Raw genomic sequence first — 144,179 nt, forward strand, 5'->3', positions numbered from 1 at the left:
TGATGTCATCCAAATCCACTAGTGTGGATATTGGATTGCCAGATGCCTTCAGAATAAACAAGTACAATGCTGAATTAGGGAAACCAAAGGAGAAAGAGGCTTCGGAAGCCCATATGGGCAGTATTATTCAATTCTAGTTAACTATAATCATGGAAGAAGATCAGATTACCCAATATAACAGATTTGGGTGAAGTTACTCTGAAGGAGGCAGTACAATTTTCAAGAAGACACCACAGTGAACCCTAGTCAAATTTACTTCAGAGGAAGGACTGTTGATTAGATTAGTAGATAATGGTCTTTTATGCTGTTAAGAGAGAACAGTAAATCTTGCCTCCTGGGTCTGTTAAGCATTTTTACAGAACACACCTGTGGTCCACATCCAGCCTGAAGAACAGACAACTAAGAAGAGGGCACTAGCTCACTGTACGCAGAGATTGACGCTGTTTGCTAATTAGATTAGAGGGAAAAGTTCATGCAAACACACCAGGGAACTGACATAGTAAATTTCTTTTCCACAGATCAATTAATCAGGATTGCCCTTGGAATAGCTGGTTAGGAGAGTTTTCTTGATGGAAAAGTGCCAAGTAACATGGCTTTCAGTATTTAACTTTTTACATGCCCATGAATTAAATATATCTTGGAAAAGGAACACGGAAGCTCTTATTTTTGATTCTGTCAACAAATCAAAGTATGTCCTGGGGCAAACTGCTTCTCTTTCTCACCAACTTTTTATAGGCAGATAACATTTGCCTCTTAATTCTCAAGACTTCTATAACAATTTATCAGCTAATGTGGCTACAGTAGTTTGAGTTCCGGAGGAGTTAAGCTTTTAAGACTTATGAAGAAGTTCTATTGGGTGTCTTTAGGCCTCTTCGCAGGATCCTCCTCCCCCTCCCATCTCTTAAATATAGGGGTCCCTCAAGGTTCAGTTCTTGGTCCCTTTCAATTCTCCATCTACACTCACTCCCTTGGAGAACTCACTCTCTTTCACTGCTTCAACTATCATTTCTATGTGGATGACACCAACTCATTCTCTTTCACTGCTTCAACTATCATTTCTATGTGGATGACACCCAAATCTACTTCTCCCCTGTTCTCTCTCCCTCCACCTGCCTTCAGGACATCTCTACTTGGATGTCCTCCCTCCACCTAAAACTCAACATTGTCCAAAACTGAGCTCCTTATCTTCACTCCCAAACCCTTTCCTCTCTCAAACATTTCTGTCACCTTGGACGGCACAACCATCCTTCCCATCTCACAAACCCAGAACCTTTGTGTCATCCTTGATTCTGCTCTCTCATTCACACCACATATCCAGTCTGACACCAAATCCTGCTGGTCTCACCTTCTCAACATCGCCTAGATCCCCCTTTCCTCTCCATCTAAATTGCTACCACGTTAGTACAATCACTCATCCTATCCTGCATTACCGCATCAGCCTCCTTCCTGATCTCTCAGCATCTTGCCTCTCCCCACTTCAATCCATGCTTCACTCTGCTACCTGGATTATCTTTCTACAGAAACGCTAAGGGGATGTCACCCCCCCCACCCCCCCAAAAAAATCTCCAGTGGTTACCTATCAGCCTTCGTATCAAACAAAAACTCCTCACTGTTGGCTTCAAAGCTCTCCATCACCTTGCCCCTTCTTACCTCACCTCCCTTCTCTCCTTCTCCATCCCAGCCCGCACACTCCGCTCCTCTGGGTCTAACCTTCTTACTGTCTCTCCTTCTCACCTGTCCCGCCACTGACTCCAGGGCCACATCCTAACTCTGGCCAGGAACACCCTTCCTCCTCAAATCTGCCAAACAATCACACTTCCCCGCTTCAAAGCCCTACTGAACGTGCATCTGCTCCAAGAGACCTTCCCAGACTAAGCCCCCCTTTTGCTCAGCTCTCCCTCCCTTCCACATCACCTCGACTCTCATTCTTTCCTCTCCCCCGCACTTGCCCCACAGCAATTATGTGTGTGTGTGTGTGTGTATATATATATGCATATATATATATATAATTTTATTTCTTTATATTTATGCTTGTTTATGTGTTTTGATGTCTGTCTTCCTCCTTCTAGACTGTATCTCAGTGTGGGCAGGGATTGCTTCTATTGCTTAATTGTACTTTCCAAGAGCTTAGTACAGTGCTGTGCACAGAGTAAGCACTCAATAAATATGATTGAATAAGTGAATGAGTGAATCAATTCCTTTTGCCTTTAATGATATGCATATTTGAATCCTACGAGCTGTATTTTCCTTGAAATATGTCCAGGGGTAAAATTTTGAAGAAAACATGATAAAACATTTTCTGGATCTTCCTCAGTTTAAGTATTTAAAAATAGTCTTAAATATGTCATAACTCCAGTTCCTAAGTTTACTCTTTCTTGTTCAAATGCACTTTTATCTCTCTGATTACACTTAAATATTCTTTCAGTTCTAACTTAACATTCCCTGTTATGTTTTTTTTCCCCGTGGATCTTATTAAATACTGATTTTCACAAAGGAAAATTTATATTTCTGGGTGATTGAGACAAAATGTAAATGTGTCAAGGGGCTGAGTTCACACTGTTGCAGAACTCTTGAAGTGTATATAGCTTTTTTTCTATATATTTCCAACATTAAAATTGCATACCTGCACATTTTAAACTACATATCCTATTGCATATTCAGATGTTAACTGTTTTATATGTTACAGGTGATATTTCAAAAAATCAAGATATACAATGGGGCTCCAAACATTTACTTGTTTATATACTACCTCCTATAACAGCAAACTGAGGAACAGATTACACACTAGTGAAAATAATCACTCCAGTTTTCCTTTTTGAATTAAGTCTGATATCCATCAAACACAAGTGGTAGAGCATTGAAGAGGGAGAGAATTAGAGAGAGGCTTTCAAGGCATTTGGGAGGAAAAGAGTGGGAGAGCACATTTAAGGGAAAAATGATAGGGGTATAAAATAAGAAGGGGAGAGGAAGGAAGTGAGAAGAGTATATGAACGTAAAAAAGGAAGGGGAAAATAAGAAGAAAGAAGAGGAAGTGTGGGGAATGGGAAAGGAAGGGGAGAAAAAGAGGAAAATAGGAGCAAAAAGGGGAAAGAAGGAAGAGGAGGGTGAGGAAGAGAAAGGAGAAGGTTCCCATCTTTGCTTTTCTTCTTATTCCAACTCCTACATTTTTTAGGTTCTTGCTGGGCACCAGGGCTGAGCATTCCTCTTCATAACCGTACAAAAGTATTTTAACTTTTTTCATAATCCATTTCTTTCTTCCCGCGAATCCCTCAAAAAAACATCTGTTGGAGTTTGAGACATACCAATTCCCATCAATGCATGTTGACATATCAGTCCTCAGTAAGGCACTAGAAATGAATTTCTGTTTTAAAATTGATAAGACTGGATAGAGAAAAACTGAAAAGTTACCAATTCCACTGTTTAACAGGGCAGGAAATATCATCTGTGTTTATGGGCCTATGGCTGCCTAATGCAGAGATAACTTTAAAAAGAGTAAAGGGAATCATGATAGGAATAAGTGTATAGAGAATCTACAATAAGAATCCAATAGTTAATTTACAAAAAGACAAGAAAATGAGAAATTGAACTTATTGGAAGAAAGCCACATTAAATAGGGCTTTCGGGACCTTTCCGTCAGGGAAAGACCAGTTCTTGCTGGTGAGAATGTTTTGGCTCAACAAAAGAGTTAAATGGAGATATGGAAAGAGAAAGATTAAAAGCACAATCATCAAGACAAGATGAAAGATAAAGCAAATAGTTCAGAGTTTAGATTGAAGTACTTCCATCACTTGACTATTCTCTAATTTTAAAAAAAAAATCGCAGTTCTTTCCCCAAACTAATGCAGTTTTGAAAGCTTTGGTGAGTGGGAGGGAAAGATAGAGATTGTCCCTGCTTTTCTGGGCCTTTTCCTTTTTAGTGTCTAAACAAGCTCTGTGGAATTTAATACATTTCCTGACATTTACTTTTAATCTACTATTTATCAAATAATGCCATCTGGGTTTAAATTTTAAAATTTATCTCTACATTTCAGCTAATGCAAGATGCCTGGGAGATTAGCAGTATGGCCGCAAAAATGAGTTATTGAAAAAGTCTATGAAGTAGCATTTTATGGATTCTCATTTCCTAACCTTACAAACAGGACAGATATTCATCAGAGTAGAATGGAGTTGAACTAGATGACCCCTCATGTAAAAAGTGTACAGTGCAAGTTGAAGACTGCTAACGAATTGAGGAGGTTTTAAAAGATAAAGTCAGAATAGTCAAAGAATTCAGTATCAGTTGTAAGGCCAGGTCTCATATTAAAATTTTCAAGACTAAGCAAGAATCAACTGACAAGAGGAAAGAAAGAAGGAGTCCTGAGCAGTTGATAATGTGTTGTAGAATTGGTGATAACAACTCTGTCTTCACCCTGTTCTCACTTTTTAGGTATTGAAATAATAACATTATTATTATAAATAATATCAATAATTATCATAGTATTTGTTCAATGCTTACTCAGTGATAAGCACAGTCCTAAGTGCTGAGGAAGATTCAAGAACATCAGGATGGACACTATCTCTATCCTATATTGAGGCTCACACTCTAAATAGGTGGAGAACAAATACTGAGAAACCCCATTTTACACATTGGCAAACTGAGGCACAGAGAACTTAAGTGACTCGTCCAAGATCGCACAACAGATAATTGGTAGAGCTGGTATTAAAACCCAGGTATTCTGGCTCCCTGTCCTGTGCTCTCCCTACTAGACTGAGCTGTTTTTATTACTGATCTAGATAGGTTGAATTTAGCTCCATCAAATTGCAGCTGAAAAATATCAATTAGGTGAAATTTCATTTAATGTTGCATTGTTTTAAGGAAGTGGTCTTGGAATAACAATAACATGGAGTAATATCATTCTCTTGGGTAAAACAATCAAATAATATCTCTGATATTGCAGAGGATCTTGTATCTCCCAGTTTGAGTTGAATGTGGCAGTTTAAGTTAGAAAAGATCTTGGATAAGGCTTAGATGTTGGAGAGCAAATAGTTGCTAAATTTGCTTTGCATTTATCCTTTTTCTTAAGAAATGAAAAAATGCAAGGAAATCATTCTTAAGATGCTATTGGAAGTTGCAGGCTTTTTAAATGCAAAAAGGTAGGATATTATGGAACAGGCGATTGAACACAGATCTTATAAAAACCAGAGAAAAATCTCCATTTTCTTAGGCATAATTTATTCTATAGCTCGTATGAAAACCATTTTCTTAGGCGTCATTTTTTCTACAGCTCATGCTTTGTCTAGCATACCATGGAAACTTAGGACCTGTTCAGTCATAAGATTTACTTTCCTCTAACTGGTAGATTGTTAGAAAAACTACAGTGTGGTCACTGCTGTGAGCAGAGTGGTGAAAGGAATTACTAACTAAGCTATTTCATCTTTGGAAATTATTTCCAAATTTTGCCATCCCTTTCAAATTCAGAGCATAAATGCAAATGCATGCATAGCATAAATGAGAAGCAGTGTGACCTAGTGAGTCCGGGAGTCAAAGAATCTGGGTTCTCATCCCAGCTCCGCCATTCATTTGTCTGCTGACTCCCAGACCTGTGCTCTATCCACTAGTTTACACTGGTTCTCTGTACTACATACACTGAACTGTACCAACCTGATTGGCTTGTATCTACCCCAGTGCTTAGAACAGTGCTTGACACTTAGCAGGCACTTAACCAATTTATTCTTCTTCTTCACATTACATTGCCTGGCACCTAGTAAGTGTTTAACAAACACCAAAAGAAAAAACTTTCCTGGAATTTAAGAACAATCTGTTATTTTGATTATGATTCATCCTCCATCTTGAAGAATAATCAGTTCATAAACTCGGCGTGGCTCAGTGGAAAGAGCACGGGCTTTGGAGTCAGAGGTCATGAGTTTGAATCCGGCTCTGCCACTTGTCAGCTGTGTGACTGTGGGCAAGTCACTTAACTTCTCTGTGCCTCAGTTACCTCATCTGTAAAATGGGGATTAAGACTGTGAGCCCCACGAGGGACATCCTGATTCCCCTGTGTCTACCCCAGCGCTTAGAACAGTGCTCGGCACATAGTAAGCGCTTAACAAATACCAACATTATTAAACTCAAACAAGACCCTGTGGAGTAGCAGTGTAATAAAAATTAGAATAGAGAATGTGTTTTTGTGCTAACTCTGTTTCCCCTTGTAATGCCGAAGAACTGAATTTACATACTTAGATGAGTTTTCTAAACTGTGAGCTCGTTGTAGGCAGGCAATGTCTGTTTCTTGTTACATTGTACTCTCCCAAGTGCTTAGTACAGTGCTTTCCGCACAGAAAGTGCTCAATAAATAGGATTGAATGAATGAAAAAATGAATGATTGAATGAATGAATGTATGCATTTCATGTTTTCCTTTTAGAAAACAGTGCTCCTTTAAGAAGCGGTGTGGCTCAGTGGAAAGAGCACGGGCTTTGGAGTCAGGGCTCATGAGTTCGAATCCCAGCTCTGCCACTTGTCAGCTGTGTGACTGTGGGCAAGTCACTTAACTTCTCTGTGCCTCAGTTTCCTCATCTGTAAAATGGGGATTAAGACTGTGAGCCCCACATGGGACAACCTGATTCCCCTGTGTCTACCCCAGCGCTTAGAACAGTGCTTGGCACATAGTAAGCGCTTAACAAATACCAACATTATTATTATTTTAAAGAGATTTTATCATCTGATAGGTGAAGGCATCTTTCCCAAAAACTGGCTAAATGCAACCAACATTGAACTGGTTCCCTATGGAAAAAGAACACAGTTTATTTCTCAAGCAGGCTTCTGAAAGAAATAGGTATTTTGGTGAAAAGCAGAAGAATAGATGTAATGAGATGTGAAAAAGGGTTGTGAATAGAGACAAAATAAGTGTTTTATTTCACACAGGTGTGAGTATGGGTTCTGTGAGGAGGGAGACTGGCTGATAATTGACTGATTGACCCGGGCAAGGGGTGGGTGGTATTGTCTCTCCCCTGTTCCTGTAAGGAGACATGATATGGAGATCGGTAGCATATATCAATCTCTGTATGCTATTCCTTGCCATCAACTTGAAACCTCACCATCAGCTTTAAAGCATTCCATCACCTCCATCCTTCTTCCCTTACCTCTCTGATTTCCTGCTATAACCCAGCCACCACACTCTGCTCTTTTAACACCAAACTAATCACTGACCCTTGATCTCGTGTATCTCACCACATCCCCTGATTCACACCTTATGTCTTCTTATCCAAAATCCAACAATAAACCCACCTTCTAAACCTTCCTAAAACCACAATTATTCCAGGAGACCTTTGCTGATTAAATCCTCATTAATCCTACTAGCTCTCCCCTCTGTGTTGCCTAAGCAATTGACTGTGTATCTCTTAAGCACCCTGATAGTCAGCTGCAAAGTTCTTCCTATCTCTTAGATCGTGACCCCTATATGGGGCCTGATTATCTTGTATCTATACCAGTTCTTAATACAAGGCATGGGACCTAGTAAGCACTTAACAAATACCAAAATTATTCTCTAAACTGTGAGTTTGTTGTGGCTGGGAATGTGTCTAATCGTGTCTCTGTTGTACGGCACTCTCCCAAGCACTTAATACAGTGCCCTGTACACATAAGCGCTCAATAAATGCCACTGATTGAAGTACATATCTTTATACTCTACTGTTACCTTATGTCTAATCTATTTTAATGTCAGTTTCCCCTTGTACACTCTAAGTTCCTTTCAGGCAGGGAGCATATATTGCACTTTCTCAAGTCTGTCCAGTGCTGTGCACACAGAGTGAGCGCTCAATAAAAACCACTGAGCGCTCAATAAAAACCACTGATCGATTGATTATTCCTTTATATTGTTCCTAATTTTCATTTACCATACTCTAGATTTTATCAGTTCTACCTTGATTTTTCCTGCCCCCACAACTGAATTGTAAATAGTATTTGTTTCCCTACATTAGATGATAAAGTCTTGGTGGGCATGGACTGTCCCTTGATTTTACTGTATTATTCTAGGTACTTAATATGGTGCTTTGAAAAAAAAAGTTTTCCACAAAGTTCATTGACTAACTGAAAACACAACAATGTCTGGAAGCACCAAGTAAATGAGGTATCATCATTCACTAGTGAAGTCAGAGACAATTCCTGGTTTTCCTTAGAGATGCTTCCAGTTCAGTTCAGAAACTCTCAACCCAGATACCCATTCAGTTGGATAGACCAGTGGCCCAGGGCCAATATGTTGTGAAATGTGGCCTCTGTTAAATTCCCAAAGTATAGGGTGGAGAGAGAGGCTCCCCCATTCATACTTATCTTCCCACCACCCCTACCCATATCACCAAGATTGCCATTCTGGAGGTTTTGGGAGCAGGGTCTTAAGATCATGTGCCAGATGCCACTTATCCTTCGAATCAGGGTGCCAGGAGTAGAATCAATCGGCCAGTCATTTTTATTGAGTGCTTATTTGTGCAGAGCATTAGTCTAAGAATCTGGGAGAGTACAATTTAAAAATACAATAGATACACCTTCCCTGCTCACAAGGAGCTTACAGTCTTAGAAGGAGAGACAGACATTATTATAAATGAATGAATCATGGATATGTACGTGAGTGCTGTGGGGCTGTGGGTGGGGTGAATACTAAGGACCCAAAGATCAAAGAGGAACCAAGATCCTCACCTGCAAATTTATTAATTTCTTTCTACTTCTCAAATATTTGGAATGGTGGCAAGGACCATTATGTGAGCTATCTTATGACAAGCCTCAGTCTGTTGTCAGGGGTGATAGTGCTAACTGAGCTCTTTCTTTTTAATGAACAAGTTATTCTTTTGATTATAATAAATTTTTTTTGCTAATGATGTGGAAAATTGGGTAGTGTTTTCACAATAGCTGACTAATTTCCTGCTTAAAAATCAGCCTTTCCTTCTTTCCACAGTGCTTAATTCAATAACATTTCCTTTAGTTTGCCTTTATTTTGAAGCATTGTTAATACTGAATTGATCACTTCGGCCCCTCCTTTTTGTCTTTTAAAATTTATGTGCATATTTGCCTACATATCTGTATCATTTGATATATATTTTGGATTACTGTCCCTTGGGAATTGTTTTGAGTTGCATCAATAGTTTGCAAAATAATCCAAGAACCAATGGTATCTATATGATTTCATTAATTTCTCTCTATTTTTTTAAGAAACTAGCCAATAGCATGCTATAAAAAATGTATACAGAGGTACCAAACCCTCAAATTCATACAAACAGAAAAATCATTTCCATCTTTATCAAAATTCATTTTTTCCCTTCAAATTGTAATTGTTGTTTTGATTCTATTTAATCAATCAATCAGTCAGTGGTATTTATTGAGTACTAACTAAATGCAGGGTGCTGTCCAGAGTTTTTGGCAGAAACACTCCCTGCCCACAAGGAGCTTACCATATAGAGGGGGACACGGATGTTCACATAAAGAAATAAGTAATTTATAATATATAATTTAAAGATATATACATACGTGATGTGGGGTTGAGAATGGGGCAAATATCAAATGTCCAAATGTTCCATATCCAAGTGCAAAGAAGATGCAGAAGGCTGACAGGGGTGACATAAATTTGAGTAATTTTCATCAGTAGAGATAGTTAATATTTATCTTATAATGGTAACGTCATGTGATTAATCCACTGTGGCTTTGTTGAAAGAGCATGGGTCTAGGAGTCAGAGAACCTGGATTCTAATCCTGGCTCCACCACTTGTCTGCTGTGTGACCTGGGGCAACTCACTTTAACTTCTCTGTGCCTCAGTTAAAGGGACTCTCTCCAAACTGATTAACTTGCACCTACTCTGATGCTTATTTCGGTGCCTGGCATATAGTAAGCACTTGACAATACTACTGAAAAGAAATACAGCTCTGCTCGGTCTAATGAGGTTTTAAGAAAAATTCTTTACAGTTCTGAATGGTCTCCTCAATTCCATTGAACCCTCCCAGAAAATTTAGCACTGAACTCTCAATCAGGACTCTAGTTCATGTTTCTAAGCTTTCCTAGTACAAATGCCTTAGGCAGTTCACTCACTTGAAATGAATACATTTGTGAAAATAATAAACTAAGCATGTCATTTCCAAAGGTCAGAGTTGCTGGGAAGCCCCAGCCTAGTTTGTATAAGTTTTGAAATGTGCTTTGCTACTGAAATTCAGTTCTTAAAAAATGTATTTCTCTTAAAATAGTGAGGGAATGATCCCAAGAGCATCAATTTAGTGTCTGCCTCTACTCAGTGGATCCCCTAAAGAAATATTTAGTTGGTGTCTTGTGGTAGTGGATTGAAGGCCATTATGTCAAATAGAGAAAAAGAGAAAGAGAGAGGGAGAGAAATAGAGATAGAGAAAGAGTAAGAGAGACAGGGACAGAAAGAGAGACAGAAAGAGAAAGAATAAACATTGAGACACTGAGAAGGAGCATGACTTAATTGAAAGAGCACAGACCTAGGAGTCAGAGGATCTGGATTCTAATGCCAACTATGCCACCTGCCTGCTTTGTGTAAAATGGGAATTAAATACCTGTTCTCCTTCCATGTTAGACTGTGAGCCCCATTTGGGACAGGGAATGATTCCCACCTATCTTATATAGTAAATGCTTAACAAATATTACTTTATTATTATTATTATTATTAGAGTGGGAAAGAGTGAGAAGGTGTGTATCTGTGAGCTAAAAATGTGAGCATAGCTCAAAAAGTTAATCAGTTCAAGACACACAGTCCCAAATATATCACGTTAAAGTCAGAGTGGTAAAATTCCCCTGTGGCTGAAAGTGTCACTTGGAAAAGCTTCTGTGAGACCAAAGTGGGTAAGTGGGTAGTGGAAAGGTAGCAACTTGGGATGTGATGGATATTTTGAAGGATATTGATGAATATCATTGATTGGTATATTGATGATAGTGGCTCAATAGTTAAATTATAAGCCTAAAAATGAATAAAATGATGCATCAGAAAAATCTAGAATAATGAGAAATTCCCATCATTACTTTGTGGAGTAATATGTTGTTCTTAAGGACACCACAATAAGACTTGCTTTGACTTACTGATAAATGTATAGAAATACATAAAGTTTCATTAAATGAGTACATGATACAGGTGTAAATTGCCTAAAATACATTTGATTGGATTATGGTCCTCTCCGAGAGCTCTTATATTACCACCCTTCTCCCGGTTGAAGGGGTTGATTTACTACATGCTAATGAGACACATCTTCTGATTGGTTTCTACAGATGGGATCTGATTGATTGGAACATCTCCCGATCTTCTGATGCAGTGAAATCATAGTGGGATAGAGAGACTGAGAGAAAGACAGAGAGAATGTTTCTGAAAAATCAACATCAGTTTCCTTCCCCATCAGCCTCACAACCTTCCCAACTCCTTTGGTGCAGGCTGTTGGGGGAACCAAGGTGTTTTTTTCCTGGCTCCTTGGGGAGTATCATGCTCACCAAGGCATTCTCCTCCATAACACCCAATTTCCACCACCACAGCCACTCTGGGGGACCAAAAGGAGACAGAGGGGGGCTCTGGGAGGGGTGGTGTTGGTGGAAGGGAGCAGAGAGACTCTGTGAGGGGGGTCTCACCTGTCTCTTCCCCTGCTCCTACTCCTTGACGCAAGGCAGAAATTAAAGTAGTTTAATCCACTTAGACAATGGATGAGGCAGAGAGAAACTGCCACATTTTATTCACTTGTCTTGGAGGACTTCTCCGAATAAACAAGTCGTAGTTCAGAATGACAGTAATCTTCCATGGAACTCATATAATTTCTCAAAAAAATACCCCTATTACATTCTGAAATTTACCATTCTAACTGTGGCTTAGTTTGGCCTCATAGTTTACATGGATGAGCTGTATGTTTTGAAATTAACTGCAGGCATCAAGCTTGTTGGCAGAGTGCACAGATATTACAGTACTGGTTTTCATAAACTGGATATATGGCAATTCATTACACATGGCAATTCATTACACATGGCAATTCTTTCAAATGAGCTGCAAAAATAAATGGTTTGAGATAAGCAAAATGCTTTGCAACTGTATCTGTAAAAACACTTTTTTCATGGTATTTGTTAACCACTTACTGTGTGTCAAGCACTGGGGTTGATACAAGTCAGTCAGTTTGGACACAGTTCCTAGCGCACATGGGGCTCACAGTCTTAACCTCCATTTTACAGATAGGATGACTGAGGCACAGAAAAGTTTAGTAATTTGCCCAAGGTCACACAGCAGACAAGTGGTGGAGTCAGGATTAGAAGCTAAATCCTACTGACTCCCAGGCCTGTGCTCTATCCACTAGCCTATGCTGCTCTTCTTGTCCTCATCCTCTATAATTAATTTATGAAAATGTCAAAACTGGCTGTATGTGGTAAGCTAATGCCACCAATCACAAGAAAGTGTTCTGGGGTGCTAGTGAACCAGGAAGCAGCTCTCTGAATTTCAGGTGGAAATTAGTGAGGAGCAGATGGGATTTATTAAGCAGGGCAGGAACTCACTGGCAGAGGTTAAAAGTGGCTTAAGCTGTTATGGAATTAAATACTGTTTTATGGAAGTTAGGGAAATACAAAACACAGTAGCATTTAGTTTTGAGGGAAATGAAATGAAGATTATATGGTCTGTGATCAGTGTAGTGAAGACTAAATTTAAGCCTTATAAAGGTTGGCCATTCAAGGTTTATATATGGGATGGAAGGTTCTGAGTTTAATAGGAAGTGAAAAATATTCCTGCCCATGGTATTTTAAAAGAGCAATGTTAGTTTTTATTATTATTATTGTAATAAGTGTTTATGTGTCAAACAATTTTCTAAGCACAGAAACAAATTCAAGTTAATCAGGTTGGACATAGTCCTTATCCCACATAGGGCTCACAGTTTAAGAGGGGCAACAGGCATTTAACCCCCATTTTATAGTTGAGGAAACTGAGGCACAGAGAAGTTAATTGACTTGCTCAAGGTAACACAGCAAGTATTGAGAGAGCCAAGGTTAGCACCCAGGTCCTCTGACTCCCAGGCCCATGTTTTTCACTAGGTCATAATAATGTAATAATGTTGGTATTTGTTAAGCGCTTACTATGTACAGAGCACTGTTCTAAGCACTGGGGTAGATACAGGGTAATCAGCTTGCTACGTGAGGCTCATAGTCTTAATCCCCTTTTACAGTTGAGGTAACTGAGGCACAGAGAAGTTAAGTGACTTGCCCAAAGTCACACAGCTGACAAGTGGCACAGCACAGGGATTCGAACCCATGACCTCTGACTCCCAAGCCCACTGCTCTTTCCACTGAGCCATGCTGCTTCTCTAAACAGGTCATGCTGTTTCATTACACATGCAAGTCTCATTTGTGATGAAAAGTTTAGTCTGAGACTCTTAAAATAGGTTTCTTCTAATCATAGAATCAGAGGTGGTAAGAGTGAGAGCTATATCCAGATAGGTGAATCGTCTACTTTCTATTATGTCAAACTCATTTTTTTCTTTTTGCTTAGCTCGCTGAGTGAAGGGAGTACGGACTATTCGGTATTCATGATATTAAGTGATTTAAAGTTTTTTTGTTAATTATATTCTCATGGTATTATTCAATTCTTACTATGTGCCCAGGCCTGGAATAGATACTAGGTAATCAAACCAGACTGTGCCGAATTTGATTACATAAAATGAAGGTCAGGAACATAAGAATTCCCAAGGGATGGAGGAAACATTGGAAACATACCACCAAAACATCTGTTCCTATTATGAAATTGGCTTTCTTTGCATTGAAGTTGGACTCCATTTGGTGGAATGGAAAGCAGAAGGATCCAGGCAGCAGTGAAGTGACATGGCACAACCAAATTCTGGTTGACCAGAAGGTCTTCTTGAATAACTTGTCATGGAGCCAGTCACTATCATATTAGACTGATGGTAATGATGGGTGATAGTAAAAATACTAAGCAACTATTCTTGATCAAAAAGAGCAACTCTCAGACTAATTTGGCTAATAGATTGCATCAATCAGTGCTATGTACTGAGCTTACTGTACTAGGAGATTATAATGTAGTATAAATTTGAATCCCTGCTCTGCCACTTGTCAGCTGTGTGACTGTGGGCAAGTCACTTCACTTCTCTGTGCCTCAGTTACCCCATCTGTAAAATGGGGATTAACTGTGAGCCTCATGTGGGACAACCTGATTACCCTGTATCTACCCCAGCGCTTAGAACAGTGCTCAGCACATAGTAAGCACTTAAAAAATACCAACATTATTATTATTATTATTAGATATGTTCCTTGCCTACATGAAGTTTATAGCCTAGAGGAGTAGACAAAATTAAACTAGATTACAGATAGGGGAAATGGGAGAGTATGAGCTGTACATAAATGCTGTGGGTGACTATCAAGAGCTTAAGGGGTACAGAACTGAGTGCATACGTAATGCAAATAGGAAAGATGAGGGCCTATTCAGGGAAGACCTCTTGGAGGAGGTACATTTCCAGCAAGTAGAGTCTATCTTCAATGGATAGAACTCAACTATTTTGTAATAAAGATAGAAAACTTGATTGCTGGTTTCAAACATTTCTCCTTTTAGACTTTCACCCCGCCAGCTTCCCCCTTGCAAAAAAAAAGGTTGTAATTTACTATTTTCTACCTGCTAAATGCATTACAATTATTTTTGTCAGTATTTCTTCTAGACAATTTGGTAAAGTAAGACAGCATTCTTATCTACACTTTGCAGATGGGGAAGCCAAAGGACAGCACAGTAAAACTATGAGGACATAGGAAGTCTGTGAAGACATATCAGAGGCCAGTTAATTTTAAAAAATCAAGGTTCTAATCATCTTGTGACATTTTTATTTTGTTTTACAAAAAACAAACTTGCTTGAAAATATCAAAATATGATCCTTTACCCTCTCCTGATGTATTCTGATATCTTTCTAAACGAGTCTTCATTTCTATATCTTCTTAAAACATTAATATTCAAAACAATTGTAACTTCATATTTTGGGTTGTAAAATCACGAATCAGTAGGCGTTCTTTATGTGCTTTAAACTTATAAAAGACTGCATGATTTTAACATTTGCTATTCTGAATGTGGATCAGGTTAGAAAGTCCTACCCATTTCATGCACTTTAATAATGCCTTGACAATGATCAATCTGTTACGGTTAATGTGGGAGTTAACTTTTGGTGTAATTAGATAAGAAAATATGAGGTTGAAGTCTTTGTGCTTGCTTCCTGTTAAAAATTGTAATATTAAATGCTTACTGTGTGGCAAGCACTATTCTAAGCACTGGGTTTGATACAAGATAATCAGGTCAGACATAGTCCTTGTCCCACATGAGCTCCCCCCTAGCCCCAAAAAGAAACTTAGACACAGAGAAATCAGTCTATCATATTTATTAAGTTCATACTATGTGAAGAGCACTGTACTAAGAGCTTGGGAGAGTACAATACAATAATAAATGGAAACATTCCCTGCCCACAGTGAGCTTCAGTCTAGAGGGAAGTTAAGTGACTTGCTTGTGGTCACAAATCCAGCAAGTTGGGAGAGTTGGGACTAAAAGCCAGGGCTCCCCACTCCAGTCCTGTGCTCTTTCCACTAGGCCATACTGCTGTCTCTGCTGATTAGCCATAAAGTCTGCCCTATTGTGGTAGTGTGAGTGACTGCATCTAGAGAGCAGGAGGATAATGAGGGTGCAGGGATGAAGATTAGAACAACCCAAACTGATATCTGAAAATTAAACAGGTTTTCCTAAGGCACACTCCCTGCTTCACATGGGGCTCACAGTCTAAGGGTAAGGGAGCAAAGCAGGACAGGGGTCATCCCCATGTTTTCAGGTGAGAAAACTGAGGCACAGAAGATTTAAGTGACTTTTTCAAAGTCAACCAGCTGGCAAGGAACTGAGGCAACATGGGGTAATTTCTGCTCATATTAGCCTGGCTCAGTACCACCTTTGTCCCATGCAGATTAAAGTTGATAAAGATCTGGGTCACTGAAAAGTTCCTTTTAAACATATCCCTGCCCCTAGTCAGATATTCCCAGTGAATGAGTGGTTAATTGAAGGCTAGTGCTCATAGAGATTATAAATCAGGCTGGATCAGAGTGATTTCTCATACTCGATTTTCAGCAAGACTGAGATTTTTCAATCTGGTATTATCCTTATCAATCAATCACCCATAATTATTGAGCACTTACTACGTGCAGAGCACTGTACTAAGCATTTGGGAGAGTACAATGCAAGAGAATTAGCAGATATATTCCTTGCCTTTGCTACTGCAAAATTAAGAAAAGAAAGGGCAAAAAAGTGTTATCTATTAGATAGAAAATTGTGTTTATACATAATGGTTTTCTGAAAATCCCATGTGCTACATGGATTCTGTCAAACCTTAATGACTTGTATAGACCCCAGTGCTTATAACAGTGTCTGGAACATAGTACATGCCTAACAAATACCTCAAAAAGTCACTGATCACTAAATAGTTAAGAGAACAGCAATTGTCCACTATAGGGTGGAAATTTATGAATGAGTTGACAAATGGGCTTGTTGACCTAAAAATGATGTGTGGCATTCCTTATAAAGCCTTACTCTGTGCTAAGCATTGGGGTGGATTCCACAGGATACACAAGTTACACTCTTTCTCCATCATGGAACTTCCAGTCTAAGGGAAGCTTAGACTGGACTAAGCTGGACTAGACTAGATTGGACTGAAGCTTAAACTGGCCTGGACTAGACTTCCCACTCTAGACTGTAAATCTGTTATGGGCAGGGAATGTGATTGTTTACTGCTGTATTGAACTCTCCCAGTAGCTTAGTACAGTGTTCTGCACACAGTAATCGCTCAAAAAATACAATTGAATGAATGAATGATTGAAGGGGGAGGGAGAACAGGTAACTGAGAAAAAGGGAAGTTAACCTGGCTGAAGTCATACTGCAGGTAAGTGGCGTTCTTTCAGTACACCACACTGGTTCTAGAAAAATTAATCCAGCATGAGATGGCAAAATACATTTCTTCCAGATGAATCCACTGGTTTCTGTTGGGGCAGTTTATGTGACCAAGAAAACCCTTAGTAGGAGATGAACCCTCTAGCTTCCAAAATAATAAGAGAAAACACAAGACCATGTACCCTAAAGATTTACAGGAAAAGAATCAAGGGTAGAAAAACTTGAATTGGGCAATAGTGTCGCAGTGATGAATTGCATTTGTTTTGGAGACCAGATGTTGAGTGTCAGGCAGTTCTGATTTGGAAAAGAATTGGAAGGAGCAAGTTTAAATTTTGGAAAAAGTCGATCAAGAGTGTTTACTGGGCACCCACTAGGTTCAAAATGTTGATCTGGTGCTCAGCTATGTCCTCATCTCTGAATCTGAATATTCTGAAGGAAAATGAATCATTGTTTATGAATGTATTGTAACATACTTCTAAATGGAAATGGAAGAAAATATAATAAGGGAAGTGGAAAATGGCAGTGCGTGAGTATGTAAAACAACTGTTAGATTTATTGCATTATTTTAAATATTGTTAAATGGACTAGAACACCAGGAAAACTGATTTTCAGGGAGAAAAAATATTTCCAGAGGCTATATTTTCCAATGAGTTTATTTTCTTTCAATTAGCCCTTTGTCCTCTTAAATGAAGCACATTTCTGTTTTCCAGTTTCCCTTTTTTTCTTCCCGCTTTCCAAATTGTGACATGCCATGGATTATCTGGCAATTAAAAGAGGCTAAAAGACAATATTGAGCTGAAACTGAGCCTTTCCATCCACAGTACCAAAACCGTTATTCACATTTTCTTTTCTTTTTTTTGGAGGGTGCATGTGGGAGAGGAATTAGGGGATTTAGTGAATTAATGTTGAAGTTTTCTGTTTGTAAAAAGAATAGCAACTTTCCCATTGTGAACATGAAAGTTATGGCTAAATTGGTGGTAATTTGAGCAATGCTATAACTTAGAACACAATGCACAGAATCTAAATGACTCAACCCAAATCTTCTAGGACCATATTTGGAGAAAACAAATTGGGTAACCTGGATGTCGCCAGGTGCAACAAACCATGATGAAGCCTAAAGCTGTAGCCACTGCTGTTAACCCAAGAGGAGATGACTGATTGGGTATTCAGAATGGAAAAAAATAATCAGCATTCCTCTCATCATCTCCGCTGTGCTATATATCTAAGTGGCAACCCCTGTAAGAACTCATGTTCCAATAAGAAAGGAATATTTCCTGAAAAACACAGGAAGGCGAAGGCAGATAAGGAACCGTGTGGCCTAGAGGACAAAGCATGGACCTGGGATTCAGAAGACCTGGGTTCTAATCCAAGCTCTACCACTTGTCTGCTGTGTGACCCTGGGCAAGAAAATTACTTCTCTGTGCCTCAGTTTCCTTACTTATAAATTGGGGATTGAAATGCCTGCTCTCTCTTCGCCTTAGAATGGGAATCCCATGTGGGAGAGGGACTGTGTCCCATCTGATTATCTTGTATCTACTGTAGTCTTAGTTCGATGTCTGGCACCTAGTTGGTGGTTAACAAGTACTGTTAAAAAAACAACAACCTAGAGTTTAATTATTCTAGTTTCCTATTTCTTTTTTCTGTGTTTCACTAATCTAACAGTTGTGTCTTTTGAGCATCTACCCTCTGAGCCATGGAGCAAATTTGTTTCATTAAACAGTACAATATCAGGATTTTGCAGTATTCTAATAGCTACAATTTATACCTAAGAATGTTTCAATCTCCTGTTTCTATGGCCTGAGTAGGCCCAGAGCCTACCCATTCTTTTTGATTATGTAAAACCGAGTTTCCTTTATGTGAAGTCACTTTGCATTTCCTTCTCTCCACCTCACATGACCCAATTCCAAGTGAAGGCACTACAAAATGAAAGCCTGCCATACTTTTCAAGGAAAAGGACTAAGGAAATGTATCTTCTGAAATAGAAAAGTCTGTCACTTGGAACACTGCTCTTTCTCTTTTCTTTGAAGGCTCATTTTCCAGAATTCTAATCTCCAATGACTATTCAAGCTTTTCCTACAAACCAGACTAGCATAGCTAACCCAGTCAATACCTGCTATGCTAATTGTACTTCGATTGCTGTTTTCACAAATCTGCTAAAGGGACTAGGTACTCAAGAGCAGAAGTTCAAATACATGGAGACATCTATTCCCCCTTACAATTTGTTGCTCCTTTTATCGTCACTTCTCAGTTCTATAGACAGAATATGACCTGGGCCAAATTTATAACAGAAATTGAGATGCATTTTACCATATCATGTTAAATAATAATTTGTGGAATCTAGAAATGTAAAAATAGGCGATTCCTACAGCCCTTTCAGGTAGCTAATAATGTATGTGTTTATTTCATTTTCACTAAACATTTTGCCCTTATTATAACATTTCAAAAAATTAGGAATTCAGAGCTGCGGTGTACATCTCACTATACACTGTAAAGAGGAATATCACCAATTGAGTAATCTTCAAAATAAACTATGTTTATTTTGCTTCAATGTTTGCAGTAAAACAGCGCCCCTCCATGGTACACATTATGCTAAGATGGGAGGGTTTCAGTCCAGAATCCGAACTCGCGTGCCAAGTTTCATCCTGCTATAACTGGTGCTTTGTTTGCTATCTCTGTGGCTCCGTAGAGTGAGACATTCCTGTTATTATGATACAGCTGTGCCCCATGGCCCAAAATAATGCATGCTCAAAAATGAATACTCCCAAACCAGTAAAATGGAGAAAGTGAAGAAATAGGATACCAAAATAAAGGATCCTTAGACTAGCCCAAAGTGAAGCCAAGTGGACAGAGCATGGGCCTCAGAGTCAGAGTACCTGTGTTCTAAACCTGGCTCTGCCACTTGCCTGCTGTTTGACCTTGAGGAAGTCACTTGTCTTCTATGTACCTCAATTTTCTCATCTGTAAAATGGTGATTAAATCCTAGTCCCGTCTATTTAGATTGTGAGCCTCATGGGGACAGGAACTGTGTTCAACCTAATTACCTTGTATCTATCCCCATGTTTAGTACACTCCTTGGCACGTAATAAACACTTAGTAAGTACCATAATTACTAGGTGCTAAGATACACTTGGTGCATTTTTGTTTTTACAGGTGGAAATCTTCTCCCTCTTTCCTCTGCACACAGTGTAAACTGAATTGCATGCACAAATTGCCACATAAATGCATGAAGACACAAGCAAGTAGCCAGTGGAAGTCAAATCCAAACCAAACATCAGACTTCATCAGTAGGCAAGTCACAGTGCACTATGGAAGTCAGATTGCATGGTTAATGAACACGAAGGAACTGCATTAGAGATGGCCTAGAATATATGGCTTTTTTCCATAGTAAATCACTAGCTGGTGTGGCAGACTGCCCCCTCCTCCATACTGGGTATCCTGCTAGTCAGCTTGACTTCAAGGTTTAGCAAGGGAAGTGAACAAGGCTGCCTTGGTATGGACTTTTCCTTTGCTTTTAAAATCTACATAATTAATGAGAGAGATCAAAGTCTGAAGATAAGATACAGACATTCCTGATAGAGCACAACATTTCCAGGTTGACTCCGACACAAAGCAGTGGAAGAACTTGATTATGTAACTCCAACTTGAATTAGTTATAGCAAGGTGTGGTGTAGGGATGCTTGCTAGTTTCAAGCAGGATCAAAGGATTGCCATGGCAACACTGTTATCGGCTTGTTAGTTTCCTTGCCCTCAGAGAACCAAAGCCTACAAGATGCTGAACCATTCTCCCCCATCCCATCAACCGGGGGATTATGTCCAGGCAGTAGGAGAAGCCACACTTTGGAAACATTTAGAATATTTAGAAAATCATGTCTAATTGGCTCTGCCTGTTGGAGCCTATGAACTGCTCCTCTGCCATCACCCTAACTCTAACACTAACCCTTATTGTTCCTTTTGTCATCCTTGTATTCTTAAGTTGTTTTGATGTTTTTAAGAGTGACTTTAAGAAGCAATTATGATATTTTTCTGTAGATCTATCAAAAACTTCCATTCGTCATTCTTAGACTCTGAATCTCGTGGTGGCCAGGGAATTGTACCAAATTGTACTTCCCAAGCGCTTAATATAGTGCTATGCACACAGTAAGTGCCCAATAAATACAATTGAATGAATGACTAAGTTCGAGTTATTATTATTGAATTTTTTTCCCCGACAGAGATTAATACAAGGCTTGGTACCCACGAGCCAACCAGGGTGGTGTCTTCCACACAGTACAAACTCAATAATTGCTATAGAATTAATGAGTGAATGACCATTACTTTAAGGATCCAATTGCCGCATCATCATTATTTACCGTTACTGGAAATTGAAGTCTAAACTGCTTCAAATTGCTTCCTAGTACCAGAATAATAGGTAGCAGAAATTTCTCAGAAGCAAACTTGAAAAAAGCTCAAGTGTGATTCAAACAATTTCTCTGTTTCCTACCACTAAACTTCCCCTAGGTGAATAAAACGCTGATAGGACTTAGTTCAGTTTGGGTTTTTTTGAACTAACTTCCCCTTTTTCCTTATTTACCACTGAACAGTGTTTAGAAAAGCAGGATTTTTGTGATAACCTAGTAGTTCCTCAAGAACTACCAGTCCTCCTAAGCAGTGAATGGGCCATTGGATTTTTGACACAATAATTGCAATAATGTAAAGGGTATCAAAGTGAAGTTCGTTTCAAGGAAATGAAAATAGGGTTAAAATAACCTGAAACTGAGAGTACAGGATGACTAAACCTCTCTCTTCTAATTACAGCAGATCAGGTGCTTCAAAAAGTACTTACTTCTTCATGCTTCCCAAGAAAGAAAGCCAAAAAAGTTTTGAAGTCACAAACATGACTCACTCATTCCAGCTGAATTTAGGGAAATGAAAGTGTCAAAGGACATCATCCATTTAATTCCATAATGGGGAATCCATGTAGGACTGATTATTATATTCTGAAGAAAAATGTTTGTGCTTGTGTGCTGTTACTATGTTATGAAGACCTTTGTGTGAAAGAAATATTATTTTTGCTAATAATCTAAAATAGAGATACTGGGAAATATATTCTCACATAGTGCATGACAGCTTCATTTTTCACCAGCGGATGTGGCTGTGCTTTTGCAGGTGTGTGAGATAAATAGGGAGGCATGTTAGAGAAAGAAGGGAGTGAAGGAAAGATTGAGAAGGCAGAAGAAGGCAGAGGCGACAAAGTATGCTGAGTGGAAGACAGAGACAAAAAGACATTCATTTATTCATTCATTCAATTATATTATTGAGCACTTACTGGGTGAAGAGCAGTGTACTAAATGCTTGGGAAAGTACAATACAACAATAAACAGACACATTCCCTGCCCACAGTGAGCTCTAAGGCAACCCCTCTCCCAATACAATGTCCATGGTATTTACTTCATGCCAAGTGCTATACTAAATTCTGTTTTATTTTGTTTTTTTTTGGGGGGGGGGAGAGGGGGAGGACAGAGATGGGGGAGCCAGAAGAGACAAATCGCCACAGTCCCTTCCCTTAAAAGAGTTTACAATCTAACTGGGTAGGCAGGCAAACACACATAATTTGCAACAGTGGTAATCTGGGAAAGGATAACTCCAACAGATAATTCTGGAAATTTGGAAAAATGAATACGTGAACAAAGTGATAGAATAGGCAGGATATGTAAATAGATATGTCTGTAAATTCTAAGGGTTGTAAAGCTATAAATCATAGTGTTTTCTTTGGGATTGCCACAATCTGGGAAGGTGGAGTTGAATCAGGGAATGTCTTCTGGAAGACAAAGGTGTTAAGGAAGGATTTGAAGGTGGGGAGAGCTGTGATTTGACAGATTTAAAGAGAGAGAGAGTTCTAGGCAGGGAGACAGGGTGAACAACAGAGTGTAGGTGGGATAGACAAGAATAATTTAGTTAAAAACTTGATGCAGATGGAAATGGATTATAACTGGGGGGCTTTGGAGAATGGAGAGATTTTTACCAGTATTTTTAACCAACTGTTTCTCAGATCTCGATTCTCTCAGATAGGGCTCCAATGCAACCCTGGAGTTTGGTCTCCAGTGGGTGTTCTGGGTTACATAGCAAACAGGAAGCTTATAGTTGCCCTGAGTTCTATTCAGTGCACTTTTGATCTAGTGTACTGCTTCCATACATTCACTGGGTTGGCTTTTTTCCTCATCTTCATTAAGACGGCTTTAAAGTAATTAAGGAAAGAGAGCTCATTACAATTACAGGCATCAATCCATCCTCTGAATGTACTCTGAATTATCATGGAAAACTGTAACAAGCTTTAAGTACCAAGGAGTAATTTTTAATTCACTTTAATCTCATTTACATGCTGTTCAAACATCTTATTTTCTAAATAATTAGTGGGGTATTCCCATCAACAGACCAAACATTTCTTTACAGTTTTTCCATTGGAGACATTTAATTCTATAAGGGGAGGCTTGAAATTCCCAGAAAATACTAGATAAAATGGAGAGTAATTTGTTAGATGCTTGAATGGAATGACTGAATTTGTCAAAGACCGATTGTGTCCAGCTCAAATGGTGAGACAGTGGTTTCTTGTTTAGGGATTGACTGAAAATTTCCATTACGTTTCTAGGCAAAATATTCAGTTCTAAAAAAATAATTCTGAGATATTCTTCCATTAATATAAATTAGAATCTATATTCCTTAATAGTTCAGACTGAATTATATAGGTTGTGTCAGTACAAGGAAGTCTGCTTCCAGCAGTTAACCCCAAGGATGGGAGAAGCAGAGATATGGGATAATAACGTTGGTATTTGTTAAGTGCTTACTATGTGCAGAGCACTATTCTAAGCGCTGGGGTAGATACAGGGTAATCAGGTTGTCCCACATGAGGCTCACAGTTAATCCCCATTTTACAGATGAGGGAACTGAGGCACAGAGAAGTTAAGTGACTTGCCCACAGTTACACAGCTGCCAAATGGCAGAGCCGGGATTCGAGCCCATGAACTCTGACTCCCAAGCCCGGGCTCTTTCCACTGAGCCACACTGATGTCCATAAGGGTGAGTCAGATGCTCCAGCCATTTTGGAAGTGCCCTCCCCTCTCCTCCTCCTCCCTCCCATGTCCTGCCTCTGGCCTGGTAAACCCTCTCTCTTCATATCCGACAATGACTCTCGCCTCCTTCAAAGCCTTACTGAATATACAACATCTCCAACAGGCCCTCCTTGACAAAGCCCTCCTTTCCTCTTCTCCCACTCCCTTCTGTGTCATTTTGACTTCCTTTATTCACCCCACTCCCACAGAGCTTATATACATACTTGTAATTGATTCGTATTAATGTCTGTCTCCCACTTTAGACTGTAAGCTCCTTGTGGATAGGGAAGGTGTCTGTTTACTGTTTATTCCCAAGTGCTTGCTCTGCACAAAGTAAGTGCTCAATAAACATGATTAGAGAAGCAGCGTGGCTCAGTGGAAAGAGCCCAGGCTTCGGAGTCATAGGTCACGGGTTCGAATCCCAGCTCTGCCACTTGTCAGCTGTGTGACTGTGGGCAAGTCACTTAACTTCTCTGTGCTTCAGTGACCTCATCTGTAAAATGAGGATGAAGACTGTGAGCCTCACGTGGGACAAACTGATTACCTGTGTCTACCCCAGCGCTTAGAACAGTGCTCTGCACATAGTAAGCGCTTAACAAATACCAACATTATTAGTATTGACCAACTGACTCCTTCCCATACCCCACTCTCTGGGTATTTGCACAGAAGGAGCTGAAATCAACACAGGTCCATTGATCACGTCTTTCTCCTGAGCCAGGTAACGGTGTGGAGCACAGAAGGGGTCAAACCACCTAGTTTCTTCTGTTTTCTCTCACTCTCCATCCTTGTTCTGAGTTTGTGAATTCACTGGAGGGTAACAGTGGGGCACTGCTGAAATATTATCCATCTGTAATAGCAATAATAGGTGTAGAATGGCCAGATGGTGCAGTATACAGTACTAAGCCCTTGAAATGAGCAAAATGAAGAAGTGGCATGCTCCCTGTCCATAAGGAACTTACACTCTAATGGGGAAGTCAGGTGTATAAATATTTAGAAATAGTGTAGACAAAGTAAATAATTGAGTGTTAACTGCTGGTAAATCGGCAATGGTGACCCCCTTAGGAAATGAGGAGCAAGGTGTTTGTTTTCTTCTTGTGGACTGATGACTTCACCGATGAGGAAATTCAGGAAAAACAGGAAATTCCTTCAGAAAAATATACCTGCCTAGATGCTGTTGTACATTTCACCTTGTCCAATTAGAAGCTGTGTTAAATGCCATTCCCAGCACTCTGCTGATCTCCCTGTTCAGGAACCCTGACGTTCTCTCTCTTATATCCCTTGCAAGAACCACACAGAGACATTGATGGAGTGAAGAGACTATCCTGTCAGTCCCATGCACCCAGGGATCTAGAGCAAAACTGATTGCCTTTCTACTCAACTCACATACTGAAACAAATTGCAGCAGCAGTTGTCACTGAATCTATTGATGTAATAGCCCTAGGATGACTTCATAGCTGTCGATTACACATCAGTGCCCATGACAGGCCTTTATCTTGGTGACAGGTGTCTATCAACACTTTGATTTGTACTGACACATTATGACAGTTCAGTCATTCCAGTCAGTTAACAATGTTCAGCGGGTGCCCTAGAGCATAGTGTAGATCCTATGCTAGGCATTGTGAAAGAACATCATGGTGTTAGTTTTGTTTTTTTTAAGATAAATATTGGCTGTGATAGTTCCATTCCAGTTTCCTCAAAGTATAGGAATCTTTGATACAAAAATGTTTGTGCATGCTATATTCATATGTAGTTTGCATAAGCATTATATATATATATATATATTTGTGTATATATATATGCATATATATTTGTATATATATGTTTGTGTATATATATTTGTGTATAAATATTTGTGTGTATATATATGTGTGTGTGTGTGTGTGTGTATGTGTATATATATATGTGTGTGTGTATATGTATATATATATGTGTGTGTATATACATATATTTGTGTGTGTGTGTGTATAGATCTATTTATGTGTACATATATATTTTGAAATGTCCTCCAAGCTTCCCATCCTTCACAGGCTATGAGGCTGATTGTATATCTTCTGATTGTATATCTTTAGTCTGAAAAATGGGGATTGACACTGTGTCCAATCTAATTTTCTTGTTTCACCCCACAGTTTAGTACAGTGCCTGGAACATAGCAAGTGCTCAACAAATACCACAATTATTATTATTATATATGTAAGGTGAAAGGGACAAAGTGTTTTTTTTTAATTAAAATCAACGAATTGATTCTAGTGATGATGGTTTGTTCAGTGCCACCTACTGTGATTTACCGGAGGTTCTCAGCTCTGAAATCCAGCTGAAATAGCACCGGAATCACTTTAGAATTGGCCAGACCCTGGACAGCCTCCACTGGATCCCAAAGCCCTGAGTTCTTCCATTCTTCTAATACAAGTTTGGGGACCTTTTCTACCCAGTGCACCTTAAATTCTCCCATGCCTCACACTGCTACAGCTCTCTGATGGAAGTCCAGGCAAAAAGAGGCAAAAAGGTCACTGGGGACTACGTTGGGGATGGCAACCATGGAGAAACTGCTCCCTCTAGCTCCCAGAGTTCCCCAGGTCCACGTGTCTCCCCATCACCTAGAGCTTCTCCACCAGCCCCTAATTATTATTATTATTATTATTATGGTACTTGTTAAGCACCTACCATGAGCCAAGCATTGCTCTAAGAGCTGGGGTAGATACAACTTATTCCAGGTTGGTGATAGTCCCTGTCCCTTATGGGGCTCACGCACTTAATCACACATTTACATGAGAGAAGCAGCATGACTTAGTGGAAAGAGCATGGACCTGGGAATCAGAGATCATGGGTTCTAATCCTACTGTTCCACCACTTCTAAGCTGTTTGACTTTGGGCAAGTCACTTAAATTCTTGGTGTCTCTGTTACCTCATCTGTAAAATGAGGATTAAGACTGTGAGGCCCATGTGGAACATTCCGATAACCTTGTACATACCCAAATGCTCAGAACAGTGCTTGGCACATAGTAAATGCTTAACAAAGATCATTATTTTTATGATTAATAATAATCTCCATTCATTCATTCAATGAAATTTACTGAGCACTTACTGTGTGCAGAACACTGTACTAAGTGCTTGGAGAGTACAATTTGGCAACAAAATCCCCTTATTACAGATGAGGTAACTGAGGTCCAGAGAAGTTAAGTGACTTGCCAAAGGTCACACAGCAGCCATGTGGCAGACATTGGATTAGATCTCATGTCCTTCTGACTCTATTAAGCCACACTATGTCACTGCAGGCTTACACCAAAATTTGAGATCTCAATAGTATTGAATGGGTTTTTTATTTGGTAACAAATCTGTTTCAAACTATCTTTCTCTAGATCTAACACTTTTTCCCCCATGGACCACCGGTACTTCTTCGTCAGCTTCCCGGAGCTCATGTCCTCTGGTCTTTCCCTCTTTTCTCAGGACACTCCAGATTCCAGTCTCATCCTCTCCGAGTCTGTCGGAAGCAAGGTTTCTTTGTGTCTTTTCACTCCCCACTCACTGGTACTAGGGGTTTCGCTTCTCTTGAATCCTAATTCTGGATCCCAACCTCTAGGGTACCTTAATTCTAATAGGGGAATCTCTCCAATCCCTCCCTGTGTCTGTCTGGGGTCACAGTACGAGCTTGATCCTGATCTCCCAGGACCCCAGCTTCCTACCTTCTCATTCATTCATTCAATAGTATTTATTGAGCGCTTACTATGTGCAGAGCACTGTACTAAGCGCTTGGGATGAACAAGTCGGCAACAGATAGAGACAGTCCCTGCCGTTTGACGGGCTTACAGTCTAATCGGGGGAGATGGACAGACAAGAACAATGGCACTAAACAGCGTCAAGGGGAAGAACATCTCGTAAAAACAATGGCAACTAAATAGAATCAAGGCGATGTATAATTCATTAACAAAATAAATAGGGTAACGAAAATATATACAGTTGAGCGGACGAGTACAGTGCTGTGGGGATGGGAAGGGAGAGGTGGAGGAGCAGAGGGAAAAGGGGAAAATGAGGCTTTAGCTGCGGAGAGGTAAAGGGGGGATGGCAGAGGGAGTAGAGGGGGAAGAGGAGCTCAGTCTGGGAACGCCTCTTGGAGGAGGTGATTTTTAAGTAAGGTTTTGAAGAGGGAAAGAGAATCAGTTTGGCGGAGGTGAGGAGGGAGGGCGTTCCAGGACCGCGGGAGGACGTGACCCAGGGGTCGACGGCGGGATAGGCGAGACCGAGGGACGGCGAGGAGGTGGGCGGCAGAGGAGCGGAGCGTGCGGGGTGGGCGGTAGAAAGAGAGAAGGGAGGAGAGGTAGGAAGGGGCAAGGTGATGGAGAGCCTTGAAGCCTAGAGTGAGGAGTTTTTGTTTGGAGCGGAGGTCGATAGGCAACCACTGGAGTTGTTTAAGAAGGGGAGTGACATGCCCAGATCGTTTCTGCGGGAAGATGAGCCGGGCAGCGGAGTGAAGAATAGACCGGAGCGGGGCGAGAGAGGAGGAAGGGAGGTCAGAGAGAAAGATGACACAGTAGTCTAGCCGGGATATAACGAGAGCCCGTAATAGTAAGGTAGCCGTTTGGGTGGAGAGGAAAGGGCGGATCTTGGCGATATTGTAGAGGTGAAACCGGCAGGTCTTGGTAACGGATAGGATGTGTGGGGTGAACGAGAGGGACGAGTCAAGGATGACACCGAGATTGCGGGCCTGCGGGACGGGAAGGATGGTCGTGCCATCCACGGTGATGGAGAAGTCTGGGAGCAGACCGGGTTTGGGAGGGAAGATGAGGAGCTCAGTCTTGCTCATGTTGAGTTTTAGGTGGCGGGCCGACATCCAGGTGGAGACGTCCCGGAGGCAGGAGGAGATGCGAGCCTGAAGGGAGGGGGAGAGGACAGGGGCGGAGATGTAGATCTGCGTGTCATCTGCGTAGAGATGGTAGTCAAAGCCGTGAGAGCGGATGAGTTCACCGAGGGAGTGAGTGTAAATGGAGAACAGAAGAGGGCCAAGAACTGACCCTTGAGGAACTCCAACAGTTAAAGGATGGGAGGGGGAGGAGGCTCCAGCGTAGGAGACCGAGAATGATCGGCCAGAGAGGTAAGAGGAGAACCAGGAGAGGACAGAGTCCGTGAAGCCAAGGTGAGATAAGGTATGGAGGAGGAGGGGATGGTCGACAGTGTCAAAGGCAGCAGAGAGGTCAAGGAGGATCAGAATGGAGTAGGAGCCATTGGATTTGGCAAGAAGGAGGTCATGGGTGACCTTAGAGAGAGCAGTCTCGGTAGAGTGGAGGGGACGGAAGCCAGATTGGAGGGGGTCTAGGAGAGAATGGGAGTTAAGGAATTCTAGGCATCGATTGTAGACGACTCGTTCTAAGATTTTGGAAAGGAAGGGTAGTAGGGAGATAGGGCGATAACTGGAGGGGGAAGTGGGGTCAAGAGCGGGTTTTTTTAGGATGGGGGAGACGTGGGCATGTTTGAAGGCAGAAGGGAAGGAGCCCTTGGAGATTGAGTGGTTAAAAATAGAAGTTAAGGAAGGGAGGAGGGCAGGGGCGATGGTTTTAAGAAGGTGAGAGGGAATGGGGTCCGAGGCGCAGGTGGAGGGGGTGGCACTTGCGAGGAGGGAGGAGATCTCCTCTGAGGATACTGCAGGGAAGGATGGGAAAGTAGGGGAGGGGGTTGTTGGGGGGGAGGGGAGAGGCGGAGGGGTGACTTTGGGGAGCTCAGACCTGATCGTGTTGATTTTCGTGAGGAAATAGGTGGCCAGATCATTAGGGGTGAGAGATGGGGGAGGGGAGGAACAGGGGGCCTAAGGAGAGAGTTAAAGGTCCGGAACAATCGGCGGGGGTGACGGGCATGGGTGTCGATGAGGGAGGAGAAGAAGCTTTGCCTGGCGGAGGAGAGGGCAGAGTTAAGGCAGAAAAGGACTCATGACCAAGGATCTTCACCACCAACTACTATCCTTCCCTACTTCCTCCTCAATACTTCTTTCTGATGGCCTCAGCTAAGTATTTAAACTCCCTTTGGTGGTAGGGGTGGGGAGAAGGCACTACATAGTGACTCTCTGGGTGTCCTCCTAAATGTGGGGACCACTGGAATTGGTTGTCACACCCACAGTCTCTCATTCTTGACCACTGGGCACTGACTGAGCCAAGGTGGGCAACAACAAGTAGGCAGGCCTAGCTATAGCACACTCTGAGGGGCAAACAAAAGTTTTACATGCGAAATCCATCAACCACCCATTGTCAGTAGCATAGTCCTGATGCTGTGCTTTAGCACTGTAACACAGCAACCACTGAATTATTTGTCTCTCACCTGTTTTCAGGATTCCTACTGAATCCATCCATTTCCAAAATGACCCAAATGGTTCTTCGATTTAAAACCTTTCAGGACTGATTGCACAGACAATCAAGCAGTCTTATTTATTGAGCAATTACTGTGTGCAGGGCACTGTACTAAGCACTTGGGAGAGTGCAATCTAGCAGAGTTGGTAGATATGTTCCCCCCCCACAATGTGCTTCCAGTTTAGAGGAATACTAATTTTAATGGCTATTTGTTTGGTTTTGTTCAGTTTTGCTTTGCTGTCTGTCTCCCCCATTTAGACTGTGAGCCTGTAAATGGGCAGGGATTGTCTCTATCTGTTGCTGAATTGTATATAACAAGCACTTAGTACAGTGCTCTGCACATAGTAAGCACCCCATAAATACTATTGAATGAATGAATGTATGCATAGCCCCAGGAGACACTCTGCTTCACTGGACGTTTCACAACTTTGGAGGAGAAAGGGAAAGTATCACAAAACTTAATCAATTAGTAGTATCTGTTGAGAATTTACTGTGTGCAGATTACTGCACTAAGCACTAGGAAACAATGATACAATGCAGTATCATTATATCCGTAAAAGTACCAGTATACATTACTGTAATGAGAAGCAGCATAGCCTAGTGGCAAGAGCATGGGCTTGGGAGTCCAAGCACAAGGGTTCCAATCCAGGCTCTGCCATTTGTCTGTTGTGTGGCCTTGGGCAAGTCACTTCATTTCTCTGGGCCTCAGTTACCTCATCTGTAAATAGGGATTAAGACTGTGAGCCCATGTGGGACAACCTGATTACCCTGCATCCACTTCAGTGCTTAGAACAGTGCTTGGCACATAGTCAGTGCTTGGCACATAGTAAGTGCTTAACAAATACCATAATAATAATGATAATAATAAAAATAATACAGTTGATAGGCACGATCCCTCCTTCAAGGACTTTACAATATAGTGAGGAGGTTCCAATCAATCATTTAATGACATTCATTGAGCACTTGGTGCAGAGAACAGTACTAAGAGCTTGGGAAAGAACATTTCATAGAGTTGGCAGATATGATCCCTTCCCACAAGGAGTTTGCAAACTATTGGAACTCTAGAGAAATATGCCAGCAATTCCCAAACTAAGTGAGTCGAGGCCATCAGCAATGTTCCTCAGTTATGGTTAAATTACACTGTTTCAGCTTGAAAGTCCTTCCTTTTGTGCTAATTAAGACATAATGACTAATGGTGTTTAGGGATCAACATAATGATTCACTTTACTTAGAAATCCTGATATCTAATTAAATAGCTGTGTTCACTTGCCTTAATTCAACTATCTGTCCAATCAGAAGCTGATTTATATGCTGTTTCAGACCCCAGAAGCACTGCCCTGTTTCCACAGGTTCCCTTGGTGAGTAACTGATATTTCTGGTTGCATATCGGTCAGAGAAAATGAATCATGTCTCTCTCAGAACATTATGCTGCTATAAACAAAGCTGCTTGAATCTAGTTGAAGCATCAATCCAATGCTAGGTTAAAATGTTTATAACATTCCTTATCCAATGCTTCAAATATTAAAATTTTATGTTTAATATATTTTCTTTTTTCCTGTTTGATAGTGAATTACGATTCTGTTTAGAAACTCAGTGCTGTTTTGAAATTTCTATATAAACTCATTATCATCTGGAAGCTGTTTTCTATGCATAAATAAGCACTTTTGTCAGTTTCACACTGGTGCGTCAGGGGGCCAGGATTCTAATCCTGGCTCCACCACTTGCCTACTGTGTGACCTAGGACAAGTCACTAATATTCCCCACCTGTAGATTCAATATCTCTTCTCCCTTCCCCTTTGATTGTAAACTCAAGGGGGGGCATGGAACTGTGTCTTATCTGAATGCACTGTAAGTACTCCATTGCTTAGCACTGAAAAAAACCCACAGTTTTCTCATAATCATTATTATTATTATCATCATCATTTTAAATCAAACCAGACTACTGCATCAGCCTTCTTGCTGACCTCTCTGGCTCCAGCCTCTCTCTACTCCAGTCTGTGCTTCACTCTGCCTCTTGTATCGTTTTCTAAAAAATCCTTCTCTGCACATCTCTGTACTCCTCACATACCTCTAATGGTTGCTGATCCTCGAATTCCTCAACTCCACCTCTTTCCTGAACCACCTCCAAATTGGCTTCCATCCCCTCCACTCCACCGAAACTGCGCTTTCTAAGGTCACCAAAGACCTCCTTCTTGCCAAATCCAATGGCTTCTTCTCTAACCTAATCCTCCTCGAACTCTCAGCTGCCTTTAAAACTGTCAACCATCCCCTTCTCCTCAACACATAATCTGACCTTGACTCCGTCCTCTCCTGGTTCTCCTTTTATCTCTCTGGCCATTCATTCTCGGTCTTCTTTGCAGACTCCTCCCCTCCCATCCCCTAACTGTAGGGGTTCCTCAAGGGTTAGTTCTTGGTCCCCTTCTGTTCTCCATCTATAATCACTCCCTTGGTGAACTCATTCGCTCCCACAGCTTCAATCATCATCTCTACACAGATGACACCCAAATCTACATCTCCATCCCTGTTTTCTCTCCCTCCCTCCCTCCCTCCAGCTCATATCTCCTCCTGTCTTCAGGACATCACCACCTGGATGTCCACCTGTCACCTAAAACTCAACATGTCTAAGACTGAGCTCCTTATTTTCCTTCCCAAAGCCTGTCCTCTCCCTGACTTTCTCATCTCTGTGGACGGCACTACCATCCTTCCCGTCTCACAAGCCCGCAACCTTGGTGTCCCAGCTCTGCCACTTGTCGGCTGTGTGACTGTGGGCAAGTCACTTAACTTCTCTGTGCCTCAGTTCCCTCATCTGTAAAATGGGGATTAAGACTGTGAGCCCCACGTGGGACAACCTGCTTCCCCTATGTCTACCCCGGCGCTTAGAACAGTGCTCGGCACATAGTAAGCGCTTAACAAATACCAACATTATTATTATTATTATTATCCTTGAATCCATTCTCTCATTCACCTCACACATCCAATCCATTACTAAAACCTGCCAGTCTCCCCTTCACAACATCGCCAAGATCTGCCCTTTCCTCTCCATCCAAACTGCTATCTTATTGGCACAATCTCTCATCATATCCTGACTGGATTACTACATCAGCATCCTTTCTGATCTCCCAACTTCCTGACTCTCCCCTCTCCCCCCGCCCACGCTTCAGTTTATACTTTACTCTGCTGCCTGGATTACCTTTCTACAGAAACGCTCGAGCATGTCACTCTCCTCCTCAAAAACCTCCAGTGGTTGCCTATCAACCTTTGCATGAAGCAAAAACTCCTCACTACTGGCTTCAATGCTCTCCAGCCCAGCCCGCACACTCCGCTACTCTGCCACTTACCTCCTCAATGTGCCTCATTCTCACCTGTAGCACCGTTGACCCCTGACCCATGTCCTGCCTCTGGCCTGGAATGTTCTCCCTCCTCACATCTGTCAAACTAGCTTTCTTACCCCTTCAAAGCCCTATTGAGAGTTCACCTCCTCCAGGGTGCCTTCCCAGATTGAGCCCCCCTTTTCCTCTGCTCCTCCTCCCCTCCCCTTCACCCCTACTATCTCCCTCTGCTCTGCCTCCTTCCCCACCCCACAACACTTGTGTATATTTGTACATATTTATTATTGTATTAATTTTATTAATGATGTATATATCTATAATTCTATTTATCTATTTTGATGGTATTAATTCCTGTCTACTTGTTTTGTTTTGTTGTCTGACTCCCCCTTTTAGACTGTAAGCCCGTTGTTGAGTAGGGATTGTCTCTATCTGTTGCCAAACTGTACTTTCCAAGCACTTAGTACAGTGATCTGCACACTGTAAGTGCTCAATAAATACAATTGAATGAATGAATGAATCCCTGCACCAAACAGAAACTCCTCACTCGGCTTTAAGACACTCAATTAGCTCTGTCCTTCCTACCTATTCTTGCTCCTCTCCCACTACAAACCAGCCCACATACTTTGCTTCTCTAAGACTAACCTGTTTACTGGCCTCAATCAGATTTCTCTTGCTATCAACTCATTGCTCACATTATTCGCTCACATCCTCCCTCTCCTTCATATCCAACAGACCATCACTCTCCCCATCTTCGAAGCCATACAAAGATCATATCTCTTCCAGGAAGCCTTCCCTGATTTACCTCTAATCTCCCTACCTTATTCTCCCTCCCTTTTGCATCACCAATGCACTTTATATCCTCACACCCTCTCATCCTTATACTCTCTTGTTTTCCCCACCTGTCACTTATTTTAATGTTTGTCCCATACCTAATACAGTCTTATTGATCAGTAAGAGCTTAGTAAATACCATTGATAAATCTATGGAAAAGGAGTCAGTGCATATAAAGCACTTGGGTGGCCTTTAAAGCACCAGAATGACTTTGCATTGGTTAATACCGTAGAAAGCAATTACCTGCAAACATCAAAAAGCAAGTTGTAAGCTTCATTAAGGTTACTCAAGTCTGGTTTTTATCCTGTTGTATGCAGAAAGAAAACAAATGATTTGATTTCACAATAAGGTTATTAATGATGGATGGTAACCCTCTTGGAAGAAAACACATTAACTATTCATTAATATGTTGCCAGTGTTTATGTTTGCGCCCTGGGGGACAATAGCCCACTATATATTTAAACTTTGAATTTTCAGCCCTGCAAAGAGAGGCAGGCAAATGCAAAAATTGTATCCATGGGGCCAGAACATAAAATCTATTGTCCTTATTGCTCTGATGAAAAGTCTCTTTATTTCAAATGATGAGAGAAAGCGGATGGTACCAGGCCAGAGTAACAAATGGCTGTCAGATTCTACGTTCAGCATAATGCTTGATTTGGCTAGGGAAAACTGTTTCAACCTTTCTAAATTTCACTGAAATCAAATCAACATGAATCAGATTAGTCAATTTTGTCTCAGGAAGGAGCTAAGCCAATGTTGATCAAAGCTATTACTTTATTTAGAAATCAGCATGTCTTCTCGACTCAGTTTTAATTTTAGATATTGTACAGAGACAGCAGAGAACTTTGAATAAGAAACTGTTAAACACAAGGGAATATTGACCCTATGTATCCAAAATACCGGAAAACCATTGCTCAAGTGATGCCATAAAACACACAATTAAGTTTGACATTCATCATACTTAATTCCCAGGGAAAAGTATCTTCAATTTATTCAGCAGTTGTTGAGAACATTCATGGAAATCCCATGGGGAAATCATGTCTCCATTCGTGTGCTGAAAGGGTTACTATTCCTCCTTAAATGCCCATTTCATTGCTGGGTGGTATCTAAAGCTCTGGAATAAGTAGAGCTCGTGATTACATAAGGCTCAACTAACAGATCAAAATGTGTGCTTTGTGCCACGATGACCCTCTGTTCATTTCTCTGCTGCTTTCTACTTCTATTTTTGGAAGTACGTTTTAACTCTCTGCCTATTAGTTTACTTTTCAAAGAACCCCATTATAACCTATACAGGTTGTGTTCTTTAATTTCATATTATGACAAAAATTGCATGATAATAACCATTGATTCAAAGGCAAATTAATTGGTTACTGGTACATTACTCAAGGATGCTACCTTGGCTGATGTTTGACTGTATTAAATGCTACAAAATCCAAAATGACAAAGAAACACCAGGTACTGCATGGTGCAATATGGTAAGGATGAAACAGAGATTGCGAAGCATAGCAGCATCCTTCCTTGAATGTTGCCATGAATACACACACAATTATTTCCTCCTTGACCCAAATCTGCTATGAATCATACTCAGAACAGACTTGTGTTGCAAGAAGAACATTCACTAATTATCCTATCATTTTTTATCTGAAGTGTGTAATGAGAACATATAATGCTTAAAAAAATTAAGAAATATTCCCAGAACTCAACAACTTTGAATTTGTGTTGCAGCATAGTGTATTGGAGAGAACATGGGCCTGGGAGTAAGAAGGTCATGGTTTCTAATCCCTGATCCACCACTTTTCTGCTGTGTGACCTTAGACAAGTCACCTCACTTCTCTGTGCTTTAGTTACCTCATCCGTAAAATGGGGATTGAGACTGTGATCCTCATGTGGAACAGGGACTGTATCCTACTGGTATCCTATTGGCTTGTATGCCCCGCACCACTTAGTACAGTGTCTGGCACATAGTAAGCACTTAACAAATACCACAATTATTATTATCACTTGAAAAAAAAACAGTGGAAAAACAATTTTAGCTTTGGGGCAGTTGACTGGGTGCAAGCATAAACGTACTATAATTTTTTTGGTTTCTTGGTTCTTTAAGCAGCAGAATGTTATTGTACAATTTGTACCATCAGGCTTTCAGTATTCTATATAGCTACTCTGAAACTTTCCATAAGCTATACAGCTGTTGGGCATTTGAAGGGATTATGACCTGTAATATTAAAAATGTTAATTGCTTCAGAAGAGGCTAGGTTGAATCTACTGAATAAAAGTTTCATTTTCTGGGTGATTACCCTTCCAGGAAAAGTAAAAAAGACTTTTTTTTCTCCCACTAAGGCTATAGAGGGCAGTTTTCCGACCCTTGGCATGCTGCTGTGCCTCGAAGTGTTGACAGAAGAAATCAGTTTGGAGAAGGTCAGTGTTTTGAATTTTGTAATCATCCCGGGCTGTGAAAAGAGACTTCCAGGCAGCAGATATCTCAAGAGGCAGCCAAAGATGAAAGCTGATTTACTAAATGATAATTCCTTGTGGTTGAGCAGCATTGAATCGAAAGATTACGCAGACTTCACCCTTCAGAACTGTTGCCACCTTACTGTGCCAAGCAAGATAGGAGAAGATGCATGAACCAACTGACTGGAGAACATAAAAGAATAAAGGGCCCTTAGAAATAGAAAACATGTGCATTGAGGATGATAATTTTCCTAAGTGACTTAGTCTTAGATTTTCTAAAACCGTGACTGACTGTAGAAACTCATGTGGACACGGCAGATTTCTGAAGATCTTATAACGGAAGTTCTACTTCTACATTGTTTAATCTTTACTTCACATATGAAATCATTTGAAGATCAAATACAAAATAAGTTTCTACAATTTTCTCCAGAAGCTCCTTGAGGGTAGGAATTGTAGCTACCATCATATTATTTTGTTCTCTCCCAAGTTCTGCATAGAGTAAGAGCTCAAACCATCAATCAGTGGTATTTGTGTGCTTACTGTGTGCCTAGCACTAAGCACTTGGGAGAGTACTAAGTGCTTGGGAGGCACAATACAACAATAAGCAGACACATTCCCTGCCCACAGCAAGCTTACGGTCTAGAGGGGGAGACAGACATTCATAAAAGTAAATAAATTACAGATACATACATAAGTGCTGTAGGGCTGGGAGGAGGGGATGAATGAAGGGAGCAAGTCAGGGTGACGCAGAAGGGAGAGGGAGAAGAGGAAAGGAGGGTTTAGTAAGGGAAGGCCTCTTGGAAGAGCTGTGCCTTTGAAGGGGGGAAGGAGTTTCATTAGTAATAAACGCAGTGCATTGTAAAGTGTTACTCAAAATGCATGTACAGCTGAGTGGCAATATCTAAGAAAAAATGAAGATGACTGATGACAACAGTGGAGAGACCCTGACAGTGCAACTGGCTTCTTTGGCTTTTACCAGTGCCTTTAACTAATGGGTGTCACTGGAAGATTCTGACTGTTTGTCTATTGGGCAGCTAGCTATTAAGATTACGGAGGCTGCAAAAGCAGAACACATAAGAATGCTCAATAAATACGATTGAATAAATGAATGAATGACATGTGAATGTCAGATTTCAGCCAGTTAGCCACAAACTGTCTTCAGTCAGGCAGGTGTGGCTCAGTGGAAAGAACACGGGCTTTGGAGTCAGAGTTCATGGGTTCGAATTCCGGCTCGGCCACTTGTCAGCTGCGTGACTTTGGGCAAGTCACTTAACTTCTCTGTGCCTCAGTTACCTCATCTGTAAAATGGGGATTAAGACTGTGAGCCCCACGTGGGACAACCTGATTCCCCTGTGTCTACCCCAGAGCTTAGAACAGTGCTCGGCACATAGTAAGCGCTTAACAAATACCAACTTCTCTATGGGTGACTGCAAGTTCCCCATGGCCCCCAACATTGATAGATCTCCAGGTGAAACCCTTCCAGATTTAAAAAGCTTTGAAAAACCGAATCTGTTCTCCACCACAGACTCAATCACAGATATTTATCGAGTGCTTACCGTTTGCTGTGCAGAGCATTATACTAAGCACTTGGGAGAGTACAAGAGAACAGAGTTGGAAGACACGGTCCCTGCCCACAGGGAGCTTGCAGTCTAGAGAAGGAGACAGGTACTAATGTAAAGAAAGAAAATATGTGTATGTACATAAGTGCTGTGGAGCTGAGGGTGACGTGAGTGAGTATCCAGTGTTTAAAGAGTACAGATCTAACTGAATAGGTGTTAGAGAAGGGAGAGGGAGTAGGGAAAATGAGGAGTTAGTTGGGGAAGGTTTCTTGGAGGAGATGTGATTTTAATAAGGCTTTGGAGATAGAGTGGTGGTCTGGAATTTTATGGAAGGGGATGGAGTTCCAGGTCAGAGGAATGATGTGGGAAACGGATCAGCAGTGGAATAGACGTCAAGACACAGTGAGTAAGATAGCACCAGAGGAGCAATGTACAAGGCTGTAGTAGGAAATCATTCAGAACATTTCAGAATGAAATGGATGGATTGAAGATTCCTGTCAATTTGCACTATATCTGTAGGCAGCTAATTAGATAATTCAGAAGACTTTGGGTGTGATGGAGGAAGTTTCCAAGGTCCCTCATGGATGATAATATTATAAACCTATACTGTGAACTGGGACCATCCATGATTTGTTTATCTTGAAGTGCTTCACCCAAGGTGGGCACATAATAATTACAATAATGAACTAATCTGAGGCTAAACATGAACCATTATTCCTGGCAATGATGTTCCACCTTTTCTTAGAATTTTGGATTGTGTTTTTGAACTTTACTTTTGGGGAAAGAAGAGCATATTTCATATCTTCAAAAGACCTTTGATACATTTCAACTAGCTGGGAATAGGTAATACAGGTTATAGCGTTTCCTCTTAAATGTCAGAACCATATCCCGGTGTTGACTTCTAGGCATCACCCACTTAAAGAATAGAAATTAAAGGTCAGTGTTACCATACTTCAGCAGGTTTCATTCCACAAACTGTGGTTTTCTATTTTACTGTGAACAATAGGTGCCATTAACCTGACTCTTTCAGCAGCTGCTCGTTCTACTGCTCCAGATGATACTAAATGTAATAGGCTGAGCCCTCAGAAGTAGGTGACATATATGTTGATTTCCCAGTGCACTGTAACTCCTAGGTCAACCCAGAGATATCCAGAGATTGGTATTTTCATTTGTGAAAATTAGGTGTGAGGCATTTACAGCTTCCAAGAAAGGAAGAGCTACTTCTGAAGGTTAAGGCACTCTTGTTCCTCTGCAAGAGACTCAAATAAAATAGGACAAAATTGATGTATTTAGAGAGTATTACAAATAGGACACACTGAGCATAAATGCTCATAAGGAGGTGTGGCAGATGTTTGGGTTCTTTGTCTCTCTCCCTTCCTCTCTCCACAACACCATTTCCTGAAAAATTAGACTGTGTATGTTATATATGTTACAATTTGCATTCTGTGACACCCCCTCCCTCCTCAATCTCCCCTCTTATTTCTTAAGCTACTGTGTGCCTAGTGATTGGGTATATACAGAATAATTAGATCAAACACTCTGTGTCCGTCAGTGGGTTGTCATTCATTCATTCATTCATTCAATCGTATTTATTGAGCGCTTACTGTATGAGGAGCATTTTATGATGTAGGGAGAGCAGGTATTCAACCTTTTTTCAATGAAAAAACTGAGGCACAGACAGTTTACGTGATTTCTACAAAAAGGAAGCAGCTTAGGCTACTGGGGAAGAGCACAGGCCTGGGATCCAGGGATTTTGTTGTTGTTGCTTTTTAGTAGTATTTGTTAAGTGTTTACTTTGAGCCAAGCTCATAGTAACAAAAATGATTTCTGGATAGTCATGTAAGCCAGTCTCTGCCCCACATAGGGCTCACAGTTTAAGTAGCAGAGAGACCAGGTATTGGCTATTTAATCTTAATAATAATGATGGTATTTGTTAAATGCTTGTTGTGTGTCAAGCACTGTTTTAAGCACTGGGATAGATAAACCTAATCAGGTTGGACTCAGTCCCTGTCCCACACAGGGCTCACAGTAGTACTTCCCATTTTATAGTTGCGGTAACTGAGGCACAGACAAGTTAAGTAATTTGCATTGGGTTACACAGCAGACAAGTGGCAGAGCTGGGATTAGGACTCAGGTCCTTCTGATTCCCAGACCTTTGCTCTGTCCTCTAGGCCATGTTCCTTCCATACTTACCATACCACATATGATTTTTAGATCCTTTGTCACCGTGTGGGAAAACCCCACCTAGACTATAAACTCACTGTGGGCAGAGAATGTGTCTACCAACTCTGTTATATTGTACTCTTCCAAGCGTTTACTCTGCACACAGTAAGTGTTCAATAAATACAACTGAATGAATGAATGCTTATTACAGTGCTCTGTACATGGGAGGCACTCAATAAATATGATTGATTGATTGATTGATTTATTGCCCCATACAACTCCTTCCCATTGTATTTCCCAGGACTGAAGTACTACTTTCAAAATGCTCAACAAAGAGTTCCAATAGCCAAGTACAGTACTTTGGACATACTTCCACTGTGCTTTTAATGATAAGGCTTCACATCAGGAGGAGTCTGGTGATAAACCTTAAATACATTTTGTATCATGCTTATGGATATTGCATATTTGTTATTCAACTATTTAGTTATTAGGAAGAAGCAGGAATGGCACTGGCACAAAAAAAATTTGGATAACACCACAAGTCTATTTTTGTGGAAATTTAAAAACTCTAGAACTTTAAAACTGAGTGTTTTGTTTCTAATAGATAGTCTTCCACTGGTCATTATGAAACAGCACTATAAAATATTTGGAAAAATGCTTAAGAGGAGAAAGATGCAAAACTTTCCTGTATTCTCAAAGCATTATTCTCCGATGTGTTATTTACTGAACAAATCTTCCAACCACTTTCAATTTGCACTCATAGATTGAAATAACATATGGAAATTCAAACTTTTTTTTTTTGCCCCCACATTTGCAAGCCACTTTTCTTTTATGCTTGTCCTCCTCAAAGCCCATCACATTTTAAATTCATGTTCCAAGTACTGTACATTGTGAACCTGCTATATAGCAGGGATTGACAGGTTTTCAAAAGAGCTCCTCAAATGCTCTGCTGCAGAGCAGCCTGACATTTTAATGGTGATTAATGCTGGGGAATATTTGAGCATACCAAACGAAGGTGCTGCAGTCCTCTCTCAGATTGAATTTTCCTTTTCCCTTCTCTTTCTCTAACATTCATTTAGCTAGCTACTTTTTCTGAGGCTGTTAGAAGATAATTTTAATAAAGACCTATTACTTAACTTTTGCAGGGCCTATTTTTTTGAGTCCCATCTCCTAGAGAGGAAAAGAAAACCCAAATCACAGAAAGAGACTCCCTGCAATTCTAAGATTGTTGTGGGCAGGAAGTTTTTTTACCAACTCTGCACTCTCCCAAGTGCTTAGTACAGTGCTCTGCACACAGTAAGTGCTCAATAAATTATTGATTGATTGATTAAACTCTGTTTTCCCTAGGGATTCCTGCATCCGGACTTTGTACTTAGTTTCCTCTCTCAGACCAGAGGTTTCCCCACTAGATTGAAATAATAATAATAATGATAATAATAACAATAGTATTTATTAAGTGCTTACTATGTGCCAAGCACTGTACTAAGCACTGGGGAGAATACAAGCAAATTAGGTTGGACAAAGTCCTTGTCGCATATGAGGCTCATAGTCTCAATCCCTATTTTACCGATGAGGTAACTGAGGCCCTGAGAAGTGTCGGTCACATAGCAGACAAGTGGTGGAACTGGCAGGGATGGGATCTGACGCTTTTGCAGCAGAGAAGCAGCATGGCTCAGTAGAAAGAGCATGAACTTGGGAGTCAGAGGTCATGAGTTCTAATCCTGTCTCTGCCACTTGTCAGCTGTGTGACTTTGGGCAAGTCACTTAACTGAAGCGCAGAGACTGTGCCTCAGTTACTTCATCTGTAAAATAGGGATTAAGACTCTGACCCCCATGTGGGACAACCTAATCACCTTGTATCCTACCCAGCGCTTAGAACAGTGCTTCACACATAGTAAGTGCTTAACAAATACCATCATCATTATTATTATTAGCAAGCATCCTATCACCTAGGCCAGATTAGCGTAGGAGCCAAAGGGCTTAATCCCAGGAATCTGGGTTTACGGGGCCTGTCAACTTCCAAAATCATGTCCCCTCTTGAATTTAACAACTTTGCAGCTGCATGGGACATTAAGGAGATGGAATTCTCCTCAAGGCAGCCAGTGACTACATGTCTGGCTCTTAAAGGAGAAACTGCTCCTTAAAATGCAGGGTTTGGGCATATCCCCAGGAGCTCTTTAAAAATCCTTGCTGCTTCTGTCTCTTCTCTTCTCAGTTCATTTATTCATTCATTCATTAGTATTTATTGAGCATTTACTATGTGCAGAATACTGTACTAAGTGCTTGGAATGTACAATTCGGCAACAGATAGAGACAATCCCTGCCCAGTGATGGGCTCACAGTCTAATCGGGGGAGACAGACAGTAAAGCAAAACAGAACAGAACAAAAACAAGACAACCTTATCATGATAAATAGAATCAAGGGGAAGTACATCTCATTAACAGAATAAATAGGGTACTAAGTAATATATACAAATGAGGAGAGTGCTGAGGGGAGGGGAAGGGGGGGAGGAGCAGAGGGGGGAGGGGGAGCAAAGGGAGAAGGGGTGGAGCTCAGTCTGGGAAGGAGTCTTGGAGGAGGTGAGCTCTCAGTAGGGCCTTGAAGAGGGAAAGAGAATTAGTTTGGTGGGTGTGAGGAGGGAGGGCATTCCAGGACAGCGGTAGGACGTGGGCCAAGGGTCAACGGTGGAATAGGCATGAACCGGGGGCAGTGAGGAGGTGAGTGGCAGAGGAGTGGAGTGTACAGGGTGGACAGTAGAAAGAGAGAAGGGAGGTGAGATAGGAGGGGGCAAGGTGATGGAGAGCTATGAAGCCAAGAGTGAGGAGTTTTTGTTTCGTGCGGAGGTTGATAGGCAACCGCTGGAGGTTTTTAAGGGGGGGAGTGACATGCCCAGAGCATTTCGGTAGGAAGATGATCCAGCAGCAGAATAAAGAATAGACTGGAGTGGGGAGATACAGGAGGAAGGGAGATCCGAGAGGAGGGTGACGCAGTAATTCAGTCGGGATATTATAAGAGCTCATCTCAGTTCATCCACTCTTGGAGATAGAGAGGGATGAGGGAGTAGTGATTAACCCAAGTTGGTGGCAATCACTGCTCTGACCCTGACTTCTTCATCTTCAGGAAGAATCTAATTGATTTGGAACTTCTTCCCCCTTCACTTAGGTCAGACACCTCTCCCCATTCTCAAAGCCTTTTCATTCATTCATTCAATCAATCAGGGTTATTGAGCTCTACTGTGGGTAGAGCACTATACTAAGCTCTTAGAAAGTACAATTCAGCAACAAATAGAGACAATCTTTACCCAATAATTGGCTCACAGTCCAGAAGAGGAGAGACAGACAACAAAACAAAACAAAATAAGTAGACAGACATCAATCACACCTCCACCAAGATGTCTTCCTCAACTAAGCCTTCATTTCCCCTACTCCCTCTGCCTTATATGTCACCTTGTCCCACAACACTAATGCACATATCCATAATTCATTTTAATATCTGTCTCCTCTTCCAGCCTGTTAGCTCCTTCCAGTCAGTAAACATCTTTACCAAGTCTGTTGTATTGCACTCTCCTAAAACACTTGCCCTGAACATAGCAAGTGCTAAATAAAGTCCAATGATTAATGGATTGAATGGGAGAGGTCATTCAGCTGATAGTGACTAGAAGAGTGGGGAAGTGTGTTTGATGCTTAAATAGTGTTAAGATGTCACCTGTGTGTGTCTACTGACTTTGTCAGTGTATACTCGGGGTGTTGCCGCACTTAGCTGTTGTGTATCCCTATGTCTAAAGGAATTCCATGCTACCCCTCTTCTTCTTCCATCTGACTGCCCTGAATCCACTTTCATTTTCAGAAGACCCAGCCAAGGGCTAAGCATGGAGAGGTAAGATGGAGGAGAGACATGATAGGAAAAGCTACTGGGTCATGGTGTGGTTTTCTGCTGTAATGATGACATTACAATGAGGAGGCAACTCTTACTTGACGAGCCAGCCCAGGGCCCTGATTTCAGTTTAATGCAGCCCTGCTTATCAATTATTATTAGAGTGCTCTGCACCCAATAAGTACTCATTAAATGCAAGCAAATAAACAAATGAATTAAAAAAAACCTTTTCCCTATTCCTGTCATTGATTTTATTAAAAACAAATTCCCACTTTGTTCCCCTTAAAGGAACACTTGGTTGGATTTTTGGAAGACTTAATTTGGAGGGCAGTTGGAAGAAAAAAGTCACTGGTAAGATATCTCAGGTTAGGAGTCTCATCTCCTATTTCTTCTGTGGTTTTCAAGTGCTCAGTGCTGTTATATGCTCAGTAGATGTTTCATATCACTGTTATTAATAACATTGATAATAATAATATGATATTCAATAATGCATTAGTGATATTGCTATAATATTGCTATAATGTCACTATATTAATACTATTAATGCAACATATATACATATATAATATTAACTGTCTTATGCTATCGAGTCATCTTCAACCCATAGCAACACCATGGGCACATCTCTCCCAGAACACCCCACTTCCATCTGCAATCGTTCTGGTAGTGGATCCAAAATACAGAAGTAGTTTACCATTGCCTCCTTCCATGCAGTAAACCCGAGTTTTCACCCTCGACTCTCTCCCAGGCCACTGCTGCCCAGCACAGGTAAGTTTTGACTTGTAGCAGATTGCCTTCCACTTGCTAGCTACTGCCCAAGCTAGGAATAGAATAATGTTGGTATTTGTTAAGCGCTTACTATGTGCCGAGCACTGTTCTAAGCGCTGGGGTAGACACAAGGGAATCAGGTTGTCCCAAGTGGGGCTCACAGTCTTAATCCCCATTTTACAGATGAGGTAACTGAGGCACCGAGAAGTTAAGTGACTTGCCCAAAGTCACACAACTGACAAGTGGCCGAGCTGGGATTCGAACCCATGACCTCTGACTCCAAAGCCCATGCTCTTTCCACTGAGCCACGCTGCTTCTCTAGATATGGGTCTGCCTGAGTCTCCCTCATGCAGTTGAGACTGGTAAAATACTGGGAAGTCTCCAGGTGTGACCCTGAGAGAGGAGAATGTTAATAGAATATTAATAATGATAATGTTATTTTGAGAAGCAGCATGGTCAGATGGATAGAGCACAGACCTGTGAGACAGAAGGAGCTGGGTTCTAATCCCAGATCTGCCATTTGTCTGCTGTGTGACCTTGGGCAAGTCACCTAACTTCTCTGGGCCTCAGTTACCTCACCTGTAAAATGAGGATTAAGACTGTGAAGCCCATGTGGGAAAGTGTCCAACTGGATTATCTTGCATCTACTCCAGTTCTTAGAACAGTACTTGACACATAGAAAGCGCTTAACAAATATCACTATCATTATTATTGAATTGAGAGGTAGAAAATATTGTTTGAATGTTGTAGCCCCGAGTTTAGAAAATAGTGATATATTTGTGTAGGAATAAGAAATAATTCCATCAATAATATTTACTGAACACCTATTAAGTGTGAAGCACTGTCCCAAGTGCTTGGGAGGCTGCAACAGAAACAAAATGCAAGAGAAACAATGTGGCTTAGTGGCAAGACCTCTGGGAGCCAAAAGGACCTGGGTTCTAATCTTAGCTCCGCCACGTGTCTGCTGGATAACCTTCGGCAAGTCACATAAATCCTCTGGGCCTCAGTTCCCTCATCTGTAAAATGGGGATTAAGACTCTGAGCCTCATGTAGGGCATGGATGGTGTCCAACCTGATTACTTTATATCTACCCCAGAGCTGAGAACAGTTCCTGGCACATAGCAGTAAATACCACAGGAAATAAAAAAGATACATTGTTCTCTGCCGTCAAGTAGTCTATAATCTAACAAGTTGGGATTGATGATGATTAACTAGAATGATGATGTGTTTAGCTTTGGGTGTCAGTAGGTCTGTCAAACTAAGATATTTTGGAGGCAGCGAAATACATCAATTTATTAATTTGGTACTACTAAATTTATTAGGGAAACTGTTATAAATGCAGAGTAGACTAAAAGGACAATTTCACTAGCCCTTGAGTGAACCAATCAAAATGGGTTGGGAACAATCACCATTAGATGTATTATTCATCATTGATCGGACAGGGTACAGAGAAGCAGTGTGGCTCAGTGGAAAGAGCCCAGGCTTGAGAGTCAGAGGTCATGGGTTCTAATGCCTGCTCTGCCGCTTGCCAGCTGTGTGATTTGGGGCAAGTCACTTAACTTCTCTGTGCCTCAGTTACCTCATCTGTAAAATGGGGATTAAAACTGTGAGCCCCATGTGGACAACCTAATAACCTTGTATCCTCCCAGTGCTTAGAACAGTGCTTTGCACATAGTAAGTGCTTAACAAATACCACCACTATTATTATTAATTAGTGATATTTATTCATTTCATAACATATGCACTTTGCCTTCCTTTCCAAACTGCCCCCTTCTTCATTAAATGCACTTACTCAGTGACAGTACATGACTGGTAGGGAAGAAACAGTGCAAATGAAGCTCCACAAACGTCTATCCTTATAATACATTCCTTGACAAGGCATCCCAGTCTTGGAGGCTCAAGATGAGAGTTCAATTGATCGTTTTCAGTGGAAGTCTCCATCATTATTGTAAATTAAGTTCTTTCTGGGGTAGCCAATCATATCAGCATTAGACCCCATCTGATCAATGATGAATAATACATCTAATGGTGATTGTTCGCAACCCATTTTGATTGGTTCACTCAAGGGCTAGTGAAATTGTCCTTTTAGTCTACTCTGCATTTTTAAATCAGTTTCCCTAATAAATTTAGTAGTACCAATGCCATCTATCGAGTGTTTACTTTATTCCCATCCTTCCCAGAAGTATCTCCAGAGGAGTTCTACTGCCTCCTCTCAAATGCCACCCCCTCTAAGTGTGCATCGGACCCCATTCATTTGCACCTTAAAAAACTCTCTCTCTTTCCCTCCTTCCTTCCTTAACAGCCATCTTCAACCATTGACTCTCCAATAGTTTCTTCCCCACTGCCTTCAAACATGCCCACATCTCTGCCATCCTAAAAAATCCTTCCTTGGCCCCACAGCTCCCTCCAGTTATCACCTCATATCCCTCCTCTCTATCATCTCCAAACTCCTTGAGTGAGTGACTGTCTCAAATTCCACTCCTCCAATTCGATCCTGGAACCCCTCCAACCTGGCTACCATCCCTTTCACTCCACTGAAACCACCCTCTCAAAGGTCACCAATGACCTCCTTCTTGCCAAATCCAATGGCTTCTACTCCATCCTAATACTCCTCGACATCTCAGCTGCCTTTGGAACTAAGGACCACCTCCATCTCCTGGATAGGTTATCCAACCTTGGCTTCACTGACTCTGTCCTCTCCTGGTTCTCCTCTTTTCTCTCCAGCTGTTCATTCTCAGCCTCTTTTGCTGGCTCCTCCTCTTCCTCCCACCCCCTAACTGTGGGTTCAGTTCTTGGTCCCCTTCTATTTTCCATCTATACTCACTCCCTTGGAGAACTCATTCTCTCCCATGGCTTCAACTGCCATCTCTATGCGGATGATACACAAATCTATATCTCCTCCCCTGATCTCTCTCTCTCTCTCCATGCTCACATCTCCTCTTGCCTTCAAGATGTCTCTTCTTGTATGTCCTCTGTCATCTCAAATTTAACATGTCCAAAACAGAACTCCTTATCTTCCCACCCAAATCTTGTCCTCTCTCAGACTTTCCCATCCTTGTAGACGGCACCACCATCTCACAAGCCCGTAACCCTGGCATTACCCTTGACTCCGCTCCCTCATTTAACCCAAATATCCAATGCATCACCAAATCCCCAGCGCTTAGAACAGTGCTCTGCACATAGTAAGCGCTTAACAAATACTAACATTATTATCCTGTCAGTCTCAACTTCATAACATCGCTAAAATCTGTCCTGTACTTTCCATCCAAACTGCTACCATGTTAGTACAGTTACTCATCCTATCCTGCCTAAATGACTGCATCTTCCTCCTTTCTGACCTCCCAACCTACTGCCTCTCCACAATCCAGTCTATACTACACTCTGCTGCTCGGATGATCTTTCTACAGAAACATTCAGGACATGTCACTCTCCTCCTCAAAAATCTCCAGTAGTTGCCTATCAACCTCTCTATCGAACAAAAACTCCTCACCATTGGCTTTGAAGCACTTCATCACCTTGCCCCCTCCTACCTCATCTCACTTGTCTCCTTCTACAACCCATCCTACACACTTCACTCCTCTAGTGCTAACCTTCTCATTGTGCCATGATCTCACCTGTCTCACTGCTGACCCTGACCCACGATCTACCTGGCCTGGAATGCCCTCCGTTCTTAAATCCTCCAGACAATTACTCTCCCCCATTCAAAGCCTTACTAAAGGTAGATTTCCTCCCAAAGAGGCTTTCCCAGACTAAGCCACACTTTTCCTCATCTCCCACTCCCTTCTGCATCACTCTGACTCGCTCCCTTTGTTCTCCCCCCCACCCCTCCCCTGCTCCACTGCACTTATGTGTATATCTGTAATTTTATTTATTTATATTGATGTCTCTTTACATGTATTGATATCTGTCTCCCTCCAGCCCTTCTAGACTGTGAGCTCATTGTAGGCAGGGATTATCTTTATTGCTACATGTACTTTCCCAAGCACTTATTATACAGTGCTCTGTACATTACAGTAAGCACTCAATAAATATAATTGAATGAATGAATATGATAACTCTATACTAAGCACTGGGGTAAAATATGTTGGTGAAAATCAGATATGGTCGCTGGGCATTAAGGAGCTCACAATTTCAGAAAAAGGGAGCAGAGAGGGGTTGCATGACAGAAGCATGAGGAAGGACAAAACAATATGAATAACAAAAAGCCACAATAAATGCAATAAGGAATACAGTGGTCTTTCTAGGTTCGGTTTTAATTAGGACAATAACTCCCCTAGTAAAAATCTTCTAAACCAAAGGTATTTGGGGTTAGAAAGGGACATGCAGATCAGTTTTCTAGATGAGGATTCATGTTGCACCACATTTTGTATCCAAATAGTTTGTATGTTTCTAACAGTTCTTTCCCCCATTTCACAGTAATGAAGGAGAACTAAAATCAATGACAATTACTTCGTAAGCTTTTCCTTTAATCCTTTTAAAATATTCCACTTTAATCAAACTGCTCATGAATCAAACCACTATATGAGAAAACTAAATGATTACTTTTTATTTCCAAGGTCTTTCTGCAAGGAGCCACATAACTCGGATGTAGCGTTTGGACTGCAGTTTTATAAAATGAAATAGAAACTCTTCAAGAGCCAAAAGATCCAGGATTAAAATGGAGGAAAGGATTTTAAAACTCCCACTATGGCCTATCTTAAATGAGGCAAGGTGCTAACTGTTAGAATTATGGCAACAAACTTATATGGATTGCTTTAAAAAATTCATAAGATAAATATGTTCTCTGAAATAGATGACCAAGATTCCTTTTTTACACTGCACTAATCTGGCAAAAGAAACAATAGTGCTACTTCAATAATAATAATGATGGTATTTGTTAAGCGCTTGCTATATGCAAAGCACTGTTCTAAGCACTGGGGTAGATACAGGGTAATCAGGTTGATCCATGTGGGGCTCACAGTCTTAATGCCCATTTTACAGATGAGGTAACGGAGGCACAGAGAAGTTAAGTGACTTGCCCAAAGTCACACAGCTGACAAGTGGCAGAGCTGAGATTTGAACCATGACCTCTGACTCCCCAGTCCGTGCTCTACTGAGCCATGCTGCTTCAAGTGAATGTAACACTGATTCTGCATCTAGAAATTGATGGAGGGTGTTTACAAACGTTTCTCTAAATATGATAATTGTAACAGTCACACATTCAAGATGAGAATAGAATAATTTAATTTTTGCACTTCCTAAGGGCACCTTACTCCCTTCTCCTCTAGGCTGTAAGCTCCTTGAGGGTGGGATCATGTCTGTTGCAATGTACTTTCCTAAGTGCTCAGTATAGTGTGCTTCACACAGTAAGCATTCAATAAGTACCATTAATTGTTTAATTAAGGAGAAAGGATACTTCTAGAAAAAGGTGACCAACTAGACATACATTTATATCTTTATCTTGGTCCTGTTTCAAGAGTTTTTTCAAAATTTGGGGAAATTTTATTGACTTACATTTTGTGGTAAACTGAGGCTGTGTACACAGATTTGGGAATTTCAGCTCCAGTTCCACAAAGGCAGTTTATTACCCACATGGAGCAGCAATGTTATGAAGGTTACAGTTTAACTGAACACATACTGTTTACCAAAATGTCTACCAACTCTGTTACAGTGTACTCTCCCAGGCAATTAGTTCAGTGCTCTGCACATAGTAAACACTCACTAAATACTATTTATTAATTGATTGATACTGTATGGTGACTAAAGTCCAGAGCTTTATTATTAGTACACTGGTCTGGCCACTTTATGCTGGGGTGGCTCATAGATGGTGGAATAAATGATGTAAAGACACAGTAAAGTACAATCTCTGGCAACACTTGGGAAACAACTGGGAGACTTCTTCAGTCCAGCTATCAGCCTGGAATGCAGTAATCAGGAGAAAGGTTGTCGCTTTGAGCTTTGCGAGTATGAGAATACCAAGAAACAGGCTCTAAACACAACGCAGGAGGGTATGTCAGTCACGTTTGCTTTCTTCAACCTCACTCAACCAATCAATCAATCACATTCACTGCATACTATCTGTGTGCAGAGCATTGTACTAAGCACTTGGGAGAATGCAGTATAACAGAATTGGTAGATACGTCCCCTGCCCATAATGACCTTGCAGTCTAGAGGGGGTGATGGACATTAACATATATAATATATAAATTATGGCTGTGTATATAAGTACTATGGAGGGAGAACAGACATAGATCAGATCTTACCATCAGTAGCTTCATCTTCTAAAATGGAGAATGGAGTGTGAAGCGTGAAACTGTCTTGTTGTCTTGTCTTGTCTTGTTTTTGTTTCGCTCTGTTTTGCTCTGCCGTCTGTTTCCCCCGATTAGACTGTGAGCCCATCATTGGGCAGGGATTGTCTCTCTCTGTTGCCGAATTGTACATTCCAAGTGCTCAGTACAGTTTCTGCACATAGTAAGTGCTCAATAAATACTATTGAATGAATGAATGAATGAATGAATGCAATCTGCATACAGAACACCACACGAGGCATCTACCATGTGTGGAATACTCATCTGGGCTCTTGGGTTCTAATTCTGGCTATGCTATTTGCTTGCTGTGTGACTTTGGGCTACTTAGTTAATTTCTCTGTGCCTCAGTTTCTAACCCTTGAATTCATCAGTGGTATTTATTGAACATTTACGATGTGTACTGTATTCTCCCAAGCACTTAGTGCAATGTTCGACACATATTAAGTGCTCAATAAATATGATTGATTGACTGATTATATGCAGAGCACTGTACTAAGCATTTGGGAGAGTAAAAATTAATGAATTTCAGAGAGGGAAAATGGGAGAGTATAAGAATATGATTATGATTGTATTTGTTGAGCATTTACTATATGTCAAGCACTGTTCTTAGTGCTGGTGTAGATACAAGCTGATCAGTTTCAAAAATAAAATTCCAAGTGATTTCTATCAAATAATAATAATAGCAATAATTGTGGTATTTGTTAAGCATTTACTACATGCCAAGTGCTGGGGTAGATATAAACAAATCTTGTTGGATACAGGCCCTATCCCACATGGGTTTCACAATCTTAATCTCCATTTTGCACATGAGGTAAATGAGGCACAGTGACTTGCCCAAGATCACACAGCAGATCACACAGAACTCTAATGGAGCCAGCATTAGAACCCAAGTCCTTCGGACTCCCAAGCCTGTACTCTATCCACTAGGCCTTTCTAGGGCTGGGGGATGGGGTGAGTATCAAAGGGATACCCACGCAAGAGCATAGGCAACAAAGCACTTACTGTGTGCAGAGCACTGTACTAAGCACTTGGGAGAGTACAATACAACAGTAAACAGACACATTTCCTGCCCACAACGAGATTACAGTCTAATCATGCTGTAATTTGTCTTATCAGTGTCTAGAAAAGGTATTGGAACACTGTCAGTTTCTGTTATCCCTTTTCCCAGAGATTTTGCTTTTGGAAGTATTATCTAACCTTGACTTCACTATCCCTCTGGATGTTCACTCTCAGTCTCTTTAGCCAAATTCTCCTCTGCTTCCCAGCCTCTAACAATAGGGTCCCTCAAGACTCAACTCAATCAAACAGTAAATCCATCAATCCTATTTACTGAGCCCTTGTTGCATGGAGAGAACTTTACTAAGTGCTTGGGAGAGTACAACAGAGTTTGTAGTTACGTTCTCTGCTCACAAAGCGTTGTATCCCCTTCTATTCTCCATCTACCCCTTTTCCTTTGAAAAACTCATTGACATCCATGGCTTCAACTACCATCTCTACCCAGATAGTTCTCAAATCTAACTTTCTAACCTTGACGTCTCTATTTCTCTGCAGTCTCACAGCTCCTCCTGCCTTCAGGACATTTCTACTTGGATGTCCTGCTGACACCTCAAATTTAACATGTCCAAAACAGAATCGTTCATCTTCCCACCCAAACCCTGTCTTCCCCATGACATTACAGACAACACCACCTCCTCACTGTCTCGCAAGTCCTCAACTTTGGCTTTATCCTTGACTGATCTCTCTCCTTCAACCTGCCTGTTCAGTCTTTCATGAAATCCTACTGGAGGCTCCCTTAACAACATCTCTATAATGCACCCCTTCCTCTACATCCAAACTGTTACCATGCTGGGCCAGGAATTTTTCATACCTTGTCTAAACTACTGCCTCCTCATTCAGCCTCTCCAGCCTCTCCCCTCTCCAATCTATAATATTTCCTGAGAAACACCATGGCCTAGTGGAAAGAGCAACAGCCTGGAACTCAGGTTGCCTGGCGCTCACAGTTTAAACAGGAGAGAGAACGGGTATTGAATTCCCATTTTACGGTTGAGGAAACTGAGGCACAGAGATGTTAAGTGACTTGCCCAAGTTCACACAGCAGACAAATATGGAGTCAGAATTAGAATCCAAGTCCTCTGACTTCCGGGCCAGTTGTTGGCATCATTTACGTTGAGCCCATCTCTGCCTTAGAGTGGGTTAGAGCAGTGCCATCCTCTGTCAATGTAATGTGCGCTTTGCGCTAAAGTGGGGGGGTGAAGAAAGTCTACCACCTCCCCACAGTATCCATTATCTTTCAACACATCCTATCAGTTCAACCTTCACAAAATCTCTAAAATCCACCCTTTCTCTCTGCCCAAACAGCTACCATGTTAATCCAAGCACCTTTCCTATCCCTCCTGGATTGCTGTATCAGCCTCTTTGCTGACCTCTCTGCCTCATGCCTCTCCCCATTCCAACCCATACTGCACTCTGCTGCCCGGATCATTTTTCTACAAAAACATTCAGGCCAAATTTCCCCACTCCTCAAGAAGCTCCAGTGGTTGCCTATCCACCTCCACATCAAACAAAAACTCCTCATCATAGGCATTAAAGCATTCAATCACTTTGCCCTCCCCATGTTTTACCTCACTGCTTTTCTATTGCAATCCAGCCCACCCACTTCACTGCTCTAATGCCGAAACACTCACTGTACCTCAATTTCATCTATCTCACCTCTGACTTCTCACCCACATCCTGCCTCTGGACTGGAACACCTCTCTCTTCATATCTGTCAGACAGTCATTCTCCCCACCTTCAAAACCTTATTGAAAACACATCTCCTCTAAGAGGCCTTCCCTGACTAGGCCCTCATTTCCTCTTCTCCAACTCCCCTCTGTGTCAACCTTGCACTAGGCTTGCACCCTTTCTTTATTAACCTCCCTCCACCCTCAGCCCCACAGCACTTATGTATGTAATGGTAATATAAAAATAATGATAATAATGGTATTTGTTAAGTGCTCACTATGTGCCAAGCACTGTTCTAAGTGCTGAGGTTGATACAAGGTAAGCAGGTTGTCCCACGTGGGGCTCACAGTTTTAATTCCCATTTTACAGAGGAGGTAACTGAGGCATAGAGAAGTTAAGTGACTTGCTCGAAGTCACACATCAGACAGGTGGCAGTGCTGGGATTATAACCCACGACCCCTGACTTCCAAGCCCAGGCTCTTGCCACTAAACCAGGCTGCTTCTTTATTTATAGTAATGTCTGCCTCCCCATTTAGAATGTAGGCTTGTTGTGGGCAGTGAACAGCTTTAGCAATTGTATTATTTTGTACTCTCCCAAGTGCTTAATACAATGCTCTGCACACAGTAAGCACTAAATAAATATGATCAATCTACTGATGAGAATTCTAGGCAGTAGGCAAGGGGTGAGCAAGAGGTCAGAGATGGGAAAGACAAAAACAAGGCACAAGGTAGGTTAGCTTGAGAGAAACAAAGAGTAAAAGCTGGGGAATCAAGAGAAATAAGAGTGGATAAGTAGAAGGGAGAGAACTAATGGGGTGGCATATCAAATTGTGGAGGTTTTTGTTTTATTTTTCTTTAATGGTATGTGCTATATGCTTCCCATGTGCCAGGTCCTGTATTAAGCACTAGAGTTGATAATCAGGTTGAACACAGTCCCTGTCCCACAGAAGGCTCACAGTCTTAATTCCACTTTAGAGATGAGGAAACTGAGACACAGAGAAGTTAAGTGACTTGCCTAAGGTAGCACAGCAGGCAAGTGGAGGAGCCAGGATTAGAAGCCAAGTACTTCTGATTCCCAGGCCTATCTGCTTCTCTGTACCACACTGCATGACGTTTCTGCTTGATGAGAGAAGAATGGGTATTTGTTGGATTTGGATGAATGGGAAACTAGGGCAGAATAGCATTTCAGAAAAATGATTCAGGCAGTTGAGCCAAGTGTGGACAGGTGAAATTGAGAGGAGGGAAACCAGTGAGGAGGCCGATGCAGTAGTTGAGCCAGAATATGAGTAGTTCCTGGACCAGTCAGGAGGGCTTTTGTATGAAAGAAAGGGGCAGATCTGGGAAATATTGTGGAAGAAAAAAACAATAGAATATAGGCTGAGAACAGATATGGGAGTTACAAGAAAGGAAGAGTCAAGGATAATGCCAAGGTTATGACAATGCCACAGTATAATGACAAGGATAATAACCTTGGCATTATCCTTAACTTCTCTCTCTCTTTCAAACACCATACGCTATCAGTTCTTCTTCCACATCTTCAGAATCCACCCCTTCCTCTCCATCAAAACTGCCATCATACTAGTCCAAGGAATTGTCATATCTGGCCTTGACTCCTGCATCAGCCTAATCGCTGACATACCTGGGAAAATGCCACAATGTTCTGCATAGATGAGGTGATCAAAAATACCACTGATTGGTTTCTTTTTTCCTCAAGGGCTCAATCATCAAAGCTAAGTCAGAAAAATATATTTTACTCTTATTTATAACCTGAAATTAGAAGAAATGACCAGAACTTATGGAGAGCAGGGTATGAAATGGTTTGCAATGTTCCATGTAGCTAATAGGCTTTTATGGTAGTAATGGTGCAGACATCAGCCTGAGAGCCTAAGATAATGAGTAAATATATGGCACGCTGTTTTTAGACTGTTACTATATGCTATTTTGCTAAAAACAAGACTGCTGGGTTTTGTTCTGATCACACAAAAATTTTTTTTTCATGATTATTCTTCTAGCTGATTCTGGAACACAGCTGGGAAATTCTTTGTTATCAGCAAGAGTTTATCACTTCAGAATAGCATCCCTGCTCAGTAATAACTCTGAAGGATGTAGACTTAGTTTCCATGACTATTCCTTACCAACTCTTCTCTTTAAACAGAACTGAATCTTTCTGTTATGGCTTGGGATTGTTGGGAGAATATTTTCTAAGGAATCAGGGAATGTCACAGCACTCAGTGTTGGGGGCACCAGCAGTAGAGTGGAACTTGAAACCAGCTTACTTGTGAACAAGTTTATATAAAATCTGAAGTGATTGTTTTTCTTTTCAGCAAAGATACGCAACATGAGTGGTAGCAAAGCAAAGGACTAAAATTCTAAATTAATTTAGATGTACTGCAGGTTTAAATTTACAGCGTGGAATATCATGATACAGAAGCCAAATCCACCAATCACTCTCCCACCTTCAAAGCCCTATTGAAGGCTCACCTCCTCCAAGAGGCCTTCCCAGACTAATCCCCCCTTTTCCTCAGCTCCCCCGCCCTTCCACATCACCTCCACTCGCTCTTTTGCTCTTCCCACTCTCCCTGCCCCACAGCCCAAATATATATATGCTTATATCTATAATTCCATTTATTTATATTGATGCCTATTCACTTATTTTGATCTATAATTTTATTTATTTATATTAATAACTGTTCACTTGTTTTGATGTTGTCTCCCTCCTTCTAGACTGTAAGCCCATTGTGCACAGTGGTTGTCTCTCTTTATTGCTGAATTGTACTTCCCAAGCACTTCGTACTGCATTCTGCACACAGTAGGCACTCAATAAATGTTATTGAATGAATAATGAATGAACAAGCATAAATAGAATCATCAGCAGTATTTTTGGAATACTCTCTGCAAGGTACTTTATAAAGCACTGAGGGTGATAAATTTAAAAAGGTAGACCTAAGGAGGCAGGCACAATGTCATCAAAGGGAAGAGAAAATGCAAGATGAACAGACACTTAGATAAGTTTGCATATTCAAAGAAAAGAGGGTCAAATACATCAGCAGATACACTAGCTTATTATTGGGGATGTGACATTTTCTGCTGGAGAACAAGAGAAACATAATGACAGTTTAAACCACATTTCTCAAGGGGAAATAAAGATGTTAGTGAAGTAAAAGAGAGCTTTGCAGCATGTTTCCATATGCAGTATGTAGGAACAAATTCACAGAAAGGCAGCTGTGATTACTACACAAATTGTTTCTTGCAGTGTTAAAAATAAACGCTAGCTTGTCTATCACTCTGCACCTTCCTGAAAGCATTACAAATACTTTGTCGGAAATTATTTGGCTTTGGCTCTTTTGGGCCTACGACACTCTTCCCCGAAGCATAAAACTCCCTTACGTTATCTTCAACACCCTACTAAAAACCCCCATCTCCTTCTTTGTATATGCATATCCAGCTTGGAATTCAGTTATTTTCTCAGCTATTTCATCTTGAGACATCCAGCATCTTTCTGTTTTATCCTTGTTCTTCCTCCTGCTTTCATTCTTTGTATAAGCAGCATGGCTTAGTGGAAGGAGTCCGGGCTTGGGAGTCAGAGGTCATGGGTTCTAATCCTGGCTCCACCACTTGTCAGCTGTGTGACCTTGGGCAAGTCACTTAACTTCCCTGGGTCTCAGTTACCTCATCTGTAAAATGGGGATGAAGACTGTAAGCCCCACGTGGGACAACCTGATTCCCTTGTATCTACCCCAGTGCTTAGAACAGTGCTTGGCACATAGTAAGTGCTAAACAAATACCAACATTATTATTATTATTATTATTTGTGTCTTTCTGTTTACCCTTTTGATTATTAGCTCCTTGAGGGAAGGAAATGTGTGTTTTGCTTCTAGTGCTTTCTCCTAAGCGTTGACTTCAGTGGTCCGCATCTATTAGATACTCAATAAACACCATAACTTAAATGATTTTAAACTGTAAAACACAAACTCGTTTAGGTGAATTCAGCCTTTTCATAGAAGGTAATAAAGTGCCTAAAATGCCTCAAGAATTGAGATGGCAAAGGACATTCATAGAGGAAAAAGAAATGATTAAGATGAGGCTTTCCTCAATCAGTTTCTGGACCAGGGCAATCTTGTTTCGGGTTATATCAAATTAAAGAAAATTTTTTTAGGAAAAGCCATGTATTCCCTTGGTGACTTATCTGTATTTTGTTTCTTTAATCAAAAAGCCATAAGATAATGGGTTGGAATAGAACCCAGCCCTAAAAATAAGCATAAGAATTTGTATTATATGAATATCTCTTAATAGTGAAGAAAAACATAGTTAAAAAGCAGTATGACCTGTTGATAGAACATGGGCCTGGGAGTCAGAAGGAACTGGGTTCTAATCCCAGCTCCCCCACTTGTCTATGTGACCTTGGGTAAGTCACTTCACTTCTCAAGCCTCAGTTACCTCATCTGTAAAATGAGTGAGCCCCATGTGGGATATGTCCTGTGTCCAAATGATTGCTTTGTATCTACCCCACTGCTTACAATAGTGCCTGGCACATAAGTGTTTAACAGTACCATCAGAAAACAAACAAACATTCTTGTTTAATCAGGGCCATGAAATCTGAGGTAGTGTGAAGGCTATCAAATTTTCCTGTTATAAATACCAAACCCCCTCAAAAAAACAAAGCTGGTAACAGATTTGCATAGAATAGAGACTGCACTATCTATTTGATTATCTGGATCCCAGGAAATGGAGAAAAAGCTTAGTTCTGGGAATCAAGAGACTTGGATTTTAGTTCTAGTTCTGTCACTGACATGCTGTGGGACCTCATGTGAGTCAACTAACCTCTCTGTGTCAGTTTCCTCATCTGTTCCATGGGGATGAAACTAAAACCTGCCTCTCATTATCTCAAACAGATGTGGAAACAAAAATGAGATAAGTAATGTAAGGGAGGTATGTAAATATAGAATTATTTTTACAAATTCAAGGTATTATCAAACTTACTCTCTCCTAATTCCATAACAATTCAGTGGAAGGTTCAATGCTCAATATGAATGATTAAAATTTATACTTCAGCTTCACCTTGTCTTGTCTTAAGCTGTCAAGTAGTTTCCAAACCATAGCGATCCCAAGGACACATCTCTCCCAGAACCCCACAATCTGCAATTGTTCTGGTATTGTATCCATAGAGTTTTCTTGGTAACAATATGGAAGTGGCTTACCATTGCCTTCTTCTATGCAGTAAACTTGAGTATCCACCCTTGACTCTCTCCTATAATGCTGTTGCCAGCACACATGAGTTTTGACTTGTAGCAGCCATTGGCCCAGCTAGGAATGGAATAGGCATGCCTCTGGTTGACTCTCCCTCCTGTAGTCGAGAGTGGTAGAGTACTGGAAACTCTCTGGGTATGATCCTGAAAACGGGTCAGCTGAACCTATCAATTGAAAATCTTTCTCTCAGTTATATAATACAAAAAATAGCTTACAAAAAATGCTTTATGGTAAACATATAAGGATTAAAAGATCATTTAATACAGGAGGTTGAGTTAGAAATATTTGGTAAAGTGGTCCAATTCCAAAAAAAACCCCAATTTTTCCTCTAGATTAGCATAACAAGTAAGCAAAAATCCCAAATTCTTTAAACAAGGTCCAAGAGAATCAATCACATTAATGACTTTAAAAGTGTCATGAGGTAGAAATCAGTGATATTCATTCTGTTTGAGATTCCTAGTTGTTTCGATTGTGATAGATTTGTTCAGAAGACACTTCAGATATACTTTTCACTTGTCCCAAATAGCAGTATTTGTTTCAGAATGTTTTCAAATTAGCATCATCTCCTTCAGTGTGAATTTACAAAGACTAGAGAAATTGTAGGCAAAGTTGCAGCTGAAATTTTTTCCCAAAAGAATGTACCATTTATTTCCTCCATAATACACATTACATATTTTGAATAGAATACTATGGAAAAAATTCAGAAATGGTCTTCTCATACTGCGTGTTTGTCAGCACAAAGCCCAATGCGATGTTGGAAGAAACCACTGTTTAGACAAGCTGTGAGTACTATTGCTACCAGAGGCAGAATGAAGAAAGGACTCAAACAATAGCTCATTCCAGTTCAGTTTCATTTCCATTTGCTTTCATGTTTCAGTACAAGTCCACAGGTCCTTGCACTAATCCCATATTCCTGCAGATACTGATTTTTCCGTTTACGTATTTCCACCCTAGCTAACAGTCAGAGCCATCTGACCCCCCCACAGATAGTCCCGCTGACTCAAATTCTTCATGGCTAATCATGAATCTGCTTATTCATTCATTCATTCAGTCAGTCAATCAGTCATATTTATTTAGTGCTTACTGTGTGCAAAGCACTGTACTAAATGCTAAGGAGAGTACAATGAAACAATAAATGGACACACAATGAGCTCCTGCAGTTCATCAGCAGTTTATATCATGAAAGCCCATGGGCTGCTCCCAGCTCTCACCAGAATCGATCAAGAGCCGTCGTGGGCTTGCTGTCACCTCATGGCCAGGGTCCTGGCCTGAGATGATGATGGTGGTGGTCAGGTGCTGGGGCTGGACCCCCGCCCAATTGCAGTTTGCTGGGGAAGGGAGCTGGGCTGCAGGCGCTGTGAGGCTGACTGCCAAGGAGTATGGAGGCCAGGAAATATTTCATTCAATCACATTTGTTGAGTACTTACTGTGGGCAGAGTCCTGTATTAAGCACTTGGAAGATTGACACATTCCCTGCCCACAAGGAGCCTACATCAGTCCCATAGTAATGATGACCCAGCATCCGGCTAGCCCCGGCTTACCATTGCCTCCAAACTGATGCTTTCTAATTTGTAACTGCAACTTGTCCTGTGGCCACCCACTTGTCAGCAAGACCCAATGGTACCAGGCCGGACAGTGCCTTTTTTTCCAAAATGTTATTTGTTAAGCACTTTCTATGTGCCAAACACTGTACTAAGCACTGGGTAGATAGAAGCTAATCAGTTTGGATACAGTCCATGTCCCACTTGGAGCTCACAGTTTTAAACCCCATTTTACATATGAGGTAAACAAGGTACAGAGAAGCTAAGTGACTTGTCCAAGGTCACCCAGCAGAGAAGTGGCAGATCCAAGATTAGAACCCAGGTTTTTTGACTCTCAGGACCGTGCTCTGTCCACCTGAAGCTGTGGTAACTGCCTCACTCATCTGCCATCTGAAGCTGGTCCTGCTTATCTCTCTTTTTCTCTCCTCCTCTCTCCTGTCCTATTCTCCCTAGTTGAATTTTTTTTTTTTCACAGATTCTCTTCGGGGCTTTTAGAAGACCCAGAATACAAGTTCCCATATCACAACTGGTGTAACAGAAAAGAGAGGCAGCTCCCTAGGGTTTTAGAGACTGGCAGGAAGAAGAACAAGCCTCCTAATGGTGGCTGTAAATTCTGCCCTAAGTGTTGCTGCCTTGATTTGCCTGGGGGAATTTGAAAAATTCATGTCATGTCGATTTCCTTTCCCAAATTTTTCTGAAAAAGACAAAAGGTAGAGCAGATATTAAAAACATACCAGTCTCTGAAGAAAAATAAGCCAAAGGGAATATTCAAGAATGAAAAATCACTAACAGAGTGTTTCCATTTATCACAAGGCAAAATCTAGCAAGGTGATATGTTCCAAAATGGAATACTCTATAATAGGTCCCTGAGAGAGCTCCAAAAGAGAAACCCAAGGATGATCACTGCATAGAATTAGCGATGCAAGCAAATTCTATTGTAAAAGCTTTTAAAGCACAAGGCCAGGAAGCAGTTATGTAACCAGAAGGATTAAAGCAGAGATGCAGCATAGTCTAGTGGAAGGAGTCTGAGTCTGGAAGTTAGAGGACCTGGGTTCTGTTCCCAGATCTGCCACTGGCCTGCTTTGTGACCTCTGGCTAATCAGTAAACTACTCTGGGCTTCAGTTTCCTCTTCTACAAAATGAGGATAATAATACCTATCTCTTTCTTCCCAAATGAGATGTTGTGAGTACAAAAAAATATGTGATAGAATTTGGGAAGGATAGAAGCTCTATACAAATTCAGTTCGGTCAGTGAATCCATCATATTTATTGAGCACTTACTGTGGGCAGGACACTGTATTAAATGGTTGGGAGAGTACAGTATAATAATAAAAGAGACAGGTTCACTGCCCACAGTGAGCTTACAGTCTAGAGGGGGAGATAGACATTAATATAAATAAATGAATTACAGACATGTGCATAAGGGCTGAGGGGCTGGGAGTGAGATCAATAAAGAGAGCACATCAGGGCGATACAGTAGGGAGAAAGGAAAAGAAGGCTTAGTTGGGGAAGGCATATGTCTTGAAAACCTGAGAAACTAATTTTTTGAGAGTAAGACAATCAGATACCCATAGCCTGCATGCTTTAATCTTTCTCAGTTAATTGAAGAAATTCCAATGGAGTTCAGATGAGGTATTGACTTCTTATGTAATTCAGGTGATGCCTTTGGTGTGGCATAAAGGAACAAGGCAAATGCAGCCCCTCACATTCTGCTTCTTAAAAGTCCTTTCCACCCACTTAGCTAGTCACAACAGGACTCCTTATATTCCCACCCAAACCCTGCCCTCTCCCTGATATTCCCATCACCATAGAAAGCACTACCATCCTTCCCATCTCACAAGTCCATTACCTTGGTGCTATCCTTGGCTCATCTCTCTCATTCAACCCACATATTCAATTTGTCATCAAATCCTGTCAGTTCAACTTTCACAACATCGCTAAAATCCACCTTTGTCTCTCCATGCAAACTTCTACCATATTCATCCAAGCACTTATCCTATCCCACCTTGATTACTGCATCAGCATCCTTGCTCATCTCCCTGCCTCTTGCTTCTCTCCACTCCAGTCCATACTTCATTCTGCTGCCTGGATCATTTTTCTACAAAACCATTTAACTGTTTTTTTTTTGTCCCCAGTACAAATTGTATTTTGGAACTATGAAGGTAGTAATAAGTGGGCATATCCTATAAACCAAAAGAAAAAAAAAAGTGAAGACCATCCACATAATATAGCGTTTGAATAATTCTATTCATTTGTTCATTCATTCCCTTGAAGAACTTACAAATGATAACTGTATTTAAAAGCATCTCCAAACTGAGAAGGTGTTTAAAATAATCAAATATTGAGTATGAATTTTTATAATGTATTTGCTGTTAGTGTCATGAGTAGAAACAACATTTCTTCTCTCTACTCAATCAATGAATGGTATTTTTTGAGCATTTTCTGTGTACTGAACATAAGCTTCCATTCTAGAGTGGGAGACAGCCACTAATATAAATAAATATGAAGCATTATAGAATGTTTTTTAAAATAAAAATTTCAGATGGTTCTAACTGGTTTGGAATATGTCCATTCTAATGGTGGGAAACTGTTCGATTTTGTGCCAAAGAGCAGTTATATAACATTTGTATAAACACTTATAAAACATATTTTAATTACACATAAAGCTGCATTTCTCAGCAACATGCTTTTCAATGCCTGAAGGATTAATGAAATCAGATTTATATTGTCTTCAAGCAGCGTTGAGTATAATGAGAATTCAAGTCTGGACATTGGACATCAAAGCACCTTGAAAATCCTTAATTTGATCCTTTTCTTCATCCTTTAGCAGCAGTGATAAATCTTGTCATACACCGGGCACCTTCACCTCACATAAAATGGGGAAGAGAGGTTAGCTTTCTTAGCCTCCACCTTCCTAGCTTTGCCTAAAGTGTGATCAATTCATGGCCCATCACTTGGCTCTCAAACAAAAGCACTTTTATACCATCATTTATAATTTATGTAATCTTATTTATATGTCATGACCCAAATCTGAAGAAACCCAACAAATACATTTACAAAATTCTTCAAGGATCTGGAAATATTCACAGCAGAAAGTCCCAAATATAGAACATTTGGGACTAGTTCTAGCTAGCTCTAGTGGGGGAAATAAAATGTTGGACCCTAAAAGGCCTGGAAAAATAAATAGCACTGTACTATTAGCATGAGCACCAAGCTAAGCATTAGCTCAAAATTACCAATGTCATTTTTCACCTCCAAATGAGGAAACGACATTCTGGATGCACTCACTGGTCTAAATAAGATCTATTTTGGAGGCTTGAAAAATATATAGACCACTGTGCTCATGTAAGGACTGAGTATTGAAATGACCTGTAAGTTTCGTGCTTACATTAGGAAGAAAACCAATGAATGAAAAAGCAGAAATACAAATATCAAGATGAATCATTGTCAATCTCCTGGAAAAGCACACTTTTTCAAGTTGTGTGACATCACAGCATTTTATGGTGTAAGAAACCCAGCCAAGTGTTTCACCAATGACAGCAAATGAGCTCTTCCCTAAGAAACTAAGAAACAAAGAGGCAGCATGGCTCAGGGGAAAAGTCCGGGCTTGGGAGTCAGAGGTTGTGGATTCTAATCCTGGCTTTGCCACTTATCAGCTGTGTGACTTTGGGCCAGTCACTTTACTTCTCTGTACCTCAGTTACCTCATCTGGAAAATGGGGATTAAAACTGTGAGCCCCACATTGGACAAACTGATGATGTATCTACCCAGCACTTAGAATGGTGCTTGGCACATAGTAAGCACTTAACAAATACCAAAATTCTTATTATTATTAAATTCTCACCCAAATTCCTTAAATAGGTATAGCTGTGGTCAAAAGTGATCAAAAGACCAAATCAACTGAAGTAAGATGAGTCAGAAGTAAATCTGGTCAGTGAGATATATTGATAAATGGGTTGCAGAGTGTCTACCTGCTGCTGCATACTGCCTCTAGAACATGCCTTATGCAAAATAATAATAGTGGGCTTTTTAGGCACTTACAAATTGCTTCATACTGGTTTACATACAATACAATCTGAGTAGACACAGTCCCTGTCCCCCACAGGGCTCACAATATAAAGGGATGGGAGAACAGATTTTTTTTTTATAGATGAGGAAACTGAGGCCCAGCAAAGTTAGATGATTTGCTCATGGTCATATAGCAAGCAAGCAAACCTGCTGCTTTATCTATACTGTTCCAAGGGCCCTAAATCTGCTGCAGGAGTAGAGGAGAAGTTACTGTATTACCCTCGCCATACCTCCAAACAAAACTAAATATCATCTTTAGTACAGTCATGTTGGATGTGGGACAAGGGGCAAGGTTCCCTGCTTTTTTCAACAAGTCACTGAAAATGTCCTTCCTTGTATTCAGGACCATCAATTTCCCCCCAAAGAAAAGAGCAGAATCAGACTCAAGTCAAATAAACTAAAAGGTGCAATGTATGTCTTTATATTTAAAAATACAAAAATCTTTTTCCAATGGAAGAGGACAGAATAAATAACACTGTTGTTTCATTGGTCTTCTGAGGTTAGCCCCAGGGACATTGGGCCTTGATTATGTCTGTGAATTAAATGTAAATAACCCTTTAATAATCTTTATTTAATAATAATAATAATGTTGGTATTTGTTAAGTGCTTACTATGTGCAGACCACTGTTCTAAGCGCTGGGGGTTACAAGGTGATCAGGTTGTCCCACATGGGGCTCACAGTTTTAATCCCCATTTTACATATGAGTTAGGCCCAGAGAAGTGAAGTGACTTGCCCAAAGCCACACAGCTGGCAAGTAGCAGAGCTGGGATTAGAACCTATGACCTCTGACTCCTAAGCCCGGGCTCTTTCCACTGAGCCACTCTGTGTAGAACCCACTGGAATTTCTAGAGAGCAGTGTGATTTAGTGATCACATAATATAAGTTTGGTCATGAACAGAGGCAGGACAAGAATTTTCATTGTCTCTGAAGATCAGTCTAATCTGCAAATGGTATGATTTTTAAGATTCTGTATTCATCACTGCTTCTCTGAGGAAAAACATATCAGCCCACAAATGCTTGCCAATCTGCCCCCCGCCTTATCATATTATCTAATGGCTGATAGGTTATAGAACCTGCATAAAAAGAGAACTGATAGTAGCCCTAAAATCATTTTTCTTTTAACATATATATTTAGCCCCAGTTTGGATCCTGCCTAATTTGTGAGGCATTGATCATTCTTATGACTGGAGATAGTAAAACAGATTCTGCATTCTTTATTATTGAATTATCTTACATATTTGCCCTTTCAAAAGCTATTCTTCAATGAATGCCTGAGTAGAATTTATTCTCCAACTGAATATTAAAAGGGGGGCATTTCCACATTATTAGAGAATATATTTTGAAGCATATCTGTGTCATGTTCCTGAAAACTTTCCTAGTTAGAATTGCAGAGATTAAACTATCACTGGGGTGCATCATCATGGATACTCGAGTGAAGCACGTTTAATTCAAATTAAAAAATAAAATCCATCTAAAAAAAAGTCCAGTTCAACGTTTTTCTAGTCACATCTGTGCTCACTCTGCTAATTTGCTTTAATGATTGCCCTGCAGAAATAGATTATGTTAGGTAGAAGCAAGAGGAAGCAAATTAAAGGCATGGCAAATAAACATCTTATGCTAGTCCATAAATTGCAACTTGGTCATTGTCATCATAGTAGTATCCTCCAGGGTATTCCAGGGTCAAGCCACAAGCACAGATTTTTAAAATGTACATAGAAATAAAATGACTTCTTTGAACATAAGCCTCCAATTATTTTTATTAAGAAATGCCTTTTGCCCGAATACAATTGTCTCTTAGTCTACCTAATTGTTTTAGTATGTTGCTTGGGAAGAGTAAACTTTGGTTTCTGTATCACCCATCACAGGATTAAATCTGTTGAGTAAAGAAGGCAGCTGTTTGCATTAGTTACAGAATAGAAGCAAGTTTGAGCTGTCGATCTCTGGGCTGTGCCCCTGCCCTGCCCGTGGCTGGCTGCGTGACCTTGGCAATAACATTGCTTCTCATGTTTTTACTTCCCAAGTCTTTTTGGAGAGCATTTCATTGTACTGCAAAATAGAGCCAATTTATTAACCCAGTCCCCTATCCCTTCTATTTGTTTGTTCAGAAACATCAAATCTCTTACTGTCTGACTGATAAGGATGATAAGTATTCATGAATTTGCTTGTTTTGGGAGGGTGCCCATCTGACCCATTCTTTAAGCAATGAACAACCTGGACTGGAACTGTGTCTTTTGCCAGTATTTACTTACCCAAATTCCCAAAACAGTGCTCTGCACAGGGTAGACAACCAGTCCTCCACTCTGAATACAATAAGGACCCAATCAATATTATTTTTTTTTCACATGTTTTTCACATTCCCTCTTTTGCTTTATTACTACCCTGAACTAGAGGTCAAATGAGAAATATTTACCTTGGAGCAAAGAATCAAAGAGTTTAGACTTTGAACAGTTTAAAATCATCTTGAATAATAATGTTGGTATTTGTTAAGCACTTACTATGCGCAGAGCACTGTTCTAAGCACTGTGGGAGATACAGGGCAATCAGGTTGTCCCACGTGAGGCTCACAGTCTTCATCCCCATTTTCTCAGAACAAGTCACTGAGGCACAAAGAAGTTAAGTGACTTGCCCACAGTCATACAGCTAACAAGTGGCAGAGGCAGAATTCGAACCCATGACTTCTGACTCCCAAGCCCTGGTTCCTTCCACTGAACCACACTGCTTGTCCAGGTGAGCTTATAGTCTAGAGGGGTGAGACAGAAATTAATATAAATTAGATATATGTACATGAATGTCCTGGGGCTGGGAGGGGGGAAAAACAAAGAGATCAAATAAGGGTGCTGGAGAAGGGAAAGGAAGAAGAGGAAGGGGCCGTTTAGTCAGGGAAGCCTTCTTGGAGGAGATGTGCCTTCAACATGACATTGAAGGGAGGCAGGGGGAAGAGTAATTGTCCCTCAGATATGAAAAGGGAGGTAGTTCCAGTCCAGAGGTAGGAAGTGGGCAAAGGGTCGATGGCGAGATTGATGAGATCGAGGCATAGTGAGAAGGTTAGCAATGGAGAAGTAAAGTGTGCATTTGGCTTGTAGTAGGAGAGAATTGAGGTGAGGCAGGAGTGGGCAAGGTGATTGAATGCTTTAAAGACAAATGTAAGGAGCTTTTATTTGATGTGGAGGACGATGGACAACCACTGGAGTTTTTTGAGGAGTGGGGAAACTTATCCTGACCATTCTTGTAAAAAAATAATCTGGGCAGTAGAGTGAAGGAAGCTGGGAGGTCAGCAAGAAGGCCAATGCAGTCACCCAGGAGGATACTATCAATATTATGTGCCAAGAAGCAGTGTGGCTAGAGAAACAGCATGGCTTAGTGGAAAGAGCATAAATTTAAGAGTCATAAGTCATGGGTTCTAATCCCTGCTCCGCCACCTGTCAGCTGGTGACTTTGGGCAAGTTACTTAACTTCTCTGTGCCTCAGTTACCTCATCTGTAAAATGGGGATTAAAGACTGAGCCCCACGTGGGACAACCTGATTACTTTGTATCTCCCCCAGTGCTAGAACAGTGCTTGGCAGATAGTAAGTGCTTAACAAATACTATCATTATTATTATTATTATTATTAAGTGCTGGAGTAGAGGCGATGCTATCAGTTTAGACACAGTCACTGTCCTACATGGGGCTGTCAGTCTAGGTAGGAGTAAGTAGGACTGAATCCCCATTTTACAGATGGGGAAAATGAGGCACAGAGAAGTTGTGATTTAGCCAAGGTCACACAACAGATAAGTGGCAGAGCCAGGACTAGAACTCAGGTCCTCTAACCCCTAGGCCACGTTACTTCTCAGACTGTTTCTGATAGTCAAGCTGTCTTATCCAGTGTGGGACTTACCCACCGAGTTGGAGCTGAGTGCAGCCAAAGATGTTTTCCAAAATCATTAACAACCCACATTTTTTTGGCACAACTGCTTCCAATTTTATCTCCATTCCAACCATAATGGTAAATATCTGGGGATCTTATGAAAGAGGATTGTCTTGCCCTGGTACCTTTTTGGCTCTTCTCTTCTTTGGCTAAATCCAGAGACTGGAAAGGAAAAGAGAGCAATCTAAATTTAGAAGAGGATTCCTAACACAGAGAGTGTTACTGCTCCTTCTGGGTCCCAGGGAAAATTCAAAGGGGGCTATGATTTTTCTGAACTATAAGTCATCTATCTCATTACCTACCTCTCACCCACATCCTGCCTCTGGACTGGAACACCCTCCATCCTCATATCTGACAGACAATTACTCTTCTGTCCTTCAAACTTTACTGAAGGCACATCTCCAAGAGGCCTTCCCTCACTAATTCCTCTTTATCTTTTTCCCACTCTCTTCTGCTTCACCCTGTCTTGCTCCATTTATTCAACCCCCCTCCCATCCCCACAGCATATATGTTCATATCTGTAATTTATTTATTTGTATTAATAATTATGGTATTTAAGTGCTTATGAAGTGCTAAGCATTGTTCTAAGCACTGGGGTAGATACAGGGTAATCAGGTGGTCCCATGGGGCCCACAGTCTTCATCCCCATTTTACAGATGAGGGAACTGAGGTGAAGAAAAGTTAAGTAACTTTGCCAAGGTCACACAGCAGACAAGTGGCAGAGGTGGCATTAGAATCCACGTCCTCTGACTCCCAAGCATGTGCCCTTTCCAATAAGGCACGCTGCTTCTTAATGTCTGTCTCCCCCTCTAGACTGTAAGCTCGTTGTGGGCAGAAAATGTGTCTGTTTATTGTTGTACTATCCTCTGGACTTAGTAAAGTGCTCTGCACACAGTAAGTGTTCAATAAATATGATTGACTGATGGACTGCAGAGCACTCACTGTTCTAAGCACTTAGAGAGTATGGAATTTTGAGAAGAGCCTAGGAATTTCACTTCACTTACCCATTCTTGGATGCTCTCAGATTCTTCTTTTGTCCTATCTTTCCATGAGATGATCCTGAAAGTTTATGTTTTATATTTCCATAACCCAAAGAAGACATAGGATGATACTGCTTGCAGTCATCACTATCATTAAGCAAAGAAGCAGCCTGGCCTAACTGAAAAGCCACAGGTCTGTGAGTCAGAAGATCTGGGTTCCATTCCCAGGTCTACCTTCTGGGTGACCAATGAACACCAATCCCTTAACTTCTCTGTGCCGCAGTTCCCTTGTTTGTAAAATGGGAATGAAATCCCTTCTCCCTCTCCATTAGACTGTGAGCTCCATTTTGGGTAGGAGCTGTTTCTACTTTTATTGTATTATAACTACTATAGTGCTTAGCACCATGCTTGGCACACAGTAAGTACTTAATAAATACCACAGTAATTGTTATCATTATTAGAAACCAAGACAGACTATGAAATATGCCCCTTACACTCCAAAGTAGTGGTTCTCAAAGATAGTTATTATGGAGCCGTGAAGTGAGGCATGCAGAGAACAATAATAATAGTAATTGTTGCTATACTACATCACAGAAATTTTTCCCCTTATATGGGATTTCAATATGTGTATTTAAACCCAGGCCCCCACTGGGATCTGATCTCTTTAATTACCGCCTCTCCTATCGACATTTCCACCCTCAAGATTTCAAGGTCTATACATGAGAATTGGTCTACCAGGTTAATTTACTCCCATAATTGCTCCACTTGTTTGCACAATTTTGCAACTTCAAAACAGGGGAGAGGCTATCATGAGGGGAATTTTCTCTCTAGTAATAAAGGGGAGGAGGAAAAAAAAGAGAAAAAATGTGGAGGAGGAAATGAGGGGAGAAGAAAGATAAAATAAGAGAGCCCTTCTGTTCCTTATGATTATTTCATTTGTAAATACTTTTATGTCTCTCTCCCCATTAGAATAAAAACTCCTTCAGGGCAGGGAATATGTATAATGCTTCCTTTGTAGTTTCCCAAGTGTTTAGTACAGGGCCTTGTACCCAGTGGGTTCTCCATTATAATACTACTACTAATTATAATGATGGTATTTGTTAAGCGCTTACTATGTGCAAAGCACTGTTCTAAGATCTGGGGTAGATAGAGGGGAATGAGGTTGTCCCACGAGGGGCTCACAGTCTTAATCCCCATTTTCCAGATGAGGGAACTGAGGCCCAGAGAAGTTAAGAAGCAGTGTGGCTTAGTGGAAAGAGCCTGGGCTTGGGAGTCAGAGGTCATGGGTTCAAATCCTGGCTCTGCCACTTGGCAGCTGTGTGACTGTGGGCAAGTCACTTAACTCCTCTGTGCCTCAGTTACCTCATCTGTAAAATGGGGATTAACTGTGAGCCTCATGTAGGACAACCTGATTACCTTGTATCCTCCCCAGCGCTTCAGTGCTTTGCACATAGTAAGTGCTTAACAAATACCAACATTATTAGAGAAGTAGCGTGGCTCAGTAAAAAGAGCCTGGGCTTCGGAGTCAGAGGTCATGGGTTCAACTCCCGGCTCTGCCACTTGTCAGCTGTGTGACTGTGGGCACGTCACTTAACTTCTCTGTGCCTCAGTTACCTCATCTATAAAATGGGGATTAACTGTGAGCCTCATGTGGGACAACCTGATTACCCTGCATTTCCCCCAGTGCTTGGAACAGTGCTCTGCACATAATAAGTGCTTAACAAATACCAACATTATTATTAAGTGACTATCCCAAAGTCACACAGCTAACAAGCGGCAGAGCCGGGAATAGAAACCACGACTTCTGACTCCCCAGTCCATGCTCTTTCCACTGAGCCATGCTGCTTCTCAAAATGATGGCATTAGTTAAGTGCTTACTAGGTGCCAAGCACTGTTCTAAGTACTGGAGTAGATACCAGGTCATCAGGTTGTCCCACTTGGGACTCACAGCTTTTATCCCCATTTTACAGATGAGGTAACTGAGGCATAGAGAATTTAAGTGACTTGCCCCAAAGTCACACAGCTGACAAGTGGCGGAGCCCGGATTAGAACCCTATAAACAGTTTTACAGTAGCAACTATTACTACTGTTGCTACTACAACTACCACTGAAAAAGCCACCTAGCAATGTTGTGTCATAAGGAGTGACATCTGGCTTGAGAGAAAAGACTTAAAACCACCATAGACCTCTTGTATTGCTCTTCTTTATCCCTTGCAAAAGCAACTTGAGAAACTTCGAAGAGAATTCTAACCTCAGATTAGTATTTTGGGATTCACAAATGATCCTTGTCTCCCTTTCCATAAAATTTATCTTGCTCTTCTTGAAGATTCCTACAACCAGACTTTGACTTAGATCAATATACTCTTTTTTAATTAATTAAATCTTCATTCTACTCAGTGGGATGAAAATTATAGTCATTCATAAAATTTGGAGATTCAGGCAAAATTTCTGAAATGCATTTTGGATTTGATTTTTCCAATAGGATAAAAACATAAAAACAGAATGTGAATTTTGTGATGACAATTTTAGCACTCTTTCCAAAGAAAGGTTCAGCAGAGCATTTTTAATTAAGTGCACATCATTTGCATCTGAGTCTCCTGTTTTAATCTTCTGTTTTGCAAATTAACTTTTGTTAGCATAGCAATTCAAGAAATACTTCATTTATTAAATGATGGTTAACAACCAAAGGCTAATTTGGTGTAAATTTAGGTGTTGGAAGGATATCTTAAAAATTTCTAAACAAATCATATTCTGGAAAGCTGAATTTTAAAACTTCAAGGAATAAACCTTATAAGGACAGCAATATCAAAAATCAGCATCTTCCATCTTTTAATATATTTGTATGATTACCTGCCTTCATTAGGGATATGCCTGAAAACAAAATACAACATTAAATTCAGGGGGCATGGTTCTTCTACACACTACATGTATTTCATAACCTTCTATCGTAATTAACAGGTTAGTGTTCTGGCTTTCCTGCCTAACTCCTTCTCTACTGAGGAGTTCTCATTCACCTGGGAGTAACATTTTGCTAATGTTTCAGTTTATCTACCTTTTAAACAATGATACATGAGTTGTCATGGCTGTTTAATAACCAATTTTTAAAAAAGGGTATGCTAGAGCAGATTTAAACAGCTGTTGTTTACATACTCAAGATGGAAAATAAATGACTTCTAGTGATAATCAGGAAGAAAATTTAAGCCAATGATTTGTGTTGGGTTATGTTTGGATCTTCAAGTGTATCTACTACAGTTGAGAAAATGTTTGTTTTTCCTCAGCCTAGTGATATGCAAGGCATTAATAATAATAACTTTAATAACAACTGTGGTATTTGTTAAAGACTTACTAGGAGCCAGGCATTCTACTGAGCTCTGGGATAGACGCAAGATATTCAGATCAGACATTGTTTCTGCCCCACATGGACCATATAGTGTAAGTGGGAGGGAGCATAGACAATTTTAATAATGTTGGTATTTGTTAAGCGCTTACTATGTGCAGAGCACTGTTCTAAGTGCTGGGGTAGATACAGGGTAACTAGGTTGTCCCACGTGGGGCTCACAGTTAATCCCCATTTTACAGATGAGGTAACTGAGGCACAGAGAAATGAAGTGACTTGCCTTTTATAAATGAGGAAATTGAGGCACAGAGAAGTTGTTACTCACCCAAGGTCACACAGCAGGCAGGTGGCAGAGTCAAAATTAGAAACTACTTTCTCTGACTCCCAAGCCCAAGTTCTTTCCACCAGACCACACTGCTTCTCTGTTTATAAGGTTGATTTGGGGAAGGTAAAAAGGGGAAGCAAAATATGGTAGAATGCAGTGGAATTTAAGTTTAGTAAGGATGTAACCTCAGATTGTATCTAACACAGCTGAAAAAATTCCACAAATCCATTCACATCAGGACTTTTACTGGCTTGCCTGCAATACCCACAATCAAGGAGCAAATACAGGACACCAGTAGCAATAACTACCAACCTTGAGTCTGTTGAGCTGGGTTATGAAAATACTCAGGTTCTAGTGAAGGTGAAATTAGAAACTTAATTTTACTTCCTGAAAATTGCATTTCCCAGATTCACCTGGAAATGACAGCCAATCAGCAAGCTGGGAGAGCTTTTATATTTTGAAGGGGGGCAGGGAAGACCTAACTTGACTTCCTCTTTTGACTTGCTTGCTGGAGCAGACTTTGATTACTTTGGTGGCTTGTGAGTACATACAACATTGTGTTTCTGAGGAAATTTCCTTGTTTGTCAAAATTTTTGGATATGCGCTATCAAGGATTGATTTCAAAGCATGTGGATCTGACTCAGCATTCTTTCTCTGCATCAAACTCCATTCTGTGCCTCAGTGCTGAGTGTTCTGAGTGAGAGGTGTGTAAGGAGAGAGTGTTTGTGAGGTGTCTTGGGCTTGGAGTCATGATGTGTAATTTATAATAGTACTTGAAGTCCAGCACTATTTTATTGATTTAAGTTGATGTATGTTGCTGTTTGTTCCCTAGTATTCCTCCCTGTTGTTTTTGCCTACCCTTTCTCACTGTCAACTCAGTTGTAAACCCATGACTGCAGGAAAGTAGAGTCTTCCCATAGCTGGGCTTCACCCCTTGCTTTGCCCCCCCCCAACTAACTTAAAGTGTTTCTGTGTATGCTTTAAACTACTTTAAAACACATGACCTGAGCCGTATTTCCACAGGTTCAATTGTCATCTTATAAGATAGTGTGGGAAGCATCAGAATGTTGTTTTTTTTTCACTGTACTACTTGCTGGTGTAGAAAAAAGCTAATCAGGTTGAACTCAGTCCATGACTCCCATGGGGCTCAGACTCTTAATCCTCATTTTACAGATGAAGTAACTTAAAATCAAAGAAACTAAGTTATCTACCCAAGGTCACACAGCAGAAAAGGGTCAGAGCAGGGATTAGAACCCAGGTCCTTCTTACTCCCATTAGGCCACACTGCTTCTAAGAATGCAGAATGGAGTTTCATAGTATGGCATGAGATTAAGTTTTATACTTGCAACTGCCTCAGCTAAAAGGAAGCATCATAAATACACATAATGAATTAGACAGACATCTTAATTTCTGGTTGGACATACACTGCAGGACTTTTATACCCTGTCCCTATCTTCTGGCATGATCAGACCATATTTTGAGGTTGAACTCTCATTTTTAGTGGATTATAAATTTGTATTGGAAGTATCTTTCTGAGGGAGATGACATTAAATGAAGGCAGCACACCTGGAAATAATAAACATTAATTGCCTCAGCCATTGCAACATAAACCACCAAGTTTAGAAAAGAGAGATAAGAGGACTTACAGTGAAAGGAATCAAACTGATTCAGTGTGGAGGCAAATTCTGCAGACAGCTGTTGGAAAAGTAAGGTCATACATGAATAGCCTAAGGGCTAGAAGGAACCAGTCTTTGCATCTGAGTTGTACCTAATTAGTCTGCCTAATTGGTACAATGGGCAGCAGGTGTTTTGCTGAATGGTGTTTGTAGCATACTGGTAAAGAACATCAGTTGTGCTTTACTTATCAATCATATATTGAACACTTACTGTGTGCAGAGCACCATACTAAGCGCTTGGGAGAGTACAATAAAACAATGTAACAGACACATTCCCTACCTGAATTGAGCTTACAGGCTGGAGACAATCTTACATTCCCCCCCAAACCTTCCTTCTCTCCATCCTAGTCCCCTCCATCATCCAGACTTCACCACTTGCTCCCTTGAGCTTACTCTAGAGAGCTACGTTTTTCTTCAAATTGATGGAAAATTATCCATGTACAGTGCTTTTGTAAATCAATAGCTGTTGAAATGCCTAAACTATATATTGAGCTGTATTTCTCTCTAATGACCAATCAGTGCGGAGAATAAGATGAAGCACATGAACAGTTTGGGCCCTAGAGACCATTCAGGGTGGGCCAGCAGAAACAACCTCATGAAGTTCTGCCACTGCATGATTTTAAGGCCAGAGAATAGTGTGCTAGCATTTTTCTAATTTTGCAGACATGTGAAGACTTCTAAGCTTCTTAGGGGCAGTTTTACAAAGCTATTTCCAAAAAAACCACCAGAGGATGATGTCTCAAGGAGTCCTCCTAATTTGTAATATCTGCCTCCCTTTGACCATGGATTTGACTGTTTTTTCATACCTTCAATTGTATTTATTGAGTGCTTACTGTGTGCAGAGCACTGTACTAAGTGCTTGTGAGAGTACAATATAACAATAGATACATTCCCTGCCCACAACGAGATTACCTTTGGGCTTCTTGTGCCCTCCATTCCATCTTGTTGGGGCCCTGTTGTAGAATGCATTTTCTTACCCTGCTCAAGAGGTGAGAACCTCCAGGCGTGGGGAGAGTGCAGAGTGAGAGAGATGTCCATTGGGATGGATTGGCAGAAAAGAAAACTAATTCCAAAAGGGATTTAGAATAGAAATGGATTATCTGGGAGACATGAGTGTGGGGCCGAGGGGGCTAGGAAACTTGCAGAAATATGACTGGACTAGGAAGAGGGCTTTACTTCAAAACCAGATTTGCTAAAGCAGAGATTTAATCTGCTGTGAACCTCCAAGACAAGTACTCTCCACCCCCATGCTCTGGAAAACTGGAAGAACATGAGGGAGAAAGCTTAGATCTGGGTGGCATTGGCAAGGAAGGAATCAGGGGTTAAGTACTTGGCAGAACAGCTTGGAGATGGAGCCAAACTCAGTATTTGCCTACCTGAAGCTCTCTCTATTTGAGATGCCCCCCATGCCCTCTCCCTCTATTTCTAGTGGTTATTTGAACCCCGAAAGAAACAAATACATTGATCACAGTGCGAGGGTCACTTAGTGGCCTGAAAAAGCTACACAGCCTCCTTGAGAATGAAGCCAGTGTTCCAGGAGTGACTGAGTCACTGGGAAGCACTTGGTTCTCTCTGGGCTGCAGGTGCTGTAGAATGGCTACCCCTGATCCAATAGTCACCATCTCCCTCCAGCCACCTATGTATTATTCTTCCATGGAATATTTGTGTTCCATCAGGGACAAGTAGGGGATGATGAGTGTTGTATATATTCTGCCAGCATGGGGATTGTGTAAATATACATAAATCATAATAACTGAGAAGCAGTGTGGCTTAGTGGAAAGAGCATGGCCCTGAGTAATAAGGAGCCTGGGTTCTAATACTGGCTCCCACTTACCTGCGGTGGAACCATCGGCAAAGCATTTAACTTATCTGTGCTTTTTTCCTCATCTGCAAAATGGGGGTTAAATATCTGTTCTCTGTTCATCCTAAACTGTGAGCCCAACATGGGTTAGAGATTATGGCTGGCGATTATCTTGTAGAAACCCAGGTACTTAGTACAGTACTTGCCACATAGCAAGTACTTCACAGATGTTATAATTATTGATATGGCACAGAGTGTTTTCCTGCTTGTGATTTTTTTTTTTCCTGTTTACAATGAAATGCTAGGATTTAGATATCGTGATGTTCCAGGAGTTAGTACCCGTCACTTGGCATGTGTAGTTGACAAGTGGACTTAACTGTATGGCTGATTTAATACGAAAGCTTTTATTTCAATATGATCCACTAGTTTCCTTTAAGCATCAGGAATTGCTATGCTGAATGTTATCCCTTTAAAAACGTGAGTTGTTATCCTTCAGACTGCCATGAGTACATGGAACACTTAATGATTGCTAGAAACTAAATGGCCAAAATTTTGTTTATTTACTTCATGCTAAGTTTGAGTCCTATTTTTGAAAAATCAGATCCTATTTATTTTCCTTGCCTCTATGTTCTTTTTAATGCTAACTTCTCCATCATGCCATTTGTGAGATTTGTGTTTTGTCCTGACAGAGAAACATTTCCCAGAAGGCTGAAAAAATTCTACCCACAGAAATGTGCTTAGTTTTTTTTTCTTTCTTGAGACTGTTAATCATATTTATGAGCATTACATTTTTTCCCCTTTTGATTCTCCTTTTCTGCTCACTCTTCACATCCTTTCCAGTCCCCTTATTTTAGTAATAAATAAGGAGTAGCCATGTTGACTTAATTCTCTTTGCTCAGGTGAAATATGGAGGATTCACTCTCTAGAGCAGACTTCTAAAAATTAATATTCTAGATAGCAAATTGGCATGTGCCCAGTCATCCTGGACTAGCCCTATCTTCTCTACTCTAAAATCTTGAGAAGCAACTTGGCTTAGTGGAAAGAACACAGGCCTGTGAATCAGATAATAACCTGGGTTCAAATCTCAGCTCTGCTACTGCCCACTGTGTGGCCTTGGCCATGTCATTTAACATTTCTGTGCCTCAGTTTTCTCATCCATAAAACAGAGAATCAAAGCTGTTTTCCCTCCTACTTAACCTGTGAGCCACATAGGGGCCAAGGACCATATCTGACCTGATTATCCTGAATCTACCCCGAGTTCAGGACAGTGCTTAGCAGTAGCCTAACAAATATAATAATAATTCTTATTATTATTATCTTGGGAAGCCTTGTCTTCTGAAAAATAAATTCAGAGGTTGGAGAAGCTATGTTCTATATTCTGTTATCAATAAAAAATGCACTGCCTTTATAAAAATGACTTTTTTGAATGAGATACAAGGATTTAGTCAATCTCTTTTCCTAAATCTTGGGAAGACTTGTCCACGGAAACATAAATTCAGAGGCAGGAGAAATATGTTCTATTTTCTGCATTCAGAATGAGATATGGGGATGTGGTCCTTTTTATATGGAGAGATAAACCAAGTAAAAAGTACGAAGAGTTCTCCTTAATTTCTATTTAACCACAGAGAAGAAGTGGCCACGTTGACTGTCTCCTGAGCAGTAAAACTAGTCCCTCCAGCCTGGCTCATTTATAAAATGGCTCATTTATTGGTGTAAAAATTAAACCATTTACACAAGAGTAAACGTGGCTTACCTGCTTCAACCATTTGACTAGGGGTAGTGTAATGTAAGCAGAGGCCTATTTTCATTTACCCTCCTCTTTCTGTTACTCTAGAAGACTAGACACTCTTTCTCTCTACTTCCTAGATGGTGGAATGTCTTCAAAATGACCTCATCACCTTTTTGGTGATGCTCACTAAAACAAATCAATCCCCAATGTACTGTGTTGTCATTTTTGACTCATTCTAAAAGATCCAATAGCTCTGTCCAAATTATTCACCCTTCACTTTACTTAGGCAATAAACCATGAAAAGGACAATTATGTGGATGATTTTTTAATGATAAAGAAACATTAATTTTCCTCATTTCCTTACATTTGCAATTTCTGCCCAAGATTTAAGCTTCTACATTAATATTTCAAAAGGCAGTTTGCTGCAGGCAGTAATATGAAATGAAACCTGGTTACTGTCACTTTTTCAATATCTGAGTGTAAATCTCCATAAGTTTGCAATTTTCTTGTCAGCATATATTACAAGACAAATGAAATTTCAGAATAAATCAAATCTTGGAATATTGTGACCATTTATCACTGCTAATTCTTCCTTTATGTAGTGACATAAATGCTTCGTTGATGTAAAGGAATCCTCCTTTTGGTCACATTTAATTTATGGATGAGGGAATATGAACTTCCCAAAGATTTCTTTTGAAACCAATTTATGTATTTGGAATCAGATTGTTCAATTACTTGTTTGTCTTTCATATTCTTGTTTAATTACCTCATTCAACACCAACCTCATAGATATTCCTTCAACTGATGTGTCAGATAGATTATAAAATCAGAAAAGCTTAAAATTGAGTCTGTGGTTGTCTTTTTAAACCCTATTTTGATCCCAGTGACTTTGACAAAATAATGTTGGCAGAAAACATTTTTTTAAAAGTGCACCAGTTCCTTGTTTGGACTTCTCTCAGTAGGTAAGTCTGCAGGAAACAGTTTTCCCATGGGAATCAGCATGGCCTAATGGAAAGAGCACAGGCCTGCGAGTCAGAGAACCTGGGTTATTATTCAAGCTCTGCCACTTGCCTGCTGTGTGACATTGGAAAAGTCACTTAACTTCTCTGTCCCTGTTTCCTCTTCTATACATTTAAAAGAAAAATCTCTGTTCTACCTGCTACTTAATATGTAAGTCCTATCTGGGATAGGGATAGAGACTGGGTCGGATCAGATGATCTTGTATCTACCCCAGAGTTGAGGATAGAACTTGGCAAACAACAAACATTTATCACAATTGTCATTAATAGTCAACACTCGTTGAAGAAAAAAAACAGCACTGCCACATTTGTCTTATTGATGAAAAAATTTCCAGCATAACTTCAAGAGCAGCCCAAGAGAGATTTGTCATCCTTTACCTCTGTCAAAATTCAAGGTACTATAGCCATTCTTTGATTTTTGTCTGGGCAAGAAAGGTGACCAAGGTTTTGCAGGCTTCAAGTGAGATAAAGGCAGGGTCCAAAGAGAGAGGCTTAATGGGAAGAGATAAAGAGTATAGGAGTAAAAATAGCCATCTCTGGATCTGCCATTTATATCCTCTCCCTCTTGGTCAAACTCCTTAAACAGGTTGCCACACCCCTGTTTTCACTTCCTCTCCATCAACACTCTAAACCTATTCTGGTCAGATTTTTTCTGTGTTCACTCCACTGGGACTGCACTCTCCAAAGTCACCAAAAAACTCCTCATAACCAAGATTCATTTGGTCTTTGGCTTCCCATCACCTTTAATACTTTTAATCAGGATTTTCTCTGTGGAACACTCTCAGATCATGGATTTCCAACCCATTATTCACCCAGTTCTCCTCCTGCCTCTCCAACCATTTCTTGTCAGTGTCATTTACTTGCTCTTCCTCCATTCATTCAATTGTATTTATTAAGCACTTACTGCGTGCACAGCACTAAATACTTGGGAAATTACAATAAAACAATAAACAGTGACATTCCCTGCCCACAACGAGCTCACATTCTAGAAGCGGGGACACAGACATCAGTACAAATAAATAAAATTACAGATACATATATAAGTGCTATGTCTTGGGGCTGAGGAAGTGAGAGCAAAGGGAGCAAATCATGGTGATGCAGAAGGGAGTGGGAGATGATGAAAAGTGGGGCTTAGTCTGGGAAGGCCTCTTGGAGGAGATGTGCCTTCAATAAGGCTTTGAAGAGGGGGAGAGTGATTGTCTGAAAGGAGGGTGTTCCAGGCCAGAGGCAGTATGTGGGCCAAGTTTCAGTAGCAAGACAGCCAAGATTGAGGCACAGTAAGAAGGTTAGCACTAGAGGAGTGAAATGTGCAGGCTGGGTTGTAGAATGAGAGAAGCAAGATGAGGTAGGAGGGGGCAGGGAATGGCATGCTTTAAAGCCAATAATGAGCAGTCAGTACAGAGGTAGATAGGCAACCACTGGAAATTGTTGAGGAGTGGGGTGACATGTCTTGAATGTTTCTGTAGCAAGATGATCTGGGCAGTGGAGTGAAGTATGGACTGGAGTGTGGAGAGAAAGGAGGTTGGGAGTTCAGCTCATCCACTAACTGTTGCAGTCCTATATGCTTGTTCTGGATCCCCTATTCTTTCTCCTATATACTCACTATTATTTCCTAACAGCTTCATAAATAGTAACCACTGTACAAAGTCTGCCAGAATATTTTGAAAATTGCAGGCTATTCCGATCTAGTAAGAAAACATGGGCTCATAATGGATAGGGAATGTGTCTGTTGTTGTATTGTACTTTCCCAAGCACTTTGTACAATGCTTTGTACAATGTAAGGACTCAATAAATATGACTGAATGAATGAATAGGAGGCAAGAGACCAGGGTTCCAAATATTAGCTCGTGACCATGGACAAGTCACTTAACCCTCTGTGTCTCAGATGCTCATTTGCAATTTATATGTAAGAGATCTGCAGAACCTCTCTCTTGATTGTGGGATAAGGACAACATCTAATCTGATGATCTTGTATTTACCCCCAGCATTTAGCATAGAGTAAGCATTAAATAAATACTACTACTATTAGTAGTTGTCTTCCTAGAAGTAATATTAGTGATAATAATTTCTCTGATGACCTAGACATGAAGGATGATTATAAGGGTAATAATTCAGCTTGTACCACTCCTCTAAAAGGAATCTGGGCTCAAATTCAACTGAAACCTAAGTTAAAGCCTACCTCTGGTACTTACCTTCATCTTTAGCTCATTGATAAAATTAATTACATTTGCATTATAAACAGGCTCACTATATGTCTTTATATGGAATAATTCCCCAATTTTATGCTGCCCTTGGAGGTTTTTGTTTTTTAAACTATAGAAATGCCCAAAGCCTAAGACATAATTCTTACCCTTGAGGATATGCAAATCTTAATTGAACCAGTTTCCTTAATCATGTTTTTAGTTTGAACTCTTAAAATTGAGGACATTCTGTTGAGAAACATATTTTTTGTGTGGGTCTCCAGTAATTGACAGCTTTTCTTTTTGTCTTTAACTCTTTTGCCTCTAACCAAACACTGTGTGAAATAGACTTTGATTGTCATCTAAACTGTCTTATTAGGTCAATGGGGTTAGGCAATTGATGCTGGAAATACATCTATTTTGGGTGAATTTATCCATTTTATTAACGTCTTTAAAATGGAATAAATGTACAGTAATAGGTGGAAAGAGAAAGTATATTTGGAAACTTTAACTATGACTTATGCTTAGCCACCTTGCCAAAACCCTGGGAAGCAATCTGTCCCCAGCTGAATTAAGTAAATGGATGTGGCAAAAAGCCTTTATATAGATGAAGGAATGTGAATAATAAAGCCTGATAGCAAAGAAATGCCATTATCTAAGTCACGTTCTTTAAAGAAATATATTAAATTATCAATCAATGGTATTTATTAATACCCCTATAGACTGTAAACTCGTTGTAGGCAGGGACCATATCTAGCAATTTTGCATTGCACTCTCCCAGGTTTTTAGTCCACTACTCTACATTCATTCAGTCATATTTTTTGGTGCTTGCTGTGTCCAGAGCACTGTACTAAGCATTTAGAAAGTACAGTACAGCAGTAAAGAGAGACCCTCCCTGCCCACAATGGGCTTATAGTCTAGAGGACTACACACAGTAAGTGCTCAATACCATTAACTGATTTTTTTGTTTAGTGCATAACATGTGTAAAGCCCTGTACCACATGCTTAGGAGAGTACAGCAGTTACATATATATCTGTAATTTATTTATTCACATTAATGTCTCCCATTCTAGACTGTAAACTCATTGTGAGCAGGGAATGTGTCCATTCATTGTTATTTTGTACTCTCCCAAGCACTTAGTACAGTACTTTGCACATAGTAAATAGTCAATGAGCACAACTGAATGAATCAATACAGTAGAGTTGATAGACATGTTCTATGCCCTCAAGGAACTTACAGATTAGCTTACTTTGTCCCTGATCTACCGTAATGTAAACAGAGTTTTGCCAAATCATTTTCAGAATGTGGAATTTCAACAGCTTGGGAAATATGCACTGATAATGATGAAGGTTAACAGTTATTATCTGGAATACCCATGAATTGACTGTATGAACAATATTAAGTCACCCAAACTACACTGACCAGCTGTGAGAGAGACTGTGGTCCATGGAGCAGGAAAGAAGCCAAGGTCTAGATAATCTAATAATAATAATAATGTTGGTATTTGTTAAGCGCTTACTATGTGCCGAGCACTGTTCTAAGCGCTGGGGTAGACACAGGGGAATCAGGTTGTCCCACGTGGGGCTCACAGTCTTAATCCCCATTTTACAGATGGGGGAACTGAGGCACAGAGAAGTTAAGTGACTTGCCTACAGTCACACAGCTGACAAGTGGCAGAGCTGGGATTCGAACTCATGAGCCCTGACTCCAAAGCCCGTGCTCTTTCCACTGAGCCACGCTGCTTCTCTATGCATGATCTAAATGCTCCTATTGACTTTGGAGATATGGTTTACTGGTGAGCCAGACTGAGGTATCTCTCCTCACCTTGCCGCCCTGTCCTCACTTCCCACTCTCGATGATCAGGTCTCCGCTCTCAACTCCACCCTCTCTACTCATCTCGACTCTCTCGTCCCCCTTTCCCTCCGCCGCTCTCGCTCCACTAACCCACAGCCCTGGATCATCTCCTCTGTCCACCTCCTATCCTCCTATGCTCGAGCTGCTGAGCACTGCTGGCGAAAGTCCGAGCACCACGCCAACTTCACACACTTCAAATTTATCCTTTCCTGCCTTAACTCTGCCCTCTCCTCCGCCAGGCAAAACTTCTTCTCCTCCCTCATCGACACCCATGCCCGTCACCCCCGCCGATTGTTCCGGACCTTTAACTCTCTCCTTAAACCCCCTGTTCCTCCCCCTCCCCCATCTCTCACCCGCAATGATCTGGCCACCTATTTCCTCACGAAAATCAACACAATCAGGTCTGAGCTCCCCAAAGTCACCCCTCCGCCTCTCCCCTCCCCCCCACCAACCCTCTCCCCTACTTTCCCATCCTTCCCTGCAGTGTCCTCAGAGGAGATCTCCCTCCTCGCAAGTGCCACCCCCTCCACCTGCGCCTCGGACCCCATTCCCTCTCACCTTCTTAAAACCATCGCCCCTGCCCTCCTCCCTTCCTTAACTTCTATTTTTAACCACTCAATCTCCAATGGCTCCTTCCCCTCTGCCTTCAAACATGCTCCCATCTCCCCCATCCTAAAAAAACCCGCTCTTGACCCCACTTCCCCCTCCAGTTATTGCCCTATCTCCCTACTACCCTTCCTTTCCAAAATCCTAGAATGAGTCGTCTACAATCGATGCTTAGAATTCCTTAACTCGCATTCTCTCCTAGACCCCCTCCAATCTGGCTTCCGTCCCCTCCACTCTACCGAGACTGCTCTCTCTAAGGTCACCCATGACCTCCTTCTTGCCAGATCCAATGGCTCCTACTCCATTCTAATCCTCCTTGACCTCTCTGCTGCCTTTGACACTGTCGACATCCCCTCCTCCTCCATACCTTATCTCATCTTGGCTTCACGGACTCTGTCCTCTCCTGGTTCTCCTCTTATCTCTCTGGCCGGTCATTCTAGGTCTCCTTCGCTGGCACCTCCTCCCCCTCCCATCCTTTAACTGTTGGAGTTCCTCAAGGGTCAGTTCTTGGCCCTCTTCTGTTCTCCATTTACACTCACTCCCTCGGTGAACTCATCCGCTCTCACGGCTTTGACTACCATCTCTACGCAGATGACATGCAGATCTACATCTCCGCCCCTGTCCTCTCCCCCTCCCTTCAGGCTCGCATCTCCTCCCGCCTCCAGGACGTCTCCACCTGGATGTCGGCCCGCCACCTAAAACTCAACATGAGCAAGACTGAGCTCCTCATCTTCCCTCCCAAACCCGGTCCTCTCCCAGAGTTCTCTATCACCGTGGATGGCACGACTATCCTTCCCGTCTCTCAGGCCCGCGATCTCGGTGTCATCCTTGACTCGTCTCTCTCGTTCACCCAACACATCCTATCCGTTACCAAGACCTGCCGGTTTCACCTTTACAATATCGCCAAGATCTGCCCTTTCCTCTCCACCCAAACGGCTACCTTACTGCTACGGGCTTTCATTATATCCCGGCTAGACTACTGTGTCAGCCTTCTCTCTGATCTTCTTTCCTCTTCTCTCGCCCCGCTCCAGTCTATTCTTCACTCCGCTGCCCGGCTCATCTTCCTGCAGAAACGATCTGGGCATGTCACTCCCCTTCTTAAACAACTCCAGTGGTTGCCTATCAACCTCCACTCCAAACAAAAACTCCTCACTCTAGGCTTTAAGGCTCTCCATCACCTTGCCCCTTCCTACCTCTCCTCCCTTCTCTCTTTCTACCGCCCACCCCGCATGCTCCGCTCCTCTGCCGCCCACCTCCTCACCGTCCCTCGGTCTCGCCTATCCCGCCGTCGACCCCTGGGCCACGTCCTCCCGCAGTCCTGGAACGCCCTCCCTCCTCACCTCCGCCAAACTGATTCTCTTCCCCTCTTCAAAACCTTACTTAAAACTCACCTCCTCCAAGAGGCTTTCCCAGACTGAGCTCCTCTTCTCCCTCTACTCCCTCTACCACCACCCCTTCACCTCTCCGCAGCTTAACCCTCTTTTCCCCCCATTTCCCTCTGCTCCTCCCCCTCTCCCTTCCCATCCCCTCAGCACTGTACTCGTCCGCTCAACTGTATATATTTTCATTACCCTATTTATTTTGTTAATGAAATGTACATCACCTTGATTCTATTTAGTTGCCATTGTTTTTATGAGATGTTCTTCCCCTTGACTCTATTTATCGCCATTGTTCTTGTCTGTCCGTCTCCCCCGATTAGACTGTAAGCCCGTCAAACGGGAGGGACTGTCTCTATCTGTTGCCGACTTGTTCATTCCAAGCGCTTAGTACAGTACTCTGCACATAGTAAGCGCTCAATAAATACTATTGAATGAATGAATGAATGAGGTACAGAATTTACTCTGCTGGTAGGGAGAAGGAAGCTGCTTTCTAGGACACCCTTGAGATGAGACCCGCTTCCTGAAAATATGTCTTGTTCCCCCACAGATATGGCTGGTCTTTAGTATATTGGAGGGTGATGGGTCCTAAAGTCTTTATGCCTCATTTGGTCTCCTTACCCAAATTACCTTCTCCTGATGCACAAGTGGACCCCCTTACCACGGTCTTCTCCACTGAACTCAACTTCCTTATCTCCTGTCTCTGGGTTGATCTCTAACCTCTTAATCATAACCCTGGATCACCTCCATTGATTGCTTCCCCAACTCTGGTGTATGATCTGCAGAGCTGATCTCATCCATCTGAAATTCATTCTCAAGTACTTTTTCTGCCCTCACCTCCATGTGTAAGCTTGTTGTGGGCAGAAAATATGTCTACCAACTCTTTTTTCTATTGCACTTTCCAAAGCACTTAATACAGTGTTCTGCACACAGTCAGCACTTAATAAATATTATTGATTGCTCCTTCTTCATACCTATTCTCATTGCCACAGCAGTTATTCCAAACTTTTACCTTCCTCCTCAAATGCCCTATAACTTGCTCCCACTCTCTCTTGCCCCTAATGATCTGGCCACATACCTTTATGGATAAAATAGAAACTGTGTGATAAAATAGAAATCTTCTCTGGACCTCTCCTATCTCTTCCTCCTCCTGTCTCCTTTGACTCTCTCATCTTTCTTAGCAGTATCTCAAGAGGATATATGCTGACTCTCAAAATCTGCCCCCTCCACTTGTGCCTTTCACAACAACCCTTCACACTTTATTGATATACTTGCCACCCATCTTCTTTCCTGGGTTCCAATCCCAGCTATGCCACTTTTCTGCAGTGTGACCTTGGGCAGGTCACTTTAATTCTCTGGACCTCAATTGGCTAACTGTAAAATGGAGATTAGTACTGTGGGTTTCATGTGGGACATGGACTGTGTCTAACCTGGTTGGCTTGAATATAACCAGAGTTTGGTGCAGTCCCTGGCCCATAATAAGCACTTAACAAATACCAAAAAAAAAAAGACTAGAAGATGATATTCAATCAAGAATGGGTGTGCATGTGTACATCTTCAAAGTATCACTACTTTTGGCATTTGAATTTAGCATTTAACCCCCTCCAGAATGTAGCTTATTGTGGGCAGGTAACATATCTACCAAGTTGGTTATATTGTATTCTCCCAAGTGCTCAGTACAGTTCTCTATGCACAGTAAGTGCTTGATAAACACTATTGATTCCTTCCCTGACTACAATCTTCAACTGTTTACTCTCAAATGGCTTCTTTCCCACTGCTTTTAAACATGCTAATGTATCGCTTATCCTAAAAAAAAAACTCCCTTGACCCTATGGCCCCCTCCAGTTATTGTCCCATCTCCCTCCTATCATTCCCCTCCAACCTCCTTGAATGAATTAGCACCCACTTCCTCTCCTCCAATTCTCTCTTTGAACTCCTCCAATCTGGTTTATGTCCCCTTCACTCCATGGAATCTGCCCTCTCTAAAGTCATCAACGATGTCCTTCTTGCCCAATCCAACGACTTCTAGTCTGTCCTAATCTTCCTCGACCTCTCAGCTACCTTTGACACTGTGGATCATCCTCTTTGCCTGGAAAGATTATCTAACCTTGGTTCTCTGTTACTGTCCTCTCCTGGTTTTCCTCCAATACCTCTGACTGCTCATTCTGTCTCTTCTCCTCTGCCTCCCATCCTCTGACTGTGGGGATATCTCAAGGTCCAGTTCTGGGTTCCCTTCTTTTCTCCACCTACACCCATTTCCTTGGAGAATTCATTCACCTCAAATGACTTCAACTTCCATTTCTGTGAGGATGATTCCCAAATCTACATCTCCAGTCCTGACCTTTTCCTCAGTCTTAAATTTCCTCCTGCCTTCAGGACATCTTGTGCTGACTGTCCCACTGACACTTAGAATTTACAGCCAATTTGGAACTCCTCATCTCCCCACACAAACCCTGTCTTCCCTATGTCTTTCTCATCACTGTTGACAACACCAACTATTCTCCTTGTCTCACAGGCCCAGAACTTTGACATTATCCTTGACTCATCTCACTCATTCGACCCACATAGTCTGTCACCAAATTCTGTTGGTGCTACATTTGCAACATCTCCAGAGTCTGTCCCTATCTTTCCATCCAAACTACTACTATGTTGACACAAGCACTTTCATATCCTGCCTTGACAAATGCATCAGATTCCTTGCTGACCTCCCTACCTCATGTCTCTCTCTCCCTGCTCCAGCCATGCTTCATTCTGCTGACCAGATCTTTTTCTTAAAAACCATTCATTACATATCTCCCCGCTCCCCCAGAACCTCCAGTGGTTAATCCACCTCTCATCAAATAGAAATTCTTTATCAACTTTAAAGATCTCAATCATCTGTCCTCCTCCTTCCTTACTTTTCTGATTTTGTACTACAACTCAGCCCACACACTTTGCTCATCTAATACCAAACTACTCATTGTTTCTCAATCTTATCTACCTCTACATCATCCCCTTACCCATTACCTCCCTCTGGTTTGGGCTTACGTCTCCCTTCATTTATGACAGATCATCACTCCCCCCACATTCAAAGCCTTTAAAATCATATCTCCTTCAAGAAGGTTTCCTCAACTAATCCCTTATTTCCCTTAATCCATCTTTCTTCCATATCACCTATTCACTTGGATCTGCTCCCTTTAAGCATTTGGTATTCACACCACCTGCAGCCCCACAATACCTAAGTAATTACCTGTAATTCATTTAAATGCCTATCTCCAACTCTAGACAAGTTCTGGGTTTTTTTTTTTTCTGTGGTACCCATTAAGTATTTTCTGTGTGCTAAGTACTGAATAAATCCAATCTAATCAGATTGGACACCATCCATGTCCCACATAAGGCACAGTCTTAATCCCCATTTTACAGATGCAGTAAATGATGCACAGAAAAGTTTAAATGACTTACCCCAGGTCACACATCAGTCAAGTGGCAGAGCTAGGTTTAAAACCCAGGTCTTTTTGGAATAGCTTTTTCCTCTAAAAAGGAACTAAAAGTAAATTACACCAGCTTGGGGGAATTTTCCTGGATGTGTTATTTTAAAGAGTGAATCTTGAGGGATTCCATCAAAAGAATTGGTTTTAATTTTCAATCACTTTGGGCAGACTATTAGGAAAAATGAAATTCTCCTTTGAAATTTCTTTGAAGGTGTTCTTGGAAATTATCTTAAGATTCTTATTTATACTTGCCCAAATTATATATTTAGAATCTGTATTGTTAAGTAGAAACAGTTTAGCAACTTGGCAATAAATTCTTCTTTCACAAAAAATATGAAAGAAGGAAAATGCTTGGGTTTGATTCCATGAACTCAAGTGTGAGTAATAAATCACTATAGAAAGCGAGACAGTTCCCATTTCAACACTTGAAATTAAAAGACTTTTTCCGAATGATTTTAATTGATTCACTTATCAGAAGCTTGGAGAAGAGTTATTTTCAACATCTCTAACTCCATACTACATCATGATGAGGGTTTGAATTGAAATGTACTTGTCTGGTAGAAATAACAGTTACTGTAGTGTCAGATGACAGGAGATATGACTTTTGAAGATGATGCATCAGTATGACTAACTGTAATTTTGAAGTAAGTGAAGATGATAGCAGCTTTTTTTATCTGCCTCAATCCATGACCTTGCCAAAGCCTTGAATTAGTTAAAGGTTGTTTCGGATGGCTTCAGATACAGTATATTTTTAAAAGTAGGTGTTACAAGATGGGAGAAATAAGGATGATATTTGGCTTTCATGGTTGAGTGATTGACTTTGGTCAGTACTGACCTTTAAAGAATGAAAAATTCCCATTACAGACTGAAAAATCCCAAGAGTATAGAAAAATATAGCCAGAATGTACTCATCAAATAAAAAGTAATAAATGATAAAATGTCTTATAAGGATGCTTCTAGATTGTATTAGAAGTATGCCATTACTAAAACAATGTGTTTTAACATAATAGAGGAAAGGGAATTAGAAATACAAATAATATTGCTTACTACTACTAACAGTAATGGCATTTGTAAAGTGCTTATTATGTTCCAAGCATTATTCTAAACTTTGGGGTAGATACAAGATAATCAGGTCAGAGATAGTATTTGTCTCACATGGGCTTCACACTTTAAGTAGGAGGATGAGCATCCTCTTTTACAGGTGAGTAAACTGTAGCTTAGAGAAGTTAAGTGACTTTTCCAAATTCATATAACAGACAAGTACTGGAACTGTTTTAGAACCCAGATCCTCTGACTCCCAGACTTGGGCTTTTTCCACCAGGCTACACCACAATCTCCAATAACAATAATTACTCTTCATCCTAAGTGGGGCACATTCAGGGGAGCATGAATGCTCCCAGATTTATATGGAAATGTTTGCAGCAGAAAGTATTTGTTTGATGCATGCAACAACACATCAAAAATGCCCTTCACATCTAAATAATTCCAATGACAGCAGAGTTTTCTGACAAATGCAAGTGGGAAAGGCAAATAATTACTGTTGTCCCCAGGAGTCCTGCTTCCAGTGACTAGTGAAGGTTTGGTTTCCAACTATGGTCTCATGGAAAAAGGTCCCAAAACATCTTTTGAAAAGAGTTATTTCTTTCTGGATTATAGTGTGTCTAAACCGGACTCTTCACAGTTTCTCCTAATTTCAGCTGCTTTACTATGTTGTCTGAGGTATCATTTTACTGTGACCTTGAATCGTTTCCTTCTTCCCTTTGCTTTCAGTTATCCCATTTCATCTTCCCATAGAGGAACTATTTGCCTATTCTTTTGTCATTCAATAAATGAATCAATCAGTGGTATTTATTAAGCACTTAGTGTGCAGACTACTATATTAAGCATTTGGGAAAGTACGACAGTGTTGGTAGACATGATCCCTGCCTTAAATGAGCTTGTGGTCTTCCAGGAGGAGGGAGATATTAAATAATCATAATGGTGGTATTTATTAAGCACTTACTATGTGCAAAGCACTGTTCTAAGCACTGGGGGATACAAGGTGATCAGGTTGTCCCACATTGGGCTTTGGGCTTCAGTTACCTCATCTGTAAAATGGGGATTATTACAGTTGAGGTAACTGAGGCCAAGAGAAGTGAAGTGACTTGCCCAAAGTCACACAGCTGGCAAGCGGCAAAGCTGAGATTAGAACCCAAGACCTCTGACTCCCAAGCTTGGGCTCTTTCCACTGAGCCATGCTGCTTCTCTAATAATTATGGTATTAAGCGCTTACTATGTACCAAGTGCTGTTCTCTAAGTGCTGGGGTAGATACAAGGTAATCAGATTGCCCCACGTGGGGCTCACAGTTGTAATCCCCATTTTACAGATGAGGCAACTGAGGCTCAGAGAAGGTAAGTGACTTGCCCAAGGTCACAAAGCAGACAGAGGCAGAGCTGGGATTAGTTTGCCAGAATGGGGGTACTAAATCAACTTTTATTAGTCAAAAAGTTAGTATTTCTACAAATCTCTAACTTTCTGTAACAGCTGTTCTTTGAGTCTAGAAGGCGATCCTATCAATAGTGAGTTTTCCTCAGGGAGTGAATGTGGCTGAAAAGGATATGTGATTGACAAACTCCTCCACACTGTCAAAATTCCAGCTAGTTAAGCAAAATATCAATTATACTTTCTGCATGCAAAAATGTTTGGAAGAATTGGTGGCAAAGACTGGTTTCATGTAAACAATAACCTAATAATAATAATAATTGTGGTAATTGGTTTGGACACAGTCCCTTTCCCACATAAGGCTCACAGTCTTAATGCCTGGTGCCCTTTGCTGCATGATCTTGGGAAAGTCACTTAGGTTGTCTATGCAGTTTCCTCATCTATTAAATGGGAATTCATTACCTGTTCTCCCTCGTAGATCATGACCCCCAGGTGGGTCAGGGACTCTGTCCTGTTGATCTTATTTCTACCCTAGAGCTTAGTACAGTGCTAGGCACAAAGCACCTAATATAATTATTGTTATTCTTATTTAATGTCTCCCCCCCCTTTAGACTGAAAACTCCTTGTGGACAGGGAATGCCTACCATCTCTATGTTGTACTTTCCTGAATACTTAGCACAGCACTCTGCACAGTAAGTGCTCAATAAATACTGTAGTTTGCTTGACTTCTTCCTCTCTCCCCTGCCTCTGAAGCCCGATTTCACAACGTGCTTTTCTCTGAATTTTGAGTCTTACTTTCCACAGTCCTAATTGTAACATTTAGAATGAAAAATTCATCACATTTATTCAGGGGTGGACTGGGAAAATAAATTATATTTTAGGATAAGGCAAGAGTATTGATGATTAAGACCCTTCTTGAAGAATTCAGATGGGTTCTTCTGTGAACGTTTGTTGTGTAGTTTAAAGACTGCCATGGACCTTCATAATTCTTGACAATCACCTAGATACTCAGTTTTCTTGGTGAGATTTATGTCATTTTCATGGAGTGGATTTCTCACTAGTTAGCAACTCTAGAATGACATTTAGTTTGATCCAGGGGAAAGAAGGATGGAGGGTAAGGAAGGGAAGTAACTAGAAAGCAAAATCAAAGAAGGGTTTGGACTGGACAAAGGTTTTCAACACATTTGTTTAAACTATCTCATCTTTGCAGTTTCAAACAAGTACTTTTTTATTAATTCAGTTAGACATAAGTATTTCAAAGCTTTACATATTTTAGGATTACAATAGTGAAATGGATTTGAATGCTTTGCAATGTGAAAAGTGATAGCATGTGTTCTTCCTCCACTTTTGACTTATGAGAAACTGGAAATATGTCAGTACCACTAGAATCATAATTCTATAGGGTCATTAAAGGGATCAAGCTGTGTAGGTGAAATTGCTACTTGGGACTGTTATATTCCACACCCCTCCCACATAACTACATTCATTCATATTTATTAAGTACTTACTGTGTGCAGAGCACTGTACTAAGCACTTGGGAAACTCTGATACAATGTTTGACTGTAGTTAAGAACTGTTGGCATTGCTGCCCACCACAAGAAAAATCTTAACTTTCCAATACCTTAAGCTCACTTTGGTATTTGCCAGTCATCTACCTAATGGGCCAAGAGACTGAATTCCAGCAATGTAATTGAAAAGATCAAAGAGGTTCTCTGATCCAGTTAAATAGATTTTACCACTTCAGCTCAGCTTTCAACAATTACATAAAACTTGGTTCAGGTGAGTGAATCCAATTCCAATTTTAAGCCTTGTTGAGTATGTAGCATGTCTATTCTTCCAGCCATGTCCTTCTAAACTTATGTAATGTAAACACTGCCGAAGTGATTCCATGTGGAAAACATAACTTGGGATACTTCTTTGCAAACTTGTATTTCCTCCTGTCTCCAAGACATTTCTACTTGGATGTCCCAGTAGCACTTCAAGCTCAACTCTGAAACTGAGCACCGCAGCTTCCCTCCCTTCCCACTATTTTTCCTTCACTGTTGACAATACAACCATCCTCCCCTTCGCCCAAGTCTGTAACCTAGACATTATCCTTGACTTGTCTCCTCTCCCTCTTTCATCCTCTTTCATAATCAGTGTCCAAATCCTGTCAGTTCTTTCTTCAAATTTCCAGAGTCAGTCCCTTCTTGTCAGCTGTGTGACTGTGGGCAAGTCACTTAAACTTCTCTGTGCCTCAGTTACCTCATCTGTAAAATGGGGATTAACTGTGAGCCTCATGTAGGACATCCTGATTACCCTGTATCTACCCCAGTGTTAGAACAGTGCTCTACACATAGTAAGTGCTTAACAAATACCAACATTATTATTATTATCCAAACTGCCTCCACACTAGTCCAAGCATTCATCATATCCTGTCTCAATTACTGCATCAGCCTCTTCGTTGACTTCCCTGACTCCAGCTCCTCCTATTTCCAGTCCATACATCACTCTTTGGTAATTTTTCAAAAACATCATTTAGTACCTATCTTCTAACTCCTCAGAAATCTCTGATGGTTGCCAATTCCCAAGCATAAGCTCTTTGCCATCAACTTCAAGGGGCTCAGTCAGCTTCTTCCTTTTTCTGCTTATGCTCGCGTCTCTACTGCTAAAACCCAACTCACCCTCTTTGTACTCTGCCAATTTTTTCTCTAGCTATACTTTGTCTCTTTTGCCTCTGGCTCATACTCTTCCTCATTCCTGTAACTCCCACTTCCCTTACGGGAGACCACTGCACTCCCCACTGCGAAAACCCTACTGAAATCCCACCTACTCAGAGAGGCCTCCACTGATTAATCTCTCAACCCTTATCCCCCTCTTCATTGTCCTGACACTTTACTACTTTCTCATCATCTTTGCTCTGTAGCCCTTCCTGCCTAAGCACTTAAGTACACACACCATCTTCTTCCTCCGTCAGCACTTACATATATATCTTTACAGTGTTAATTCCCAACTTACAGATAAGGAAACAAAGGCACAGAGAAGCTAGGTGACTTATCCAAGGTCACATGGCAAATAAGCAAAGGTGCCAGTGTTAGAGCAAGATCCTCTATCTCCCAGTCCCTTTTTCTTTCCACCTGACCCTGCTAAATCATATCTCCTCCAAGAGGCCATCCCTGATTAAGCCCGTATTCCACTAATTAATCCTTCCTTCTGTGTCACTTATTCATGTGGTTCTGACTCTTTGTCATTTGATATTAACCCCAACACCAAAGCACTTAGGTTCATATTCTTGTACTCTTCCATTTACCTTATTAATTTTAATGTCTGTCTCCCCCTTTTAACTGTTAGCTCCTCGTGAGCAGTCTTGTGTCTATCAACTCTAATGTATTGTACTTTCTCTAGCATGAAGTACAGTGCTCTGTATGCATCTGGTGCTCAATAGATAACTTTGACTGATGGCACAGCCAGAATATTTACATCTATAACCAGTGAGAAAATGCAACTGAGAATAGTCGTGGGCCAAGAATAGATCTCAACTCAATGGATATCACCTGCTGCTGATTCCCTTTCCTAAATCCCAGTACTGAACTTGAATCAAGATAACATCAGATTCTGCCTTTTCCCACATGAGCATCAATATAGTTTATTGGTCAAAGGTGCCTTAGATGTATGCAGGGACTCTATCCGACCTCATAATATTTTAATTGCCCCAGTGCTTAACCATACATTAAGCTCTTTCACATGCCACTTTTACATTTCAAAAGTTCATCCAACACAGGACAGTTCTATATTTATGGCCATAACCTAGTCATTTCCCGGGGAAGAGCAAGAAAGGAGTAAGTTACCTAATAGGTTCTCCTTTGAATAACCCTTCAGAATACTTGAAGCCTTCTAGTAAATCACCATTTACTCTTCTCCATGCTTGATAATACACTCCCATTTATATGTTCTTCATTCATCAGACTCTTAAAATTCAAAATGGAAACCTGGACATGGCCCGCCAACGAAAGGCCAATCCGTGCCATCAGTTTTCACTAGTATCAGACACACTTGGCACTTTTTAAATGTAACTAGTCTGGTCAATGTTCCTCAAAACTAGTTGGCATTAAGAGTTTAATACAAACCAATTACTTATTATAGCAAAACAATCAAGATTAGTCCATCTTTTAAGCACTCAGTCTGAGTAACCTATCAAGCCTAATAAACAGGAGCTAGCATTAGGCAGATAGAAAAAAAATAGCAGGTGTTGACAAGCCCTCACCATTTGAGTGAAAACATTTTGTCTAAAAAAAAAAAAGTGACAAGGATGAAAAGTTGTACACAAAAGGTCCCTCCCCATTCCTCTTCCTGCTTCCCCACCCTCTTGACACGTACTCAGTCTCTCGTTAAAATTCACTCCTACTAGTTTTCAAGATGTAGAATAGCATAAATTAATTGGAAAAAGCTTTATTGATTCCTTGCAACTGTGATTTATCAGTACCTCTTTTCTGAATGCTGAATGATTATTGATTGAGAAAAATTGCCTACCTTCTCAAGTGATATCAAGTGAATTTATAACATATATCATATATCCTCTTCTAACAGCAGAAGCAACACTGAGCATAAATCACTTTCAAGGTATTTAAAAAGTATAATTCACAGTGATGAATAAAATCTAGCTAAAAATTAGTAGATGTTTTGAGTCAAGTATACCCTTATTTTCTCAGTGTTTTCCTCTCTCCTCCATGAATATTTTTGAACATGCAGGTTATTCTATTTCCTATGTGATATGCCTAGGTTATTAGATAATATAGAATATCATGTAGGTGATAACTTATTATGCAAATGAATTTATGATGTGAAGGAACTGGAAAGCTTATTTGACACTAAAATGTTGAAAAAGTCCCAGTTTTACAGTCTACAAGAGATTGGACATGATAACCCTCTAGACTGCCAACTGGATGTAGAATTTGATGTCCCATTCCTCTGCATAAGGAAAGCACACAGTAAATACCACTGATTGATTAATTCATCATCACTGCACTCTTTTCTGCCTATATAGCCATTTTCTGTCTATATAGCACTTATAAACTTCCCAATCAATGATATTCATTCAGTACTTACTCTCTGTGCAGACCACTCTAATAAGCACTGAGAGAGTACAATACAATAGAGGCGACAGACACAATCCCTGCCCACAAGGTACTTATAGCCTGGAGAAAGACCTTTAAATGAAATAAAGTTAGGGGAAATGGTAGAGTATAAACATATGTGCAAAACTGTTGAGGAGATGGGGTGAATGTCAAAGGACTTAAAGGATGCACACCCAACAGTAGAGATGATGCAGAGGGAAGGGCAAATGCAGTGGGGAAATGAGGAATTAGTCAGGGAAGGCCTGTTGAAGGATATATGAATTTAGTAGGGCTTGGAGATGGCAATAGAGATGATATATTGGATACGAAAGGGTAGGAAGTTCCAGGCCAGAGGCAGGATGTAGGCAAGGGATTGGTGACGAGAAATATAAAATTGAGGTACAATTAATAGTCTGGCTTTGAAGTAGGTAAGTGTGTTAGTTATGTTGCAGTAGGAAATCAGCAGCATCAGATAGAAGTGGTTGAACTGATTGTGGGGCTTAAATCTGATGGCACTGAGTCTCTTCTTTGGCTTGGAGATGAATAAGAAGCCACTGGAGGATTTTTGAGGAGTGGGGAGAGATGGGACTGAACTTTTTTTTCTTTTTAGAAAAATCATCTGGGCAGCAGAATGAAGTTTGGACTGGAGAGGGGAGAGATAAGTAGCAGGGAGATCAGAGAGGAGGTTGATGCAGTAATCAAGGTGGGATCTAAGTGCTTAGATCAGCCTGGTAGCTGCTGAGATAGAAAGGAAAAAGAGGATTCTAGAGATGTTTTGAAGGTATAACCAACTGGACTTTATGGCCAACTGTACTGCATGTCTGTCATGTTTGTCTTTTCAGGATCTTTCTGTTTGTAGCACCAACTTGCAAAATGACCAGATGTACATATGTGTATATGTTAAGGTATACTTACCCATGTAAGTAGCATTCATTCAATTGTATTTATTGAGCGCTTACTGTGTGCAGAGCACTGTGAAACTGAAAAACAATTCAAGATTCCATAAACCCTAGAATCACATTCATCAACAAGATCACAGCATGGAAATCTCTGTGGAAGAATACATTTGAAATAAAAGGCCCATAAGAAAAATACAAAAGCAAACTGTCAAATTGATGAACTTGCAGTACATGAATTCTATTTTAATTCAATGCAGGGACATTTTGAGACACATGAATGACAAGAGCCAGGAAGAAGACATTAACAATAATAATAATCTGTTAAATTCAGGCAAATTCACTGTAATACTTGCCCTTAAAAAATAAACAGAACTTGTGAGAAATCACTGTGGGAGAATGAAGTTGTTCCTGATTGAGAGGTTTTTTTTTTCCTTGTTTTTTGATTTCCTTTGGTATTGTGTGTCTTCACACAATTTTGGGTAGGAGCCACAGAAATGTTGATCTTGGCACCTCCCCCATGATGATGTTCTGGATGTCAGAAGTAAGTCATGCCCTCAGGATGGCAATTGAATAGGAAATATATCTCAGATTAAGCCCTGTAACCAGGAGTCCTATTGAACCTGATATTTCAGAAGCAATAGGCATGTAAACTTTAAAAAGAAAGAAAGTTAAGTCACCAAGGAGATTAAAAGGGCATCAACTGAGCATTTTCATGGCAGCAAACAATAACTGCAATGGATTCAAACTTACAGCTTTTCTCAGGGCATTTCATTCACCGAGTATGCATCTCCCTGCTCAAAACTCAAAAGTCATGGTCATTCAATTATATTTGAGTGCTTGCTGTGTGCAGAGCACTGTACTAAGTGCTTGGGAAAGTACAGTACAGAAATAGACAATCCCGGCTGACAACCAGGATCAGTCGGGGGGAGGGGGGGATAAAAATGTTGGTATTTGTTAAGCACTTACTATAATAATGTTGGTATTTGTTGAGCGCTTTCTATGTGCAGAGCACTGTTCTAAGCACGGGGATAGATACAGGGTAATCAGATTGTCCCTTATGAGGCTCACAGTCTTAATCCCCATTTAACAGATGAGGTAACTGAGGCACAGAGAAGTTGAGTGACTTGCCCAAAGTCACATGGCTGACAAGTGGCAGAGCTGGGATTTGAACCCATGATCTCTAACTCCCAAACCCTTGCTCTTTCCACTAAGCCAGCTGCTTCTCTAGATTGACATCAAAGCAAGTAAACAGACATCAGTATAAATAAATAAGATTACAGATATGACTGAGCACTCATTAGGAACTTCCACTGCTTTGTTACCTTAGGTAAAATTGGCCAAACCCTTGTCAAGAAATGATTCCCCTGCTTGTATGTCCTTGCCACTCAAGCCAAAATCTGATATTCAGAGAGGGTGAATTGACATCGGGGGGGCGGGGAGGTGGGGGGGAAAAAGAGAGAGAGAGTGTGTGTGTGTGTGTGTGTGTGTGTGTGTGTCAGGGGAAGCAAAATGGGTCAGTGACCATTTCAGCCCCATCCTTCCCCCAGTAGCTTGGTATGGGAGAGCACTTCTGGGCATTAAGAATTAAGTCCAAATCATCATCAGATAGTGTGCATACAGTGAGAAGCAGCGTGACTCTGGGGAAAGAACACGGGTTTAAGAGTCAGAAGTCATAGGTTCTAAATCCGGCTCCGCCACCTGTCAGCTGTGTGACTGTAGGCAAGTCATTTAACTTCTCGGTGCCTCAGTTCCCTCATCTGTTAAATGGGGATTAAGACTGTGAGCCTCATGAGGGACAATCTGATTATCCTGTATCTATCCCTGTGCTTAGAACAGTGCTCTGCACATAATAAGCATTTAACAAATACCAACATTATTGTTATTAAGAGATGTGATTTAAATTAAATCAGATCTTGTAGATGTGCAGAAATGAGAACATATTCCCACACAGCAAAATAGAGTACTCCAGAAGCAACTCCATTCCTGCCATTCTAAGCAGAGTTAATCAACCTCCTCCCATTTGACAGAGAGCACTGGTCCTCAGCACTTGCCTATATCTAAAACTCCCTTTGGACATGAAGTTTCTACACTGTTTCTCCAAACCTAAGTATGTCTTCTTTTTCTTTTCCTTCTTCTTCCTCATCTTCCTCCATGTCTGGCTATCTCCCCCAGTGATTTTCACTGTCCTGGAGGGTAGTGTCTTGTCTCTTCTGAGGTGTTCTCCCAAATACTTAGTACAGTCAGTGGCACATGGGGTCACCTTTATTGAACCCAGCTGGCAACCAAGTTTCAGAGGCAATGTAATGCAGGGATGTCTTGGAAAATTCCAATTTGAAGACCATGCCTCAGATCCATGAAAGTGTGATACAATGCTGATCCTATCTGCCTTGGAAAGGAATGGGGGTTTAAAGGAGCAAGCAGTATGGCCTCAGGGGAAAACAGCATGGGCCTGCGAATCTGTGAACCTGTGTGCTAAGCCCAACTCTTTCACTTGCCTGTTCAGTGACCTTGGGCAAGTCACTTAATTTCTCCTTTATAATAATTTTTTAATTGTTGAAACCATTTTTTAATTTTTTTAATTAATTATCATCATAATAAAATTATTGGGGTATTTAAGCACTTACTATGTGCCAGGAACTGTACTAGAGAAGCAGCGTGGCTTAGTGGAAAGAGCGTGGGCTTGGGGGGGCGGTCAAAGGACATGGGTTCTAATGCTGGCTCCACCACTTGCCTGCTGTGTGACCTTAGGCAAGTCACTGAACTTCTCTGAGCCTCAGTTGCCCAATCTGTAAAATTGGGATGAAGACTGTGAGCCCCAAGTGGGACAACCTGATTATCCTATGTCTATCCCAGTGCTTAGAACAGTGCTTGGCATATGGTAAGTGCTTAACAAATATATCCCAGTGCTTAGAACAGTGCTTGGCATATGGTAAGTGCTTAACAAATACCATAATTATTATGATTATTACTATGTGATGAGGTGAATACAAGCAGTCTCTGTCCCATGTGGGGCTCAGAGTCTCAATCCCCATTTTATAGAGGAGGTAACTGAGTCATAGAGAATAATAATGTTGGTATTGTTAAGTGCTTACTATGTGCAGAGCACTGTTCTAAGCACTTGGGGTAGATACAGGGTCATCAGGTTGTCCCATGTGAGGCTCACAGTTAATCCCCATTTTACAGATGAGGTAACTGAGGCGCAGAGAAGTGAAGTGACTTGCCCACAGTCACACAGCTGACAAATGGCAGAGCTGGGATTCAAACCCATGACCTCTGACTCCCAAGGCCAAAGTGAAGTGACTTGCCCAAGGCCACACAGCAGACAAGGGGCAGAGCTGGGATTAGAACCCATGATCTCCCGACTCCCAGGCCCGTACTCTACCTAATAAGCCATATTGTTTCTTTTGTTCTATCAGACTATCTTCTTCCATTTAGATTCTGAGTTTTCTGTGGGTCAATATCATCTTAATTGATTTTCATGTATTTATTCTACTGCTAAGTATAGTGGTTTTTTAGACTGTATAAATATGAAGATAATAATGATTGCTATCATTCCTCTAGATGGTAAACTCCCAAGTGCTTAGTACAGTGCTCTGCACATAACAAGTGTCTATGTGCAGAAGCAGTGTGGGTTAGTGGAAAGAGCACACAGGCTTGGAGTTAGAGAACAATATCAGCTCCCCCACTTTCTGTTGGGTGACCTTGGGCACCTGTGCCTCTGTGCCTCATCTGTAAAATGGGGATTAAGCCTGTGATTCCTGTGAAGGACAACCTGATTACCTCGTATCTACCTCAGCACTTACAGCAGTGCTTCACATGTAATAAGCACTTAACAAATACCATAATTATTATAGCAAGTGTTGAATAAATACCACTGATCATTAGTTTCCTAACCTGTAAAATAGGGATTAAATATCTGTTCTCCTTCCTGCCTAAAAGGTGGCCTCATATAAGCCAGTGACTGTGTAGAAACTATTTTATAGCTACTCCAATGCTTAGTACAGTGCTTGGAATAAAGTAAATAACATGAGTGTCATTACTGTTACCCCTGTTGGAAGGACAGCTTGAACCTTTAAGCTGAGTGATGAGGTGAGGATAAAGGAAGAAGGGACTTCAATTAGACAGAGACACCACATTATACAGAAAAAATGAAGACTTGAATTAAAAACCTTGATCTTAACTGAACTTCTAATCATAAATCTGTTTCCACATCCATAGAATGGGACTAGTTCAATTTACCTGGCAGGATGATGTTTACACAATAAATAAAAACAAACTGTACAACACTTTGCCAAATACAAGTACTCATTTGCATTAAAAAGAGAGGACCAGAGTTCTAATCCCAGCTTCTCCACTTGCCTGCTCTGGAATCTTGAGCCAATCAATAATAATGATAGTATTTGTTAAACATTTCTTGTGTCAAACACTGTTGTAAACACTGGGGTAGATACGATCTAATCAGGGTGAACATAGTTCTTGTCCCACATGGGACTCACAGTCTTAATCTCCATTTTACAGATGAGGTAACTGAGGCCCAGAGATGTTAGGTGACTTGCCCAAGGTCACACAGCAGATAAGTCGCAAAGCAGGGATTAGAACCCATGACCTTCTGACTTCTAGGTCCATGCTGTATCCACTATGCCATGCTGCTTCTCCACTTCTCTGTACTTCAGTTTCCTCAAAAACAGCATGGTGCAGTGGCAAGAGCATAGGTTTGGGAATCAGATGATGTGGGTTCTAATCTCAGCTCTGCCACCTTTCTGCTGTGCTACCTTGGGCAAGTCACTTAATTTCTCTTGGCCTCAGTTACCTCATCTGTAAAATGGGAATGGACTGTGAGCCCCACATAGGACAACCTGATTACCTCGCATCCATTTTCAGAGCTTAGAACAGTGCTTGACACATAGTAAACACTTAACAAATACTCTGTTATTATTGTTGTGGGCAAGGAACATGTATACTAACTCTGTTATATCGTATTCACTCAAAAGCTTAGTACAGTAGTTTGCACACAGTAAGTCCAAAAAATACAATTGATTGGTAATTATAGAACATTATTCCCATTTAGCTTCCCTGTACAAAAACTAAATAAGTTCAGGCTGCTGAAGGGTTTTTTGCCTTTTTATTGTTTTTACTGCATGCTGAGAATTCTCCTTATCCAATAAAATACAATTAGCTCTTCTATAATGCAGAGATTACCAGGGCCTCCATGTAAGGTAAACTCCTGTTTTAGCTCTGTCATGTCTAATGCAACTGTTTCTATTGACACCAAGACCTATCTAGACAGAACCATGTTGTCTGAAAACATTTCTTAAATCTTCAGCCACATTCCACACAAACCATGTTGTGGAAACACATCATGAACAATTGCTAATCAGTAAGTTAATTCTATTGAACACTTACTTTGTGCAGAGCACTGTAGTAAGCACTTGGGAGAGTACAATATAACCAATAGGCATATTACCTGCCCACAAAGAACTTACAATCTAAAGGAGACAGACATTAAAATATAAATAAATTACAGATATGTACATAAGTGCTGTGGGTTTAGGAGGTGTAATGAATAAAGGGAGCAAGTCATGGTGACTCAAACGTGGCGCAGTGGAAAGAGCACGGGCTTTGGAGTCAGGGCTCATGAGTTCAAATCCCAGCTCTGCCACTTGTCAGCTGTGTGACTGTGGGCAAGTTACTTAACTTCTCTGTGCCTCAGTTCCCTCATCTGTAAAATGGGGATTAAGACTGTGAGCCCCACGTGGGACAACCTGATTCCCCTGTGTCTACCCCAGCGCTTAGAACAGTGTTCTGCACGTAGTAAGCGCTTAACAAATACCAAAAAAGGAGTGAAAGAACAGGAAAGGAGGGCTTAGTCAGGAAAGCACTCTTGGAGATGTGCCTTCAATAAGACTTTGAAGAGGGGGAGAGTAATTGTTAGCATTCCAAACCTAAGACAGTTGACTGTCTTTGGGTGAAATGCTGAAAAAATCTATCTCACAATTAAAATTCAATCAATTAATGGTATTTACTGAGCACTTACGATGAGCAGAGCATGTAGGAATTCAACAACAAATTCAATAATGTATTAGGTTTTGACCTTTTCCTTTTTAGTTCTTTTTTATCCATTTTCCCTTATACTGAATTCATCTTTCCAAAGTTTGAGCATTTACTTGGTGGAAAGAGTCTACAGGCTTTATTTTAAACCACACTATTTTTGTTTCTTGTTCTCTTCTCAAAATACACTGCTGCATTTACCTATATGGGGAGTCTTGATTTTAGGCTGAAAAGGTGGGGAAAGAATGGGAAGGGGGGAGGGGAGAATAAGGATACAGCCCAAGAACAGAGGTGGTATTGAAGATTGGCTCAGAGAAAGAAAAGAGCAAAAGTAAAATATCAGGGAAAACAAATGACTTGGTAAAAAAGAATACAAAAACACAACGAGAAAAAGAAAGGTTAAAAATACTGAAGAAAATGTCTATGATCAAGAATAAACCTGGCTCCAGGGAAGAATGTGGCCTTAACTGCTGCAGTTTAAAATCTGCCAGGAAATTAATTTTTTTGTTCTTTTTTAAAGTGGACGTAACCTAGAACCCAGCATGGGCTCTGTGAGATCAAAGACCAGCTCTGGGTCCATTTGAATTAAAGCTGGCTGGCATGGGTGAACTGGAATGAGACCACTTCAGGCCCAAGCACACTCCCCACAGGGCCCTCTGACACATTAAAAGCCTGGGGTGGTCATGGGGATGGCCGAGACTACATGTCCCAGAAGCCTCCAGGGAAGCACTGAACATATTGTGCAGCCCAAGGCTCTTCTATCCTGCTCAGCCCCCTCACCAGCTGGACTCAGAAACCTGACACATCTGATTTTGACTCCACTCCTAGATGCCTGCTCATATGTGGCCATTGGCTCTGAGATTGGTACACGCTGACGGGAGCTGTGAGGCTGGCTTGTCCACTAACAATTCAGTGGAGCATTGGAATCCTTGAAAAAGATACAATATGTTTGTTACAAATTTAATTGTCAGTCAGCTCTCTCTCCCTACTTATCCTCCCTCCTCTCCAGCTCGACCCTGGATTGCACATTTCTTCCTGCTCAAGCCAACCTGTCTGCTGTGCTTTGTTCTCTTATCTTTCACTACTGGCCTCCTTCTTGCACCTGCCATTCTGCCCAGAATTACCACCCTTTCTTCCTCTTAAACCCATTCTAGTCTTCCTTAGCATTTGCTCAGTAGACACACTGGCCATAGATCTTCCCCGGCCGTTCCCCGTGTTGTTGATCAATTGACTATAAATATTAAGTCTGTGGCTTTAGTCTTCCTCTCTTTACTTTTGTATATTCGGAAATTAAAGTCTGCATGTCTCCCCCATGAGAGTCTAAGCTTGTCAAGGGCAGGGACTGCACGTTTTACTCCTATGTATATTAGGAAGCACTCAGTATAGTGTTCTATCTACATTTCATGGCTGAACAAATAATGATTTTGCAGATTCTCCTCCCTGTTGTGTCAACTGGGAGAAGGAAGTTGCTTGCATCCATCTGCAGCTATAACAAAGCCTCTTTGTCCCCCTGTTTTTGTTAGGAGAAGGATAATCTAGTTCATTGATTTACAGAAGTCAAGAAGGCAAGGAAAAAAAGTTAGGGATAAGCATCAGTAGATTTCCTCCCTTTCTTGTTGAGAGACTTATAAGTATGATAAAGACTTATTAGTAAGCCTAAACGAAAAGGATCTTATATTTTCACACTCCCTTGAACTAGAAATGTGATTAAATCTCATCAAATTCAAAGGGCTCTGAGATGGGGAGGAAAACAAAACTATTAAATCAGAACTGTGGTCATTTATTATAAATCTTTTTAAGGCAGTAAGCACAATAAGAAATCTTCCATTTACAGTTCTCAGAGCCAACCCTTGTCACCATGGAAACAGTTGGTCCACCTAGAAAGGAAAAGACCCAGTCCTGGGTCTGAGCAGAGTGATTCAGATTTAATCCAAAAAACTGGAACTTCAAAGGTTTTAGGATCATTTCCAGCCTCTGTCACTAACTCCCACAATACCTCAGAGCAGAGAATTTAGCAGCTCTGAATTTCAATTTTCTCATCTGAAAAATGAGGCTAATTCTAGCTATTTTTAAGTGTTTGTATCAGGCATATCTATGGGAAAAAAGATGGATAAACACAGCTCTACATCCAATGGCTAATCTTACTGAGGGTGATGCAGCAAAAGTGGGTGAGTAGGGTTTTCTCATATGTGTCCAGAAAGTATTCCCATTACGGGGATACTTCTCCAACTTTCAAATTCTCACAAGTTCTGTGAACCCCATAAACAGATACATACTTTGCAGCAGAGCAAAATGCTGGTCCATCCCTTCTCCTTACTGCCTGCTCCTGTCTCCAATTGCTGCCTTCACCTTGCTTCCCCCTCATTGTTTCCAGGAGGGGCCAGAGGTTGGTTGAATAAGCTGTAGATTGTTCATTAATTGTAATTATCACTGTCATGGACATTGCTTATTAGCATTTAGTTCTGCTGTTAGTCTGGGGGTGGGGGCAGTGGGAAAACACTTTTCAGAAATCATGACTATCAACTCTATGGTACTGTACTTTCCCATGCACTTAGTATAATGCAGACCATAAAGTAAGTGCTCGATAAATAGCATTGACTGATCACTCAGGTTATCAGTAGGCCTACTTTTAATGCCAGTTCTGCCTCCTGGAGCTATACCATCATCCATCAAGACTGAAGAGCCACCTCGGCTGTTCCATGAGATGGAGAAGCCCAGCAGCAATAATAGTGGTATAATGTGGGTTGGAAAGACTGCAGCGGTTACCAAGACTACGGTGAGTTGTTTTGGCATTACAATGCAAATCACCACTATGTCCTGGAATTTTGTAGACTGCATGCATGTTGTTACTGTTTTCTCACCTGTGAAATAGGAATTAAGTATCAGTTCTCCCTCCCCCTTAGACTGTGAGCCTCATGTGGGGGCAATGTGACTAACAGAGAAGAGAGTGTGAGTTGTATGCACAAACACTAGAACTAAAATCAATTGCTTCACACAAGTTTTCAGGCCTGAAGTTGCCAGATCAAGGTCTTTTCTTCCCAATGGGAGATTCTAATATTGCTTATCAGAAATGATAAAGTATTGCCTTTTTTATGTTAAGAGCTTACTATATGCTGGGGTAGATGCACATTAATTAGATTTGGCTTGATCTCTGTCCCACACGAGGCTAATAATCTAAATAGGAGGGCATGACTCATTGGAAAGAGTCAGAGGACATGGGTTCTAATCGAGGCTCTTCCATGTGTCTGCAGTGTGACGTTGGGCAATCCACTTAACTTCTCTATGCCTCATTACCTCATTTGTAAAATGGGGATTAAGACTGTGAACAGTGCTTGGCACATTCCAAGTACTTAACAAATACCATAATCATTATTATTATTATTATCATAGGATTTAATCATCATTTTACTGATGAGGAACCCTGAGGCAAGTGACTTTCCCCAGGCCACCCAACAGGCAAGTGGCAGAAGCGAGATTAGAACCTGTAGTCCTCTAAATCCCAGGACCATGATCTTTCCACTTGACCATGTAACTTATCTCCAGAGGAAGGGATGGCAAGTCTGGGTAGTTTCTGAGCTAATTATCTTGTATCCACCTCAGAACCTGCCTCATACTGTTTAATAAAAATTAAAATTATGTTTAGCTGAGTCTGAAACTCTAACACTAATCCTGTGTCTTGTAATGCCTGCTACTGATTTGGGAAGTGTGTGGGGATGGCTCAATGCAGTCCATTACCATTTCTGGAAAAACAGTTCCAGTGTCTTTGGAGCAAAGGTGGGAACTTAAATGTCCTCTGTGGGACAGGATAACTGTTGCTAAGTTACCGAAGGCCCAGGGGCATTTTGGGGATCAGAATAGCCTTGGGTTAGTGTTGCACATAGGATGGGGCTCATAAAAGTGCAAGAAAGTCCCTAAACACTCCTTCATATGAGCATCTGCTAAGCAGTGGGGATTCAAGGAATTTTCCAGTCTTCTGGAGGAGGCAAACTGCTACTTTTCCATCTGTTGAGATGGTGCTGGCAGTGCCAGGTGTTCGTGTAAAGCCTGTGACACATGGAGCCTTTCTCTCCTTTTTTCCTCTCCCCAAAATCAATTTGGATTTCCCCAAATCAATGGAAACCCATCTATATTTTAAATTATATTTACCCTAAAGTGAAATAAAATGAGAAACTTGCTTATTCAGCAAAGGTCACTTCCAGTGAGCATCCTATTTTTGAATTGCTAAAGAAAAATCAAACAAGGGTTTGAAGAAAAGAAGATTGCTAAAGGAATAAAACATACTTCTGTCCACACAGATAATGTAGGAAAAGCCAGTAACTAAATGTAGACAATCAGATTCACTGATATGAACACAACACAATTAGAAGGATGCAATTTATGAAGATCCAGGGAACATGTCTACCACTTCTATTGTATTCTTCCAAGTGCTTAATACAGTTCTCTGCACACAATAAGCACTCAAATATCACTGACTGATCCAGTTATTTATAAAATATATGCTATGTGTGTGCATTTATAAACTTGTATGCATCAATCATATTTTGGCAACATTACAAATGAGATAATGATGTCCATATATGGTTTAAAAGCATATATATTTGTCTGTGTGTGCTAGGACATGATGCAAGTGCTCTAAGGCAAGCCAGTGTGAGGAGTGCCCAAGCAGGATAAGCAAGGTAAAAAGTAAAAGGAAACTACTGAACTACTATTCCAAGCAATTCCATGGGATTTCAGGAAACAGGAGGAGAAATTAACTAGAGGCTCAGCAGTCTTAGAGATCAGCCATTTTATACTGCCAAAGAGGGAAAAAGGGATGTTCCAGCTGCAAACTTCAAGAACACCTTTTGTGGGTTCCCACTTTTGAAAGGCCAACTAAGCCTCCCATAATAGCATCTTGGAAAGCAGGATTCATTTTCAAAGGTGAAGGTTTGTTTCATGACATAGAAAATACTTAGGTACTTGTGATTTGTGGCTTTTTGACAAAGGACGATATTTCCTACAGAATCAGAAAAACTTATTTCAGGTAGAAAGTCAATATTTTTCACTTTTTTTCCATCAATCAGTAGTAAGTATTGGACAGTTACTATGTAGAAGGAACTGTACTAAGGACCTGGGTTCCTAAAATAGAGTTAGTAGATATGATCCCTGCCTTTAGTCTATGTTATGGTGTATGGGTATTGATACCCCTCAAATCATTTGCATGATAGGACAGATATTTTGAAATATTTGAGATGAATGATGTGCAAATACAGTTTAAAATGAAACCCTAAATAAACACTGTTTTTCCATTTTTATCTTTTTAGCATGATGAATAGCAACATGATTTGTTTAGGCTGTAATTTTATGCACTTAGTCATTTAGAATAGGAATTGGAATTTCATGGTATAAAGAAGACCTCAGAAGTCAACTTCTACAATTCACTACATCATTTTTGAAATGGAAAGTAGGCTCGGATTCTTTCCTTAAGGGAAAAAAAAATATTATCAAACCACTCAGCCATTAATTCTGGGATACTCCCTCCAACTGAGGCGTGTCTTGTGATTGAGAAGAAAAATAGAATGGAAAACATTAAATAACTATGATACATTCTATATTCTGGTTAAATGTGGAATTTAATTGTTAGCCAGGCTTTTATTTAAGATTTTATAACCTTAGAAAATCATGGAATTCATGGCATGCAGTGCTCACTTATGCCACTATTTTGTGACTTTTCCTGTACATTACAATTGAGTTATTAATAATAACTATGGTATTATTCAGCTCTTACTATGTCAAGCACTGTTCTTAGCACTGGGGTAGGTACAAGTCAGTGAGGTTTGACGTGGTCACTGTTGCATATGGGGATCACACTCTCAATCCCTATTTTGCAGATGAGGTAACTGGGGCCCAGAGAAGTTAAATGATTTTCACATACATGTGGTACAGCTGCATTTGGAATCCAGGTCCTTCTGACTCACAGGCCCGTGCTCTATCCACTAAGCCACGCTGCTTCTCTAGAATTGGTAGATGATGATGATCCCTATCCTCAAAAAGTTGAAAATGTAAACTGTGCAGAGCACTGGGACCCATTGTGCTAGGGGTCTCCGTACCCTCACCCATTTACAGTCATGGAATCCAGTTTCTGGGAGGGTGGCCAACTTTAGTGAAGAACGTAAGCTTATGGTAAAGCAGTGTGCCTAGTGGAAAGAGCCCGGGCCTGGGAATCAGAGGACGTGTTCTAATCTCGGCTCTGTCAATTGCTTGCCGTGTGATCTTGGGCAAATCATTTAACTTTTCTGTGCCTCAGCTTCCTCGGCTGCAAAATGGGAATTTTCCCTCTTATACTGTGAACCCCATGTGAGACAGGGATTTTGTCCAACCTTATTAACTTGTACCTTCCCCGGGACTTAGTGTTTGACATGCAGTTAGCACTTAAATTCTATTGAATTTTAGACTTCCAAGTGCTTAATACAATGCTCTGAACACAAAACGTCCTCACCTCCGCCAAACTAATTCTCTTCCCCTCTTCAAAACCCTACTTAAAACTCATCTCCTCCAAGAGGCCTTCCCAGACTGAGCTCCCTTTCTCCTTCTACTCCCTCTACCGCCCCACCCTTCACCTCTCCGCAGCTTAACCCTCTTTTCCCCCCGTTTCCCTCTGCTCCTCCCCCTCTCCCTTCCCATACCCTCAGCACTGTACTCATCTGCTCAACTGTATATATTTTCATTACCCTATTTATTTTGTTAATGAAATGTACATCGCCTTGATTCTATTTAGTTGCCATTGTTTTTACGAGATATTCTTCCCCTTGACCCTATTTATCGCCTTTGTTCTTGTCTGTCTGTCTCCCCCAATTAGACTGTAAGCCCGTCAAATGGCAGGGACTGTATCTGTTGCCGACTTGTTCGTTCCAAGTGCTTAGTACAGTGCTCTGCACATAGTAATCACTTAATAAATACTATTGAATGAATGAATGAAAACGTGCTTAATAAATATCCAGGATTGATTGATTACTCTGAAGTAATATTCTGCCACCAACCTGTCACTCTTAGATGTATAATCCCCCAGAAGGCAAAAAAATCATCATGGCTTCAGATGGTAATATGGGCTCTCAAAGGCCCAGAAGTTGAGGTTGGAAGAAGTAAGAAATGTCCCTAGCTTTTTCCTTCTCTCCACATTTTTTGCAGGCTCCAATGAATGGATTAAACAGATGTCTTAAGTTAGAAGTAGATAATTGACATACATTTAAGGATTTCAGTGGCAACAATGGTTGTACAACAGTACCATAACTTAGATCCGGGATCAGGCACTTGTTCTATCCCACTGCTAGATTTCCTTTGGCAGTTCATTTGTGGGCAAACTGTCCATGGATCTCCCCTAGTTGTTCACCCTGCTGCTTCAGCCTTCCTGGGGAACCCCAGCTTCAGTACCCTCAATTGAACAATATATATACTGAGTGCTTACTATGTGCACAGCACTGAATTAAACACATGGAAACATACAATGAAGTTATTAGACATCCTTGTCCTCAAGGAAGACAGACACACAACCAAAAATGTACATTTATAGCACAATGCTGAAAGCTGTCACAAAATTCTGCTCCCCGAGCAGTGGACAAAGCAACAATATCCAAGACAGTGGAAAACTGAATCAAGAAGGCCAAGACTGTGAGCCCCAGGTGGGATATGGATTGTGTCCAATCTTATAAATGTATACTGCCCCGGCACTTAGAACAGTGCTTAGCACATAATAAGCACTTAACTAATACCATAAAAAAACTTTTGGTAGACAACTGTGTGGTGTCAAACTCCAGAACCAATCAATCAACAGTACTTACTGAGGGTCAATGCTGTGCAAAACATTGTACTAGATACTAGGAAGAGTACAATAAAGTTAATAGATGAAATCCCTGTCCTCAAGGAACCTACAGCCAGAGGGAGAAACAGATTATTTTTGCTTATTTTTTAATGCTACATTGAGAAGCAGCATGACCCAGTGGAAAAAGCACAGGCTTGGGAGTCAGAGGTCAGGAGTTCTAATCCAGGCTCTGCCACTTGTCAGCTGTGTGACCTTGGGGCAAGTCACTTAAAATTTTCTGAGCCTCAGTTACCTCATTTGTAAAATGGAGATGTAGACTGTGAGCCCCACGTGGAACAACCTGATCACCTTGTATCACCCCAGCACTTAGAACAGTGCTTTGCACATAGTAAGTGCTTAAAAATGTGATGATTATTATTTATTATTATTTTCATCTTTTTTAAATTCTGTTTTTATGCATCTTTTACTGTGAAGCTTACTTATTTAGAAGATGAGCTCCTTGGATGGCGACCATATCTAATTTCCACCTGTGTATTATTTCCCAGAACTTAGTACAGTGCTGTGGACATAGTAAGCATTTAAATACTACCACTACACTGAAACTATATATATGTTGGGGAATCAATTATATTTATGGAGTGTTTACTCTGTTCAGAGCACAGTAATAATGATAACTGTGGCTCTTAAGAGCTTACTATGTACCAGGCACTGTACTAAGTGCTGAAGTAGATAAAAGGTTATCGGATTAGGACACAGTCCCTGTACCACACAGCACTCATAGTCTTAATCATCATTTTATAGATGAGGTACCTGAGGCACAGAGAAGTGCAGTAACTTGCCCAAGGTCACACAGCTGACAAGTGGCAGAGCAGGAATTAGAATCCACTGGGAATTAGAATCCACTAGGCAACACTGCTACTCCTGGTGTAGTGGATACAGCATGGACCTGGGAGTCAGAAGGTCATGGGTTTAATCCTGGCTGTGCCACTTGTCTGCTCTCTGACTTTGGGCAAGTCATGTCACTTCTATGGGCCTCAGTTACTTGCACTGTAAACTGGTGATTGAGACTGAGCCCTATGTGGCACAGGAACTGTTTCCAACCTGATTTGCTTGTATCCACCCCAGTGCTTCGTACAGTGGCTGGCACATAGTAAGCACTTACCAGTAATAATAATAATAATTATGGTATTTTGTTGTGGGAGAGTACAGTATAACAGAATTGATAGACAAGTTTCCTGACAACAGAGTAAAGAGATGTACATAAGTAGTACTGGAGCTGGAAGGGAGTTAGAGTGCCCAAATGCTTATGTGAAATGGAAATACTGAAGTAGCAATAAGGACAGGAAATAGGGTGGGGAAAGAAGGGATTAATCAGGGATGTCCTTCTGGAAGAGTTTTAGTTTTAGAAGGGCTTTGAAGTTGTGGAGAGTTGTGGTCTAACAAGACATTCATTCAATTGTATTTATTGAATGCTTACTGGGTGCAGAGCACTGTACTAAGCATTTGGAAAGTACCATTTAGCAATAAAGAGAGAAAATCCCTGCCCATACTGAGCTTACAGTCTAGAGGGGGGAAACAGACATCAAAACAAGTCAACAGGCATCAATATAAATTAATAGAATTATAGATATATACATATATACATAAGTGCTGTGGGGCAGGGAGGTGGGAGGAAGAGCATAGGGAGTGAGTTGAGCTGACGTGGAAGGGAGGGGGAGCTGATGAAAAGGGGGTTTAGTCTGGGAAGGCCTTGTGGAGGAAGTCAGGCTCTGAAGCGGGGGAAGAGTGAATGGCAGATTTGAGGAGGGAGGGCATTCCAGGCCAGAGGTAGGACATGGTCTAGGGGTTGATGGTGAAAGATGTGAATCTGTAGTATTTATTGAGCACTTCATGTGTTTAGAGCACTGTACTTAGCTCTTGGGAAATAGAAGGTAATAGAGTTGGTAGCCACAAATCCTAAACTCATGGTTTAATAGAATGCAATAGAATAAGCAGTCATGATCCCATTAGACTGAAAGCTCACTGTGGGTAGGGAACACATCTATCACTTTTATTGTATTGTACTTTCCAAAGCAGTTAATACAGTGCTCTGAGCACGGTAAGAACTCAATACCACTGATTGATTGTGAAGAGGGAGGGAGTTCTAGGGAGAAGAGAGAGAAATGTGAATGAGGCACAGGGAGAAGGTTGGTTTAAGAAGAGCAAACAATGTGAGTTATACTGGAGAGTAGTGACGATAGAGTGGAGAGAGCTGAATGAGTACCCTAAAGCCAATGGTCAGGAGTTTCTGCTTGATGAGATGAGGGCAATGCGACCTTTTCTACAGCTATGACACACAAACCCACACCATCTGCAGTACCATCTGCATTGTTTATGGCGTTTCCTCGGCATCATGTGGCAATACAGGCAATCAAATTCTAGATTGTGAGCCCATTGTTGGGCAGAGATTATCTCTATTTGTTGCAGAATTGTACATTCCAAGTGCTTAGTACAATGCTGTGCACACAGTAAACGCTCAGTAAATACGATTGAATGAATAAATGGATTCCGTCTCCTAGCATTGAAGCTATGCTCAGCTCAACACAGCTACAAACACATTGGGATGGCTGAACAACTGCTGTATGGTGAGCTGAAATTTGAAAACCTGAAGGTGGAGGAAGGAAACTGTTGGGGGCAGGGACTGGGTCTCAACTCTCTTACATTGTACTCTCTCAAGCATTTATTACCATGCTCCACACACAATAAGTGCTCAGTAAATATGATTGATTTGGACACAGGAAAATAAAGCCCCGGGCAATGTGGCATCCCAGTTGATAACTAGGAGTCAATTGCCATGGGTGAATGAGCAGGGAATAATGCAAACAAGAAAGAAAGGCCCTTTTTGGTGCAGAAGTTTCCTAAGGATTGAGAGCTAAGGAGGTAAAGCCCTGCCAAGTGCTGCAAACTGAAAATATAGCAATTAATGATTTTGTGTGCACAATGCAGCTGGGACAGTGGGGCCTATGTTGCCTTTTCAATCATGGGTGAATTTTACACACATTTTTCAGGGCTGTTCACCATTAGAGGCATCTTTATTGAGAACAGGGACAGCTCAACAGCTCTTTATATTGGGATTTTATTTTGCTTTCATGTTTTGTGAAATAACTAAAAGGGGATGTGTCATGACATCAAAAAAATCTCCTTTAAATGGGGTAGAAAAACTATGTTTTATTCCCTGTTTTTGGTCACATTTAGACCCTGCTTTTTTTTAAATGGACCTTATTTTTTCGAATTTACTTGGCAAATGTGAAGCAGCTTGGCCTATTGATAAAGCACAGGCTTGGAAGTCAGGACCTGGGTTCAAACCACAGCTATGCCTTGTGCCTGCTGTGGGGTCCTAAGCAAGACACTTAAAATATCTCTGCCTCAGTTTCCTTATCTGTAAAATAGAGATTAAATACCTGTTTTCTCTCCTAACTAGACTGTGACCCCCATTTGGATAAGGGACTGTGTCCAACCTGATTAACTTTTGTATCGACCTGAGCCTTTAATACAGTGCTTAGCACTTCTTTAAAGGCCATCGAATCATTTCTGACCCATAGCCACTCCATGGACACACCCTCTTCAGAATGTCCCACCTTCTGTCATAGTTATTCCGGTGTGTGCATCCATAGAGTTTTTTCTTGGTAAAGATAAGGATGTGGTTTACCATTCATTGCCTTCTTTCAACTTGGCACTTAGGGCTTAACAAATGTAATAATGATAATAATAATCCTTATCCTCTCTCTTAGTTCACTCTTGTTAGTTTGAAACATATGCTATGATTCTGTGTAAACTGACCCCCCCACTTTCTCAGAGCTTATTAGGGAATGGGGGAATCCATGGCTTAGATTTATTTTTAGGTGTTTTCATTAGTTTCAGCATATTTCACCTATCAAAGAAATTGATTAAAACAATTTTTCTATTTTAGTGCCGCTTTACTGAAATGCTCTTTGTTATTCTTTTAACAAGGACATCTAACTATCACCTAAATTCCAAATCTTCTTCTGAAGCAGTGTCAATATGTTTTCCTCTTCTCTTTCAGTAATTGGGAAAGACTAGCAAAATTACCAGGACATTAGTTTAATCTAATGCCATGAAAAGCACAAAATTTCTTAAGCTATTGTCAACCAGAAAATAAGAATTGACTGAGCATATTTTGCAGAAATGCAATGAGTATCTGCTTTCTAAGTCAGCTCAGTCCTGCTTTGCTGAACCCTAATTTGGCTTAGAAAGAAAGTAATCACTATAAATCTATATGCACACATCTTTAAACTGTACCACATGGATATATTTTGTTTTATTAAGAACTAGGGTTTCTAGACACAAGACCACAGTGTGATCTGCTTGGACATGCTGTTTTTAAATGGAAAATATTATAGTAATATAGTCTGAGCTTTACAATAGCCCAGAGAGTGTTCTAGAATCTGTGGTGGTGTTAATACATATTATCTCTGAAAAAACCAATGCAATGCATATGCTGACCTGGGACTTGATATAAGCATTCCTGCTAATGAAAAATGCATATAATTTGGTTTCCCCACCAACCCTTCCTTAGCTGATACTTTTTGTGTGTGCATGCTAAGCAACCAGCATAAACGATGCACAATCAGTACAAAAAAAATAGACAAAAGAGAGAGGAAATGAGGTAGAATTGAAATTGGATTTACTCAACCCCTTTTAAACTTGTTGACTCCCATTTAGGTATTCTAGAAGTCCCCCCATCACTTCCTCACCACTCTACTACCACTTCCTAATAATTAATAATAACTGTTTTATTAAATGCTTAACTGTGGGCCAAACACTACTAATAGCTGGGGTAGCTCCAAGGTAATCAGGTCTCACATCTGGCTGAAAGTCTAAGTAGGAGGAAGAACAGGTATTGAACCTCCATTCTGCAGAGAAGGAAATTGAGTCACAAAGAAGTTAAATGACTTGCCTAGGGTCACATAGCAGACAAGGGGCAGAGCTGAGAGTAGAACCCAGGTCCAAGTCTGTGCTCTTTCCACTAGGCCATGCCACTTCTTCCTCACTTTCCTCTATTCTTGCTGCCTCTCAAGATGAGTTCTCCCATCTACTCTCTAAATCTAAGCTCTTTGTCCATGCCTCTGACCATCATGGTAATCATGACGATGATAATTGCAGTTTAGTTTGTCTTCACTCTGTGCTGAGCTTTGTGCTAAGCACTTGGCTAGATTCAATATAGTTCAGAGTTTCTGCCCCACTCGGGGCCCACGGTCTAAAGGGGAAAGAGAAGAGTTATTTAATTCCCATTTTACAGATGATGAAAATGAAGCACAGAGAAAATAAGTGATTTGCCCAAGATTACATAGCAAGCAAATGGCAGAGCCAGGATTAGAAACCCAGTCTTCTGACTTCCAAGTCTATGCTCTTACCACTAAGCCACTTTGCTTTGAAATCACTCTCACCATTATCTCTGACTTCTTTATTTTACTGGGGCCTTCAACCTGTTGCTCCCAAATGGCTCCTCCCACTCTGCCTTCAAACATGTTAAAGTGTTCCCAATACCAAAAAAAAACTGTTTTCTTACCCACTTCAATCTACCATATCATATCCATATTCCCATCATTTCCAAACTCCTTGAGTAGGTTGTAAACACCCAGTACCTTCCACCATAAGTCTTGACCTACTTAAGTCGAGTTTTTGACTCCTCCACTCCACTGAGACTATAGTTTCCGAAGTCACGGATGATCTCCTCATAGCCAAATCTCAGGCTCTTCTCTGCCCTAATCATTCTTGACATCCTTCCTATCTTTGACACAGTGTACCACTCCTTCCTCCTTGAAACACTTCCAAACCTTGATTACACTGACAGTGTCTTTATCGGGTTCTTCTATGACTCCTTCTCAGTCATCTATACATCATTCCTCTTCTACGTCTCATAACATACCTGTTCTTTATCCCCTACTCTTCTCATTCTCTACTTACAAATCCTCCATAAGCCTTCCTTTCATGCATTCATTCATTCATTCATTCATTCATTCATATTTATTGAGCACTTACTGTGTGCAGACCACTGTACTAAGCGCTTGGAATGTACAATTTAGCAACAGATAGGTACAATACCTGCCCAACAACGGGCTCACAGTCTAAAAGGCACAGACACAAAGACAGCAAAACAAGTAGGCATCAATACCATCAAAATAGAATCATAGATATATATACTAAATTAATAAAATAGAGTAATAAATAATATATACAAGTGCTGTGGGGAGGGGAAGGGGGTAGGGCAGAGGGAGGGAGTAGGGGGAATGGGGAGGGGAAAAGGGACAGAGGGAAAGGGAAGTCTCAGTCTGGGAAGGCCTAATGGAGGAGGTGAGCTCTCAGTAGGGCTTTGAAGAGGGGAAGTTAGTTTGGTGGATGTGAGGAGGGAGGGCATTCCCAGTCAGTAACAGGACGTGGGCCAGGGGTCGACTTCAGGACAGGCAGGAATGAGGCACAGTGAGGAGGTTAGCAGCAGAGGAGTGGAGTGTATGGGATGGGCTGTAGAAGGAGAGAAGGGAGATGAGGTAGGAGGTGGCAAAGCAATGGAGAGCTTTGAAGCCAAGAGTGAGGAGTTTTTGCTTCATGTGAAGGTTGATAGGCAACCACTGGAGGTTTTTGAGGAGGGGAGTGACATGCCCAGAGTGTTTCTGTAGAAAGATGACCGGGCAGCAGAGTGAAGTATAGACTGAAGCGGGGAAAGACAGGAGGATGGGAGATCAGAGAGGAGGCTGATGCAATAATTCAGTTGGGATATTATAAGAGCTTGTACCCGCAAGGTAGCAGTTTGGATGGAGAGGAAAGGGCAGATCTTGGAGATGTTGTGAAGGTGAGACTGGCAGGTTTTGGTGATGGATTGGATGTGTGGGGTGAATGAGAAAGCAGAGTCAAGGATGACACCAAGGTTACGGGCTTGTGAGGTGGGAGAGATGGTAGGGCCTCTACAGTGACGGGGAAGTCAGGGAGAGAACAGGTTTGGAAGCAATGATAAGGAGCTCAGTCTTGGCATGCTGAGTTTTAGGAGGTGGGTGGACATCCAGGTGGAGATGTCCTGGATTAAGCCCTCATTTTCTCTATTCCTTCTCCCTTCTACATGGCCCTTCTACTTGGATTTGTTCCCTTTATTCACCCCACCCTCAGCCCCACAGCACTTTTGTACATATCATAATTTATTTTAATGTCTGTTTCTCCCACTAGACTGTAAACTCCTTGTAGACAGGGAACATGCCTACCAACTCTGTTATATTGAATGCTCTCAAGAACTTAATAGTCAAATCGATCAATCATATTTACTGAGCACTCAGTGTATGCAGAGCACTGTACTACCAATAATAATCATGGTATTTAAGTACTTCCAATATGCCAAGCGCTAAATTAAGCACTGGGGTCAATTCAAGATCATCAGTTCCCACACTGGGCTTACAGTCAAATTAGAAGGCAGAACAGACTGTAAGCTCCCTCTAAACTGTAATGTTGTGGACAGGGAATGTGTCTACCAACTCAGAGCCAGGTTTAGAACCCATGTTCTCTGAGTCCTTGGCCCATGCTCTTTTCACTGGGCCATACTGTTTTCCTGCATCCTCTCTAGTCTACTTCACTCTGCTGCTTGGACTAGTCCAATTGTCCCTACTCCTCAAAAACCTCTAATGGTTTCTCATCTGCTTCTTCCTCAAATGGAAACGGAAGGTCCGTACCCTCAACTTTAAAGGCTTTTTTTTAAAAAAAAAAATTAGGTAGGGGAAACATGAGCCTATTTGAAAGCAATTGGGCAAGACACATTGGAGAGTGAATATTTGATGATGGCAGTCACGGAAGGAGGAAAGGGAGAGGGCAAGTGTTTTGATAAGGTGTGAAGGAATGAGGTCAGAGGCGTAGGTGGAGGGAGTAGATTTTGAGAGGAGGTGGCAGATTTCCTGGAGATACTGCTGGGAAAGTTAGAATGACTATAAGGAAGGACATTTTAGCTAAGCCTAGGAAAAACTCTTACAAATGCAGGGTGAAAAAAAATCTCATAAAAGGCCCATTTACAAACTTTTTGCTGACACGATTCAGACAGTTCCTCTTTTGCTCCCTGATTGAGGCATCACTTAAGACTGTCATGAGCCTATCTTCTTTTCATGCCCCACACTCATGTTCAGTTTCCAAGTAAGAACAAATGACTCCCAAATCTCTCTTTAATACTGACCTTTTCCAACCTCACCCAATTATTTTTTGTAATTGAATAATAATAATTTGAATAATTATTCAATGATTTTTAAGTGCTCATTCTGTGCATACCATTGCACTAAGTGCTTAAGATAGTATAATAAAATTCCTAAGCATGATTTCTCCCAGCAGAAAATTTACAATCTAGTGAGGAAGGGAGACACTAAAAAATTATAGATAATGGGAAAGAACAGAGTTTAAATATGTAACCTAAGAACTGTCATATCGCTGTGGGCAGGGAATGTCTGTTATTGTTCTATCCAAAGAGCTTAGTACATTGTTCTGCACCCAATAAGCACTCAAATACAATTGACTGACCCATTGATTTAAGTGCTTAGGAGATGTGACAGTGCTGAAGTGGAGGATGTGGGGAAAACTGGGTGGGAAGATGAGATTATCAGGGAAGGCCTGCCTCTATGCTGTAAACTGGTTATGGACAGGGAACGTGTCTGCTAATTCTGTTGTTCTGTACTCTCCCAAGTACTTAGTACAGTACTCAATAAATACCATCGATTGTTGGACTGGAGGAAATGCCTCAGCCCCACAAAACTTATGTACATATCCGTAATGCATTGTTTTATACTAGTATCTGTGTTCCCTTCTAAACTGTAAGCTCCTTGTGGGCAAGGAACATGTTCTACCAACTCTATTGTACTAAGCACTCTCCAAGTGCTTAATACAGTGCTGTGCACAGAGTAAACGCTCAATCAATACCATTGATTCCAAAGGTCATAGAACAAGCGGTGGCAGAGTTGGGATTAGATTGATTAAAAGGGTTTTAAAGATAGAGCAGTGGTCTGTTCCATGTGAAAGGAAAGGATGGGTGTGAGCAAGAGATCAGCATCAAGAGACATGAAGAAGAGGCAAAACAAGTAGGTTGGCTTAAGAAGAGTGATGTGTGCAAGCTGGGGTACAGTGGAAGAGTGAGGATAAATAGTAGTGAGAGAGAATCTCAAAGCCAATGATCAGGAATTTCTGTTAAAAGGATGGGCCACCATTGGGGTTTTTTGATGTTTGCAAGATGCCATTATAGGAAAATGTTCCAGGCAGTAAAGTATGGAGTGTAGAGGGGAGAGACTGGAGCCAGGGAGGTTGTAAGGTGTTTGATGCTGTAGTTGAGTCAGGAAATGACCAGGAGCTGGAGCAGTGTGGTGGCAGTTTGTACGGAGAGGATGAGGCAGATTCTGGAGATGTGGAGGAGGAAAAAAACAACGGGATTTGGTGACAGAGTGAATTATGGGGGTTGAAAGAGAGAAGAGAAAGAAGAGTCAAGGATAAAGCCAGGATTGTGCGCTTGAGAGATGGAAACAAGAATCTGTAGGCACTTGGCTAAATGAGTCACAAAAATCATCAAAACAAGTACACGTGCATAGCCTTCAAAATCAAGTGGAAAATCTTAACTGGAGGATTTTGGCTGGCTTCACTCAAACAAAACATGTTTTTCACACCCTGTAGTTCTCTGACTAGGGCTATCACATCTTGCTAGTCCCATCTGCCTGGATTTAATTTAGCCGCCTCTAGATTTTACTTTGGTCATGCCATAGTCCTGGAGCAGCTTTCCTCCTTCTATGCCCGCAAGCAAGTTCCAGCAATAAACTACCAATATCTGAGTCTCTATTGCCTACCTGGTACATGGACAGGGAATCTGTCAATTTATTATTAGATTTTACTCTCCCAAGCAATTAGTACAGAGCTCTGCAAACAGTAAATGATCAATAAATACAATTGACTGACTGACTGATTTCATCATTCCATTCAAAACCCCTTTTCCATAAAGTCTGCAAGACTTCAAGGCAACAAGATTAGAATTCTTCCTCCCCCACCCCCACACCACCCCCACACACCTAAAAGTGCTTCCTACTCACACCCCTTTATTTTCCTTCCCTTCTTTTTCCTGTTCCCTCTTTGGCTTACTCCTTTCTTCTCTCCTCTCATAGCTGATCAGTAGTGATTCTTTATTATTTTTAGTCTATCCTCAGACCTTCTTTTAGGAATAGCTTCTCTGGGTTCCTCATTGAACTCTAGCCATTATATCCCATGGGATGATTAACTAAGGAAATAAGCTATGGAAAAAAAAAACCCAGAACAATTACCTTGAGATTACATTGATTTTCAACTCAATTTCTCCATTTTATTGCCAAGTATGTTTTTAAAATGTTTTGGCCTCTAATTGTCTTTGCACCATCTCTCAGATGTAAGATGCTATCTTTAGATGTAGGACTGGAAGCTAGACAGTGTCTTACAGTAAGAGAAGCAACATAGCATAGTATACAGAACATAGACCTGGATGTTAGAAGGTCATGGGTTCTAATCCCAGTTCAACCAATTTTTTTGCTGTGTGACCTTAGGCAAGTCACTTCATTTCTCTGGGCCTCATTTACTTCTTCATAAAATGGGGATTGAGACTATGAGCCCCACATGGAACAGGGACTGTGTCCAATTTGATTTTGCTTGTATCCACCCCAGCGCTTAGTACAGTGCTTGGCACATAGTGAGTGCTTAACAAATACCATCATTATTATTAGTATCATTTGAAATTTTTAAGACTCAAATCATTTTCAAGTTTAATGATAATATTGAATCTACCCCAGTGCTTCGAACAGCATTTGACATATTCATTCAATCATACTTATTGATTGCTTACTGTGTACCAGAACGCTGTACTAATCACTTGGAAAGTACAATTTGGCAACAAAGAGAGACAATCCCTACCCAACAATGGGCTCACATATAATACTTTCTTAACAAGTACTGGTCAATCAGTGGCATTTATAGAGTGCTTACTGCGTGCAGAGAGTACTGTAATAATAATATTTTTAAATGCTTATTATATGCCAGGCACTGTACTAAACATTGGGGTAGATGCAAACTCACCATATTGGACACAGTCCATGTCCCATATGGGGCTCCAAATGAGTCTTATTTCCATGCCAGTTTTTCAGATTAGGTAACTGAGGTGCAGAGAAATCAAGTGACTTGTTCAAGATCACATGACAGACAAGTCATGGATCTGGGATTAGAACCCAGGTCCTTATGATTCCCAGGACTGTGCACTATCCACTAGGCCAGGCTTCAGTACTAAACACTCAGAAGAGTCCAAAATAACAGAGTTGGTAGACACGTTCCCTGCCCACAGTGAGCTTACTGACAAAGATAGCACATAAAGGTCAATCTTCACAGTGTATAGTATAGGACTATGGATTTCACAATGGCCTGTTCATTATATACACTCTCATAGGTGAATTTCACTTTCAGTGGCAGGTTTTTTTTATTATGAAGCATTGAATAATGCCTTTGGTGAAATGATTATGTAACATGAAATTATATAATATGAATTTTCCTTCCCCTGGTTTCAAAAGATTTCATCTTCATCAAATCAAAAAAGTCAAAGGGGAATTTGGTCTGACTTAGAGGGCATATTTCTAAATTATATTAATCATTTTGTTTTGCTCCTCCTTCTTCCCAAGATCAACAAACACCCTCTCTCCTCACTCCTAAAGCTTCTTAAAATTCCAAATGGAAGATTAATAACCATTTCACTGTCCCTACTTGTTTGGCAGTTCCATTCACATTGATCACTCTTATTGCTTAGAACGAGAGGTACAGACAACAAAGCTGCTATATAATTTAAAGCACTTTTATTCATAATGGCCTTTGCTTTATTATCATTTTTGGTATGGAACATTTTACAGTTATATATGTGTATGACAAAGTAAAAAAAAACAAACCCTGAGAATACCCACCTCATGAGATTAGTTCAATAATGTACAGGAAAAAATTTAATACATACTGCATAATATATGATTTCTATGAATAGCTTCAATATTTTATGTGTTTCATAACATACTTGAATATGTGGCTTAGTGGAAAGAACAAGGGCTTGGGAGTCAGAGGTAGTGGGTTCTAATCTGGTTCTGCCACTTGTCAGCTGTGTGACTTTGGGCAAATCACTTCACTTCTCTGTGCTTCATCTACCTCATTTGTAAAATGGGGATTGACTGTGAGCCCCACATCAAACAACCTGATTACCTTATATGTACCCCAACAGAACAGTGGTTGGCACATAGTGAACGCTTAGCAAATACCATCATTAATATTACTACAGAAGTGCTGAGGATGGGTATATGTATGTTTATAAGTGCTAAAGATGGCTGATGGGTTCATATGTCTTGGAAATCCACAAAATAAGGAAGGCAGTTTGGAGATCACGGACTCTACGGGGGACTATGACGTGTAGAGGATAGAGCATGAGCCTGGGTGTCAGAAGAACATGGGTTCTAATCCTGGCTCTGCCATTTTGTCTGCTGGGTGACCTTGGTTAATCACTTCACTTCTCTGTGCCTATATTACCTCATCTGTAAAATGGGGATTGAGACTGTGAGCCTCACGTGGGACAGGGACTGTGTCCAACTCAATTTGCTTGTATCCATCCCAGCCTTAGTATAGTGCCTGGTACACAGTAAGCACTTAACAAATATCAGAATTATTGTAAGCAGGAGGGACTTGTGGTTCGTTAGATTTGTTAAGCACTTACTTTCTTCCAGATACTGTATTAAGCCCAGGGAAAGATATAAGAAAATCAATCAGGTTGGATCCAGTCCCTCCCTTTTCCATATGGAGCTCAGAGGGTAAAGGTCAGAGGAAAGAGGATTTAATTTTACAGATGAGATAACTGAGGCAAAGAGTAATTAAATGAATTGCCCTAAGGTCACAAAGCAGACAAGTGTCAGACCTGGAATTAGAATGCTGGTCTTCTGACCCCCAGGCCTATGTTCTTTCCCCTAGGCCTGGGGGAGAAGCAGTCTCGCTTAGTGGAAAGAGCACGGGCTTGGGAGTCAGAGGTTCTGGGTTCTAATCCCGGCTCTGCTACTTGTCCGCTGTGTGACCTTGGGCAAGTCACTTAACCTCATTTGTAAAAAAAAAAAAAAAAATGGGGATAAAAAATGTGAGCTCCACTTGGGATAATCTGATTACCCTGTATCTACCCCAGTGCTTAGAACAGTGCTCAGCACATAGTAAACGCTTAACAAATACCATAATTATTATTATTATTATTAGGCCTCATTGCTTCCCTTGTTCTGCCCACACCCTGAGAACTTTTGGGCTTGGTATGCTCTATTATCAAATAAGCTGCTTGAGTGCAAACTGCAGAGTCAGAATGGGTACCACAGCATGTTTTCTTTCAATCAATCACATTTATTGAGTGCTTACTGTGTGCAGAGCACTGTACTAAGTGCTTGGGAGAGTATAATAAAAAAGGGTTCTTAGGTACCTTACCTGCCTTCATCTGAGAGGTACTAGGTGGACACAGATCTAGTAATTGCCTTTCAAATTGTTAAAAGTTTAATCTTTTCAAAAAGGAATGGGGAGTCCAAAAAGTGAACATTAAGTCCAGAGAGATGGGGCACCGTAATTCATCATGCCTGGCACTGAAGCCAGTTCAGTTTCATGGACTTCTGGGAAATCCACATTGCAGGAAGTTCAAATACACCTGGCTCTTTTCCTCCAGGCCCAATTTGATCCTCATTCTTTAAGTACAGTTACATGCCAGAGGGCTTAATGTATAATTGATATCAACCAGTTTTTTCACAAGAAGGGGAATATTAATGTTACTAAAATGCTGAATCATTAGGTTGTCTTTGAAAACAGTGGAGGGACAAGACCCTGAAGGAAGAGCATTATCAAAATTGCAATTGGGAACTTCAGTTTCAGAAATTTCAAACTGGTCTATTTTGCCTTATTACATTGATATCTAGTTCAATCTTTCTCCCCTAATTTATTGTACTTAAGAAATTAAGACAAATTAAAAGCTTATTTCCCATAGGCACTGACATAAGCTTCTAACAAGGGATGCTGACTATGAAATCACCTCTTCCCTAATATTGTACTCACTTTCTTCTACATGCAATAATTTTCTAAAATTTCATATTAAATTATCAGTTTTGCTACTGTAAAAATAACGTATCTGTGTGGCAATTATTTCTGCAAATCCTATTAGTGTCAGAGAATGCTTTAAGATCTGTATGGTCTTTCTAGAAAGTGCTGACACTAAGAATTCATATTCATATTTGTGACACTGCTGATTCATGGCCCTTTAAGAAGTATAGAGCAGAATTCCAATGGGAACAAGCATCCCCAGTGCTCAGTGGTTTGGGAAATTTAATTTTTACTGTTTTCTAAATGTACTGACTAATTCTCTCATTTCAAGCATTTTTTTAAGCAATCTGTTTTAGGAAATAGCTCTATCTGCTATTTAATCACATTGACAGTGTAACTTTGATCATGAAGACAAGGAGATAGAATGCAAATCATGTTGCCCGACTTAGCTGAAATGCATTTCAGAAGCTCCCTAACAATTTACCTGGCAGAAGACTCAAAAGATTAAGCTACACTGAATTAATTGGAAAAGGTATTTAATCATCCTCAGTCACTGGGTTACCTGATCATAGCACTGGAGACTTACTCGTAGTGTTATTGATTTTCATCTGAATGATAACCTAGCAATAAGACTGAGTCACAGTTAATTTTATGCTCCAATAGCTAGGAATCCCATAAGTCTAGAGAAATTGCCTTATGTTTCGTTGGTGGGTTTCAACAGCCATGGCAAAGGGAAGCAGAGTAGCAGTGTAGTCTAGTGGAAAGAGCATGGACCTGGGAGTTGGAGGACTTGGACTCTAATCCTGGCTCTGCCACTTTTCTGCTGTGTGACCTTGGACAAATCACAACTTCTCTATGCTTTGGTTACCTCATCTGTAAAATGGGGATTAAGATAATATTTTAGTTAGGTATTAGATGGAAAGTGTTCATAAAACCACAGATGACTTAACAAGAGGATATGGAGCCTTTCTGTGATGCTCATATCCCTGTGATTTGGGGGAGTTTATAGTAGACTGGAAATGTATAAAGACATCCACTTCCAGGTTTCTTGTTCGGTGCCTGTGCATGTTAGATAAGAACAGAACTGGCCCTTCCTCAGAACCCTGTTCTGTGTGACTTTGGGCAAGTACCTTTACTTCTTTGTGCTTCAGTTTCCTCATCTATAAAATGGGGATTTTTACCTTTTCTCCCTCTGACTTAAACTGTGCCCCCCACATGAGGCATGGACTGTATCCAATCTGATGATATTGTATCTACCCCAGTAATTAATACGGTGCTTGGCACACAGTAAGCACTTGTCTTATGCTGTCGAGTCATCTCCGACCCATAGCAATGCCATGGATATATCTCTCCCAGAACACCCCACCTTCATCTACAATCCTTCTGGTAGTGTATCCATAGAGTTTTCTTGGTAAAAATACAGAAGTGATTTACCACTGCCTCCTTCCATCCAGTGAATTTTAGTCCCCACCCTCGACTCTCTCCCATGCCTCTGTTGCCCAGCACAGGGGAGTTTTAACTTGCAGCAGATTACCCTCCATTCACTAGCCACTGCTCAAGCTAGGAATGGAAATGCCTCTGCTTGACTCTTCCTTCGAGACTGGTAGAGAACTGGAAACTCTCCATGTGTGACCCTGAGAGGGGAAGTAAGCACCTACCACCACTATTTTTACTATCATGATCACCGTACAGGTTCCTCACCACCAGCTTTAAATTACTCAATCGACTCTCTTTGTCCTACGTAATCTCGTTCCTTTCCCACTGTAACCCAGCCCACACACTCAACCCAGTGCTCAGTAAATACCACTGATTGATTATTGTATAGCCCTAGCATGGTCCTGGTTCTGCTTATATTTCCCACAGCCATCAATCAATCAATGCCATACCCGACACCTTTCCAAACAAGCCTGGTTCCAGGAGATGAGGGATTGCTCTCACCCTGCACTGGGTATCCTATGCTGGGAAGCCTGATATCTCGGGGAGCCCAGCTTCGCTGGTTCTTAGAAGGAACACTGGGGGAGCCCAGCTTCGCTGGTTCTTAGAAGGAACACTGGCTGCCCTCTCTGGGGGATCATGGCAACAGAGACAGGCACGCTGTGAGAAGAGCCCAGATGTCCTCAGGAGTCAGAAAGTCAGCTATGACTGTGGAGGGACTGGAGATTCTGGAGGGAATTCCCCTTTTCTTTGGATGGGTGTGGAAGGAGGACTGGCATGGAGGACTTGTCTTTTACCAGAAAGGATCCAAACCCAACTTTGTTTGGATAGCTCTTCTTTCTTCTGCCACATCCCCATGGCTTGGATGAAGAGAGTTCTTTTGCCTCAGGAGAGGAAAGGAGAATGAGCATTGCACCTGCCAGAGAGAGAGTGGAATTCCTGTTGGAAACCAAGATTTCTGTTTTGCCCTCGGCTCTGAGTGGCCGTTCCTATCCTGCTCTTGCTCCCCTCCAGCATCCCCGTTACCAAATGGTGTTGGAAAAGCGAGAGGCAGTGCTGCTTAGTGAATAGAGCATGGGTCTGGGAGCCAGAAGAGCCTGGGTTCTAGTTCTGGCTCCACCACTTGTCTCCTGTGTGATCTTGGGCAAATATCTTTGCTGTGCCTCAGTTCCATCATCTGTAAAATGGGGATTAATGCTGTGAACCCCATGTGAGGCATAGACCATATCCTGCCTAATTAGTTTATATATATTCCATTGCTTATATATTGCTTTGCAGTTAGTCAGTCAATCATATTTAATATGCTCCAATATCTAGGAACAATAATATTAATAATTATATTTTTTGTTAAGTGCTTTCCATGGGCCAGGCTCTGTATTAAGCACTGGGGTAGATACAAGCAAATCGGTTTGAACACAGTTTCTGTCCCACGTAGGGCTCACAATCTCAACTCCCAGTTATCAGATGAGGTAACTGAGACACAGAAAAGTTAAGTGACTTGCCCAAGGTCACACAGCAAAGTGGCAGAACCAGGATTAGAACCCATGACCTTTTGACTCCAGGCCCATGCTCTATTCACTATACCATGCTACTTTCCCTTATGCCATGCTGCTTCCCATACTTAATCCCATAAGTCTAGAGACAATGCCTTATATTAGTAGGTTTTGACAGCCATGGCAAACAGTACAGTGCTCTGCACTTTCCACTAGGAAACACTGCTTCTCCACTACTAAGTGCTTGGCAGAGTACAATATAACTTTTCACAGACACATTCTCTTTCCACATTGAGCTTATAGTCTAGAAGGGGTGACAAGCATTAATATGAAAAAATTACACACTGTGGGGCTGGGAAATGGGATCAATAAAAGGAACAAGTCACAATGAAGAAGAAGGGAGTGGGAGAAGAGGATAGGGGGGCTTAATCAGGGAAGGCCACTTGGAGGAAATGTGCCTTTAATAAGGCTTTGAATTGCGGGAGACCAATCAATTGTAGTAAATCGAATGATTTTTGGGCCTTTGATATAGGTTTTGATACTGAAGACAGCATTAAATGGGTGATCTTTGCGACTCCCAGTCTTCAGTAGACCTTGCCACTCAGAACCACTAAAATCCCTGAAACAAAATGACCACAGATATTTTTTGTATATTTGAGGATGGAGGCTTTCACTGCATCCTTCTGCTGCTCTGAAGAAATCATAGTTCTCTACTGTAGGCCTGAAACCAATTTAATAGTTTTTCACTATTGAAAGATAAAGCATCAAGGATAGGAAATAGTTCAGTGCCTACTTCTTATATGCTAAACTCAGAATATTAGACACTTACCACTGCTTTGCAGGTTTCTTCTGTTCAGTAAGCCAGAATCACGGCCTTTGCTTGAATCCTGCTGTTATACACCTTAATTACAAGGGAGTGGAAAAGGAAAAAAATAAATTAAAGAGCAATATAAGTGCTCTCTGTAGTCTGTGGCAATTGAAACACATAAGAATAGAACCAGGGAAAGCTAAGTAGCAATGTGACAATAATTGAAGCAGGCACCAGAAAAAGAGAACATGAAAACATATTTTGAGGATATAATGCTGGTTTTAACAATATCCTGAAATTAAATAATCCCTCCAACCGAGCACTATCCTGAAGACCAAAGAACACCACTGTTCAGAGGACATATTTAGAAAGAAAAAAACATAAAATTGATCACAACGGGGTCTCAAATAACTACCTTTAATGGAGTAATATCCTCATACTCAAGAAAAACAAAAAACCTTTTGTCAAAAACCCTCACTAACTCCAAGTTCAAGTGGAAGGCTGCATTGTACCTCAGCCCAATTAACAGCCAGAGCACGAAACCCTTTTTAGATCCCAATAGCTAGCATTAAGTTAGAGCTTGCCAGTCACACATGTCCCCTATCATTTCCCTGAGTTTATTCATATCTACCCCCCCAAATCCCCCACCATGTTTATGCCTGATCTGCCAGTCTACTGGGTGCCTACCCCAGCCAGAACGGATCTTATGTAACTTCAAGTTTTGAATGTTGCCTAGCACATAAATGATAAATCAAAACCATAATGCAAGAATGTCATTATCAATTTCCTTGGACTTCCGAAGTCCTGAAATGCTAGATGCTGCTTTGCTTCTCAAAGACCTTGAGAGTATTAGAATGGTTTCAACCAAAGCCCTTGGATTTTACATATCTAAGTAGGGTTAAATCAGTAATCCTACATGGCATGCTTAATCAGCCTATAAAATAGTATACTGTGGACCACATTGTGTATGACACACAAAACGTATCAGTGAATCAATGGTATTTATTGAGCGTTTACTATGTGCTGAGCACTATACTATGCACTTGGGGGGAGTACAATACAACAGAATTAGCAGATATTTTCCCTGCCTTTAAGGACCTGGGTTCTAACGCCAGTTTTACCAGTTACTTGCTGTGTGACTGTGGGCAAGTCACATAACTTCTCTGTGCCTCAGTTTCCTCAACTCTTAAAATAAGGATACTAATAATAATAATAATGTTGATATTTGTTGTGTTTACTATGTGCCAAGCACTTTTCTAAGTGCTGGAATAGATACAGAGTAATCAGGTAGGGCTCACAGTCTTCAACCCCATTTTACCAATGAGGTAACTGAGGCACAGAGAAGTGAAGTGACTTGCCCAAGCTTACACAGCTGACAAGTGGCAGAGCCGAGATTAGAACCCATAAACTCTGACTCCCATGGCCCGTACTCTTTCCACAAAGTCACCTTCTCTCCCTCCTACTTAGAATGTGAGCCCCATGTAGGACAGGGACTGTGTCCAACTTAATAAGTGAGAAGCAGCATGGTGTAGTGGATAAAACATGGGCCTGGGAGTCAGAAGGTCATGGGTCCTAATCCCAGCTCCACCACTTACCTGCCATCTGACTTTGGGTGAGTCACTTCATTTCTCTGGGACTCATTCCCTCATCTGTAAAATGGGGATTGAAACTATGAGCCCCACTTGGGTCAGGAACTGTGTCCAACCCAATTGGCTTGTATTCACCACAGCACTTAGTACAGTGCCTGGCACATAGTGAGCACTTAACAAATACCATCATTATCTTCTAGACTGTGAGTGTGTTGTGGGCAGGGATTATGTCTTTTTGTTGCTGAATTGTACTTCCCAAGTGCTTAGTACAGTACTCAGCACACTGTAAGTGCTCAATAAATACAGTTGAATGAATGACTATACCTACCACAGTGCTTAGAACAGTGTTTGACACATACTAAGCGCTTAACACAGTCCATAGCAAAAAAATAAAATAAGCTTACAGTTTAGCCCTTTTTTCGAACCTTTTTGAAGCTGGGCAGAATCTGGTGTACCATGTGATTTTGATTATTATTATCAGGAGAAGCATGATTTACTCTGACTTTCCCCACCTATCAATCAATCAATCAGTATTTATTGAGTACTTACTACGCACAGAGCACTCATCTAGCCATTTGGGAGACCAATCAATGGTAATTTTTGATCTTTAACTGTGTGATAACCACTACCTGCTTGGAAAAGAAAACAATGGAGTTGGTAGACACATTCCTTGCCCAAAAGAAATCTAGAAGTAAGACAGACATTAAAATAAGTTACTGAAGGGAAAACATGAGAGAATGTATGGGTGGGGAAGCAGCATAGCTCAGTGGAAAAAGCACTGGCTTGGAGTCAGAGGTCATGGGTTCATATCCCAGCTCTGCCACTTGTCAGCTGTGTGACTGTGGGCAAGTCACTTAACTTCTCTGTGCCTCAGTTACCTCATCTGTAAAATGGGGATTAACTGTGAGCCTCAAGTTGGACAACCTGATTACCCTGTATCTACCCTAGCGCTTAGAACAGTGCTCTGCACATAGTAAGCGCTTAACAAATATTATGTACTTTATTGCTGTGGGACTGAGGTGAATATACAAGTCTGAAGTGGTACAGATTCAAGTGCACAGAAGGGAGGGGGAATGGGAAAAATGAGGAAAAGCCTGATCACAAGAGGGAAAAATGAAAACAGCAATTGGAACTATAGTTAAACAAATGCATCACTTCATCAAGGAGCAGACTGTGGAAGGGACTGTCAGCCTAAATCTGACCAGTCTTCTCCATCTTTGATATATCTGTCCTTCACATTCAAAGGTCATGTTCCTGATTTTATATATATATACACTATATATATATACACTATACAATATATTACATTATTCTACACAATATGTTATAATATGCTATTTACTAAGCACTTACTATGTGTCAAGCACTGCTCTAAACACTGGGGTAGATATAGGTAATTAGGTGGGCCACAGTCCCTGTCCCATGTGGGGCCGAAAGTCTAATAAGGAGGGAGAACAGAGATTGAATCTCCATTTTCTAGGTGACTAAACGGAAACAGAGAGAAGCTAAATGACCTGCCCAAGATCACACAGCAGGCAAGTGGCGGAGCTATGATTAGAACCCAGAACCTCCGACTCCCAGACCTGTGTTGTTTCCACTAGTCCATATTGAGTCTTTATTGTATTTTATGTCCCAAAGTGGGGCTATTATGCCAATATTTTTGTATCCCGATAGCAGGGAAGGCAGTATATTATGGGGAGGAAAAGAGTTGAGAAGGAAGAAGAAGGTAAGAGAGTACTTAGGATTGTATCTCTTGGTTTGTATTCTGACACTAAATGGGGCTAGCCTATCTCTCTGACCTCCCCAACCTTCCTATACTGGAGTTCTCAAGAAATAAATCATTCAATAGCATTTATTGAGCGCTTACAGTGTGGGGAGCACTTCACTAAACACTGGGGAGAGTTAAATATAACAAATGGTAGACCTGTTCCCTATCCACAGGAGTTTACAGTCCTCTCTGCTAACATATACTCAAACCGTTCTCTCCTACCCTGGAGTTCATCTCTCTGAAAACCTGTCTTTAGACCTTTTTCTCTCTATTCTGGAGTTCTCATATCTCAGTAAACCGCATCTGAGCATTCTGACCCTATGCCTCTTCCTACCCTGGTGCATGTGCACATGTTTCGAAGAAACTCCGGAGGTTGTTACACAACATTCTGACTCTATACCTCCTCCTACTCTGGGCCACATTGCTTTTACTGCTTAGAAAAATATTGCTCTATTTCTTCCTCAAATACCAGTGAACTCTGCAGGGATGGTAAATATACTAGTGAACATAATCTGTATGTGTGTATACATCTATATTGATCTAGGTAACTATTATTTCTGAATATATTCATACCCATACAAGACTTTTTTTTTTTGAAGGTGTCCTCTATAGTGGAACTAATCATTCCATTCTAATAGAAAGATCCCAGGCTTGAGAGTTCAATGGGTACGGGTTCTAACTTTGACTTTGCCACTTGCCTGCTGTGTTATTTTGGGCAAGTCAATTACCTTCTGTATTGCAATTGCCTCATCTGTAAAATAGGGATTAAATACCTCTTTTCCTTCCTACTTAGACTTTGGGCCCCACACGAGACAGGGACTGCATCTGTCCTGGTTGTCTTGAATATACCTCAGTGTGGAGTAGAGTGCTTGGAACATGTAGTTACTTGTGGATGGTGATTGTTTGCCTGTTCATATTGTACTCACCCGAGTGCCAAGTACAGTGCTTGGTAATAATAACTGTTTATCTGTTAATTACTTACTAATTCCATTGTTGGAGACAGGTCATTTTATCATTTCAGCCCCCCTATGTTATTAGAAAATAGCCTTCCAGCTCTTATCTAAATTTCTCAACACTTCTAACCTTAGGAAAATAAGTGCACTTTGTAATAGAAAAGTGTCTAAGGCGTGGAATAAGAACAAATGTTCATTTCTTACAGGAAGTGCCACCATTTGAGATTTGAATACAAATGTAGTGTATAGCAGGAGTAAAAGGTAATTTAGAAGCCTCCTTACACTCAAGTAAGAATAAGTAAAAACATTAAGAGGAGGACTGAAAACTGTGGGACACTATAGGAGAACTTACTGAGGGGGAAAAACAGAGGAAGTGGGGAAGGTTTTCAACCTAAGCATACTGATTGTTGTTACTCCCGATATTATTATTAAGATTGTCTTTATAAATACACCTCTTTACAGGGAGTGCAAATGACCAGAAAAGCAAAATTTCTGCTTTTGTTAATTTTAACAGGCTAATAATGGAAACATTTTAAATTCCGAATTAAATTGGAACTTTCCAAATTAGGGGAACATAATATTGCTAGTAATTATATGTTACTATATAACATTATAGTTTTAGACAATTAAAGCACGTTTAATTGTCAGAGGTCAGAGGTTGTAGGTTCTAATCCCGGCTCCACCTCTTGTCAGCTGTATGACTTTGGGCAAGTCACTTAACTTCTCTGTGCCTCAATTACCTCATCTGTAAAATGGGGATGAAGATTGTGAGCCCCATGTGGGACAATGTAATTACCTTGCATCTACCCCAGCACTTAGAACAGTGTTTGGCACATAGGAAGCACTTAACAAATACCATCATTATTATTTCATCTTTTTGCAACCAGAGTGGCATGGTTTCAAACACTAAACATGTAGTTTTCCTTTAAATTCAATGATGATGCTGAACCCTTTAGAGGGAGTGGGGGTACAAGGAAGGATAAGAACCCACTGAGATTAGCTAAATGTCAAGTTTTTAATGCTATGCAAGCTAAATCATTCAAAGGTATTTATTGAGTACTTACCATACTAAACACTTGGGAGAGTACAATATAACAGAGTTGGGAGAAACGCTCCCTGCACAAAAAGAACTTACATTCTAGTGGGGCAAACACACTTAACATAATTAAATTATAAGATATAAATACTGGGGGCTGAAGATGGCAGTCAATATAAAGTTAATTATTCATCAGGACCAAGCAGAGAAAGAACTCAAAGACACAAGAAATGAAGAATTGAATTTTTTTTTTGATCGAGGGTGGAGAGACATTCCTAGGTGCTTCTACTTTTATGCTGCTAATAGTTATATACTGTGGTTAATGACATTACCGAAGCCCCTACAGAAACTACGTACCAGGCCAGCATCAGTACGAACCTTCAGGTACAAGAAAGATATGCAAATAGAACTCTTTAGGAGCTGTTAATTTATTATTCCAACATTTATTTACTTTTAAATGCCAGCCTGACATTAAAATTACTTATTCAACAAATTTGGCCAGCTATTCCATATAGTTGGCAATTTATTTGGATCTTAAACGGAGCAGGATGACGTCTGACTGGGTTCCATATTCTGAAATGTCAGAGATGGTGTTAGCCGACTTTGGAGTGAAGACAGAGGGCAGCTGTAAATTGGCTTCTGTCTAGAGCAGAAAGGTGCTGACACGACACTAGTCAGCTCCTTCCAATTCCCTCTGAATGAGGGAGAACATTGTCTATGACATGATCTTATAAATATGTCAGACAGAAGCCAATAGCCTTTTTTGCTTCAGTGGCCCCAAGGTGGATGACATTTTTGTGTTCCACTCCACACTGATAAAAACATAAATAATGTTGGTCTTGGTAGCAGAGACAATTGAAATCACTTCCTCCTCCTTGGCTCTGGACTCACACCTCAGAGTTGTCAATACAAAGGAGCTTTTCTTCAAATCATTTTATTTGAAGGGAGATTAGAAGTGATGAAGATTCTTGTCCTCCTTTGCCTGGGTCCATTTACAAATGCCAGACTTGTAAAAAGAGGGTAGTGGCATTAGCATGCATCAACCATGACTCAAATTCCCAGAAATGCAGTAGCCAAAGTCAGGGGTGAAGAATACAAGATAATCTGTGACAATCTCTTCAAAGAAAGCAGTATTCAGAGAAAAGTTCTATTCAGAACTGAATAGCCCAGCATTGCATTTGCAGCAGGAGAAATTTCCAGCAGAATTTTTGTAACAATAGTTAAAAGCTCTTAGTTCTAGATTGATTGTCAGGTACTAAGTAATGAAAGTTTTCCATACCTCTAATATTAGAAAACTTTAATAGCTCAGAGAAAGTCTTTGTTGTGATGATAAACACTTCTCTATAACTCTATATTATTTAGAATGGTGTTAAATTTAAGCCTACTGCATCAATTTGAACCTTGCTTTTATTTTTAAATGTTGTAGCTATTCCTATTCCAAAAAATGTCAAGACTTAATCAGTTCAGATTAATTCATTCATTCACTAGTATTTATTGAGCGCTTACTATGTGCAGAGCACTGTACTATGCACTTGGAATGTACAATTTGGCAACAGATAGACAATCCCTGCCCAATGACAGGCTTACAGTCTAATCATAATGTTGGTATTTGTTAAGCAGTTACTATGTGCAGAGCACTGTTCTAAGTGCTGGTGGTAGATACAGGGTACTCAGGTTATCCCTCGTGAGGCTCACAGTCTTAACACCCATTTTACAGATGAGATAGCTGAGGCACAGCGAAGTTAAGTGACTTGCCCACAGCCACACAGCTGACAAGAGCCAGAGCCAGGATTCGAACCCATGACCTCTGACTCCCAAGCCTGTGCTCTTTCCACTGAGCCACAGATAAAATAGACCTTTAAAACATATATTTCAGTTATCAAGAGCACCTGGTAAAGGCATTCAGGTCATGACTATTCAGAAATCAAAAATTGTGCACCAACGCTATATAATAAAATGTAATATAATAAGCCTGAAATAATGATAATTGCTATACTTGTTATTAATGACTTTCTATTTTCCAAACTCTGGGATAAACATTCATTCAATCAATCTTATTTACTGAGCACTTACTGTGTGCAGAGCACTGTACTAAGCTCTTGGAAAGTACAATTCAGCAACAAATAGAGACAATTCCCTCCCATAACGGGCTCACAGTCTAGAAAGGGGGAGACAGACATCAAAACAAGTAAACAGGCAATAATAGCATCAGTATAAATAGAATTATAGATATATACATATTACTAAAAATAAATAGAATTGTAAATATGTACATATATATACACAAGTGCTGTGGGGTGGGGAGTGGGGTAGAGCAGAGGGAGCGAGTGGGAGTGATGGGGAGCAGAGGAATAGGGGGCTTTGTCCTGTAAGGTCTCCTTGAGGAGGTGAGCTTTCAGCAGGGCTTTGAAGGGGCAAAAATGTGCTAGTTTGGCAGATTTGAGGAGGGAGGGCATTCCAGACATGGGCCAGGGGTTGATGGTGGGACAGGCGAGAACAAGGCACAGTGAGAAGGTTAGCAGCAGAGGAGCGGAGTGTGTGGTCTGTGATGTAGAAGGAGAGAAAGGAGGTGAAGTAGGAGGGGGCAAGGTGATGGAGCTTTGAAGGCAATAGTGAGTAGTTTTTGCTTGACAGATATGGAATAAACACTATCACTAGATATGACATGAACAAAATACAGTCCCTGTCCTATATGGGGTTCACAGTCAGTCATTCAGTCAATCATATTTAATCACATCCTGTGTTCAGAGCACTGTACTAAGCAATTGGGAGAGTACAATATAACAATAAACAGACACATTCCCGTCCCACAACGAGCTTACAGTTTAAAGGGATGAATTTACAATCTAAGGAGAAGGGAGAACAGATTTCTTATCATCTTTACACATTGGGAAACTGAGGCACAGAAAAAATAAGTGACTTGTCTAAGGTCATACAGCAGGCAAGTGGAAGAGCTTAGTTTAGGACCCATTTCCAAGCCTGTGTTCTTTCTACTAGGCCAGTCAGCTTAACTTTTTTTGTTGTTGTTGAGGAGATGCAAATGTGCTGTCTGATCTCATGTTACACTTCAAAAACTCAGTATATCTTTCTGACCTTCCCAACACTGTCATATTTGTTGCTGGATATCTAGTTCATTCTTCAGAGATACTGTGTTGTTTGTCAATCATATTTATTGAGTAGTTACCATTCTGCAGAGCACTGTACTTTGTGCTTGGAAGAGTACAATATAACAGAGGTGGTAGATATTTTATCTACCCACAAGAAGCTTACCATCTAGAGGGAAGACAGACATTATTATAAATTATAGCTATTGACAGTGCTTGGCACATAATAAGCGCTTAACAAATACCATTATACTGTGGGGCTGATGGTGGGGTGAATAAAGTGTACAAATCAAAGTGCAAAGGTGATGCAGAAGGGAAAGGGGGTAGGGGAAATGAGGCTTTAGTTGGGGAAAGGGTCTTAGATGCAATTTTAATAAGGCTTTGAAAGTGGGCAGAGTGACTGTTCATCAGATATAATAGGGGAGGGAGTTCCAGGCCAGGAGCAGGAAGTGGCTGTTGGCAATAGATCAGTGGTGAGATAGATGAGATTAAGGTACAGTGAGTAGGTTAGTGGTAGTGGCGTGAAATGTGAGCGCTGTCTTGTAGCAGGAAATCAGCAAGGTGAGGTAGGAGGGGCCAAGGTCGTGGAGTGCTTTAAAGCCTAGCGTAAGGAGTTACTTTTTGATGCAGAGGTGGATGGGCAACCACTGGAGGTTCTTGAGAAGTGGGGAAACATGGACTGAGTGGTGTTATACAGAAATGATCTGCTTGCTGCTACTTTTGCTATCATCCAGTCAAACAATAATATTTATTGAACCCTTACTGTGTGCAGAGCACTGCACTAAGCACTTGAAGAGTATAATACAACAAAGTTGGTAGGCACGTTCCATGCCCACTCCCTAGCTGAAGACTCCTAGTGGGCAGGGAGCATGCCTGCCAACTCCCTTGTATTGTACTCTCCCAAATACTCAGCACATACTAAGTGTTCAATAAATATTCTTTGATTACCTTTAAAATCAACCACACACTCTACTGCCATATGTAGCAACCCCATTTCTACTCAATCCTTTTCTTATCTTTCCCTTTTCAAAGCTTACAGAATTGAAGGAGGGATTTAAGGTGGGGTAGGCCGCTAGGAAATCTGCAGCTTCTTTCCACACAGGATCCAATTCCAAAAGGGAGGAAGCAGTGGAATCTCTGAGGATTCCAGATCATTATCTACGCTCCAATGCACTCTATCTAGCCCCTCCTGGGTGTGGTGCACTCTATCAAGTGCTGGAGAGAGAACAGTAGAATTAGAAGACATGATCTTTGCTCTAATGAGCTTCCAATCTTATGAGGGAGACAGATGCTGAAATAAATTACAGATGGGAAGGAGGAGGAAAAGGGATGAGTACATGTTAGTGCTTAAATAACTGAACACGTAAGATATGTACAATATGTGTTAAAGTGCTGAGGTGGTGCAAATTTGATCAACTGGGGAGATTACAAATGACTCAGGGAAGACATCCAGGAGGATATGGGATTTCAGTAGGACTTTAAATGTGGGGAGAACTGTGGTCTCTCAAATTTGATGTGGTAATGAGTTCCAGGCAGGGGAGAGGAGTTGAGCAAGAGCCAGACAGTAGTAGTCATGAGAATGAGGCAGTGTGATCAGGTTAGGAACAATCATTATTAATTATAAGTTCATTATTAAATACCAAAATGCCACTGTACCTAAGCTTGATTCTTGTGAGCAACCAAGTGACTCACTGTTAGTAAATGACTTACTAAGAGATACCATTAAATATAGGCCATTAAGAGACCATTATGGATACACTCAAGGTGGCAAATTTACTGTCTGCAGTGTTGGCTGAGAACCAAAGGACAGCTCTACTGCCTCAGGGCAGTAAATAATGCCCAGTTGGTCTATACGAGTTAATGAGCTCTCTATAATAATGAGATTCACAAGGATGACCAAATAGAAGAATCAAATTGATAATATATAAACATTTGAAGGAATACTAGAAATTGGAGTTACTGAGTATAATGCATTGTACTAAGCACTTGGGAAAGGACGACAGACTCACAAGCCCTGTTCCCTGCCCACAAGGTGCTGAAAAAGACTCAAAAAGTGCTTAACAAATACCATTTCAAAAAAGGGTTAAAAAAAGAAAAAAACAATGCAAAAGGCCACCTTTTATAGAAAACTCATTGGCTAGAAAATGTATTGTGAGACTGGATTTCTTGAAAATTTTCGAACGAGATGGATATTTAATCTCATGCAGTCTTTTGAAATACCAATCAATCGCTGGTACTTGTTGAGGCCTTACCATGTACAGGTCATGTCAGATCTTGGGGAACTACAATAATTTCGGAAGACATGATTACTGCCCTCAAGGAGTTTGCAGTCTAGCAGGGGAATCAGACAAAGAATAATTATATACGGGAAACAAAAGAAACATGAGAAGCATTGTGGAGTGGTGGAAAGACTATGGGCCTGGGAGATAGAGGATCTGGGTTCTAATCCCAGTTCTGCCATTTGTCTGCTATGTGACCTAAGCAAGTCACTTTACTTCTCCTTATCTGTAAAATGGGACTTAAAACTGTGAGCCCTATGTGGGACTGAGGCTGTGTCCAAACTGATTTTTATATATTTACCTCATTGTTTAGTACACTTCCTGGCACATAATAAGCATTTAACAAATAACATTTATATACAAATACATACATATATAAATAACCTTATACATTTGTATATATGTACATGTAAATGTTCTTTAAGTGCTTATGTGCCAGGAACTGTACTTATACATATGTGTATATATATGTGTGTGTATATGAGAAGCAGCGTGGCTCAGTGGACAGAGCATGGGCTTGGGAGTCAGAGGTTATGAGTTCGAATCCCAGATCTGCCACTTGTCAGTTGTGTGACTGTGGGCAAGTCACTTCACTTCTCTGGGCCTCAGTTACCTCATCTGTAAAATGGGGATTAAGACTGTGAACCTTACGTGGGACAACCTGATGACCCTGTATTTACCCCAGTGCTTAGAACAGTGCTCTGCACATAGTAAGCGCTTAACAAATACCAATATTATTATTATCATTATATATATGTATATATATGTATACATACACATATACACATATAAATATATATGTATATATATGTGTGTATATATTTTAAATTATATATGTGATATAATATTGTATATTATGTTGTGGTATAATATAATATTTTGTATTATATATTTGTGTGTATAATTTTATGTTTTGTGCATGATTTGCTGAATTGGGGCCCGAAAATGAAATGGCAAATTTTGCTCAGTTTTAGATCTCCTTTCAAGGAAAAAAAAAAGACAAGGATGATTAAGCATTTTAAAATCAATTTCTAATATTTATTGAATACGTACTGGATGCAGAAATCTGTACTAAGCACTTAGGGCAGTTCAGTAGTTAACAGACACAAAATCTGCCTTTAAAGAATTTACAATATAGTGAGGGAGACAAATGCTGAATTTATTTCTTATTAAGAGGAAAAAGTAGATATGTATAAGGTATATAGTACAATGGGTAGTTAACACAAATATCTTGTTTCAGAAGTGTTTTGGGAGATCCACTCCCAGAAGTGGGTGGGAAAAATAATTAATCTAGCATTTATCTGAGTTAAGTTTCAGAACAAGGCAGGTATAATATCAAGGTGGCTTGCACCCTGGAAATCAAAGGTCATGTGCTTTAATGTACTAATTAATGTACTGATTAGGGTTTTCTTGGAATTTGCCTATTCATTCCATTCATTCAATCATATTTATTGAGCACTTATGTGCAGAGCACTGTACTAATTGCTTGGGAGAAAATAATATGACAATAAACAGACACATTCCCTGCCCACAAGGAGCTGACATTGTAGAAGTGGGGAGACAGACATCAGTACAATAAATTATAGATGCGTACACAATTGTTCGGGGGCTGGGAGGGGGGATGAACCAAGGGAGCAAGTAATGCCTGGAAGCATTCTTCTACAATCCATGAATCAATCTATGGTATTTACTGAGTACTTACTGTGTGTAGAACACTGGACTGTGTTTGGAAGTTAGTAGACATGTTCCCTACCTACAGTGAGCTTACAGTCAGAGGGGAAGACAGACAGATATAATTTGAAGATATGTGCATAAATGCTGGGGGGGTGGAGCAAATATCAAAAGCCCAAAGATCACAGATCCAAGTGAACAGATGATGCTGAAAGAAGGAGGAGCTGGTGAAAAGTGGATTTAATCAGGGAAGGCCTCTTGGAGGTCTTCTGTACTGATGATGTACTAAGACATGATAAAATGTGAGTTACCAAAATTTTGCTAATAAATATGGGTGTTTGAAAATGGGAAGAAGAAAATAGGCCAGTCTAATCTAAGGAAAACTAATGACTTTAGTGTGTGAATGGAATATTTCTAAAGTCCCTTGAAGTTTTGAAAATAGGTTCCTCAGGGCAATTTAGGAAACCTGGGATAGCAAATTACCTTTGAGCTGGTGTTAATGAATAACTATGTGGTTCTTTAGCTGAATTTCTTTCACTAACAAATCATTAAAAAACAGGATTAGGAGCTTTACATTTCAATGGTTATAAAAAATCAGTCACTCCCCCAACTAAGCTCTCTCCTATGGTTTATGTTTTAATTACATTAGAATAGAAGAAAATAATGTTAATGGGAGAATATGCTGTTGAAATCCAGGCATGTACCTGTAGGTATTTAGCAGAATAGCAACACTCAAACTCTGAATTTACTGGCAAGTCCAGACAAAATGGAATTAGTATAATTACAGATTATACAACTTCTTTTTTAACAAAGTTATCATGAGAGAGTGATTCATTCTATGAAGTTCACTTCTTGTGCCCAACATTTCAGTCAAATTTACATTAATCTGAAAAGCATTTCCTATATCCAGAGAGAATATGAGCTTCAAGATATTTCAAAATATTAACTGACGAAGCCTTCCATAGGCCCCTAAATTTCACTAGCCATTCCTCTATCCCTTTCTAACTAGGATGCATTTCAATGCTATGCAAGCAGTAGCCCAATAACATACTATACTTACAAAGAGTGCATATTTTTCATTTAATAATTCCTAAATGCTTACCTCTTGATTTGTTTCATTCAGGCCCCTGGGCCATGAATTCCCACTAATTTACAAAACTCTGCTAAATTCCAATAACACAAAATCACATCTTTTACCTATTCCCTTTCAGCTTCAGCCTGAAAGCATTACAGAAGCTTTGAGCAGTGGAGAAAAAACAATTTCATGTCAAACATCCAATGAAGTCGAGATCTTAATAGAAGAAAAAATACTATTTCTGGCTCTCTGTAAATTTTTTACCAGTCAACTTGTCTTTATAACGGTAGGCATCCCTTCCAGGGAAAGAAGTCTCCTCTTCATTATTGTATGACAATAAAAGCAAGTGGAAGGTGAGTGTATTGATTTCATGGAATCATAATTTTGACAAATGACCCACAGATTAGAAGAGCAAGTTGTTTCATGCCATGTCTTCCTCTTCTGGCTCTAATGAAATCTTTGTCCTGGCAACATTGCCTTCAGGCACCTGCAGTTAGAGGATGATGAAAATTTAAGTTTCTGGTGAAAGCGTAATCTAAAAATCTATATCTTTGTCATGCACTGAAGTGATTTTAAACAGGTAATCAGCAAGGGGTCACATCTTTTAATTATTCATTGTTGTGAAATCCATCCACACTTAATACTGCTTTTAGTAAAATATGGATGTTGTACCTCCAACTATTTTCACTGGAATTTAAAAAAATGAGGATTCTGGAGCACTCTAGTTTATAGCTCTCATTTATTTTAGGAAGAGATCACTATGAATTCTCTCCTTGATTATTGAATCTGTCTCCTCGCTGATCTCCCAGAATCCTGTCTCTCCCCACTCCAATCCACACTTCACTCTGCTGCATGGATCATTTATCAATAAAAATGTTCAGTCCATGTCTCCCCACTCCTCAAGAACCTCCAGTGGTTGCCTTTCCACCTCTGCATCAGACATTCCTTACCACTGGCTTTAAAGAACTCAATCACTGTGCTCCATCATAACTCACTTCACTGATCTACCACAGTCTAGGCTCACACTCTGCTCCTCTAGTGTCAGCATACTCAACTGTACCTTGATGTCATCTATCTCATCAATGACACATTTTCTACATCCTCCCCTTAGCCTGGAACTCCCTCCCAACCTCTCCATATACACCAGATCACCACTCTCTCCACCTTCAAAGCATTATTAAAG

This window comes from Ornithorhynchus anatinus, chromosome 1, assembly GCF_004115215.2.
Source record: "Ornithorhynchus anatinus isolate Pmale09 chromosome 1, mOrnAna1.pri.v4, whole genome shotgun sequence".
In the NCBI taxonomy this organism is placed as follows: domain Eukaryota; kingdom Metazoa; phylum Chordata; class Mammalia; order Monotremata; family Ornithorhynchidae; genus Ornithorhynchus; species Ornithorhynchus anatinus.